The sequence below is a fragment of the Chrysemys picta genome, chromosome 3, assembly GCF_011386835.1.
Source record: "Chrysemys picta bellii isolate R12L10 chromosome 3, ASM1138683v2, whole genome shotgun sequence".
Lineage (NCBI taxonomy): Eukaryota > Metazoa > Chordata > Testudines > Emydidae > Chrysemys > Chrysemys picta.
This window is the reverse complement of record NC_088793.1, coordinates 114,729,747-114,836,194: the sequence shown is the minus strand read 5'-3', so window position 1 is coordinate 114,836,194 and position 106,448 is coordinate 114,729,747. Positions and strand designations below refer to the sequence as shown.

General features: G+C 42.8%; 1 protein-coding gene across 7 annotated transcripts; it reads right to left on the bottom strand.

Annotated features, from left to right (window-relative positions):
- Positions 1–37,670: 37,670 nt before the first annotated feature.
- On the bottom strand, positions 37,671–104,850 carry CCDC170 (coiled-coil domain containing 170). Of its 7 annotated transcripts, XR_006173992.2 has the most exons (14): positions 104,333–104,850; positions 100,682–100,758; positions 97,885–97,912; positions 92,007–92,138; positions 88,831–89,087; positions 80,887–81,031; positions 78,612–78,797; positions 72,650–72,967; positions 62,433–62,633; positions 58,366–58,539; positions 57,264–57,506; positions 54,106–54,342; positions 39,409–39,504; positions 37,671–39,269 (listed from the first exon to the last, which is right to left on the bottom strand). XR_006173992.2 is itself a non-coding variant. In XM_005301398.4 (13 exons), exons 1-13 carry the CDS (start codon positions 104,468–104,470, stop codon positions 39,069–39,071), a joined length of 2,337 nt encoding a protein of 778 aa, XP_005301455.2. In that variant the 5' UTR covers positions 104,471–104,850; the 3' UTR covers positions 37,671–39,068. The 7 variants fall into 7 exon arrangements, 6 of the variants coding, with proteins under 6 accessions (XP_005301455.2, XP_023968294.2, XP_042704186.2 ...); XM_005301398.4 differs by lacking the exon at positions 39,409–39,504; XM_024112526.3 differs by lacking the exons at positions 39,409–39,504; positions 104,333–104,850 and adding an exon at positions 101,871–101,995.
- Positions 104,851–106,448: the final 1,598 nt, after the last annotated feature.

Here is a 106,448-nt window from a genome sequence, read left to right as displayed (position 1 = left end):
GATGAAGATACATTGTCAGCATTATTAATTCGCCAGGAAAATCTGAATGGAGTCCAGATGGTTTTCTTTCCCTATGCTATAAATCTTGGAGACATTTTAAACCGTTTTGAGCTGGGTTTCTTAGAAATATATTAGTTGGACAAAAAAATAATAAAATACGTGGGGGTAAGCATACGTTGGAAAAGAAACATATGCAGAACGCTGGCAAATATGTGCGGAAACGGAACAGGAGACTCACGTGCCCCATTAAGGAACAGGTTTTTTATTGTCATTGCCCTCCGCCCTTTTACCACTAAGTAGTTGGGTACTTGTCTGAAGTGGCCCTGGAAGGGATTAGTTCCCCACCGACTCTTAAGCCCTTCCCCTCTGTCACATGATCTTTCCATTTCTGCCTGGTGTTTCCTGGAGCAATTTAAGTTTGCCTCAGTCTCTGAGGTAGAAAATGAGCTAAAAATATAGCTAAGCAATTTAAAGGGACACTCTCCACTTAAAAATCATATTTGTTAAAAACCAAATTTGATATCCGTGTTACAAACTGCGACTTAAGACTTTCAGCATTGAAACAGTTTTTTTAAAATCTAACTTTTGGCCATCTATGCTGTTTGCTAACTTACTGCATTTCACTCAGCTTGGGGAATGAAAAACAACAAACCAGTCACTTTAATATTTGTTTATAGCCAATTTCAAATGAACTTCGCTTTCTGGTTCTCATGAAATCCAACAGTACTGCAACTGTTAGGCTGAAAAAACTGCAGAGGAATGTTTAAATGCATAAAACCCTCTAACTATTTTTTTTAAATACATTAAAGCATTTCTATTGAGCTTATGTCTTGTTCAACATTTTTGTTACCAAAACCTCGTATGGGGACCTAAATTACCTAACAAAATCTATTTTATAGTGTTATTAAAAATTATTTTGTAATTTCCTTACCAGGCCCTGTCCTCCCTGCAAAAAAAACATAATATAGAGGTGTTGAAAACATTCGTTACTTTCAACAGATTTTGGTTTTGGAAGGAGACGGCTGAGCTAGGTTCTATGTTGATGGCCACATAAGAAAAACATAAACAGATAATATACAGTAGATATAGAAATGATGAAAAAGAAGAAAAGGAGGGTCCACATTTTTATAAAGACAAGCACTTTGGGCTGCGTAGCCTTTTCCAGCTCCTAACATTTCTAACCTTTTAGCCAACGTTTACGGTTTCATAGACTCAGAAGTGTTAGAAATGGCACAGAATGCCATTGGCTCATCTAATCTCTCTCTCTACTACTGTCAGACTGCTGCCTCTTGTATATTTACTAGTGTATTTTTGCAGTGCCATTTTAAAAGTTCCTAAAAAACAGAATTTCCACTATTTGTTTTGGGAGATTGTTCCACATTCTAACAGACCTCAATGTCCAGAATTTTGTCCTGATAGTCAGCCTACATTTTCTATTTTTCATCCTATCCTATTACACCTCTACCCCGATATAATGCTGTCCTTGGGAGCCAAAAAACCTTAGGTGAAACCACGTTATATCAAACTTGCTTTGATCCGCCGGAGTGCCCAGCCCCCCCAGAGCACTGTTTTACCGCGTTATATTTGAATTCGTGTTATATCAGGTCACGTTATATCGGGGTAGAGGTGTACTTCTAGTTCTGTGCACTAAACATTGTTTCTCCCTCCTTGGGATTTGTGGCTTTCAGAATACACTCAGACCACATTCTTCAGATATTTACACAAATTAACGTCCTCGCAGACTCTATGCTAACTCAACTATGCATGTGTGAAATCGTAAACTTTCCCCAATCTCTCTAGTCCCTTCATTATTTTTATCAGCATTTCTCTGCCCAAAACTCAGTGCAATACATTTCAGGTGTAGCCCCACTACAAATGTCTAGAAAGAATTTATTCCCCCCCACTCAGTGCTGTGATGCCTTTGTGCATGCAGCACACATTTGAATTGACCTTTTTGGTACCATAATGCATTTTTTGCTCAAGTTTCTTTTTTAAATTTCATTAGGCCCCACTGAATCACTTTCCAAATACTACTTCTTTCCCACCTTGTAGAAGAAAACTAGTTCTAATAGCCTGTTATGACTCCATCTACCAAGAAAGGGACAAGGGACAAAGAGAGCTACGAGCCAGAATAAAATACACAGGACCCCTCTTAAAATATTCTTCATGCCTCAGTCCTCTCATCTCCTTGTTCCATCACCAATCCAGACAGGGATATGAGGATAGAGGAGAACTGAATGGTGAAGTATATTGAAGCAAAGGAAGGCAACGGCTTAAATTCTCTGCTCAGAGATGGGGAAGACCTGAGAGTCAGGGGTCTGCCTTCCCTCTAAGAATCTGGCTTCTGGCTCTGTCCTGAATCAATCCTCCTTAGCACAGGGAGAAACATACTCCTGCAATGTTGACTTGAAAGGCAGCAGCCCTGTTTCCCTTAGAGCGAGTAAATAATCCCTGGAATGGCAGGAGGAGCAGAGATGCAGCTCTGAGGCTGGGACAGATCTGGGGCTGGCAGACAGAATTAATTAATCTACATCTGGAGTGTCAGATGTAGAGCTGGGGTGTGCATAATTAATTAATGATAATTTTGAGGTTTGGGGTCCACACCCTCAAGCAGCCAGCAAGAGCTCCTGTGGCAGGGGTCAGATCACCTGACTAAATTTGGCAAACACACACACACACACACACACACAGTGGGTGTGTGGGCAGGGAGAGTTCAAAAATCCAAAGACAGCCCAAAAAGCATGGTGTAATATTTAAAATAAAACAGTTTCCTGATTTTGGGGCATCTGATCCATGATTTTTGAACTTCTGAGCCTGGCAATACTGGTGTAGGTGGATAGAAACATTAATGTTCCTAAGGTCACCACCTACGATAATTTAGTTTTGTCTGAAACATAACTGGGGGCATAGCACTCAAGTCTCTCTACCCTAGTGCTGGAGTCCCAGGGTTCATAGGGCACAGCAAGAGCTGCCCACATTAAGGGAAAGAGAAGCCAACATGAACATCCTTCCTTTTGCTGGCTTAGACTTTTAGAGAGAAGGTGGAGATAAGGAAAGAGAGGGCCGGGTTATATTAACTCCTGACTCATCCTGCAGGAAGGCAGCAAGGGAGCAGAGATAAAAAACAGGTGGTGACTAAACAAGAGACTTCCAGTGTTGCCAAAGTGGTGCCTTTCAAAGCACTTTAAAGAGAAAAATCTATTTTTCTGCAGTGGATGCCAGCTCCAGGCACATTATTCTTCTAGCACCACAGAAAAATATTAGTACACATTAAACATAAAAAGGAAAATGCTGTCAGTTTATACCAGCTTGTGTTCCTTTGGCTGACACCCTAGAAACAGTTAAATCTTTTCCTAAAATAATCTTGACAATTGCTGGGGATGCTGCTGCACAAACAAGAACATAAACAAAAAATCCATACTCATTTCCAGCTTCATAAGTAGCACAGTTAGAAATCGAAACAAACAAAAAAAGTTAAATTCACCAAGTGAAAAAGAATCTCCATTGTCAAGTTTCTATAACCAGTACTGTGTCTGTAATTGTACAATTAGTAATTATTTACAGTAGTTGTTTTTATTTACAGTAATCACTTAAAACAAGATTATATGGTATCACTGAGTTTCTTTGGACTCTACTTTTTCCATCATATCACTCTAGATTTCTTTAGGCTAATATTTCTTTAGTCTATTTCTATAGACTCTCCTGAGTTTCTTTAGTCTATTCTACTGTTGATGCACACATGTAATTCCCATTACAGGGGGTAATGTGTATTGACCAGCGGCAGAATAAGCCTCTGAGTTTTATAACCTTACAGAAAACAGAGGGTTTGCGGGGAGAGTGGTAGTTTGCTTTTGTTTTAAGGGGAGAATACTCAGTTCCAGTTCCTACTCTCTGCGTAACTTCCATTTATTATAAAAGAATTTACGTGCACATACCAAGAGGAAACTAAATGACCCTACATGTGCTTCATAGACCATAACATCATTTCAAGGTATTTCAGATAAATGATGTGTGTTTTTGTTACCTTGGATGAAATATTTGTAAAGGGAATATGAATATTAAAAGGAAAATCCAATAATAAAGGATTAATATATGTAGTAACATCTTCGGCTTGATGTTCGCACTGACTTTACTTGGAGTTGAGGGTGCTCAGCTATTTGCATCATGGAAGATATTTGTTCACTGCTATGAGATGTGCAATAACAGCCACATAGAAAACAAAAGGTGGTGATGTAAACAGTTACCTAACTTCACATAGATAAATAGACAATTATCTGTATAGTGAGATCATCCAAAGTTACAGTAGGTAGTGTACATTATTATTGTTATTCATTTTAGAAGGGATATAAACTCTCATGCTTCGGGGTACAAGCCAACCACTAACTGATGGGGATTAGAAAGAAATCCCCATGTAGGCAGGTTAATCCATAGTTGTCAACTACAGTTTTTTGTACCTTCCCTCTGAAGTATTCTACATTGTCCACTGCCTGATATAGGATATTGAACTTCAGGCAGTGCTGGTCTGACCCAGTATGGCAAATCCCATGTTCTTATATTCTTATGTTAATAGAAGACTAGACAAATTAGCTGACCGATGTGAGATTCTCAGAAAAACAAGAGAATAGAAGCAAAAGCAAACTGCTGACATATTTCTCATGCATTATACTGAGGTCAAAATTTTGCCAGCACATGTGCAACTCCCACTGACCTTATCAGGGCTTTTGAATGTGTATACAAGGGCAGAATTTGACCTGATTAAAAAAAAGAGAGAGATTAAGCAACTAACAGATTTGAATGTTCCTTCATCCAACATATAGCAGGGTTATATAGTAATCGTTATATCCCCTTTTCATTTTATTCTCTTAAGATTACCCCCATGTTTGGGTGGTCACAAAATCCAAACATATAACATATCCAAAATCTACCCTTTCCTCTCCATTCCCACTGCTTACCCCCATAAAAACAACGTATGGACAGAATTCAGCTAATCTCCTTCATCAGTATATTGGTCGTCCCTTGTCTTGACTACTCCCTTCAGCAGGGAGTAGGCCCTTTAAACAGCAGGAAGTAGATGTTACTGGTTTTCTGACCTCTGTGGTACTGTGACATAGGAAGAGTTAGGTTATGTCTTAGGATATGTCTACACAGAAGTGTGTGCCTGCATGTGTTAGCTAAGCCCACCTCTGAGCATCCACTCTGCAGAGCCGCATGTGCCCTATAGCACACTGGCACTGCAATTACATTTGTTTGGCATGGGGATTTCTAGCATCTTGCCAAATGGAGCCACTCTAGGAATTGGCTTGCAGTGTGTTGTGGGAGAACTTGTCTGTCCTTCCTAGACCACTGTGTAGCAGTGGTTTTAGCCTGCCAGTACATTTAGCTGAAGCACTTCTGGCTCTACACTTTCCTCACTTCTGTTCTTTCCAGCTGGTGCCAAGGCATGGATCCAGTGGATGAGCTGCTCCTGCTTGTGGCTGAAATGTTTATATAGCAGGGTAGACATTCATCTGTGAGACTCTGGATGACATTTCAGCAGCAGTTTCTGAACCACGGAAGGAGATGGCAGGACCTCAGAGGGTTTCTTCCATGTCAGACTGGAGAGACCTGATGCTTGCAGTAATCACTGTGGAGTCCCCAACTGTAGAGTAGCACTTCTAGTAGAGGACAACTAGAACAGTGTGGTTGAGTCACATTGTCAGGAAGCCCTGGGATGACCAACAGCAGCTCCAGAACTGCCACATGAGGAAGGCCACCATTATGGAGCTGTGTAAGGAGCTTTCCCCAATCATCTAGCTCCAGAACACTCAGTTGAGGGAAACCATACCTATCCAGAAACAAGTTGCAATTGGCATCTGGAAGCTGGCTATCCCAAACTGCTGCAGGTTTGATGTTGTATTAAAAGCTTTAGATACAACTTCCTGACTCTTTGTTCTTTTCCAGGTTCTCACACACCAACAGATTGTGCAACCAAATCAATGCATTAACAAAGCCAAAAGTATGAAAATAAAAAAAATATTAATAAAGCCACTGCAGGCACAGCGGCTGCCTGTTCACAAGTAACTATTTACAAATGTGCCAAGTGAAATAAATGCTAATGTGTATGAAACAGTGAAAAAAAGTGCAGAACAGTACAATTAACTGAAATCCAAGTTGCATGGTCAGTCTCACTGGTAATGAAGCTGGATCTCAATTAATTAATTAATTAATCAAACAAACAAACAAAGTTTTAGGATTTGGTTTGGGGCAGGGGGCTAGGGCAATGAGACCAGGGCCTTGTTACCAGAATTGGTTTCAACATTATTTCGGGCCAGGGAAACCTTAAAGGATATTACTATTTTGGAGATTATGGACTAAAAGAAGGGACAAATTTTCCAGACTACAGGTGGAATTCCATCTATCCATGCAAAGGAGATTTTTTATTGCCTGGTGACTGAACAGCATATCAAGGAATGGAAAGGGCTAGTTAGTCACAGACAGCTGTTGGAAGTTTGCCTTACCCAGGAATCTCACAAACTATCGTGAGTTTCTCCTGTATTAAAAGTTCTCAAGCATCACCAGCCAGGCATGGGGGAAAATTTAAGTGAACATCAATATAAAGCTAGGTGAATAACTATTTTTTCAGTTTGCTGGCACTCTGAAAAACAGAAAAAAAATTGTTTGTGTCAAACAGAATCCAAAAATGTCAAAAAAAAAATCAGCAAATTAAAAAAGTTAAACTTGATTTTTTTAGCTAGTCTTTCCTTCCAATTTTAATCACAGTGTGGGGGAGAGTTAGTCTGGCTAAATGAAAAGTGCAAGGAAATGAAAAAGAGTAAAATGTTACATATTTTAATTGTTTTTTTGCTTTCAGTATTTACAATCTCCTTTGAGCTACTAAACCTCAAAAATAAGCAGCATTTAAACATTACATTTATTTCAGAGAATTTTCATTTCTTTTTTAAACTATGTTTAAAAATGTACTATTCAAATATAAATACTCCATTTGAAAAAAAACGGTATAACTGCCCAAGTCACTCAGGTGCTCAATGTACTGACTCATTGGGTGCTCAATAGTTGACCTTTATCTGATTGGCTGTCTGACAATGCTTTGGTGGGTCACTCTGTTAAAGATAAATATGTGTACTTTGCTGCCCAAAGAAAAATGTTTATTAGTTATCACTAGCTCAGTTCTTATCAATATCCACATATATTCTTTATGGAATTCCTTTATACATGTTGTTTAGCTAAGCTACCAGATGTGAATGGCCAACTTGATATAAATCAATTTTCATTGATAAGTTTATTGAACAGCTTAAATTGGAACTATAAATGGAAGTCAGTTTGTCAGTTTTATGGACTCTTGACAACGAGGGGTAAAAATGCAAACCACTCTACCAAAATATTAAATTCTCATTAGTGAGCAGAATACCACATTTTCCAGAATTTCCTGATGTAGGGAATGTTTTACACTGGAATCTACATTGATATTAACAATACAGCCTGAATCATGAGATAGAAAATATAAAACAAAAGGCAATGAAAAAAGCTACTGATTAAAATACATGTATCATAAATAACGTACTAACCCTTAGAGTTGCACAACACTATAACCAACTGATTCCATTAGAATGGCAGCCTTTTAACATAACAGATGCAAATACCTGAATGTATTTGCAGAACAGAATTATGTAAATAACCTCATAAGACTCAAACGGTGACCATAAAAGTGTCTGCAGCACTTCGTCCTTCAGTTCTGCTGTTCTCATGTGCTAATAGAGTTTATTCAGTATTCCCCAGTCAGTCATACTGATTTTAAGACCTATGTAAGTAACAAGCAGATCCTAGTTCCTGAAGGAATAGCTTGGTGTTCAGTGAATTGAACAGACGTTATCGTGCCTCTAAAATGATTTGATTGGGATTTCACATGAGAATTCCCACATCCCATATGCGTCAAACATATACAGATACATTTGTCTCTTGGGAAACCTTATTAGGCATAAAAGGGCCACTGACTACTGTGCTGTAAGCACTGATTTTAATTTCTGACTTTATTTTTCTATATTATCATTATAATAGAATGTATTTCCCTGTATCACAACAGCACTTCGTTATACAAGTCTACAGAATCAGTACAGCATGAGAGACCAACAATAAACTCACATTTCAGTTTCATATTAATATTTTGTAACAGACTAAAAATAATAAATACAAATGTAAAACAATATACTAAGTAAATGGCTTCTTAAACACTCAATGATATTGCATCTCACTTTTTTGAAAGGCTGGATTTCTTAGAAGAAGGAAGAGCTCTCAAGCAGTGCAAAACATACCCTCCTCCAGTGGCCAAAATATTAACTTCTTCCTAGATTATCAACCAGTAAACCTCCATTTTGAATGCATTTTGCTAGCTCATCTAGTTTATTGTACAATTGTATTTCGCCATCAGGTAAACTTGAAAACGACACAACCCCCCAAACTTTCTATAAAGAATAAAACTCCTTTAAACAAGTATTCTGTTGCAGACAATTATTATGCTTAAAAAATAACCCACCTTCTATTCCTAATACAAGAAACATTTTTTACTTTTAATTATAAAATTAAAGTTAAAAACAGGATGGCAAAAATTGGTAATAGCTATTTATTTAGTAGCTATTTATATGTTTAAAGATTGTTGTAAATATTACCAACCTTAGATGAGTCTACAGTACCATAGAAATAGACATTTCTGGGTGGAAAGAACCTTTGGCCCACCTAATTCAACTTCTAAATTGTGACAGGAACAACCAGCTTCTCTGCACGCATGTACAGGTATGTCCCAAAGACTGTCCTGTTTAATCTTAACCTCTTATTACACCAGCAACCACAGCTAGGTCGTTCTTGTGACAGACTTTTTCCACAAACTAATGACCCTTTTGCTGAAGAAACTCCTCCTTTTCTGTATATTGATTACTGCTCTAACAACATTCTCTTTGCAAACTATTTCCAGGCAGTGATTACAACACTTCATTTCACTTCTCAACTCCTAGTCCTGTTTACACACAGTCGGAAGTGCCCACAATTCTTCGCCACTCCTTCCAGTGTATGGCACACTGTATCTTGGAGTTCCAGTCCTTTTCTCTTCAAACTTCTCTTGACAAAGTCTTTCCATTATATCCTCAGTCTTGCACATCCTTTCTTACTGTCCTCTTCCTCTCGTGCTTTCTTTTCTGGTCATTCTTCTCCCATTCTTATCATATATCCAGCCCACCTCAAACCTGTGCTCTCCAGTCTACATGTCAGTCAGAGTCCCAACTTCATCTTCCCTGTAATTTCTTCCATGCACACTCTGTCTATCCCCTGCTTGCCTGCCATTTCCTCAGAATATTATTGATGAGATAGGTCCATCAATGGCTATTAGCTGGGAATTGCTGACAGGGGATGGATCACTTGATGATTACCTGTTCTGTTCATTCCCTCTGGGGCACCTGGCATTGGCCACTGTCAGAAGACAGGACATGGGGCTAGATGGACCTTTGGTCTGACCCAGTATGGTCGCTCTTATGTTCTTATGTGGACACAGTGGCAAAATGAGGACAGACACATGGATGGATTTTAAGTAGCAGGCCACAACTTTTATTTAACTTTAATATAGAGGAGGGTGCTACTCACCCATCACACATTCTTTCCTATACCAGGCATTTAATTGGTTCTAGTCCAGGGGTTACAGGGATCCTACCATATAACCCATAACTTGGACTAAGCTCTCATCAGCCTAGCCCCCAGGACTCAGCTTACTCAGCTTAGTCCTACCATTCTCCCCCTGCAAGGGGGACACAGGGTGCAGCAGGGCAGGGACCTCAGCCCACAAGGTCTGACCTGAGCCCATGAAGGCCACAATATCCCACCCCATCCCATGAACCCAAGGCCCATCACCAAATCCCAAGTCTCTTACCTCTGGGAACCATTCATTTTATCCTTTTAAACACACTGGGCACTGACCACTGGGGGTGCCAGTAACTAGCCTGGTTCCCCCCACACCCTCTCACAACCACGCGGCCTGGAATCACAACTCCTGCCCAATCCATTCCCTCACATTCCATATCCAAATGTCAGCACCTCCATCTGACAAGTGTTAACCATCATCCCTGAAAATTCAGGCCAACCATAACAGATATTCCTATGTGGTATCACTGAACCCCCTCTATCCAGGGATATCCTAGTGACCTCCCTATCCACTTTCTTCCTAGCCTTGTTCACGAGGGCTGGATCTGTGGCTCCCTGCCAAACCTGCCTTGTGAGCATTTCTGACCAGAACAACCTCACCTCTGCCCATGATTGCCTAAGCAAGCTAACATCCCTCTGGATTCTGTCCCTTACGTTGACTCCTGTACAGCCCCTGAGATTGTTCTACCTGAGGTGAATAACCAGGACTGAGGTGATTCCATGTTGTTCATCAGTGGGTGCAGAAGAGGCACAAGCTTCTCCCACTGCATATATTTTCTGCCGAACCACTGGATGAGAACAGCTTTGGGCCTGAAGCCCAGCAGAAATCCGCTTGCTATCCAGGTTATCCCTCTTGTGGGCCCAATGCACTATAGAATGCCTGAAAATCCAAATACTGAGTATGCTCTGGATACCTTCTGAAACACAAAAGGTGTGTTGCGTTAGTTACATTTTACCATTCCCTGTTATCTTTTCCTTGGTGTGGATGTAAGTCATGTAACACCTTGATTTGCAGTGCCCTATTACTTACACCATCCATGGACCAAACCTCCCTGCAGCTGCTGACATTGCTGCCCTGAAAGAATGAGTACCAAATTTACCCAGGGCAAGACTGCAGTAGCTTACATTTTTTCTTGGTACCTTGTCAGGAAGCTGCCATCGCCCTGTGTGAACAGTGCGCCCAGCTGCTGACCCTGTATTTTTAGTAAGGATTTTACTGCCTTTATGTGGCATAATCATTTGTCTGCACATTTCTTCAACACCACTTAAGCCCCACTGCTCTTCTAGTTTGTTTTCAAGTACCTTAAGTACAGGAACATTGCTCCTGTAGGTAGAGTCCATTAATTTCAATGAATGCTGGAACCTGTCTGCAGCTGCCAAAGGCACCCTCTCACTCACTCCAAAAGCGCCGAAAAGGGCAACAATGAATGCTGCTGTAAATAAAATGGCCGGCAGACCCAGGGTAGAGCCTTTACTAACACTGTCAGGGTTTCCAGTGTTATGGGTAACCTGTCATCCTACTGGCACCCACCCCTCCTGGGCTACCCTTCTAAGAGCTTCCATACTACAAAATGTCCGTGTCAGTCTGGGAAACCCACCAGCCTACTCCAGTATGACAGACCCGGTAGCTGGCCAGATATAATGGAGGAAGCCAACCCACAGTGGGCCAAGGACACCGCATATTGCACCACCTGGTGTGTAAGTATGGCGAAACAACGATGAAGCCCTTCCTGTGCCCTAAATTCCATCAACTCTGTAAGGCTGGCCTTATAGACCCCCAAAGTCCATAGGACAACAGAGTCCTAGACTAGTCAGAAAGCAATCATTCCAGAGCCAAGATTCCAGAGTTGCTCTCCTGGGATATGCACTGTATGAAAAAGAGATGTTAAACTACAGGCAGTGTATAACGAAGGCCCTCACCAGCCTCATTACCTAAGCAAACTTAGCCGACTGCCTGTTTACAATATGGACCATAAATTTGTTGTTGCACCAGCAACAGAATTTTCTGTTCTGAAAGTTCTCTCCTCAAATAGTGCGTGCCACCATTATAGGAAAAGTCAAGGAAGGTGACATCCCTTGTAATCCCCTGAGCCACCCAGCTTTCTGGCCACCTCTGCGCACACCACTTTCCTTGAAAGTAAACCCCAAAACCTAGGCCTCTTGAGGCATTGGATTGTACCTGCAGCTCAGTCCTGAGCAACCAGTCTGAATGCCATATTGAAGCATCATTAAACACCTCCAGAAAACTTTCCCACACTTCTAAATAGGCTGATGTCAGACAGTACAGAATGCCCAACCAGGAGACACCACCTGGCACACAAAGTTTAGGTGCCCCATGAGCACCTGTACTTCCCTCAGTGTAATTTTCTTTGCCCCTTTGAGAGCCCATATCAGTGCCCTGACCAATTCCAACTTCTCTGCAGGAGAAACAACCCAAACTCTGCCCAGTTCAATGCCCAGATACATTAAATTTTGGGCAGGGCCTCCTGTTTTCTCTGTGATGAGGGAACCCTCAGGGACTTGGCTAGGTTCTGGAATGCCTGAAGGAAGTACTTGCAATTGCCTGTCCCTAATCTTCCTGCAAATAAGAAGTCAGGGAGATAGTGAACTGTGCACAATCACCCACTCCAACACAGAGCTGAAACTTTCAAAAGCAGCACATGCCACCAAGCATCCCGTGTGCATAGCTTTATCAAAATAGTAGTGGCTTTCAAACTGAAACCCAAGCAAGTTGAAGTCCGTGGGATGCACTGGGAGCAACTGGAATACAGACTTGATGTTGCATTTAGCTAATGCCGCCCCCAGAGCCACATTCCTTCACTATGGCTATCACAGCATCAGATGAGGAGTATCTCACCGAACACAGCTGGGGGTCAATATAGCCATTTAGCCATGAGCCCTGGGGGTAAGACAGGTGATGGATAAGCCTGTATTCACCCTTCACCTTCTTTGGTAGCACACCCGGGGAAGTATGTGCAATTCCAGCACTGGACGACGCGGAGAGGGGCCTGCCACTTGCCCTGCTGCCCCTTCCAAGGTGATCTTGGCCTTCACTATCTGTTCAAAGCCTTTAATGGACTTCAAGTTCTCTGCCCAGGAGTGGCACCTCACTCCCTCATTGGGATTTGAAAACCGTCTGAAAATCCATTCCATAAATAAGCTGTGACTTTTGTCTGGGGGTAGTCCAATAACAAATTCCATACTACCTGTATCTTAACTGGAGAAGGAGCCTTTCCCCTGGTTACTGTCTCCCTCTGTCCTTGCTGACCCCGTTTCCTACCACCCTGCTGGAACTGCCATTTACCCTCTGCAATCCAGGCCAGTGAGGCGTTGTGTCACTGCCTGTCCTGTAACCCTCGGTGTCTTAAATGCTCTGGTACTGTGATTCTTTTGTCTGAACACCAGCAGCCAGCAGATTAGCATGCAGGTCATACCCTGAATGTCTGTGTGCTGTGCATCCCTCGATTAGTAACTCTGACTCCAGCAGCCTGCCTACAGCACAACAGCCCCAGACTGGCTTCCATACACTGAGCATCTGTGTGTAACTGCAGCCCTGGTCCAGCAACGTTGACCCCAGCAGTCTGCCAGCAACACACCACTCACACTCCCTGGTCCCTACCAGCCTTGCAGGTTGACGCCAACATACTCCCAGTGACACATTTCTCAAAAATTTGTGCTCTGCAATGTCCAGCCCTCTCCTGGACCATTCAGGGAGATATTAAGGTTCATTTTCTCCTTGAAAGACACATAAGCACATCATATAATCAGAATTCCAGCATATATCTATAACTTTTAGTATACACCTCATACATGCATCACACAAGAATATTAATGATCAGTGAGTTATTAGTTTTCTAGTGCCATGTTACATGACACCTTTCCAATACAGATTATAACCACAGTGAGTTAGGTGCAGTGAGTATATCAGGACTGATGAGAACTGCTGACACAGAGCAGTGAACTACAAATGGGCCTCTGTGTCACACCCCTAATAACAGGACAGGGCTCTTTGCTGACCCCCCTTTTCCCCCTGCACCTCCGACAACAATATTTGTACTCGCTTTGGGAGCAAAAACATTTTGATGGTTAAATGCAAAGCACACATTTCTGCATTTTGAAAAGGAGGTTTTGGCACTGGCAACCCGCTGTCTGTGAATGCCAGCTGGATGGGGCAATAAAGAATCATACACTCCAGCCACAGTTCCTGGTCTATTTTTTGTCAGCGTAATTCAGGCTCCTCTGCTGCCCTCTCTAAATTCTCTGTCATACCTTAACCATGCTACCCAGCTACATGTAGCATAAACCCTGCTATTAAATCCTCGTACTTGAACAAAGAAATACATTTCTTGGGGCTCCTCACACAAACTATACTCGCATAAATGCAAAAGGTTGCTGACCGCTTCTCAAGTGTTTGAGGCACCTTAGCTCTGCGGGGTTTGTAAATGTCTTTTTTTTGTCCTTTTTGTACACTTCCTCTGTCTTTCCTAAACAGCAAGTAAATAAATCCACAAACTGCCCCCTTTAAATAATAATAATAATTAATGGAGATATCCCATCTCCTAGAACTGGAAGGGACCTTGAAAGGTCATTGAGTCCAGCCCCCTGCCTTCACTAGCAGGATCAAGTACTGATTTTGCCCCAGATCCCCAAGTGGCCCCCTCAAGGATTGAACTCACAACCCTGGGTTTAGCAGCCAATGCTCAAACCACTGAGCTATCCCTCCCCTCTAAAATCAAATTTATGGAAAGTCTTAATTTATGTTTTTGCTCAGACTTAAGCATCAGGGATTAAATATTGATTTTGCCCCAGATCCCTAAGTGGCCCTCTCAAGGCTTAAACTCGCAACCCTGAGCTTAGCAGGCCAATGCTTAAACCACTGAGCTAGCCTTAGTCTTTCCCTTAGCTGTTAGACAGATGATTCCTGAACAGGCCCCTGAGCAGCCACGTGGATTTTGCATAAAATCTAGGGATGTTAACCACCATAGCTCCCATCTCTGTCCCATTAAGAATGCTGTTGCCTGGCAATGGGAGGGATCCCTCCCTGATTGCTCCATGTCAGTCCCACCCAAACACGTGACAGGTTTACCCCCTCATCATAGAATCATAGAACATCAGGGTTGGAAGGGACCTCAAGAGGTCATCTAGTCCAACCCCCTGCTCAAAGCAGGACCAATTCCCAACTAAATCATCCCAGCCAGGGCTTTGTCAAGCCGGGCCTTAAAAATCTCCAAGGAAGGAGACTCCACCACCTCCCTAGGTAACGCATTCCAGTGCTTCACCACCCTCCTAGTGAAATAGTGTTTCCTAATAGCCAACCTGGATCTCCCCCACTGCAACTTGAGACCATTGCTCCTTGTTCTGTCATCTGCCATCACTGAGAACAGCCGAGCTCCATCCTCTTTGGAACCCCCCTTCAGGTAGTTGAAGGCTGCTATCAAATCCCCCCTAATTCTTCTCTTCTGGAGACTAAACAATCCCAGTTCCCTCAGCCTCTCCTCATAAGTCATGTGCTCCAGACCCCTAATCATTTTTGTTGCCTTCCGCTGGACTCTTTCCAATTTTTCCACATCCTTCTTGTAGTGTGGGGCCCAAAACTGGACACAGTATTCTAGATGAGGCCTCACCAATGTCAAATAAAGGGGAACGATCACGTTCCTCAATCTGCTGGCAATGCCCCTACTTATACAGCCCAAAATGCCGTTAGCCTTCTTGGCAACAAGAGCACACTGTCGACTCATATCCAGCTTCTCGTCCACTGTGACCCCTAGGTCCTTTTCTGCAGAACTGCTACCTAGCCATTCGGTCCCTAGTCTATAGCAGTGCATGGGATTCTTCCGTCCTAAGTGCAGGACTCTGCACTTGTCCTTGTTGAACCTCATCAGGGTTTTTTTTTTTTTGGCCCAATCCTCTAATTTGTCTGAGAGGCCCACTCTTCTTGGGCAGGCTGCCCAGTCTATGGCAACCAGTGCCAATGATTTTGCCAGGTCGCCCCACATCCTTTGAGGGGAGTGTCAAAAGGAGGAGCTACCAGGCAGCTACCTTTCCCCCGAGCACTGAGGCTCACAATTCCTTCTTCAGTATCTGTGGGCTGCTGGCAAACTCTACTGCTATAGCCTGAGGAGGCCTGTAGTATTCTTGGTGAGCGTGGGCCTGGGGACACTCACCCGCTCCTCATCATCCTTGTCCATCTCGATGAGGCTCAGACCCTTGCTATCCTCAATCTCAGACCTCAAATCCCTCCCATGGACCTCCTGTATGAAGGGTTCAGGAGTCCCTCTTGGAGGAATGCACTCCTCTGACACCCCAACATCAGCAAAGTGAACTGTCCCAGCTGGGGTCCTGGCTCCTGCCCAGCTGCTCCCCTAACCCCGTGTCACCCCTTCCTCATCATTAGCAGGCCATCAGTCCTCACCCAATCTCTGCTCCTGTGAAGACTGAGCACATTCTTCCCCACAGGGCAGCGATCCCAGACCCACAACTCCCCTGCAAAGTTGCCCAAAGGAACCCTCACCCACTACCAAGGCCACCTCTCTCCAGTAGGGCAGGGGTAGGTCCCTCCGATGCCTTGGAAGAGCCTCCTACTACCTACACTCTGAACCCTACCCCTCTGCCCCAAGGGAGGGGGGAAAGGGACCAGATCTTCTGCCTAGCTACCCCAAAGCAGCTTCTGGAGCAGGACCCACAGGGCCACTGGCTGTACCCTTGACCAAAGCCCCAAGAGCCCCTCCCCGCCGAAGCAAGAAGAGGGGACGAAGCAGGACAAAAGGAGCAGTGCGCTCCCTCGCTGATGGAACTGTCCTGTCTCACCATCAGCCCCATCAAGTCCCCCGACCCTTTGAGGCAGGTGGTGGCACTTTTCTACTACCTGCATTTTCTTTTTGTCCATCTGCATAAAACCCACCATTACACCATAGAGCAGGCAGGGGCAAACACATGCAGCATATATTTTTCCTTTCAGTTTGTGACTTAATTGCTGTTCCCATCTTTTTCACTGCCGCCCATGCACATTGGGTTCTTCTTTTCATTCCTCCAGATCTCTCGCCAACAGCACTGATGTACTTCCCAAGCACACATTCTTTCTTCTGCTTTAGCTTCTCTCCTAAAACTTCAATCAACAGCTCTTCTTCCACCTTCCCTACTTGCATAACCTCAGTTTTCTTTGTGTTTCCCTTCAAACCGTGGTCTTCGAAAACAGATGCTCACACCCAAGATATTTACCAATACCTCTTTGCTGTCAGCCAAAAGGGCCAGAAGGTCAGCATTCATTAGTTTTCTGTGTCTCCATAGGTTTGATTCTCCTACTAATGAACTCCATAACTAGGATGAAGATAAGGGGACTCAGCAGTGCCTTGTCTAAACCCCACCACCACATCAGAGCTCTCAAAAATTCCATGTACTGTTACCACCTTAGCTCTTGACCCTCAGTACAGCTCCTCTGTCATCGCCACTTCTTGAAGTCCTCCTCCCATCCATCTCAATACTCCAAACACCAGCTCCTGCAGAACCAAGTCGTAAGCTTTCTCACCATCAAGAAAGGCTACATAGGAGTAACTATTTCATTTTAAAAATGAAAGAATTGGCTAAACCTAAATGTAGCGTATGAATGAAAAAATATTTTTAAAGCTGCATAACCTGCTGAAAAAAGATTGATTACATCAATCTTCATTGCATGTTCCATGAGTTTCAAGAGTAACAAAGCCAATATATAATTCAAATGTAAAATTATTTGACTGGAACTAGACTGAGTAATCAGTATTGTTGCTATAGGTGGAAAATGCCAGAGTACCCTGTTTGACAAAAACAAAGCATGAATTGCATGGCTGAGAATCATTCCATATTAAAACATGTTCTTTAAAAGGGGGAAGAAATTCAAGCCAATAAGTAATGATGGGCTTATTTTCAAGAACATACAGTAGACATAAAACTACTGCCCTTACTCAGCCTAAACGCCCTTTAAAGCTCCTTTTTGGAGAATTCACCTGCATAACTGGCCTAATCCAATACCATTTGATGTCAGTAGAAATATTATACCTATTGCCTTCAATGGGTGTTGGGTCAGGTTCAATATACACCCTACAAAGCCCCACTGTAAGGGTTTATGTGGTTTGAAGGGTTTTGTGTGAGTCCTGTGTCCTCGCATGAATTTATCTATTTTGTGACCTTCTCTTACTCTCAGTTTTGTACCTTCTTCTATCCCCAACCTGCACTTCGACCAGCCTCCCACCTCCCTTGCACAATGCTCTATCCCCACCAGCAATAGCCTCTTGGAGAAGTGACAAGAAGCCTGCTTATACTTCCCTCCTCACCATTGAGGAGTCACTTCTTGGCTTGTAAAACTGTTTTTCCACATCCATGTTTAAGTGAGATTGTAACTCTTCATAGGATCCTGGTCTATAGCTGGGGCTCCTAGCTGCTACTAAAATACAAAAAAAAAAAAAGATAGTAAATAATAATTGCAGGAACTTTGTCTTTTGTTTTTTTATAAGTGCACTTTCAAACTTTTTGAGAGTGTACTAGTGCTGGGCTTGTTTTTCTTATTATGCAATTTCTTTCTGAGCAGAATTATGCAAACCACAGTCTCTCTCTGGGAAAACAGAAGAAGCCAAACTACTGGAAGTTTCTGGCAAAAAAGCAAACTTGTTCTTAAATCGTTTTGAAGATTTGAAATGTTAACATTCCAGTTATTCTGAATTGAAAATACAGAATCATCAAAATTAGAAGAAAAATACTTTACTGGTTACCTAAATTTAAATTCTGTGAACCTAAGAATACAATGCAAAATTTTCCCTGCACTATGTTTGCTAGTGCTTTAACCACTCTGCTTTGAAGGGTCCAAACAGTGAGGGGCTTCCACTACTCCCTCAGGAGACTAGCTTAAGAACTCTCCTTGTCAGAAGGTGTCTCCTGATGCTCCTCTTAGTTTAAACACTTGCAGGTGATAACCCTGTCACCTCTTAGGGTAGGTCTACACTTATGGTAGCGTGTGGAGTACAGGCGCTGCATGCCCAGCTAGCACAGGTATAAAATAGCAGTTTAGATGGTGAGTCACTGCCGAGGCAAGTTAGAGTGACCTACACCCCTGAACCCTAGGGTGTATACTGTACACAGCACTCTACAGAACCAAGCAATGCCCCTCCCCGCATCTTCACTGATATTTTTAGCAGTGTAGTGGCCCCATTGCTTCCCTGCTGCTGGAGCCTTTCCCCACGGTGTTCCCCTGCCCCCACAGCCTGCTGGAGCCTTTCACTGCTGTGTGTAGCTACTACACACTGCAGCGAGTGTGGACACAGCCTGCTTTTAACTGAGGTGTGTAGCTATATGTAACCTACATGCCGCCACAGGTGTAGGCAAGTGTAGACAAGGTCTTAGATGTGTTATTCAGCTAAACAATATGTATTAAACTCTTTTAATCTTTCCTTATGAGCTGGTCTCAATGCCCTGCTCTGTGAAGTAATGCCACTATGCGTTCAGCTCAAAATCCTCTGTTTCAGATTATACCCCCAGATGTATAAAGAAAATATTTTTCCAAGTTGGACCTTATTTTGTTGTTTCCTGCTCAAGTTTCTAAATTCCATGGGTCTCTTTTCACAGTCAACAAGGGTGTTTATGGCACCTCTCAATTTAGGATTATTTGCAAATTGTATTAACATGCTGTTCCTGGATTATTAATGAAAATGTTAAATTAGACTAAAACTGACTCTGTAAAAAACCCAAACACCTCTTCCTTTAGATATGGTCCTTCAGCCAGTTTTCAATCTACATATCCAGGCCAATTTGAATTGATTTTGTGAGGCTTCATCAGACAATGCATCTTGTTTTAGTAAATCTAGATATGTGTGGTCCCTTCAATCACCATAAATTGGCAATCTGCCTGTGAAGCAGGGTGCAATGCGATTTTCAATTATTTCACTCCAGGATATACAACTGAATCAATGCCCCAAAAGCTCTAATTCTAGGTGAGACATCACTGGCAGGAAAGATGTAATAAAATGCTGACTTTGTTATATCCCTGAATCTTCCATTGGTCCTGCCTCTGTGCAGGAGGCTGAATGAGATGACTTCTCAAGGTCCCTTCCAGACCTGCATTTCTATGATCATTTCTATGATCTGGGGCAATCTGTGAGCAGCACAGTGCTTATTTCAGTACCTTCCCATCATACTCAAACGTTTAGGTACCCTGAAATGTTCTCTTACAACATTATTTTTATTTATAAGATCTTGCTGATTTACAAGAAATATGTAAGGTCCCTTGGCTGAGATGGTTTAAATCTAAAGGCCAGGCACAGATAAAATAAGATGCACTAGCACATTGTATCTCAGCTGATAGATTACCGCCCCGCCCACTCCAGGGGTTCACAAAAGGCAGTCAAAGAGGGTTGCAAGAAATTGAAAAATGTATTATAATCTAAAGCAAATTAAATCTTGTTCCTCTTCTCCAGGCACACCTTTACCCTTCCAGGTCAAGTGTTCTCGGTCTACCTCTTGAAACACACACAATAACAAATGTTACGGGGTTACTATTTACATTTTACTCTTTTATGGCAAAGGTAAGGGTGTTGTGAAAATGTTTCCAGTAAGGGGATCATCACCCGGAAAAGGTTAAGGAACTGTCCTAGGAGAACCAAAGGAAGTGTTAGCATTCTGACTGCTACTGCACTTTCAGACAAACATAATGTGATTTGGGGAGATATGTTTAAAAGTTTACTCTGCTCAGAAGTTGATCTAGACCAAAGCTGGTCTGGATAACATCCACAATGTGTTCATCTCTCCCTTTGGTCCAATCAGCAAAAGCTGCCTACTCTGATCTCTCAGTCCTTGAGCCCAGGATTGTAGCATGGAGCAAATGTCTGGAGCAGAGCAAAGATCATCCAGGAAATGATCCGTAACCAAAGCTTCACCCTGCCAGTTGGGGGGGAAAAAATCAGTCTCCTTAAACATCTCCCCAGTGGCCTTCCACCAGAGTCAGTGCTGGCTCCCCTATTGTTCAATATATGTACTTACAACCTTCCTGAAGGTTGCAGGCCTAGAAGCATGTGTATACTGATGACATCTGTATTACTCACACTGAAAATGGTTTCCATAAAATTCAAGGGAATCTCAGCCAAGCCACGGATACTTTGACCACTTACTACCAGCAATGGAGACTAATTCTTAGGGCGTATCTGCTCAGGGGATTTAATCCACAGCTTTTTGGTGCATGTCAGGTAACTCACAGGCTGGGAGATGCACTAATAGCATGCTCATGTTCTGTTTTCAATTCACATCATGTGACCACCAGGCAGCAGGCTGTTGCGAACTGAAGGCATAATGTTCTCTGGAGGTATCCCATAGTCCTTTGCTTCACCTCTGAGCAGCATGCATATGGGATTGTTTTTGCTGTAAATTGTGGGAAGCCAGGTGGGTTTAAATAAAAATAATCCCATGATTCCACTGTCTTTATCCCATGCTTCCTTTCCGAGCTGGCTCATGCCATTTCAAATTACCGTCAGCCCGCATGGACCCAACAACGCTCCACATCACTATGGTGACAAGCAAGAATACACAATCTGCTTGAGCTGTATGACCCTCCTCAGAGCCAGTTGAATCTGGCATTGGACGCCACCCGTCACACCACTGAGCAGTTGATGCTGACACAGAAGACTATTCTATGGGATGCTCTGCATCAGTGGCAATAGGATGAGGTGGAAGAATAGGAGGACACTGAGCTGTTGGAACAAAAGGACCTCCTGGATCACCTACACAGCATTCAGTGCCATTTCTGGGTCTGGGAATCTATCATGGGTTGGTGGGAGAGGATCATTCTGCACAGCTAGGACACCCAACTGTGGCAAGAGAACTTCAGGGTTACCTTTTTGAAGATCTGTGCAGAACAGGCCCCAGAGTATCAGTGATAGCATACCAACATACTCATGGAGAAGCTGGTCACCCCAGAATGTTATCGGTCAGTAGTCAACAAATTCCAAGTGGGGAGATCGACCGTTGGGGTCATTGTCCTGCAGATCTGCTGTGACATTGATAAGGTATTGTCTAACCAGGTCATGAACCTGGGTAATTCTCAGGAGATCATTGATGGCTTTGCACACATGGGGTTCCCAAACTGTATAGGTACAACTCATTGTACCACCACCACCACCCCTGCCAGATGCAGAATTTATAAACAGAAAAGGGTATTTCTTCACGATGCTGCAAGGACTGATGGACCACTGTGGCAGGCTTACAGACAAATGCAGGGTTATCTGGGACAGTCCACAATGTTAGGCTCTTTTGGCACTCAGTACTATTTAAATTAATGGAGAAAGGACTGTTGGCTCCCAGGTCTACTGAGGGCATTAATGGTGTGGAGGTTGGTCCGGTTATTTTGGGAGACCCAGCTTATCACCTGATGCCCTGGCTAATGAAGCCATGTACAGGCTACTTGAGCAGAAGACATGAACATTTTAGCTATTGCCATAGTAGTTGCAGAATGGTTGTCCAGTGTGCATTTAGCCATTTGGGAGGCAGATGGCACTGTTTATGGAACAGATTGGAAGCTTCAGGGGAAAAAATGATCCAACCATTATAACTGAATTTATTGTTTTGCACAACAACTGTGAAAGCAAGGGGGAAGCCTTACGGTTGGGTGGGAGGCTAAAGTGCCGAGACTTGCTCAGAGGTTCGAGTAGCCAGCAAGGCATCCCATAGGGAACACAAGCAGCCAGGAAAATGCTGTAAGAGATGCCTATTGTTTGTATTTTGAGTCTCATGGCTGAACATGTTAGCCTGTGCGCGTTGTGTTGGGATATAGCTATTGGAAGCACTGGGGTATTGCATGTGGATCGTAAAACACGAATTATTTCAGCTCTATTTAAAGGCTTGTCTGTGTTGATTGCAATGATAACCCATAATCAGTGTAGTGTGAATGGTTTTTATTATGAAGCAATAAAACCAATAATAAAGCTTCAATGGAAAATTATCTTTGTATTTGGAAAGATGTTTAAATGACCTATATACAAAATAATCCACTATACATAAGAAGACAGTTACCTTTTCGTAACTGTTGTTCTTCAAGATGTGTTGCTCATGTCCATTCCACTGTAGGTGTATGTGCTCGCCCCATGCACCAGTGCTGGAAGTTTTTCCCTTAGTGGTATCCGTAGGGGACTGGCTCCGGCGCGCTCTGGAGTAGCATGCTTATACACCAGTATAAGGGGTGCTGCCAGCTCCCCTCACCCTCAGTTCCTTCTTACCGCCAGTGATGGTGCTGGAGCGTCTCCTTTCCTTGGCTCGCTTACTCCTCTCAACTGTGCCTAGTTGTGAACTTTTGTATATAGTTGTTAAAAACTTAGATAGTTTTATAGTTCCCTTAGTGTAGAGTTAGTGATAGTTGTTTAGTCCTGAACAGAACTTAGCCTAGGGACAGGACAAGCCCTGGTCTTCAAACCTTGTGACTGTTGCAAGAAACCCAATGGTTGCTCTAGCTGAATGCTCTGCATTCTGAGGGTACAGCTGCCACACTCAGCTCATCAATATAGAGTTGAACTCGTATCATTAGTGGCTGTTTGAATTATACGCCACCCTCCAGTTTGCACATGTAGCTCTGCCAGACCTTCGATGAGATGCCATTACTGTTAATGCCTGGAGAGCTGACACAGATGAGACCAACCTATTACATCCCCAGTTGACTGATGCTCCACTTTCAAACAGGAAACAACAGGCAGCACCAATTTGAAGGTCTGCTCATGTTCAGGGGAGGAATCCCACTCCTGTGGACTGGAGTATGACACCACAGTTGATCTCTTGACACCCCTTTCCTCATGCAGTCCTGGACAAGAGTGCTGCTGGCCCTTTACCATGCACGGATGATCAGCATAACCAGGGAGCTGAAAACTACATTCTTATAGAGCGGAAGCAATGGTGGGAAAGAGTCTATGCACAAAGTCAATTCAGGAATTCATCTCTGCACCTGCCTTCTTCTCCACTTGATCGTAGACCCAGGACTGGGCTCACAGCTACTTTATGGCTTGCATCGAGTTGCCACAACTATGCGGCAGTTTGGCCTGGTTTCCTCTCCACACTGTGACTGTGGGGTAGCATTGCAGACAATAACTGAAGTGGTGGCAAAGTGCCCAAGTTGACACCTGGAAAGCGTTTTTACAATGCCTAGCCTCCGTTGATGCAGAGGCCATCCTCTGCTTACAGAACCTGGACATTAAGCTCTGATGTCTGCATATAATAATAATAATAATAATAAAGATAATTTTATTTCTCCAAAATAGACCATTTTTGCCAACAGTGAGTAACCATTGTGCTGCAATAGACTTTGCAGCACAATTCAAACTCTGATTATCTTTAAGCAAAAATTTCAATCTTTGAGAGTACTCGAAACAAAAATAAAATTCTAATCTATCCTAGAGATAAATGCCTCTGCTATTTTGCTGTCAGTGATATGCATACCAAAGGAAATAGCATAAAGCCATATCCTCTAGTCTTTATACAGGAAAAATACCAAATGAAGTCAATGGGAGTTTTGTGTGAATAACAACAAATACTAATTATAATACTTAGCACTTTCAACTGTAGATATCAAAGTGCCTTACAAACGTGAGTGGGTATTATCTCTATTTTACAGAGAGAGTGCAATCTTCAAGATTCGGACCCTGATTCACCAAAGTACTGAAGTATGAATTTAAGCACTGCGCTGAATTTGGGCCTTGGTCCACATTCAGAGTTACATTTTCCTCCAGCATAGGAGGTTGTTTCCTCCTCTGGAAAATAATCGCTTGTAAATATATTTGCAAGGTTTCATGATGTGCACTACATAACCATGTAGCAGAATACAGTGTGTGACAATATGTAAAATTAATGTGTGTGACAAAGTTCCTCCTCTATCTTGGTGGGTCCTGCGCTTATTGGCAGATTTTCTTGCCTCAGAGATTCACCATGTGGGTTGGGGAACAGCCCAGAGACCTTCCCCTCTGGAAGAACCCACAGTCCAGGTCAATTGGGAGGTTTGGGGGGAACCAGGGCCCGCCCTCTACTCCGGGTTCTAGCCCAGGGCCCTGTGGACTGCAGCTGTCTATAGTGCCTCCTGTAACAGCTACATGACAGCTACAACTCCCTGGGCTACTTCCCCATGGCCTCCTCCAAACACCTTCCTTATTCTCACCACAGGACCTTCCTCCTGGTGTCTGATAAGGCTTGTGCTCCTCAGTCCTCCAGCAGCACACCCTCTCACTCTCAGCTCCTTGTGCCTCTTGCTCCCAGCTCCTCACACTCGCATCAGAAACTGAAGTGAGATCCTTTTAAAACCCCGGTGCCCTGATTAGCCTGCCTTAATTGATTCTAGCAGCTTCTTCTTAATTGGCTCCAGGTGTCCTAATTAGCCTGCCTGTCTTAACTGGTTCTAGCAGGTTCCTGATTACTCTAGTGCAGCCCCTGCTCTGGTCACTCAGGGAACAGAAAACTACTCATCCAGTGACCAGTATATTTGCCCTCTACCAGACTCCTGTACCCCACTGGTCTGGGTCTGTCACATGTGGAATAGTCTGATAAAATCAGATTCTGTATAATCTGATAAATTATCACAAGTGTTGATCAATGCCATACATTTATTACCAAACATATGACAAATCTACAGTATTTGGAGTGCGGGAAGAGGAAGAATCTCTTTCCTTAAATGTTGGCATGGATAATGTAGTGTAACAATACTTAACGTTCATGGAATTTTCCTTTTTCAGAAGAGCTGTACAAATAGTAACTATTTAATTAATTGGCAATATTATTTATGCTGTATTTAGCTAGTTTGAAGGAATCTGGTCACCTGTGAATAATTAAATCTTGTTTTCTGCTATAAACATCTCTTGAAATTCCTTAGTGTATAAGAACATAACATAAGAATGGCCATACTGGGTCAGACCAAAGGTCCATCCAGCCCAATATCCTGTCTACCGACAGTGACCAGTGCCAGGTGTCCCAGAGGGAGTGAACCTAACAGGCAATGATCAAGTGATCTCTCTCCTGCCATCCATCTCCACCCTCTGACAAACAGAGGCTCGGAACACCATTCCTTATCCATCCTGGCTAATAGCCATTAATGGCCTTAACCTCCATGAATTTATCTAGTTCTCTTTTAAACCCCGTTATAGTCCTAGCCTTCACAACCTCCTCAGGCAAGAAGTTCCACAGGTTGACTGTGCGCTGTGTGAAGAAGAACTTCCTTTTATTTGTTTTAAACCTGCTGCCCATTAATTTCATTTGGTCGCCCCTAGTTCTTATATTATGGGAGCAAGTAAATAACTTTTCCTTATTCACTTTCTCCACACCACTCATGATTTTATATACTTCTATCATATCCCCCCTTAGCCTCCTCTTTTCTGAAAAGTCCTAGCCTCTTTAATCTCTCCTCATATGGGACCTGTTCCAAACCCCTAATCATTTTAGTTGCCCTTCTCTGAACCTTTTCTAATGCCAGTATAACTTTTTTGAGATGACGAGACCACATCTGAATGCAGTATTCAAGATGTGGGTGTACCATGGATTTATATAAGGGCAATAAGATACTCTCAGTCTTATTCTCTATCCCTTTTTTAATGATTCCTAACATCCCGTTTGCTTTTTTGACTGCTGCTGCACACTGCATGGACGTCTTCAGAGAACTATCCATGATGGCTCTTTCCTGATTAGTTGTAGCTAAATTAGCCCCCATCATACTGTATGTACAGTTGGGGCTATTTTTTCCAATGTGCATTATGAAGATATACCTATCTCATAGAGCTGGAAGGGATCTTGAAAGGTTGAGTCCAGTCCCCTGCCTTCGCAGCAGGACCAAGTACCATCCCTTGCTTTACTTTACATTTATCCACATTAAATTTCATTTGCCATTTTGTTGCCCAATCACTTAGTTTTGTGAGATCTTTTGGAAGTTCGTCACAGTCTGCTTTGGTCTTAACTATCTTGAGCAGTTTAGTATCATCTGCAAACTTTGCCACCTCACTGTTTACCCCTTTCTCCAGATCATTTATGAATAAGTTGAATAGGATTGGTCCTTGGACTAACTCTTGGGGAACACCATTTGTTACCCCCCTCCATTCTGAAAATTTACCATTTATTCCTAGCCTTTGTTCCCTGTCTTTTAACCAGTTCTCAATCCATGAAAGGATCTTCCCTCTTATCCCATGACAACTTAATTTACATAAGAGCCTTTGGTGAGGAAACTTGTCAAAGGCTTTCTGGAAATCTAAGTACACTATGTCCACTGGATCCCCCTTGTCCACATGTTTGTTGACCCCTTCAAAGATTAATAGACTAATAGATTAGTAAGACATGATTTCCCTTTACAGAAACCATGCGGACTTTTGCCCAACAATTTATGTTCTTCTATGTGTCTGACAATTTTATTCTTTACTATTGTTTCAACTAATTTGCCTGGTACTGACATTAGACTTACTGGTCTGTAATTGCCAGGATCATCTCTAAAGCCCTTTTTAAATATTGGCGTTATGTTAGCTATCTTCCAGTCATTGGGTACAGAAGCCAATTTAAAGGCAGATTTAAAGCTGATTTACAAACCATAGTTGATAGTTCCACAATTTCACATTTGAGTTCTTTCAGAACTCTTGGGTGAATGCCATCTGGTCCCGGTGACTCGTTACTGTTAAGTTGATCAATTAATTCCAAAACCTCCTCTAGTGACACTTTAATCTGTGACAATTCCTCAGATTTGTCACCTACAAAGGACGTCTCAGGTTTGGGAATCTCCCGAACATCCTCAGCCGTGAAGACTGAAGCAAAGAATTCATTTAGGTTTCTCCGCAATGACTTTATCATCTTCAAGTGCTCCTTTTGTATCTCGATCGTCCAGGGGCTCCACTGGTTGTTTAGCGGGCTTCCTGCTTCTGATGTATTTAAAAACATTTTGTTATTACCTTTTGAGTTTTTGGCTAGCTGTTCGTCAAACTCCTTTTTGGCTTTTCTTATTACAATTTTACACATAATTTGGCAGTGTTTATGCTCCTTTCTATTTACCTCACTAGGATTTGACTTCCACTTTTTAAAAGATGCCTTTTTATCTCTCTCTGCTTCTTTTACATGGTTGTTAAGCCACAGTGGCTCTTTTTTAGTTCCTTTACTGTGTTTTTTAATTTGGGGTATACATTTAAATTGGGCCTCTATTATGGTGTCTTTGAAAAGTGTCCATGCAGCTTGCAGGGATTTCACTCTAGTCACTGTACCTTTTAATCTCTGTTTAACTAACCGCCTCATTTTTGCATAGTGCTCCTTTCTGAAATTAAATGCTACAGTGTTGGGCTGTTGAGGTGTTCTTCCCACCACAGGAATATTAAATGTTATTATATTATGGTCACTGTTTCCAAGGAATCCTGTTATAGTTACCTCTTGGACCAGATCCTGCGCTCCACTCAGGACTAAATCGAGAATTGCCTCTCCCCTTGTGGATTCCTGTACCAGCTGCTCCAAGAAGCAGTCATTTAAAGTATCGAGAAATTTTGTGTCTGCATTTTGTCCTGAGGTGACATGTACCCAGTCAATGTGGGGATAACTGAAATCCCCCCACTATTATTGAATTCTTTATTTTGATAGCCTCTCTAATCTCCCTTATCATTTCATCGTCACTATCACTGTCCTGGTCAGGGTGGTCATAATAGATCCCTACTGTTATATTCTTATTAGAGCATGGAATTACTATCCATAGAGATTCTATGGAACATGTGGATTCATTTAAGATTTGTACTTCATTTGATTCTACATTTTCTTTCACATATACTGCCACTTCCCTCCGCACCTCCCTCTCCCCACTCCCCCCCCCCCGCCCCAGCACAACCTGTTCTGTCCTTCCGATATATTTTGTACCCCAGAATGATTGTGTCCCATTGATTGTCCCCACTCCACCAGGTTTCTGTGATGCCTATTATATCAATATCCTCCTTTAACACGAGGCACTCTAGTTCACCCATCTTATTATTTAGACTTCTAGCATTTGTGTACAAGCACTTTAAAAACTTGTCACTGTTTATTTTTCTGCCCTTTTCTGATGTGTCAGATTATTTTTATGTGAATGTTTCTCATCTGGTCTGGCCGATACTTTATCCTCTTCCATCCTTTGCTCCTGACTAAAACCTAGAGAATCTCTATCAATATGCTCTCCTCTAAGAGTAGTCTCTGTCCAATCCATGTGTTCCTCTGCAGCAATCGGCTTTCCCCCATCTCTTAGTTTAAAAACTGCTTTGCAACCCTTTTAATGTTAAGTGCCAGCAGTCTGGATCCACTTTGGTTTAGGTGGAACCCATCCTTCCTGTATAGGCTCCCCCTATTGCAAAATTTTCCCCAGTTCCTAATAAATTTATACCCCTTTTCTCTACACCATAGTCTCATCCACACATTGAGACTCTGAACTCTGCCTGCCTATCTGGCCCTGCGTGTGGAACTGGAAGCATTTCTGAGAATGCTACCATAGAGGTCCTGGATTTCAGTCTCTTTCCTAGCAGCCTAAATTTGGCCTCCAGGAAGTCTCTCCCACCCTTCCCTATGTCATTGGTACCTACATGTACCACAACCACCAGCTCCTCCCCAGCACTACACATATGTCTATCTAGATGCCTCAAGAGATCTGCAATCTTCGCACCAGGCAGGCAAGTCACCATATGGTTCTCCTGGTCATTGCAAACCCAGCTATCTATGTTTCTAATGCTCGAATCTCCCATTACAAACATCTGCCTTTTCCTAATGACTGGAGTTGTCTCCCCCGGAGAGGTAATCTCAGTGCGAGAGGATACCCAAACATCATCAAGAAGGAGGGTCTCAATTATGGGAAGGTTTCCCTCTGCTCCCGTTGACTGTTCTCCTTCACTGAACCTTCCATCCTCCTTAACAGTGCAGGGGCTGTCTGACTGGAGATTGGACAAATGTACAGTGTCCCGGAAAGCCTCAACAACATACCTCTCTGCCTCCCTTAGCTCCTCCAGTTCCGCCACCCTGGCCTCCAAAGCCCATATGCTGTCTCTGAGGGCCAGGAGCTCTTTGCACCGAATGCACACATATGCCATCCGCCCACAGGGCAGGTAATCATACATGGTACACTGAGCACCATAAACAGGATAATCCCCACTCTGCTGCTGGGCTTCTGCCTGCATTCTCTCCTACAGCTACCTAGGTTCATGATAGGGTTTTTGTTTAAATCAAGAAGTTTTGATTATAGTTTTGTTTAAAGGTTTTAAAGAATGGCAAGTGTACCTTGCCCCCTTCCCACTCCCCTTCCAAACTCCCTCTCGAAACTCCCTGTTAGCGGCCCCTGTTCACAATTATAGAATAGAGTCAGAGAAACTATGCATATATACAATACATAGATTAAAAAACAAAATAAAACCCCTTACTTCCTTTAAAAATTAGAGACTATATTTCCATGTCATACCTGGAAGATAAAAAATGCTGCTGGTAGCCAACATTGCAACTCTTCTGATCTTTCAGGTTTAACAAACTACAAAAATAAAATCTATTAACCAAATATTTCATTTGGACAAAGTTAATTAGGTTCATTAGGATCCCTGAGCCAATTTTGGCAAGCCACAGCGATTTATTTACATGGTCACATAACCCTTCTGTCTACGGTAACAAAACACAGAGCATGCACCAAGTTTATAAATACTGTTCCTGGTGTTTTGATCCCTTTATATTTTATCTTTTACCTTCTATAGTCTTTGTCTGCAGTTTAAAATTCTTTGGGTCTGGTCTCCGATTCCAACTCAGTTTAGATCTAAGAGGTATGAATTTCAGTTTTGAGCTCACCGTTGCTAGTAGGTTCTGCAATTGCTTCACAGGGAGAAAGTGCCTGATCCGGCCCCTTTGAAGTCAATGGGAGCTTTACCATGTATGTACAAGATCAAACTCAAAATGACCATTCTCTCTTCAGTGTTAAGAAAAGCATTGATGAGCTCCAGAGGAAGTCACAGTGCAGTACTTCTCAGCAAGGTCAAGCTGTGTGCAACCTTCTTCTAGAGGATCACCGTTAGCTAAGGCTAACTAACATATGATAAATGTTACCAAGAGGAAAGTTACCTGAATATCTGGCTCCTTTTTCTGAAGTCCACTGATCAGGTTAAAGAATTACTGTCCAAACAAATAGATTTTGTTAAAATTGTTAAACATATAATGAAAACACAAGCATTAATAATTGAAAAAAGTTGCATGATATATTGCCTTCCTCCATTTAAAATTCTCTCTCTCTCTCTATATATATATATATATAGAGAGAGAGAGAGAGAGAGAGAGAGAGAGTGAGTGAGTGTGTGTGTGAGAATACAACCTGGATAGGACTAAAGATGCTTTAAAGTGTCTTTTTACCCATTTTACATGTGTGTTTAAATTGGTGTTTGATAGTTACTACATAATATTATAATCAGAAGAGAGAACATCATGCTTAGTTATATGGGGACAGCAGGATGATTTTGTACAGAGATTCTTGTCCAGATTATGTATGAAATTATTTTAACAGCTTCTTTACAAAAAAATTGTAAATCAAAATGGCCACTGAAACAAGAAGCTTTAAAAAACTGATACAACGTTAGTATTGCAAAAATCAGTAACAATAATAAACTGGAAACATCTTTGCTTTGATTCCCTCAGACCTCAGAAACACTGCTGGATGCTACTCAAAACAGCAGTCTTCTAATGGAAACACAGTCCCCACATGAAATAATACTGATGATTCAGTATATGACACTCTGAATCAATGCTAAGTCTCATGTAACTTGCAAAACACCAACCAAAGTAATTACATTCTGTCTACCTACATTCAATTTCACTTGATACACTATTCAATTGAAGTTTCAACTAATAAAGTATGCTTCGTTTCCTGTGTACAGGGGAGTTGAATGATGCTAAATGCCACATATTACCCAGAGATTGACAGTGTGTTTCTTATTCACTTGTTCATTGATTTCTCTAGTGTTTATCATTGTAGCAGCTCAGTACTTTGGTTAACTATTTTTAAAACACAGAAATATGTTACCCAAAGTAAACAGTGACATAAAATCTAAACCTACCACTTCCTATGACTACTGGCAGTAAACTTGAACAGCTCCCCCCATGAGATATAAAACCGTCTAAGGGTTTACATTTGTAAAGCACTTTCAGATCTTTTGAGATGAATTATATTATTCCTAAATGTAATCTGTTAATTATTTCTAATAATGCATAATAATGAGCAGAACCTTGTTTAATTTAAATAGCAATCACTTACAAACTGATTAATTATTTAAATAACTCAGAGTACATGTATGCAGTGTTGTTGTAACCATGTCAGTCCCAGGATATTAGAGAGACAAGGTGGGTGAGGTAATTTCTTTTATTGGACCAACTTCTGTTGGTGAGAGAGACAAGCTTTGGTGCTTACACAGAGCTCATCTTTAGGTCTTATAAAAGATATTACCTGACCCATATTGTCTCTCCTTAGAGTACAGTAATGAAGCTCAGAAAGTTAATCTTCTTACTTTTAGACTGAAATGTAACAATACTTTCAGTTGTTTTTCTTTTCACTCCTGTCCCAAGCATAAGCAATGATAACATGGTAGTTATGGTACCAAGTATGACCACAGTTTCAATGTATATACCTCACATCCATAACACAAAAGTAATCAGCAATCTAGCTTCAGACAAAAAGTGATATATGGACAGATTACTTTTCAGGTTTTTTCAATTTTGTACTCTTTAGTAATAGACCAGACTTCTTCTAGACGTAACTGAAAACTGTGGTAACAATACTTAAATAAGATGCACATAGGATCTGTTTCTATAGTTAGAGCTATAATATATATTAGCAATAACAAGAAGGTCTGTAGGATGCAGGACCTGATCCTGTAAGTTCTGTGCATGCCAAACTCCCACAGAACATAATCAAGGCTCAAACCTCTGATGTTCTGAGCACCTGCCTCTGGCAGTGAGTGCAATGGGAGTTACAGGTGCACAGTACCACCCCAGAAACATTCGGCACCTTACAGGCCTAAACGACATTTGGGAACCTGAGAATGTGATGGACTACCGTGAAGTTTGCCTAGGTGAGAAACAGTTCAAGAGGCCAGAAAGGTGCCCTACTGACTTACAGAATGAATCCTATTGGGAGCCATTGAATAGGTAAGCATGAGAGGCAGCAATACAAGCTTACCTCCACTGCCCTATTACTGTGCCTTATTACCTATTGGAGGAATGATGGGGAAGGCTGAGAGAATGCTTCAGTCTCTTTGCCAATTCACTCCATAATTACTTTATTTAGTCTACCAATAAGGGCACCAATTGTGAAGTCTGTGATATCACAGCTGTTGTGGAGATCATGTTGACAAATGTAATTTTATTACATAAGCCACGGAAGCCTATGAACTCCTAGGAAAGAAAAGTATCTTGTTTTCATATATGATGTATTGCTTTCCAGAAGAAGAAGAAAAACCCACAGAAAATATATCATCTGATTTTTTTCATCAATTTATAAAAGGAATGTTCTTCATTGTTTCCATGAGTCATCAGCTGACCTTTAAAGCTGCCAGAGAAATCTGACAGTTTTGTCAGGCAAGTTGGATTTTTTTGTTTTATTGTCCTTTCATTTTATGTAATTTCAAGGCTACTGCTGAACAATATTTATATGTGTGGAACCATCTAAGATCAACCCTCTCCTGCCAAAAAAATTTCAGACAATTTAATCTATGCAGGATTATCACTTCTTGTGGCAAGAGAACCAAAAGAAATTGAAAACTGCTGCTTGAAAATTATTAAGAATGAGCAACCTTACCAGTCCTTTCTGTTAACCCCCAATTCTTCCATCCCTCCTGTGAGGGGCTGTCATCCCTGGGGTGGTCTGGCAGCTGTGGGAACCGCTGGGCCTCCTCTAACCACTCAGTTGGGTTGGCCCTGCTCACACTGCTTGGGGACCCAGGCCCTGTTATCATCCAACACGACAGCAGATGGTGCCACACATCCAAAGTGAGCTACCTGCGAGAGCAGCTGCACCCAAGCCACTCAAATACATGCAGCAGACAGCTGACAATTTCCTAGCTTTCCAGACTCCCACCCCCCCACTAGAGTATAAACCCAAAATTATACCATCTTGCGCTGCACAGGGAACTGTACAGCGCAGGCTCGTAAAATTCGCCCCCTCCCTCAATGTGGAGAGGAATATGCACTGGCTTTTGCCCATACACTTCACTGGTTTCAATAAAGCAAAAACAAGCTCATTAACTACAAAAGATAGATTTTAAGTGACTATAAGTGATAGAAAACCGATCAAAGCAGATTACCTAGCAAATAAACAAAAAAAGCAAACCAAGCTTAATATACTAAATAGATTGGATATGAATTGGCAGATTCTCACTCTAAGAGATGATACAAGCAGGCTACAGATTCTTAAGGGCAAGCTGCACTTGTTTATAGTTTGGAATCCCCAGGTGTTCCATTCATAGGCTAAAATCCCTTTAGCCTGGGTCCAACACTTGCCCCAGTTTAGTCTTTGTTCCTCAGGTGTTTCCAGGAGTCTTCTTGGGTGGGGCGTGAAGAACACCAGATGATGTCACTCCCTGCCTTATATAGCTTTTGCATATGGCAGAAACCCTTTGTTTCAAAGCTTGGTTCCCAGACCAGTCTGTAGAAAAATACTGACATCTCAAGATGGAGTCCAGCATCATGTGGTCTGATTACATGTCTTTGTAGAGTCATAGCAGCCATTACGGGGCAGCTGTCTGTAGTGTTCTCAGGTGGGAGATAAATTTCTCAGAAGGCCTACTGTTTTTTTCCTAATGGCCCATTGCCCAGAATAGGCCCTTCTCCACCCGCTATTTAGACTGAAAGCATCTCGTCTAGTGAGCGTTACCCAGGTGTAACTACATTTGAAATACAGCTACATAATCAATATTCATAACTTCTGATACAAAATGATACATGCACACAAATAGGATAATCATATTCAGCAAATCATAACTTTTCCAGTGACACCTCACATGACTTACCTTGCATAAAATGCATTACAATTATGTCATAATCATATCATAATAATATTATTGTGAAGAATATGGGGTTCAGTGTCACAGCTCCCTCTCCTCCCAAGCCAGTTATCCAGCTTCTAAACCTGTTCTTTCATTTGGTTTTGTGGGTTCCAATCCTACCAGTACATAATCTTTTTCTCTAACTTCATGATACTGTCTCCTATTCAAGGAGTCTCTCTTCCTTTGATAGTCTATTCTACCATTTCTAGCACAGAAAACATTTTACTATCACAGAGTTTTGGAGAAAACAGCATTTACAGTAGCTTTGCTCCAGAACTTCTCTATCTTTCTGGAAGTATACTCAAGATTTTCTTTGTCAACATTTTATAAGCTTTGGGTCCCCTTGTTTGTTTTTTCTTCAAAATTATAAAATAACTGACCAGTTCACGTGAGTACCATTGGTCCCCCTGTTTTTGAAGAAATGTCAATGGCTCATGTTCTCAAAGTTTAAAAAAAAAAAAATCTCCACCAGGTAGAGCACTTATTCATGGGGATCTCATCTTCTAGGCTCAAACTCAGTAAAGCATTTCAGCTTGCTTAAGTGCTTTGCTGAATCAAGGCCCTATTGCATAATTTCTCTGTTTTCAAAACATAGTAGTGACAAGTTTGTTATCAAGTACAAAAATTAACTCAAGATCCCTTCTTTTTTTAAAACAATGCTTTATCAGAAATTTTGTGGCACACATGATACAATATTGTATTTTATCCAGTACAAATACTGTAAGAGACAATTTGTTCAAAGAAAGATAAGCAGAAAGATTAAAATTCAACGAGTTATGGGCACTTTATTTATTTAATTTCACTGGTTACCTTGAAAGTTGTAAACAAGTGGAGCCAAATTCTGCTCTGTTTACCACTGCAAATCTGAGTAACACCACTGCCTTCAGTGGAATTACTCCAGTTTTACCACTGTAATTGAGCGCAAAATTTGCACATTATAAGCAAATGCATTTCAATATTTTATATATATATATATATTTTGTACCTAATATAATCCTCTACTATAGTGAAAGGGTAATCCCTATAAAGAAATAGTGGCTGATTCTGCAAACTCTTACTCCTTTAATTCTTACTCACAGAAGCAAGCCAGTGAAAACAATGCTCTACTCATATGAGTAATGGTTAGCGCATGGTATTCCAAGCCTTTTCAATCTTAAAACATATTTTGGGGAAGGTTTTAATTAATTTGGATTTAGGTTGCTGCATCCTGATTTGAAAATGAAAGATTCAAAGAGAATTTTAACTAAATCAGTTTTCCTTGTGAAAAATAATGAGTCTGAAGTTCTCAACTTTACATGAAACAAAGCCCAATAGAAGATTACAAGTCAGCTTAAACTTTGTTCAGGGGTTAATTAAACTGCATGGTTAAAAAAATCACTCTGAACTTTGTTCATGTCAAACTACTGCTTTATTTATTTTTTTATTTGCTTTAGCTAAATGAGCAAAGATGCCAGTAACTCTTCCAGAAGAAAAGCAAATATTTAGAATAAGGGATATATTCACTGATGTACTATGTCTGCATTTAGAACAATTTAAAAATTGTACATGATGTGTCTTATTTGGCAACAAAGTCAGAGAGAAATTAGAACGCAGAAGTTCCTGATTCTGCTAGTCTTGGGCTCAAAACACAAGAAACTAGACTAAACCTTTCGTTGGATTTGAGATGAAATCCTGCCTCCATTGACGTCACCAGGGGTTTTGCTACTGACTTCAAAGGGGCCAGAATTTCACCCTTGGTCTCTTGGTTTGAGCCCCCAGGCACTTCCATGCTCTAATCTTGACAGATACTGAATCCTTTTGTGGCCTTTAGCAAGTCATCTAATTTATCTGCCTCAGTTTCCCCATCTGTAAAACAGAACTAAAAATACATCTCTCTTAGGGGTGTTTTGAGGGACTAGTTCTGAAAGTTGTCAAGTGCACTCAACTCCTACTGGGAGTACATTCAACGCCTAGTATGATCAGACACTAATTTCTTATTTAGTTTGTTTAATTTATGGTTTATAAAGCATGTTTCAGTATTTTAAAAGTGTCTATGTAAGAAACAACAGTTGACAGGGCTTTAGACTAGCTGGCAAAGACTTTGTCCACCTATGTAATTATGGAACAAACAAAAGCACAGGCTGAAACTATCATCAACCTCATCTGAGAATTAGTATATCTGTACATCCTCTTCCTACCTACACACCCCGAGCAGTTCAGTTTGACCAATAAAATGTTAACCTGTAATCTGTTATTTTCAATGAAAGAGGTGCCTATATTTCAAGTTTTATTTTATATTTGTTAATATTAGGGTTTTTCCTTTTTATTTGTGAATATTTGTTACCTGCATGTGAACAAACAATTTCACAATAGAAAATAAGAAAGGAAATTAGTGTTAATCTAAATAATTATAGGAACATATGATTCACCATACCTGATCATACCACTGGCCTGCCAAATTTGGTATTCCTCATTCAAAAGTAACCAATAACTGATGTTTCAGAGAAAAGCAAAATAAAAAAAACTACATTGCATGTAGCCAATTGTGCATTACTTATGTAATCCCTCCTAATCCTGTGCTAAAATCATTTTTCTAAAAAAATACTATAAAGATCATAATTCATTTTCCTTAAAATATAGATTAATAATTTCAATGATTGGAGTAATGTCTGTTGAGATGCCCCATTCTCCTGGAAGCTTGAATTTCTCTCACTACAAGGGCATGTGCCTGTTGTGTGTTATTTTGTACATGTGTGAGATGTACAAATGGGAGAGAGATTATGTAAATGAAAGAACATCTGTGTGCTCAATTAAATAGGATTTACAGTTCAAAATTTTTTTTTAAATGATGTAATTATATAAAACTTTGAAGGGACACTAGTAAAAATCAGTTCTTCAAATTAAAAGCCATTTCTGGACAACAGTGAAGCAATATGTTGACCTAATCCTTTTTTTCTTTCTTTTTTTAAATGAAGTTTCTTCTTGTCATTAAACTTTTTGATGCATTGAATCAGAATATTTTTAATTAATTTTAATTAAGTAGAGCTACAACTTGAACTGCTTAAAAAGCAACAGCCAGACAAATACAACAGCTAAGAAAAGATTTCTGCTGCTCTACAAAAGACATCATCATATTTTCTTTTCAGGAAGTAAAGGTAAGATGTGATCCCTTCAAAAATATCTGTGATATTTAAATGACAGGATAGTGTGTGAAGAGATTAATATTGAAGAGATAGAAAATAACTTTAGACCTTTGTTTTGGCAACTGAGTAGTAAAGGAAGATTACTGGAAGAATTGAGTTCTTCATGCCAAAAATGTGGTGCTTTTATGGCATACAAATACAATCAAATTTATCCAAACTAAAACCCCTTCATGAATAAAAATGCACAGAAGGGGAGCTCTGATTTTGAAAGTAGAAGCTGGGCAACCTCAATTCCACTGTATCATTCTTAGCTGAAGGAAAAACTAAAAGGCCAGAGGGTCTGTTCCCCTCCTTGATTTTTCTAGCAGTCAAGATCCATTAGAAAGAACATTGCATAATTGTGAGTCGATCTTGGCCATTCCAGGGCTCCCATACTACTGCATGGATATTGGCTAGTTTTGTGCCATCCACATGCTCCTACCTAACCCCTCTACAGTATGTTAATTATGCAAAAGGGAACTTGTTGCAATTACATGTGTTGCATCACAACTTACACTGCTCTGAGGTGAGAGCATGCTGCTTCCTAACTTCATATCCCCTGGCTTTCCACCACCCAATTAAGCTGCTAAAGCTCAACTACAGTGGGCGCATAGGGGCTAACAATGATGAGAGCAAAGTATGTGTTGGTTGGGGGATGTAACTGAATAGCTACCTCTCTTATCTGCCCAACAATCTGGCTGTCCTATGAACCATGCAGCAAAGGCAGGTTTATAGTTTATAGTTTAAAGCTTGATTACATACAAGCTTTATATTGGGGGTGATATGGCTGGCCTCTTATCAACCTATGTGAAATTGTACAGTTAACTGTCATTAACAGTAGGAGGAATTACATATGTTTGTTCCTGGACAGGGAAACAGACACCTATTAGCTGTATTAAAAATATTGCTTATTAAAAATACTTCTGTGTCTAGAGTGCACGAAATTAAAATTTAGGTTGGATCCTTTTCTGTATTTTGTTTCACTGCCGGTACAGTGGGTGAAATCCTAGCTCTACTGAAGGCAATTGCTAACCTCCTCTTGACTTCAATGGGGCCATGATTTCACTCCATATGTACATTTAGAGAGAGAGATGGTTATAGGAATATTTGCTCAAATCACCCACAATCCCCTCAGGACTCAGTGTTGAAAATGAACATCAGCATAAGAGCCAGCTGAGTTCTGTCCGGCTGTCTCTCAAAGAGGCACTGTTCAGTGAAGAAGCTGTAAGTGGCTTTGCGAGTGTCCATCTTGCCTCACTGCCACATCTTTGAGGCAGACACAGGGAACAAAATGGTGCTGATGAGAATGGATCAACCCCTCGAGACGTGTGATGATTTCATAGTCAGGGAGCGCAAGGCTGGTAACACTAAGGCCCAACATATGCGAGACCACCTCACGGAACTCTGCCAGCTGCAAGAGCAAACAAACAAATCAATCATTCAGACAAGGGGAAGGCTGGAAAAACATTTACATACACACACACACACACACACACACAGACAAGTAGTACTTGTATCAGGGATTCAAAAATTATGTAATTGTTCCTTACAACTTGAAAGGTTTGTCATTGTTCTTCCGCATGATTAGAGATTTTGGTGGACTAAACGGCTGGGGTGACTGGAGACTGGACATAGCATCTTCACCTCTAGGTTTAATAGCAGAAAAAAGTCATCATACAAAGTCTGTTGGGCAGCCTGTGTTTAAAGGCAGGGGTTTTTTGGTCCAATTCCAAGTGGATAGGTGTGCACATGAAAAGTCACCATCAATACTGTTGGCAGTCAAAACAGGAAAATTAGGACAACAGCAGCTATGACACTGCATGCACACAGGTGACACATCTAAGGAGTAAAAATGGCCCAGGTCTACGTAGTCACTTTTCAGATTAGAACCACACTTTAATAAAAGCTATGAGGCAACATACAGACATCTTCTCTCCCTGATTAGATTTTCTAACCAAGCTAGTTTAGCACTAAGGGGAAGGAGAAGCATTAGCAGATGTGCCTAAACTTGCAGCTTCTAACTTCCCCATATTGCCCGTGGCAGGCTGCAGCCCTCAACCAGCCTCTCCCAGCTAGTTCCTTTTAAATTACCTTCATCCAGCTCCAGCCGCTGGCATCAAAAGTATTTCAAAGAAAGTAGAACTCAAAACAACATCTTGATGATATTGTCCTTTCCACCCAGGCATCTCTGCTTTTACATTCTTCAAATCATCCTCCACCACCTGCAGGACAGGTCAACCCACCTGTCCTGTCCTTTCTCTCCTGTGTCAGAAGAGGCCAGCAGGTAAACAATCCTTCTCCTGCTAAGATCTCTGCATTATGATGGAAGACCCAGAGTATATACTGCCCTCCTTCCCAGAACTTGTCCTGATTGGAGAGGAGAGGATTCTAGTTCCACTCTACACTACTAAGTCATGGTCCCAGACCCTTAAGGAAATAATAATCTGTGTTTTTCCCCAGACACCAAAGTTTACCCTGAGACCACTTCCTTTCCCCAAGCATCTGCCTCTGCCATTTCCTAGGCCCTCATCTGCTCCAGAACTTCTGGAACCTTAAAGGGGCATGTCAAGGGTCAGGGCTTGGCTGGCCTCAATCCTCACTATTTCTTAAAGGGGACAGAACACCCTGTTACGTCACCCATATCTATCTTTGAATAGTGAGCTAGATGGTTTTGCTGTTGGGATACTAGATGAATTTCTGTCATCATGGGCAAATGAGATAACCCCCCACAACACAACACAATTAAAAGAGAGTAAGAGAGAGAAAGCCTTCTCCTCCACAATTCCTAAATGGTTTATTTATTTATTTATATTGCCAGCAGTACATAGAGGTCCCAACCAAGATCAAGGCCCCATTGTGCTAGAAAGAGTACAAACACAGAGTAAGCTATACTCAGGCCCTGGAGAGCTAACAATCTAAACCCCCTTAACTCACTGACAATTAAGTTGTAAAATAGAGTAGAAACAAAAACAAATACACTCCCAAAATACCCTGGTTACCAATCCCCCGAATGGAATCCAGAACATTAAGGTTATTATAGCATACCTAAACCAAATTCAAATTAAGAAAAAACAAATGCAAAGGCCAGATCCTGAAGACTTTAGTCAGGCAAAGTCTCACTGCAGTCAGCAACAGCTTGCATGACTACAGACCGAGTGAAAACCGAGTACAGACCTTCAGGATTTACAGCTAAGTTCAGAAAAATAAATAAATCAAATCATCATAAAGTACTGAGGGATCTTAAGGATTCAGCCTGGTAATATCTGCCCTAAATTAGGTCCAAAAGCTGTGAAAGAAAGGTTATAACAATAGACTAAACAATGCAGCACTGGAGGGGCCTCGTATTTCAAAGTGCTCTTCCCAGTGACTTCAGAGCCAAGCCTGGAGGCTATAACTCAGAAGTTGCGGTGGAATGCTGGAGCAGCATGGTGGAGAATTAGCTGGATTTTTTTAAAGGGCTCACTCAAGGTTGGATCCAACAGGCCGCTAAGCTGGCATTTGTCAACCAGGACCTCAAACATGTTTAAAAAAAAAAAAAAATCTGGAGCGCCCATGTAGTCCTCTAGCTCTTGGATCCACGAGCCAGTTGGCCAGGGAGCATCAAAGCAAGAGTAGCTCCTCATGTTACTTCTTTCCTTCCCCCACTAACATCCTCAAAGTTCCTGATCAGATTAATTCCTTCCTGTAGAATAAAACTAGAAGAGGCTCCTCTTGCATCCAACTTTGAGGATTCACTCAAGAGCCACATGGGAAACTCTCTTCTCCCATGGGATAAATATGATGCCTCAAAAGCACTTCCAGTCCAAGATGACCAATATTGACCAAGACTGAGCTTGGTGCATGTTTGTTGTTCTCTGTATCGTAGCTGAAATCTGTTTTTCATCCTTTCCTTGAGTTGAAATAACAGCCTTTATTTTTCAAATCTTGCCTTCATTTTTTGGGAGGCAATTCCACTGTAATAAGCCAGTTAAGGAACATGTGAGTATGCATGGTTTAGCATTGCTAAATGCCAGAATGAAGGGAAGCCACAAACTCTCAAGGTATGTCTACGCTGCCATGCAAGCCACAGAATTGCTGACATGGGCCAGCGTAAGTGTTTTATTATAGCATAAACATACCCTCAGACTAATACACTGCTTGATTTCAGCCAGTGGAAGATGCATATAAAAGGATATATGGAAATCTCATTATTTCCTTTCTTGTCATGGAGGAAAGTTACTGGCATAAATGGCTACATTTGAGGAACTGTAAACATTTTAGGAATTTGGAGTCTCACATACTTCATATCTACTCCACCCTTCTGTACACAGTATATCCATCATTTTCTTGGCCATCCTCTTATTCTTCCCCTGCAAACTTCATACATGCTTATATCGTCTCAGCCTCCGCCTTACAGCTTCTCTGATATCACACACTTTGGTCTCACTCCTGATGACATCATTCCACATGTGTTCCCAAAAGGTCACCCCCTCACTGCCCTCAAATATATCATTACAATGGCTTTAAGTCTTCTCAAGTGCCTCTCTTTGGTCACCCATGTCTGTGATCCATACAGAAAAGTTAGACTTACCATGTTTTGTATAGTTGTCTCTTAAATAACCTGGGTAACTGTTTATCATAAATTACTCCCACTTATCTTGCTCTAGACATCTCCTGCACTCAGCAGACTTGCTTGCAGTTCTCTATAAATTTCTCCATTACTGCTAACAGGGGGAAGGATAGCTCAGTGGTTTGAGCATTGGCCTGCTAAACCCAGGGTTGTAAGTTCAATCCTTGAGGGGGCAATTTAGGGATCTGGGGCAAAAATCAGTACTTGGTCCTGCTAGTGAAGGCAGGGGGCTGGACTTGACGACCTTTCGGGGTCCCTTCCCATTCTATGAGATAGGTATATCTCCATATATATTATTTTTGTATTAACAAATCATGAAGGTACTTAACCAGAAACCTAATTTAGGCACTGGCCCTCAATGTTAATATTTATCTGTCTTGGTTCTGTGCAAGTCAACTACATGACTTCAGTCTTTGTTTTTACTCATTTTGAGGCCATACTTATCATGGAACCATCATACAAACCCATCACCATCTGGACAAGATCCTCTGTTATCCCACAGAATCATAGCAGAAGTCACCTAGATATGTTGAATGCTTTTTCCAAATCGAGGAAAGCCAAAGCGTACTCGATGTTTCCCTCCAACTTCTTTTCCACCATTTGTTTAGCAATGCACATACCATCTGTTGTTCCTTTTCTAAAACCAAAATTACGCCTTTCTTAAAACAGGTTCCACTATTTGGCAAACACGGCTATCTATGATTCTCTCCGTTTCATGCAGTGGGACAACTTAATTCCTTGGTACTTTGAACAGTCATGTATCTCACCTTTTGTTTGTATATCAGTACCAGTATGGACGTTCTCCATTCTCTTGGCATTTTCTTCTCTTTCTAAACTGAGCGCAGGACTCATCTGAGCCAGCATACACCAATCTCTCTCAAGTCTTTGATCATCTCTGCCATGACTTTGTCTAAACCTGTTGCTTTTGTGGATGCCATCTTCAGCAGTGCAGCTTTGACGTTTGCCTCTAACAAGTCAATAGATATTCAGTGTAACTGTAGCTGTGTCAGTCACAGGATATTAGACAGACAAAGTGGATGAGGTAATATCTTTGCCTGGACCAACTTCAAAAGCTTTTCTCTCTCACCTACAGAAGTTGGTCCAATCAAAGATATTACCTCACCCATCTTGTCTCAGGTCAATAGATAAACACTTTAAGAAAATCAACTTTCCTGCTAATGAATTGTAGCAAGAAAACAGGAAAATCTGTTTGTTCAAGAAAGAGGTGAAAAGAGAGCTGACTGCCCTGCAGAGCAAAATATATTATAACAAGCTGACCAAAGAGCAACATTGCTCCCCTTGCAAAAGTGCGGAACAAGAGACATTGATTTTTATTCAGACTATTTTAACAAAGTGACAGGTCAAACAAAAGCAACATAAGAAGCAGTGCAAATATATACTGAAATATTTCCTTAATGCTACAGTATGTCTTGCCTGGAGCAGAACTACGCATTTGTGCTCCTAATTTGATGCACTGCTGTATGTGTTTCATGAATATTTATTAAAATTTGCTACTAAAATATTTAGTGACTAGAAAAAAAAACAATGAAAATTCTGCTTCAACTTTGCAAACAATCATCATCATCATGACAAATCTCCAAGGGACATGGCTTTGTGGCAAATCAAGCACCACCTGGGTTTATCTCTGGCAAGGAGTTTGAGTGGTCTGGCTGTATATTCAGAATATGTCCATCACTGGCAATCCTGTTGTGTCACCAAAGCTTTTGGTGGCCACATGATCTCTGGCCATGTAGCCACAGTCCTTGGTACACACTTCAGAATTCATTGGTTTTCCATTCTTATATGTCCATACTAAGAAAGCTGCCAAAACTGAACTGATGCTGATGGAGGGATTGGTGGATTTGGCTTTGAATATCCTCATTTCTGATTTTGCCATGCCACTTGATATGGAACTGCTGGTGGAGATCACAAGAATCAAAAATGTCAATCTGGTGTTCTTCAGCTTTCCTCAGTGCCCACATTTCACTTACATACAAGAGACTTAGTATAACTTGTTGTGATGGGGTGGACTAGGCCCAAAGGCCCCCTGCTGGAGGCTTCAGGGTTCTGCCACACCCATCCCAGGAAAGGAGAAGTGGAGAGGTCCTCCAAGCAGGCTAGAGTAGCTGCAGGGGAAGCAGCCAATCAGGGCCCAGGAGGGCCATATAAAAGGAGATGCAGAACAGAGAAGTAGTTAGTTGCTGCATGAAGCAGAAGAATGGACAGCAGGCCTTGCAGCCTGGAAGAGCAGCAGGACTACAGACACTTAAGTCTGCTGGCAAGGACTGGGGGAGCAAGAAGCTCCTGGCTGGCTGCTAGGGATTGAGTAAGTACTGAGCCTGAGGTGGGCTACAGAAAGATAGCGTCTCCAGGAAGGAAGCCCTGAGGATACAACCTCATACCAGGGCTGGAACACTTAAAGACTAAAGCCCAAGGAGGGCTACAGAGAGACACCATCAGAGGGGTACTGAGATAGGCCCTGTGGACTGTATACCCCAGAAGGGGTTTGTGCTGGCTAATGTGCAGACAGCGTGACTCAGCTGAGTCACTGAAAACCCTCCTGAGAACCAATTAAAGGGGTCTCCAGACCTAAAGAATGCAGACACGACCAATAAGAAGGGGGCACTCGCGAGAGGTGCCAACCCCGTTACACTGGTTCTACAGATCTGCCGCTTTGTAGCAAGCTTGATGTCACTATGCCCCATAGAGGACACTCAAGGGCCTAAAACATGGCAGCAGCTGCTGTTATAAGAGCATCCGCATCTTTCCGGCATCCTCCTTTGAAAACAATGCAACATGGAAAATAAAAGCAAGGCTGTTCTGCTGAAATATCACAAACAGACTAGTATTACGTACCGTATGAACTTCCATTTAAGGGTTTCTTCAGACACAACAAAACCTGGCAGGGGTTTAGACTAGTTGACATTTGCGGTCCCCTCTAACCCTATGATTGTATGATTCTATTATTTCAAACTTATCACATATATGCACAGTCCTAAATTTCACTTCATCCAGTAACAATTTTCACTAATAATTAGAGAATAATAATCTCTATATACTCAATATTTCTGATGCAGAAATAAATAAATTCACATTACATTTTCTTTACCCTCAGCCCAAGAAGAAAGTTGAAAAGGGTCTTCAGCCATGGATAACAGAGAGAATCTTACCACACACAGACCAAAAACTGAACCAAGTACGGTGACATTTACATTCCTATCAAACATTAAAATATTGCATTTCAGTGCTTGAGCTGAATCAATATCAAAATAAAATATATTTGGGATTTTCTTTGTGGTTGATTGTGTATAAAGGCCATGTAGGGATCTCAACAATTGCTTTGAATGCCCTTTAGACCGATCTTATTAAGACAGATGATATTAGATTTAACAAAATGCAAGTATTATTCTTGAATATGCAGTAATGACAGCTAAAATGGATATATTTTTCTTTTCATAGTGCAAATACAGAGATCTAAGAGATTACAGGTGCTGGGGGTGGGGGGGCTGGGCAGCGGTGCATGGCTCGGGACCCCCTTTGGTGCTGGGGGGGTTGGAGGCTCCCTACCCAGTTCTGCGTGTCCCTGCAGCTCCTAGGGGGAGGGGCGGCCAGAGGGGCTCAGTGTGCTGCTCCCGCCACAAGAGCCAGCTCCGCAGCTCCCCCTGGCCGGGAACCACAGCCAATAGGAGCTGCAGGGGTGGTGCCTGCGGGTGCACGCAGCACATGTTGCTCCCTGGCCCCTCCACTTAGGAGCTGCAGGGACATGCTGATAGGACAGGGAGCCCCCCACCCCAAGGTAGGCACCACCCCTTTGCCCCAACTCCCAACCCTGAGCCCCCTCCCACACACACAGACTGCTGCTGCTGCTGCTGGCCACTGCAGAAGTCATGGAGGTCACAGAATCCATGACCTCCATGACAGACACGCAGCCTTACTTATACATAATATTATCTCAGCACTCTCCCACACCCTCAAGCTTTGGCCTCTGTTTCCAGTTCAAGCAATATTTTTCTCTATAAATGAACGACTTCCTTCGATATTTATTTTATTATTATTATAATACCTGCAGATATATTTGTGCCCTAACTATGCTGCAGCCTCTGTTCCCTCCACACTGGTTCTTAGGCCCAGCCTCCTTGTCCAACCAGTCTCAGTCTCCTCTTTCCCTGCCCTCCCCCCCCCCAGCTCCTTGTCCACTGTCAGTATTCCCTACCCCCAGCCAACTGGCTCCCAATCACCTAGCCATTTCCCTCACTGGATCTAGTCCCAAGCTCCCAGTTTCCAACATCAGTCCCAGTTTTCTCTCCCTCCTCCCGCAGTCCAACCAGGCTCCTTGTCGCAATCTACTCTTTTCTCCCTCCCCCCAAGTCTGATGTTTGTCCCCTATGTATTCAAATCAGACGGCTTCCTCCTCCACACTGTATGGGTGGCCCAGCAGTAGGAGGAGGGTCACTGGGAGCACAGGAGAGACAGGCTCATAGTTCCAGTGCCTGGCCCAGAGCAACTGAGAGCAGCTATTACAGAAAAAGTCCAGTCTGGGCTGGAGCATGCTCAGTCACTCTGTGGGGATGGTGCATGTGCAGCCCAGTCAGTCACAGAGGCAGCCGTCAGCAGCTCCAACGTGCTCAGTGCAGATGGAATCTTCCGTGATTTTTAAGTTGCTAAAATCTAAGAATTCTCTACTGAGCATGTGTGAATTGAGATTTTTTCAAACATGTAACCCTTCATGAAAATCTGCCCAGATTTGGCAGAGACAGCAAAAGTCTTGTTCCTTAACATAAAGGACAACTCCTTGCTAAATTTCAAGTCCCTGTTTCAAAGCATGGGGGCATTACAGCTTTTCAAAGAAACTGTTGCCGGGATTCCTTTTTGAAAACATGACCAAAACAATCATTTTACCTAGCTTTGTTCCTGGAAATGGGTGAACTGTTTTAGCTGAAAATTTCCCATAAATTTCAGCCCAGATGGTTAAAGGTTGGCAATGTAATAGGCAACTCAAAATGGTCTTATAATGGAAAGTGTTGGGAAACCTCAATAATTGCCCCACCTGTAATAATCAAACACAAGCAATATGTAGTAGCAATAGATGCACACATGTGATATGCAACAATGCAGTTGGTGGCTTTAATTTTGCACCTTCCAATGACCTCTACACTCTCATTCTGGATCTTCAGATGATAGCTTAAATGAGCCAAGCAGGGCTGTGGAAGAATTGTCTGATTGGCTGGCTGGACCAAATTGGCTGAAAGGAACCAACAGGTCTGCATTTACACTCAGCAGCAGATCACTGGCTGCTCAACACTTACAACCGCAGCTGTGATCATCCTGGCCTGCCTTGTTTCCAGCCTTGTTCCTGTCCTCTCCAGTCTGCCCCAGCCCTACTTTTTTGCCTGGCTTCTGACTCTGGCTGTGACTTCTGGCTCTGGTGATGATCTCTGGCTTGATTCCTGGTTCCTAACTCCAGCTTTGCCCTGTGACTCCTGTCTCCAGCTCTAACAACTAGGTCAGACTGCCCAGATCCTGATCCTGACAGTTTGAGCAACCCCCCACCCCAAAAAGAGAGGACTTTGTTCAGCTTTTGGGATGGGCCCCTCTAAAGCCAATGTCTCCTTACTGGAGTTGATGGTGACCACAGAAAATTTCGTCAGTTCTTAAATCAGTGCCACCTCTTGTTCCTGCTGTACCTACAGTTGTTTTCCACCATCTGAACCAGGGTGGGACTTCTTAGACTGCTATCCAGGGAACCATTGGTCCGAGCTTCCCCACTGCCTGAGAAATCCAGTCCCCTAATTGAGTCAGTTCAAGGAGTTTGCCCAAGCCATGTCGGTGATCTTCAACCATCCAAATCACAAGCACATAACAGAATCCAACTCCCAGATCCCCATGCAGGGATGCTGGCCAGTTGCTAACTATGCTGAAGATTTTCAGTGCCTGGTGACACAAAATGAAACAAGGTGCTACCACTTCTGGCTTGGTCTAAAGAATGAAATCAAGGATGAGCTGGTGTGACTAGAACCCCCAGCTTGCCCGGGCTCATTTATCAACCTGTCCATCGAGATTATCAATCGCTTATCAGAACGCCATCAAGAAAGAAGAATGGCTTCTCAGCCCACACCCAACTTAACAGCTCCAGCTAGTCAACACCCAGCACCCACCCTACAGCCTGAACTCATGCAGGCTGATGTGGCCCAGACCCACTCCGAAGCGGAGAAGGCCTGACATTAGGCATCAGGTGTCGGTCTCTACTGTGAGGAATCTGGGCACTTAGCCTCGACTTGTCCCACAAAGGCCTGTTCTGCATCTTCATCAGGAAATGCCAAGTTCCACTCCCCACATCTGTCCACCGTACCTAATCAGAGCCCAACTCAGTTTCTGCTCAGTCCACGGCATTCTGTCACATCTGAGGCCAGCTTGAAGGCACTGATCGACTCTGGCATCCCCAGTAGTTTTATGGACTTGGTCTTCATTTGAGTGCAGTGAATCCCAACTCATAAGGCCTTAGCTGATCTAAGAGAATCCATTGACAGATCACTCCTCTCATCAGGTCCCATCACGCATGATACTGCACCCTTAGAACTCACAAGCCTTCAGGGCCATCGCAAAACTCTTCCTTTGGTCTGGTTCTTTCCCTGTATTTTCTGGTCATCCTTGGTATTACCTGGCTTATTACTCATGATCCACATATCTTCTGGAGAATGGGCACGGTTCATTTCTACTTATCACATTGCAATGGTCCTCTCTCCCTGAACCTGGTCCCAAACCAGAGGCTATCTGCAGTTCAATCCTGGGGAAGCCCTACCCCTCTGTGTATCCCAGAACAGAAGGGATAAGTCCAATGGACACTCAGTCAACACTCACCTTGACAATTCCAGTGAAGATCCAGGACCTTGCAGATGTCTTCAACAAGAGGAAAGCTGATACCTTCCAGTTTCATGTCGCTATGACTGTCCCATTGACCTCCTTCTGGACGTATTTACTCCCTCTCAGAGCCCGAGCTGCAAATGCTCCAAGAGGACCTGGAAAAGGGGTTCATCTGCCCATATATGTCCCCAGTACGGGCACCATTTTTTTCTCATGGCCAAAAGGATGGCTCACTGAGCCTCTGCAAGGACTATTGTGCCTCAAATAAGGTTACCATTCAAACAGGTACCCCTTGCCTCTTATAACAAACTCCGTCTAGTTACCTGAGGCACAGTGAACCTTTGACTAGCTGAAAAGACATTCACCATGGCAGCCATCCTTGTCCATCGAGATCCCACCCAAGCTCTTCATTGTGGAGGCTGCTGCATAGAAATTCACCATGGGAGATATGTTATCTCAACAAACAGGTCCCTATAACCTATAACCATTTCCACCTGTGCACCTTTTATTCCTGAAAATTAACCCTTGGGAGAGTGATTAAGGCAGCTTTTGAAGAATGGCAGCACCTCCTAGAAGGAGCCCAGTTCCAGTTCTCACAGACCACAAAAAAAATTTAAGAATAACTCCACAGAGCCAGTAATTTAAATCAGTGTCAGATCTGCTGGTCACTTTTCTTTTCCCAATTTGAGTTTGTTGTAATGTACCACCCAGGTACAAGAAACAGAAAGGCGGATGTCTTATCCACAAGGAGGATTATGTCTACTCATGCATGGAACCTTTTTGGCAGTTCTCAAGCCATCTAAATTTGTCAATGGGGACTGTGGACAGAAAACTAATCTCCATCATTCGGTCACTGCTGCCTCACAACCTTTTCACCACACAGCTTCGCCAGATGCCCAGCTCAGCTCAGGTTTCTGACTACAGAATGGGATCCTCTACCACAGGGAACTTATTTATGTCCCAGATGGCCAGCCTAGGCTCGAAGTTCTGAAATTATGTCACAACTCAACACTCACTGGCAATGTTCCCTCTAATTTTTTCCATCCATGTGCAGAATGCTTTTGTTATGTGCACCAATATCGAGGTAATGTGCAGATGTGCGCCATCAGTAGAAACAAAAAACCTAGATATAATTTTTTTTTAAAGTTATCATAGGGATAATTTCTCCAGCCGGAACAGGTTAGGCATTTTAGAACTCACTACTCAAAAAATTAAATGTAAACATAAGAGAGAAATAAAAATTATGAAATGCATAGACCAGTCAAAAAACTAAAATAACACACTTTGTAAGAATAAAATTACAGAGACCGCTGAGGGAAGTGGCCAGCCGAAAGACTACAGTTTGTCCCTGAGCGAGGGGCTGGACTAGGGGCTGGAGTTCACCACTGTGGTGAGAAGACGGGCGAAGGACTGCCAGCTCCTCTGGAAGGAGGGAGACAATGGAGTTGGGGCAGAGCCAGAGGGCCGTGCCATGAAGCGGACGCCGCAGTCCGGGAGCAACACAGGTCCCCACAGACAGCGGAGACGGTGGAGAAGCAGTGACAGAGAGTGAGACACCACAAGAGGAGGGCGCCTTGCTAAAGGACAGAGCTAATTCCTGGAGCAACCAGCAGGAAGTGCCATGGTGGTGAGCACAACCCGTTACACATGGTGGAAAATGCGGGCACCCAGTTCCCCCCCTGCTGCAAGGGGGAGAGTGAGGACGGTGGGACTATTGCTTCCTGCAGAGATTAAATACACTAAGGGTGGAGAAATGGGGGTGGACCATTATTGGAGGGCCTGTGTGGCCCGGCTCACCAAGCAGCAATGGGGACTGTTCCAGCTGCTGTGTGGGAGGGCACATGGACCTCACTGGGGGCCAGGCACCTGGGGCTGGAGGCTGTTATGCCTGTGGGTGAAAGGGACACTACAAATGGGAATGCTCCTACCAGGATGGAGCACAGAGGCCCCACCCAGAAAAAGAGGGAACTGGGAAAGCGCTGCTTGTGCAGTAAACAGGGGGGCCCTGAACTTGTTGGGCCTGTGGGGAGCCTGGGCACATGAAGAGGGAGTGCCCCATGGGACTCGCAGGGCCTAGGCTAACCCCGAGGGAAGGGCTAAGCCCGAAACAAACTGTGGGAGGGCTGTGGCCAAAGGAAGGCACAGGAGGTACTTCCTTTGCCACAATGAGGGACATTTAAGATGGCACTGCCCCCAGAGAAGGAAGGGGAGGCCAGAGGATCAGTCTCAATCTGAGACTGCCCTGAAGGAGGGGGTGGTGAGGACCAAGGCCCTAGAAGGGAGACTGTCTGGGGCAGAGGGGCCCCAGATAAATAAGGGAATCCACGCGGGGCAAGACAGGCCACAGTGGAGACCCAAACAAAGGGGGGAACCCACACGGGAGCCAGACAGGATACAGTGGGAACCCAGACCCTGGAAGAGGGAAACAGGTTGCTCCTCTCAGTGGAGAGCCTGCGGCAGGAGTGAGACATCCTGCGGGCCCAGCAGCAGGAGAAGCTGGGGAGGTAGACTCCCCGAGAATGGGGGAGACAATGGAGTTGGGGCACAGCCAGAGGGCCATGCCCTGAAAAGGATACCGTGGTCCAGGAGCAACCTGGGTCCTCACAGACAGCGGAGACGGTGGAGAAGCAGCGATGGAGAGAGTGAGACACCACAACAGGAGGATGCCCTGCTGATGGACAGAGCTAATTCCTGGAGCAACCAGTTACACCAGCCACGAACCCTTGCTGGAAGTCACTCTGTCCAGCCACTACCCACCCACCTCAGCGCTGGTCCATCATGGCCCTGGACTTCACTGTACATTTACACTGCTCCCACAGTTGTACAGTAGTGTTAGTTGCAGTTGACCTCTTCACTATGGTGGCACACTTTGTCCATTCTCACACAGTCTCTACTACCCAGAAACTGCCTGCCTCTTTCTAGAGCACGTTTTCTGGCTCCACAGACTACAGACTGACACCATGTCAGATCAAGGCCCACAATTTGTCTACTGCTTCTGGCACAAGGTTTTAAATTCCTGATAGAACTCCTTACCTCATCAGCATACCACCCACAGATCACACCAATGGACAGACCAAACCAGATCTTAGAGCAGTACATCTAGTGCTTCCTGAATTATGACCAGCATAATAGGGTCTCCCTGCTGCCTTATGCAGAGTTGGCCTACAACAGTTCGATCCAGGCTTCCTCCTGACAGAGCCCATTCTATGCCAATTGCAGCTTCCATCCCTGCTTTCATGCAGCATTGACCACAGACTCCCTGGTCACCCAACTGCATCACCTGCAACAAGAACTTTTTGAACATCTGGAAGCCACCAAAGTAACCTACAAGCATTATGACAATAACAGCTGTCAGGATGCACCAAACTTTAGTATCAGGGACAGGGTCTTTATATCATCTCAGAATCTGAAATCAACCCAACCATCAGCTAAGTTGGCTCACAAATACTTAGGCCCATTCGACATTCTTGAGCAGATCAACCTGGTGACACTCAAGCTTCAATGACCACAGTCAATGAAGACCTATCCAGTGTTCCAAGTCTCTCTCTTAAAACCTTACATAACCTAAATAACCCCTTCTTTGGTCAATCCAACCCACCACTGCTGCCCATAACAGTCCCTGGACAAGAAGGGTACTTTGTCTGACAGATTCTTGACTCCGAGCAAGTTTAATTGCTTGGTGGACTAGGACGACTATGGTCCTGATGACCAATCACGGGAACCGGCAGAGAACATTCATGAATCAAGATTAGTATGTGATTTTCATTGGGTCCATCTGAAAGAAGTCCAGGTGAAGGGCCCCAGAAGGTGCTCCTGACAGGGGGTTACTGTCAGGAACTATGGCATTGAGTTCCCTCGACAGAGGCTAGTACTAGCCAGTTCAGCATTCAGGAAGGTTAAAGGTTAATGAGCCCAGCTGAGCTGCTGCAGAACTGATTGGCTGGCCCACCTAATTGGCTAAAAGGAGACAAAAAGATCTGCATTTAAGCTCATCAGAAGCAGCAGTTTGCTGGCTGCTCAATGCTTACACCCACAACTGCCATCTTTCCTTTGCCTGCCTTGTTCCCAGCCTTGCTCCTGCCTTGTATCCAGTCTTGGCTCTGGCCTTGCTCCGGTTCTGCTCCAATCTGCTCTTGCCCTGTTCTGATCCTGCCTCAGTCTTCCCCCAGCCCTACTCCCCTGCCTGGTTTTTGACTCTGGCTCTGACCCCTGACTCCAATTAGGCTCTGGCTCTAGTCCTTGGATTGATTCTTGACTTCAGCTTTGGCCCAGGACTCCGGCTACCAACTCCTATCCCTGAAATTAACCACCAAGCATTGCTCAGGCTCTACCACTAGGGCAGACCACCCACATCCCAGTCCTGACACCTGGTTTGTTGGAGGGGAAAAAAAAGTTACCTTTGATATATTTTCAAAATATTTTTGAATTTTCCATGAATCTGTCGCCTATACATGGCAAAGTAATTAGGTTTTACTGGCTGATAAATATGAAAAATTGAACCAATAATAAAGAAGTTGGAGTTCTAAAGTATTTTTTAATCTAACTTCTCCAAAACGTGGCATAAACTGAATACTTAGTGGCATACAGTGACACAAAAAGTCTTATTTGGCACTCTTTTGGGATGAGTTGCATAACTGTGATGACTTTGCCACTCATGAATAATGCAGCCATCCCAAACTCATGTCAGTAAAACCTTAATACTAACATACACACACACGATACCAAGTTCTCACTTTCCAAATGGCATCTACCAATTATCTATCATATTTATACCTACCTGCCTTTCTCTTTTTGATACCTCTGCCAGGGTTGTTTTAAGCGCTTTCAGTTCACTGGTAACTGCTTCTAGCATACTCCTGGCCCTTTCTTTATCCTCCTTAGCTTCATGCTCCATAAACTGTAGTTCTGATTTGACACAGATCAGCTGCTTCTCAGCCTTCTCCTTCATCTTTTCCAGCTTGCCTTGAGACTTGTTTAGTTCCTCAATGGTTCTAGTCTGTTCTAGAGTTTTGACCTACAAGATCAATGATAAGAGGACTCTTAAGTTCTTCACATTGCCATTTATGAGAACCCTATAGCAAAGTTGGCTATTCTAGAATATATTTTTTTCTGTTGAGATGAAGATAGCTTTTTGCTACTGTAAAGCAACAAACATTTTCACAAGAAATTCAGAACTAGTGAAAAGCTAAAACTGTGTTTCATTTAAGTTCAAAACTTTTTCTCTCAGGTTTGATAGAATAGATTTTCTGAGGACAATTAAAGCAACACACATTGGAATGTGTTCAACTGTAGCCATGTTGGGTATTCCACATCCCATAACACTAACTCCAAGTCTTCTGGATTGTATTTACAGCTGCTATGTAGTACATACTTAGAGGTCAATGACAGATTGCAAAGATCTCTTGACTTTATTATACTGCTTTCTTTGTCACATAAACAGATTTCAGTAGTTCACTATTAACATATGTTATTATACTTCATAGTTAGTGTTCCATGTTTTCAGTTTTTACTGATTTTCACCAATAATTTATCAGGTTTTTTAATTATAGGAGTTCAATTTTTACTGATTTACACATGTTTATCAATTCTCTCTCTCTCTCTCTCTCTATATATATATATATTTTTTTTTTTTAATAAAAAACTTATTTTTGTTAAACACTAATGCTTTAAGCGATTGTTGTGTCCTGCAGCTCTAAGACTGAAGCAGTTCTGCAGCATAAAACACAGAACACACTCAAGGTTGAGGTTGGAAAAATCAAACAACGTTAGAATTGTGCTATGATTGGTTCACAAGGAGATGCTGCCCACCTATTTCTTTGTGTGTGCTTAGCGCAGCACTGATATTTAAACAACCAGTCCTCCACAGATAAAGATAAGGTAAACCTGGGGTGAACATGCAAATCTACGCCTGAACAACAAGAAAATCAGTGCTTAGAAATTTTCAAGAAAAGACGGGAGTGAAGAGGATGCATTGCACTGCAAGTACTGCAGCACTGAGGTCAGTGCTCATGCTGACAAAATAAAGGAGTAAGTTGAAAACAAATGACACAAGAAGCTTAAAGAAGAAAGCGAGCTTTTGGATAAACAGTCAATATCAGGAGCTTTCTTTCATTAAAGCCCTAGTGAGAGGACGCAGTATGATTGTGCCAATGAATTTGTGCGTACTTTGTTTCACCGGACAACTGCTGTTAATTGCTAAGGGGCCTATCGTTGACTTTGTGCAACAATACTGTCCAGCAGCAAAACCCCTTCCTAATGCAGACAACCTCACTTGTAAGTATCTGAAAGAAAATAACTGCTTTAGAATCTAAACGGATGGAATGAATTGATGGAAATGTGGTGTCTAGGCTGATTTTTGATGAGTCTCCTCATGCCTTGGGTGGTCTGATTTTTGGCCTTTTGTTTTTGTTTTTTAATTTCAAAGCGAATAAACCCACATTCTTTTGTGCTGATGTGACATTCATCCCCTCTGCTGACACCCATTTTGTTGAGGCAGCAATAACTGACATGTTTGAGATGTACCAACTAACTTGGGATAACGTGGCCACAACTAACACAGATTCTGATTCCTACATGGCTAAATTTGCATGGGAGATTAAACTCAACCAGTAACTGGAGATACTACCTATTACCTGTCCTGCTAACCTGATTAACATTGCACTGTCAGCAGCTATTGCTACAGAAGAAATGAAAGAGGTGAAATCTTGCATCATTGGATTCAGGGTCGTTTTCAAGCATGCAAACAAGCTGAAGGCTTTGTTTTACACAGTGCGAGACGAAATGCAGAGCCGACTGCCGATTACCTACCCGTTATGCCACATCAGTGGATGAGTTTGTACTTCACTGCCTGGTATGTAAATAACATGTGGACTGTTGATGTGTCTCCTAGATCATACTGAATTTGTTGGTTCTAAAGCAGAAACTCTGAAGAGACTGGCAAATAACCAAAATTACAGCCAGATTCTGCCCACCAAGGTAATGTTCATTGTTGAAAACTTGGAATTACTGTGTGACGCACACAAAACATTGGAGTTTTCTCTGACTACTGTCAACATGATTGCCAATACAGAAAATTACCAGATCCTGACAACCAAAATCTCAGCTGAATTAAGCATAAAAGTAGCAGGAGAAACATACAGCGAAAAAACCCAGCTGCTTCTGGAAATCCTTCCGACCCCGCAACATGAGAAAACCAAAAAAGCATTCCAAACCTTCAAACACAATGCTCAGCGAAAAATGGGAGATGACTGTGGCCCATAATCTGAACCCCAAAGTGTTTGGTGCTGAAGATTCTTTTTGAAATGTCATCCAGGTGTTGTACCCCTTCCTCTCAAGGTGAATTTTGCAGCAGACTATGACCGTTATGCTAGAATGTTTCAATGATTTGCCACGAAAGATGAAATTTCAAATCTGAACAGGGAATTTACTGCTTACATGAACATGCCTCACCCTAACAACGTGAAACTGGATGTGCTGGCTTTTTGGAACAGTCATCAAGACACTCCCCAACTTCAGCAAAGTGGCACACCAAGTCCTGGGATCTATTAATACAGAGTGCTTATTTTCAAACTTGGACTACCTCCAAGACAGAATTATGTGAGTGTACGCAAACCAGGATTTCTTAAAAAATTATTAGCTCAGAGAGACAAAAAATACCTTTGTACATTAAAAAAAAGTTTTAATTTTATTGTAGTAAAATGTGTATATTATGAACTTTTTTTGGTTTTCTTTTTTCCCTGTTTTTTAATTATTTTTAACCCCATTTCATCCTGGTTTTAATGTTTGGGAAAACACCAACAAATTCCTGAAATTATTTTTTACAAAAAAAGCTGAAAACGTGGAACACTATTCATAATATAAAATTAGCTCCAATTGTATTCAGTCTTCTCCCTCCATTGGTAAACAGAAACGGTAAAATGTAACCATGTTACTCACTTTCAGTTCATTGGTGTCAGACAGTTTGGCTTTGAGATCAGTGTTCAAGTCTCTTGCCAGGCCCAGCTCCTTCTGTAACCTCTCCACCTTCTTCTGTAACTTTCTGATGGTGAGGTTGGCCTCATCTCTCTCCACAGCGAGGGCTGTTCGCACTTGCTTTTCCTCTTCCAGCTGGGATATTTTCTGCCGCAGAAGGTTCATATGCAGCTCTTTGCTCTCAAGCTTTTCTTTCTGAGCTTTCAACTAGTTTTAAGAGAACAAGGGGATTTCAAAAAACAAAAAACAAACATACATCCAACTTTAGCAGCAATCACATGAATGGATTGTCATTGTAAGTTTGGTCCTTCTGAAGCACATTTCTGTAAGTCTGACCTTCTCATTGTTTCCTGCAGAGCTCCGTGCAACTCTGCCCTGGCCTACATTGGTACTTCAGCTCTATCTAATCACCCTACACCGCACCTCTTACTACTTTCCTGGCCACCTCCACTGCTCCTTCTATTATGCTGCTTACATGTAGAACACCAACCCTATCCTATAGGATTACATACTTAACCATCATGCATAACACCTGAGCTTGCTTTTACAGTTACCAAACGTGTTATCCTGCAGGTTAGCCTAACAGTGGGTGAAGAGCTCAACCACAGTAGGATGGCTGATAGTATTTGAGCCAAACCACACACATGTAACAGATTTCAATCAATGACATCATAGCTGTGTCTGAAAGTTTAGAATACCAAAAAGATCAAGTATTTACTAAAGTACTAGTTCAGTTTTATTAACTTCAGTGAATGTGATTTGCAAACTGTGCCAACGAAAGGATACTTCTACATTTAAATATTTTTGGTATGCTAGAACAGTAGTGGTGTTAGGAAGTGTTCAATTGACCTACTTTTTTATTGTTGTTTTACTATGCAGTTTGGTTGCTCTGGGTTGCAAACATGTTTATCATCTCTTCGGATGACAGACTGTATCTTTGTATGTTTGTACAGAGTGCGGCTTCAATTTTAATTGGGGCCTCTGGCAACTACTTTAATGAAATATAGTAATAATAATGCTCTTCTTTTTCACAGATAGGAGATGAACTCAGCCCTCCTTTACCTACCTTCCTTTGTAGGTTGTGTGCCATAGTCTTGTTTTCAATCACTGCATCACTTTCCAGTTTGACCAACTGCTCTGCACGGGCCAGAATCGCATCCAGACTCATATCGAGCCCAATCTCAGATGCAACGCTGTCCAGCTTCATTTTATCCGAAAGTTGTTCCAGAAATTTAAGATACTGAAACAAGAAATGGGTAAGTGGAAAGAGAAAAGGAGTCATTTAGCGCCCTTAAATAATCCAAACCATTTTCCTCTGTGCAGGCAGACATCTAAGTACAGCCAACAGTCACCATTTCAAAAACAGGAAGCTCACACTTAGTATCCTCTTACAGTTAATACAACTCAGATATTTCTCAAACTGATCTCTCTTCATAGGTATTTGCTAGAAAAGAGTTGAACCTATAGTATTTAGTAGTTTAATGATACAAGGGATCCTATAAATCTGTTTGCCACAGAAAAACATGGAATTTGTGTTTTTACAGAGAATTTTTAGTTTTTACATTTTGTAAGGGCCAGATTGGATAATCAGGAGAATGGGTGGGGCTTGGGCTCTCAACCCCAGGCAGCAGGGCTCGGACTGTCAGCTTAAAAATTGTAAATATAATCAATAAAATATTGTGTTCAATCGATACCTATCTATATTGTGGCTAGGGACACTAAAGTTCAGCATTTCATTTAAATTGTGGAAAACCACAGATTTTTATGTTTCTTTTTAATTGGAGAATTTTGGGGGGGTTATCATGGCAAACTCGGATCCCTGGTGATAACCTACCATGATACATGCCAAGCGCAACTGATCTAATAGGTAGACTACAAATCAAATTTGTATTATACGGTCACACATGACATTGCTGTGTAATATTTTGTTTAATTGTTCTGGAATGAGAAATGACATTTTAAATCCAACTAGATTTTGCCCCTAGCTTATACTTTATCTAGGATGAGGTTTGAAACAACATGAATATTTCCTGAGATAACCGGACAAGAATAAAACCAGAGACAGCAGATGTGAGGTCAGGTGTTGGGAGAGGGTACACAGGGGATGTGATGGTGGACTGAGGAACAGCACAAACAGTAGGCAGAAGAGATCTACTGATTCAACTATTGGATCTTTCTTAATCTTCTATCCTCTTCTCTATGTGACTTCTTCCAGGATCGCCTGCAGTTCAGGTGTAAAGAGACAGAGCTGGATGTCATCCCCAGGTTCAGAGAACTCACTGCATTGAATATTCGCCTCCTAATCAAACTACACCGGCTGCGACCAATCCGGTATGGACATGGCTGACTTGCTCATCACATGTTGTGTCTTGGAGAAATTTCTAACCTGGCGGAGTCCAGCCCTCTCCAGGCAGCTCCCTTTCAGTCGCCTCTTATGACATGCAGGAGAAGCAGTGGTCCTATTCGGTCCCTGAACCCACAGGGGACAGAATAGGAACAATACAGCTAGCACCTCCTAGGAGTCTCTGAAGTCAGATGGAAGAACTTTGGAGAGGCACGAATGGAAGAAGGCCAGGTACTCTACTACAGTGAAGAGTGTATCAATGTTAACGGCATAGGATTTCTTGTGCATAAGGATATCAAGAATTCAGTATTAGGATACCACCCAATATCCAGCAGGCTTATTTCCATCCGTCTAAAGGCAGTACCGTTCAATATCACAATGGTACAAGGCTACACCCCTACAACAGACTATGACGATGAGCAAATTGAAGGTTTTTATAATCAGCTCCAAGACATCATCAATAAGGTACACAAGAAAGATATCCTGATTGTACAGGGAGATTGGAATGCTAAAGTGGGTACTGACGCACAGGCAGATTGGCAAGATTATTGTGGCCCTTTCTGTAATGTGGTAACCAATGAGAGAGGACTGAGACTTTTGGAGTTTGCCAGCTATAACAATCTGGTTCTTGCAAACACATTAGGAGTACATAAAGCAAGTAGAAGATCAACATGGCATGCACCTGATGGTTTACAACACAGTCAGATCGACTAAATCATGGTGCAAAACAGATTTCGTTCTGGGATCAACAGAGCTAAAACAAGGAGCTTCCCAGGTGCTGATGTTGAAAGTGATCACACCCTTGTGATGCTAAACTTTTGGGTGCAGCTACAGAGCTAAATTAAAAAGATCTTGTTCAGTTTCATGGCTGTCTTTAGAACCCAGGAGGGTGAAACTGTCAAGAATCTTTTCCGATTAATGCTGCTGCTGGTTGGAAAAGCTACGAATGTCAGCAGAGGCAGGAACTGGAGCTATTCACTGAGGAGCAGAACCTAAAATATAGAGACTGCTGACAGGTGGCACAGTAATGAAGAAAGACCTCTTCCTCACACCACCCTCCTTGCAGCAGACATCTGGAGACAAGTAAAAAAATGAAAAGCCTCTTCCCTTATGGGGGAAGTGGGAGGATTAAACAGAAAGCTCCATCTCCCTTCCTGTAGCTAGAGGTGGAGGTTAACATTTACCAAAATTTACTGTATTAGCAAGACACTGATAGAAAAGGTGGAGGAGCAGTGTCCAGAGACAGCAGTCTGGTAGACAACTCAAAATAGTCACTGGCTTCTCACCAAAGCATTGATCCTGGACTGATAATCTGGACACCTACCTTTGTCTTCTTCTCTACCTCTCTGGCTAGTTAGTTTAGTCCTTTAGGTATCAGTTAATATTTCAAGCCCTTCTTTAAAAATTTTATATGCCCCAAAGCACCAGCATGTGAACTCACAGTTTGAGTACTCACTAAAACAGGGGTTCTCAACCTTTTTCTCTCTGAGGCCCCTCTTGACAGGCTATAAAAACTCCAGGCCCCAGCAGGGTGCGGGGGCATCAGGGCAGGGGCCTTGGGCATAGGCGTAGTTTGACTTCTATTTGGGGGAGCAGGGGCCAGCGGGGCTCAAGCCACCTCCACATGGCGGGGTCCGGGAGGGAGTGCCACCTCCATCCCCTGACTCACCTTAGCAGGCCACTCAGGGTGCAGGGAGAGGGGTACTAGGGCCTGTGTGCAGGCAGGGGGTAGCTCAGGGTGCAGAGGGAGGTAACTAGGGGCTGTGTGCAGGCAAGGGGGTAGCTCAGGGTGCAGGGATGGGGTGGCTAGGGGCTGTGTGCAGGCAGGGAGTAGCTCAGGATGCAGGGAGAGAGGTACTAGGGGCTGTGTGCAGGCAGGGGGTAGCTCAGGATGCAGGGGGGGGGCTAGGGGCTGTGTGCAGGCACGGGGGTAGCTCAGGATGCGGGGGTGGGGGGCTAGGGGCTGTGTGCAGGCAGGGGGTAGCTCAGGATGCAGGGGGGGAGCTAGGGGCTGTATGCAGGCACGGGGGTAGCTCAGGATGTGGGGGTGGGGGGCTAGGGGCTGTGTGCAGGCACGGGGGTAGCTCAGGATGCAGGGAGAGGGGTATTAGGGGCTGTGTGCTGGGAGGGCTCCTCTGCAGTCCCTGTTCCCGGAGGGGTCTGCCAGCCACAGAGCCGGGTCTCCTAACCAGCTGCCTCTGTGGGAGCAAAGGGGGCTGGGAGCTGAGGAGCAATGTCAATCTGGGGCACCAGCAGGAGACAAGGCAATGCTGCCGCTGCCTGCTCCATGACACCAGCCAGAGCAGCAGCTAGCCCGCACTGCCCAGCTCCGGCTTCCCGCCTCCAACCTGGCCAGGGGGCGGGAAGAGGAGATGGGGAGGGGTGTGGTGCTGCCTGCCCGGGACTGTCGTGACCTTTCGGTGCAATTGGGAGTGAGGGGCAACGCCATCCAAGTCCCCAACTCTGCCTATGGGGCAGAAGTCCTGAGCCCATAGGCAAGCACCAGAGCTCGGGGTTCCAGGATTCAGCCCTGCACCTCCCGGCTTCAGCCCCCCGGATGGCATCAGGGATCGGGGCTTCAGTCCCAGGCCTCCCAGCTTCAGCCCTGTGGGGGGTGCTGGTTCAGGGCTTCAGTCACGGGCCCTGCAGCCCTCTTGAAAGGGCTTGCAAACCCCAAGGGGCCACGGACCCGATTGACAACCGCTACATTAAAATACAATAAATACACTCAGTTATATCTCTGGCTTGCAAAAAATATTCCCACAAATGGAAATAACGTATGTTGTTACTTTTTGTTTCTCAAGCTTCAAATCATCTCGCATCATGTCTCCAGACACCAACTCCCCATCCAGACGCATCAATTGATCCTGGAGTATCTCAAATTGTTTTTCTGCTTTCCTGGCCTTTTGCAGAGCCTCCTGGTGCAATCTGGTCTGATTCTCCAGCTGCTCAGTCAGTTTAGCTATTTGGGCTTCAAGCTGGGACACCATCTGGGAAGCAAGAAAACCAACAAGACAGAGACTGAGTTTAACTTGACATGTACGTGTTAGAGGCACAAGAAAGACGCATCCCCAAGCTAACAAACAGTGGAAGATTTCCCACTTCTAAATAAATAATTTTTTAAAAAGGAAGGAAACAAAATGTGGGATAACTATTAGAAAAAATATTGTATGCAGTATTTTTGTATGCAGTTGGTCCCAGGAAATTAGAGAGACAAGTTGGGTGAAGTAATATCTTTTATTGGACCAACTTATCTTGGTGAGAGAGACAAGCTTTCGAGCTTACAGAGCTCTTCAAAAAAATGATAGAAGCTGCTGGGAAAAAAAATGTTGCAGTGAGTCACTGCCCACTGAATCAGAAATGGAGAACAACACAAAGACCCTATTATCTATGCCTACGCTGCCAATTCATTTGAAGTAGCTAACTCTTTTGTAAATGTTAATCTAGACACTCCATGATCATTCCAGAACACCCATTCACAATTTACCCTAAATTTCATCCAAGGCCATGAAACAAAAACTTTTGTGTCCTGAAATGTGGAGTGTCTAGATTAACTCAAGTTAGCTAACATCTTTGTAATTGTTAATTAGTAATCAATCAATTTCAATTAAAATAGGGCCACAAACTCCAGACTGCATATACGCTGGAAAAGAACATTTTAGAAAGATTGACTAATACATTTTAATTAAGTGGGTTTTACAAACATGTTACCCCCTAGTGTAGATAGTGTTAAAAAAAATTAAAATGTGTTCGCTTTAACATTAGAGAGCGTAGGGTTCACCAGGAACAACTGATAAGTTTTTAAAACATGTCTCCACTCAGTATTAATGTGCTTTTAAGCACCACTTAATTAAGATGGGTTTGCTAAACACATTTTTTCTAATGTGGATAAGAACTGAACCTCACAATATAAACCAAAAATCGTTTAGCTGTTCTCTATTAACTTTACAACACTTATGTGATTTGCTAACCAATAAACTCAATGGAATGGAATTAAAAAATGAATTGTTTAATAACTGGAAATAGCAACAAGATGGCTAATTACAATGCTGCCAAATGTTAAATTGCTTGGCCATATTCAAAAGGTTGTTTTTTTCCCCATCATTTTATTTTCCTGTAGTTATTTGGTTTGCATTGCATGTTCATTTTTAATTCCACCCTCAGATACTCATCCAACAGTCCCTTCATTTCTAGCATCTGTTGGCCTCATGTTTACAAACTGGCCTGATTCCTGATTTACACACACAAAACTGCCATTAATTTCAGTGACACTTATCAAAACGTAAGGGCTGCAGCCTTGGGTTAGTGTTAAATAAAATGGCATAATTGAACCAGGACCAAAAAGGCTTTAGGGAAATATTATTGATTGCACACTGAGCGGAATGACCCAACAACAACAAAATACAACCCAAAGAGAAAAAAAAAATCGACAAAATTATTTTCTATTGTATGTCACTAAAGGCCAACTCTAGCCCTCATTAGATCGGAGGAGAAACTGGTGTCAGGGGAGGAAGACTCCTCCACCAGGCTACAGAAGCTCTGCAGCTGATTTACCTGGTTCACTTTTGGCAGAGAACAGAAGAAATGCACGTAGCTTCAGATCAACCCAGCCCCAGCCTCTTTTTCTCCTGTACAATGCCATCCAGGAGGCTGCTTGCACACAGCAGGGTTCTGCAACACACACACACACACACACACTCTCCCATGCACAATAAAGCTACACTAATTCTGCAGAACAGAGATCCTTTGGGGTGGCAGAGTAAGAGGTGTGAATTCACCTGAGGGCTTGTCTACACTGGAAATGCTACAGCGACACTGCTGTAATGCTTCAGTGTAGACACTACCTACACCGATGGGAAGGGTTCTCTCGGTGGTGTAGGTAATCCACTTCCCAGAGAGGCAGTAGCTAGGTCAACAAAAGCATTCTTCCTTTGACCTCGTGCTGTCTACATAGGAGGTTAGCTCTGCTTCGCTACATCACTCATGGGTGTGGATTTTACACACCACTGAGCAATGTGGCTAGGTCGACCTAACTTTTTAGTGTAGACCAAGCCTCAGTCAGTGAAATATGCATCTAATGATGCTGCCACTCAAATGTTGCCATTTATTTCAATGGGAAAAGCATTAGGTCTTGATTCAAAACCCATTAAATCAACAAAAAGCAACAGAGGGTCCTGTGGCACCTTTGAGACTAACAGAAGTATTGGGAGCATAAGCTTTCGTGGGTAAGAACCTCACTTCTTCAGATGCAAGACTTTATATTATTGGGCACTTGTCATTTTTTGTGTTGATTTTTTTTTAAAAAGGCATACCTCTGGGCTTTCTACAGATTAAATTATGCTTGTCAACAGATGCAAATAAATGCCAGGCATTCTCCCATTTCACTGGGTTAAATACCCAATTGCAGAAAGGTCTGTAGCAATTTTTAGCCAGACACATTTATTATCTATTATAAGCTGACTGGAATGCTGAGAAGTCATCCAGGTAATAGGATAGGCTAATGTGTAGGCAATTAAAGCTCTAAAAATGGCCTCTCTTCCGTCACCTCATTGAAGGCATTTAATCTCTTCACTGACCATCTGGGTGCAAAGTATATACACTCCATCTTAAACTTTTTGATTCTAATCCTAGAAAGGGACTAGTTGGTACAGAGTTCCAGTAGGACCCTGCCCAGGCTAAAAGGTCAGCACAGGCATAAAACTTTGTAGGATTGGGGCCTTACATTAAGATTTGAAAAACAATTGCACTTACTCATGAATGTAGAAAGTGTAAGCAAAACTAGACTAAAAACAACCTACACTCTCTTGGGAATGATTCCTTTCAGAGCATGTTCAAGTCCTTTCTCACATAGTTATTTCAAGGTCTGACCTTCATAAAGAAACTCTCCTGAGAGAAGCAGTCCATACTTCTTTATTAGAGCGCTTCACTTTAGGATAAGACAGACAGAATAACTTCTTGTCCCCCATACCTGTGACACATAGTTGCTAAATAATAAAGTTTCCTCAGCATGCACGTTTGATTTTTTTTTTTTGTATCTTTGTATTTACTAAGTTCAGTGGTAATTGATATATAGCTAAAAATCCTCCCCGTGGTTTTTTTTTTTTTAGAAAATGATAAAAAAGTAACAAAAATACAGGGGCAGAAGGCAAAGAAAGGAGAAGGGAAGATTTGCTCTTCTCTCCCCTTTATTATTTTAAGGATGAAATAAAAATACTATGGAGGCACAGGTTGTAGCTCCATAGTTAAGGCCGACGTGAGTTTTGCATTTAAAGCAGCGGTGCCCAGTCATGGAATCCAAACAACCTTAATTCTGCCTTGTAGTGACACTAAAAGGTATGTCTACACTGAGAGGCAACATGTGGGGCGGTCAAACACCCCCTCCCCTCCGAACCTTTAAATTGTGCCAACCCACACTATCAACATTTACATGTTGCCTCTGTAAAAAGGTGTGGTCTTAACTCAGATTAGCTAACCCTGTTGGAGGTATTTGGGTTGAAACAACACGGCAACACAGCTTTTAACTTGGTTCAGCAGCTCAAGTTCAACCCTGAGCTGCCCTAGAGGCTTCAACTTGAGCAGCTAACCCAGGTAAAAAGCCAAGTTGTTGTGTCTTCACTGTTATTTGAACCCAAGTTAGCGAATGTAGGTTAGCTAATCCAAGTTAAAACACATCTTTTTATGCAGTGTATAATCTAGGTGGGGGGATTAAAAAAAATCTAATGTGTCTTTAAAAAACAGTTTAATTGAACATGGAACTTCAACAACTATTATGCATTAATTACAATTGTCTAGTTACTGCATGATGTTACTATAGGGCAGAGTTAAGTTTGGTTAAGGAAAAGTACATCTCTATACCTTCATGTTCGGATTTCTTAAATTCAACTTTAACTCTGAATTTCCTGGGTTTATACCAATTATTTTGAGGATAATTATGCCCCTATAATGGTTTTACCCTAAACATCTCATATGTACTTCCAAAATTAACTTCATTTTGTGTTGGAAATATACACACATACATACACGCGAGTGATACTACAGTTCTTACCTTTAAAACAGCTTAAATGAATTTGCCTTTTGTGGTATCTTTGAAAAACCAATATACTGCAATGGAGAAATCATTCTCTTTTGCCATGGCTATCAAAATAAAGCAACTGTTAAGCAACCTTAGTGGTAGTTTATATTGAAAACTACTCTTCCTTTAAAAAAAGCCCTTCAATAACCTTTACCTGCAGCTTTGGACAGTCTAACCGTGGGTCACTTTTTCAGTGTGTAGAACCATAGTTTTCCACCATGAATCTCAAATACCACTGTATGTATACCCTTTAGGCCGTTTTGTTCTCCCAATACCCAAACTGGCCAAGCCTGCCTCCTTGCAGCAATGTTTATGGGAAGGGGAGAGCCGTTCCTTTATTCCTTGACTTTGTACTTGGGCTGTCTCATCCTTAAGATTCCGGTTTTCAATGTCAGAGTTAGTTGATCTTCTAGGTAGCCACAAGTGATTGTCCCAAACTAACAGTATCCAAGACCCAGTTCAGGTTACTTTGAATTTAAGTTGATTGTATTGTCACATCAGAAAATGGAAAGAACAACAGAAAATAAAACGTATCTGGAAATAAACTCTTTGACACTACAGAAAGTAATGCTTAGTGAGAACAAAGCTCAGGGTACAGAGTACTGAAATATTATCTATACAGCACAGCAGAAAAAGTCCTTGCTCTCCCTCAACCTATAACTGTCCATTTCAGCCGTCTAGAAGAAAGCTCACTCACATGTTCGGCAAGGTGGGGGAGGGGGGGGGTGTGATACCTTCATTTTATGGCCTTCTGCTAAGATCATTATAATGTACCATTTCCTCACCTCCCCTGAACAGTAATTAACTTTTAACTTGTTTTCCACTAAAATGAAATGCATTCCTTTTCAGATGCCAGCTTATGCTAAATAAACAATGCCACTTTATGTTTCCCAATACATACAAACATTTAAGCAATACTGGGTCTGCTTCTGATTTCACTTAAACTGGTATAAAACAGATGTACTGTAAAGTCCAAGTCACCTAAGTTATGTAGGTACAAACAAGATCAGAGGCAGACTCAGTATCTTTAAGTACCCACACCTCCACTGTCATATAGAGAGTTTTTTGTTCAACTTGCTAACAATCCAAACACAAGGCATGTTTTGGGAAAGTTCCTATCTGGTCAGGGCTGCAAAGTCACACAGCAGAAATAAGATTAATTAAGATAAGAGACACCGGATACATTTGACATCAGAAAGACTCAGATTTAATTCAAAACTATCTTTGTAACAATATTAAATGAAAAAACCTTGCCCTTAAGGTTCAATTAAAACTGAACTCTCGAATCCTCAAGAGAAATTCCACACATTGATCTTTTAAGAACAAGTCAGGGAAGCAAATTCATTATGGCCTGTGAACTAGCCATGCGGCCATAAAGGGAGAGTGCCTAAATAGAGCATGGAGGAACTTCTACACCACTGTCCAGTCAGGGATCTGTGAGTTTGGTCTGCAGCTTCCTGTGAATCCCTGGTCTACATCTACATGGACAATGCAAAGCTCTCTGCATCTTTTGTGAGGCTTCTTGGAGAGGAGATGACATAGCACACACAGGACCCAGGTCATGGATTTCTGAAGGAAAAAGATTTCCTTCTTCTCTATGGAATGTTTTCCATCAAAGGGATCGAGCTCACATAACATCCTCTTCCAGTAGAAAATTATTTAATCTTTTGTTAGATTTGAAGTTACTCCCATTCGATGCACAATCTGATTATACAAGCAAGTCAGTAAAAGCAAACATTTGCACATCAACTGCTCTGTTACAACCATCAGCTGTCCAAACCAGAAAGCACAATACATATTTTACTGGTATGAGTGTGGTTAAATGGATGCTAGCAAGATTAAATATAAAGACAAGATTTTTTAAAATCGGAGCCCAAATTAAGGCTCCTAGATCTAAATAAATGGCCTAATAAGAAGCCTAATTTTTAGAGGTATGAGCACCCAACAGTTCCTATTAAATTCTGGCCTGATTTTCAATGGGAGTTGCTGAGTGCTCAGCACTTCTGAAGAGCAAGAACCTTTACCTTAAGGTGCCCATTTTTGAACACAGAATCCTAGAAATGTAGGGCTGGAAGGGGCCTCAAGAAGTCATCAAGTCCAGACCCCTGCACTGAGGCAGAACCTAGTAAACCTAGGCCATCCCTGACAGAGGTTTGTCCAACTTGTTGTTTAAAATCTCCAATCATAGGCATTAAGCCTATTCCAGAGTGTGATGGGACACACCCTCATTCTGGTACAGAAGAGACTAACAAACTCTTCCTGGCCTCTTCAGCGCTAGCAAGGCACACTTGCAAGGTTTGTTCAGCCTGGAGGGAGAAGAGCTTAAAAGAAGAAAACTTACAGCAGAAAGGGGCGGTGAATAGGAAGAAGGCTGCTCTGTCCCAGAGACTGCTGGTAACAGAGGTGGTCCAGCCGAGGAGGAGACAGCCACCTCACGCACCGCTCACAAAGCTGGTCTGACTGGCAGCAAAGCAGTACACCCCAGAAGGAGAGGCAAAAGTTAAACCCCACAAAGGAGCAATAGACTGACAGACTAGGCCCATAGGGCTAAATCCCAAGAGACTGCCTGAGAGACTGGCCATCTTTTCAGCCAGATCCTCTTCTCTTGCAAGGGGAGAAGAGGAGGATAAGACAATCCTTTGCCGGTGCGTGTTTGCCTCAGAGAGCTCCCCCAGGTGCTGCCAATTTGGGGAAGAGAGAGAGAGAGAGAGAGTAAATGACAGAGTGGGACCTGGCTGGGGGAGGGGGGGATTCAGGGAGCCCCTGCACCCCACACAGACCTTAACAACCCTTACAGTTAGAAAGTTTTTCTTAATATCTAGCCTAACTCCCCCTTGCTGCAAATTAAGCTCATTACTTCATGGCCTACCTTCAGTGGACATGGAGAACAATTGATCACAATTCTCTTTACAACAGCCCTTCACATGTTTGAAGGCTTATTAGGTCCCCCTTCAGTCTTTTCTCACTGATTAAACCATGCCCAATTTTTTAACCCTTCCTCATAGGTCAGCTTTTCTAAATCTTATTTTTGTTGCTCTCCTCTGAACTCTCTCCAATTTCTCTACATCTTTCCTAAAGTGTTGCACCCAGACCCAGTACTCCAGCTGAGGCCTTTCCAGCATCAAATAGAGTGGGACAATTTCCACCCATGTCTGGTATACAACCCTCCTGTTAATACACCCCAGAATATTAGCCTTTTTCACAACTGCATTGCATTGTTGACTCATTCAACTTGTGATCCACTACAACCCTGAGACCCTCTTCAGCAGTATTAACACTTAGACAGATATTCGCCATTTGTGCATTGGATTTTCCTTCCTATATGTAGTCCTTTGCACTTGTCTTTATTGAATTTCATCTTGTTGAATTAAAACCAATTCTCCAATTTGTCACGTTCATTTTGAATTCTAACCCTGTCTGCCAGAGTGTTTGCAACTCTGTTCCATCTTGATGTCATCCAGAAATTTTACAAGCATTGTCTCCACTCCATTATCCAAGTCATTATTGGGCACGTGCACACACACAATTTTTAAATTAATGTCTTCACCTGTGTTACTAACACAATTATTGAAATTGCTTTCACTATTAATGCTGTTTTTTTGCCTCTCTCTTTACTTGAAAAGTGAAACTAGACTAATCAGTTTTACTTTGTTTTAAAAAAATCAATTAAAATATACCTATTTCCATTAGGTTTTGTATACACTTAACTGTCTTAGTCTTAAAAAACACAATCAAAATGTTGGGTCTAAATCTATGACAACAAAGATTTAAAATTGGTGTCTACCGTAGCTTAGTTACTGATTTTTTCCTTTAGCATATTATACCAAAATACCATGGCAAATATGCTCAAATGTTTTTTCCTCTTTCCCCAGAAAATAAAGGACGACTCCTCTCACTCAAGATGTGAGATGACCAGCATGGCAGCCCAGTATGAATACTTGGCATGAAGGAAGAAAGTAACAGCCAGAAAGAGCCAGTGGTGAAGCAATTCCTACAATTTCTGCATGTACTATATACTACAGCTACAAAGGGACTGAACATGGTTAGAGAACTAAATGGACAGATCCAGCATGAGACTGAGTCATATAAAAGACATAAATCACCAGAAGACATCCCTATTAAACTGCAGACATTGCTCTTAATCATCACTGGGCTTAAATCTGTTCCCAGTTAAACATTCCAATCAAGTGTATTGTATAAAAAGACGGCAAGCAGTCAATAAATGCACAAAATATTATTTCATACAAGAAATTCTCAGAAGATCTGGAATTTTAAAGCATACCAGTTACAGTGACACAATCAGAGAGAGTGAAAACAAAATTTTGTAATTAAAAAAAGTTCTAGTGCCTCAGTGGGAGGTGCCGGAAACCTGAAATTTGGCAAAGATGTAGACCCTAGGAGATGCTTTCCAGTGGTCCAATGAAAATAGTTTTTGATGTGCAAAGTTATAAGGGTTTAACAATTATGTACTTCACATATGCACATTTGTTTTAACATTTAACAAAAAACAATCTGCCAGTGTTCCATTGGCAATGCCCACATAAATAGATTCATAATTTCCATGGAATAGATATATTCCACCTGATCTGTGCATCTGCATGTGTTAGAAAATTGAGTGGGGTTTCAGTTTTAAATATGTAGGTGCTTTGTGGAATATGGTATTGTGAAAAGGAATCGGGGCTCAAATAATAAAGGTGCAGATGGAAGAGAAGACAGGATTCTGAAGAAGGCTATAGTCTCTTCAAATTACGATGCATAAATAGGAACACCAAAGGCTGCTATCTCATTCCTTGCACATATTGTGCAGTCCACAATGTTCTACTAGCATACAGCAAATACTTGCACATGATAGAATTCATTTCCATCAATTCCTTCTTCCTTTTTTCTAAAAAAACTAGGAAGTTCTATACAAAACAGCTGTATTAAATGAACATTAAGGCTACAAAGTGAAGCAAGCAAATGTTAGGAAATGCCAAAATTAGGGCTGTCAATTATTAGGGCTAGATTTTGTGCTGCACCTCTCAGGAGCATCCCTGGAGGAGGAGCTCTAAAGCTACCTTGGTGCCTCCTCAATTCTGCCAGCTCCAGGAGCTGGTGCCACCCTTAAGACTGTTCTTACAACAGCCTCCCCATGGCTCTCAATGAAGTGTTTCACAGTTCAAAACAGCTGTAGTGATGAACATAACGGCCACTCCCTCACCAGGGTGCTGCAAGGGCTGTCAGAGTACAGGTGCCACGTGAGGGGGATTAGGATCTGGCCTTCAGTCTTTAATTATATGATCACTTCTTATTTTTTCCCCTCACAAAAACCATGACTTATTCACTGTGCACAATGGACTGATCAGTGAAGGAGGCAGATGTTTAAAGTTCATTTTTTTTTCTTCATTGTTTAATGTGTGGTCCTGTGCCTCATACACTGCACAACATCAAAACTCTGCTCAGAGAAGAAAGTTTCCTTCATTCTTAGACTTTCCTATGATGCCACTCACAGGCATCTCTGATCACCTAATGTTACTGAATTTACTTTCAGAATAACCCTGTGAGCACTCCATTTTACAGATGGGGGAACTGAGGAACAGACCAATCAAGTAATTTACCCAAAGTCACACCAAAGTGAGACCCAGTTCAGTGTCTTAAACACAAGAGAATCATTTCCCCTCCCTGAGGACTCCTGTCTGACTTCCTGACTACATCAGCTTCATAACAAACTCTATAACTTCAGTGAATGATCCAAAGTTGTTCTGGGCCCAGGCTTGTCCAGTTTGCATACTGAATGAGGCAGGAGTCCTGTGAAAAAATATTATAGGACCACTATAGTTAGGATTCTATCATAAATGCAACACATACATGCAGAGTCTGGAATTATAGCTAATATGGAAAAGGAGCCATACAAAAATCAAGCAGATTGAATAGGTACAGAAGCAATCCACTTACTATCTTTTTGCTCTCTTCCCTGTGGCCAAGTTCTCGAACTCGCTCCATGATAGCCTCCTCAGAGGGTTTAACTATTACAGAACTGTTGCTAAGAAGGGTAGCAACTTGCTCTTTAAAAGCACTCAGCAGGCTCTGAGCAGTCCTGGCCTCGTCTATGCTGCTTTTCAGACTCCCATCCATCTCACTGGAACATCTCTTCAGGTGGTGCAGTTCCTGCTTTGAGGCTTCCCAAGCCCTCTGGCTAGCAGCCAGCCGATCTTGGAGGCTTTTGATCTCCTTCTCTAGACTCTGTTTGGCTGTTAAAGCACTGTCCAGATCCTAAAATACAAAAAACATAAAACCAGGCTTAATCCAGGCCAAAAATAAGGACTGGGGACTAAATGGCTAAGGCTAGGTCTACACTACCCGCCTGAATCGGCGGGTAGAAATCGACCTCTCGGGGATCGATTTATCGCATCCCGTCGGGACGCGACAATCGATCCCCGAATCGACGCTCTTACTCCACGAGCGGAGGTGGGAGTAAGCGCCGTCGACAGAAAACCGCAGAAGTTGATTTTGCCGCCGTCCTCACAGCGGGGTAAGTCGGCTGCGATACGTCGAATTCAGCTACGCTATTCACGTAGCTGAATTTGCGTATCTTAAATCGACTCCCCCCTGTAGTGTAGATGTACCCTAATTTTCAGCATGGAGAGGTGAGTAGCAGAGAGGTGCAGGAACTAGTAGCATTAGGGCCAAAGTTGTTCATTATGGGCCCAATCTTGCAAGTCCTTCACAGACAGAATACTTAGTGAGGCAAATAGGACTCCCATATGCATTTAGAATCAACTACCTTCATGGTATAGTGAATGGGGAAGTAAGATTTGAAGATGACACAAAATTACTTAGATCTATAAATACATTGCTTAGATTGTGATGACTTTCATTAAGAAAAAACGGTGACTGGGAAACTCAGTGGTGGATGAAATTTAACACAGACAAGTGCTGGTAATGCACACTAGAAGAAATGGTGTAAGATTTAAAACTACTTGCATATACTGACGGGGTCTAAATTAGTGATATAGGAAAAGATCAAGGCAACATCTCAGCACACTCCATGAAGATATCTGAATAATAAGGCCTCAGTGGTTTTAAAAAACAAAAACAAAAAGTGACAAGCATACCAGAATTATTTCCACACAAAATAGGGGTGTGGCTAAATGAGAAAAAAGTTATAATAGCATATAAGGAAAGTGCAAATATTCAAATATTGATTGGTTGCCTCATCTCAAAGAAGGCACAGATGAGAGAGAGAGAGACAGGTGGAGAGATGAAGAATAAATCAGATTAGAAGCATGATGGGGAGACTTTCAAAGAAGGAGAAATTTTAAAACTGGGACAATGTAGGGCCACATCACGTTGTTCAAAGGAGGTGAGGAATGTCAATATCAAACTAGCCACCTTTCCCCTTGAGCCTACAGTTGCCCGTGTGTGTGAATATTGCTCAGTCTGGGAAAGGACACAGGACCTGTGATCAAGTCCTGGCCTTGATCACCTTTATTGAAAATGGTTTTTGACAAAATCTAAAAACAAGAGCCATCTTCTTGGATTTGACTGCCACCTATGACACAATTTGGCACAGAGTCCTTTTGTTTAAACTCTCTCAAATTACCCGCATTGGGTGTTCGAACTAATAGAGCTCTCTTTCTCCAACACAGGCAGTTTACAGTACACCTGGGCAACTGCTGTAATTCTTGGAAGTGTCAAATCAATGGCCTCCCTCAAGGCTCAGTTCTTTCACCGATGCTGTTCACTGTGTACATCAACAACCTGCCAGCTATACTCTCGTGCAAGTTCATCTATGCCAACGACATCTGCTGTAGCCACCAAGCTGTCCTTCTCAAAAACTGACAAGATTTTGAATGAAGATGTGAATCTCATGGCAGAGTATTGTAGTCAATGGCACCTGCCGAACTTTTCTAAGACTGTTTCTAGTGTATTCCATCTGTATAATGCAAATGCAAACCAGAAGTTAAACATTTTCCTCAATGGCCAATGCCCGCGGCATGATCCAAACCCAGTTTACCTCAGTGTGACATTGGATAGATCATTAACGTATCGCAACCACTGAGGAAGATGGCAGTCAAAGTCAGCACTCAAAACAACCTGCTCAGAAAATTGGACAGTTCAACCTGGAATGCGAGCGCCCGGAAGCTTAGATCATCAGCCCTTTCCCTCTGCTATTCAACAGCAGAGTACTGTGCTCCTGTCTGGTGTCGCTCATCTCACGCGAAGTTGCTCGATGTAGAGCTTAACAAAGCTATGCATATTGTTAGCAGGACTCTGTTGCCATGGCTACCAATACTTAACTTAGCACCACCCCATATTTGCCATGAAAAGGTCTCTTTCATGCTGCTAGCAAAGATCCATGAGAATAGCGACCTGCCGCTGTACTCAGACCTCTTCAACCACCCAGCAGCTCACCTGTCTTCTAGATGCCTGTAATGGGGTTGGCACCCATCTTTCATCAGCACCTCACATGATCGATGGTTTCTTTGGCAAGTCTTCAGTGACTCAGCCCTCCAGCCACATCACACACACTGTCTGTAGGTGGAACAGACCCCTTTTGATATACAGTCTTTACCTTCTCCCAGCCCTGGCCTTGGGCCATACCTCCAGGGCTTCCTCCCTTAAGACATTATCTTCCTGCAGCCCTCTCTGGGCTGAGTTCTTGCTCAGTCCCCTCAGCCAGTCAGGAGCTCCTTCTTAGGTCTCCAGGTCCCTGCCCACACTGAGATTTCCATGGTCCTGCTGCTCTTTCAGCCAGCCGGGAACACGAGCCTCTTCCAGCTCCAGGCAGCAACTGACAGAGAAGTGTCTCTGCTGCTCCTTTTTATATGGCCCTCCTGGCCCGATTGCCTGCTCCTGCAGTCCCTCTGATTGGCTGCTTCCCTTGCAGCCACTCTAGGCCACTTGGAGGACTTCTCTTCTGCTCCTCTCTGGAACGGGGTGTGGTAGGATTCTGAGGCCTCCAGAAGGGGGCCTCTAGGCCTAGTCTAGCCTGTCACAATTCTCTTTATGTTCATTTATGCCACCACAGGACATGATGGTGGAATCTGCTTGGCACGAGTGGTCAATGAGGACAGTCATTAATCACTCTCTCATCACTGATGCAACCCGTCCATCAGGTTTTGATCTGCCAAGGCACCTGTGTTCATCTCTGACCCAGTTTCAAAGAGGACAGGGCACTGTGCGGCCAATCTCTTTAAATGGGATTTTTCTAGTGATGCAGCTATGGTCAACTTCAGACTATGTCACATATCATTGTCGAGTGCCCACTGACTTATTTTGACGGCAGGCTACCGGCTTTCCACCTGGCTGATGATGACACCATTAAGTGGCTGGGCATGTTGCACATATGCCAATAAGTCTGGACTCTGCAAATTTAGGGGACATGGCAGGGTAGGTGAGGCAGGACAGCAGCCCTATCTAGCATCCCTGTAGAATCATCTTTAGAAATTTCTGAGGAAGTTAATTCTTGCATAGTCCTTCTATGTCCCTTAAAAGGAGTGTACACAGCAGGAATACAGACAATGATAGCAAAGGTCCCAAAGGAGCTATGTTGCCATGAGATGCTGGAGCCTGGAGAATAAGGCATAGGGGCTGCTGCTCTGTGAATACTCCAAGATCCTGGGAATATTCTCATTGATCTCATTGGATCTCACTGTTGTAGAGCCATGACCCTTGCCTCAGCTTGTGTAAACTCACAGCGCTTGCCAAGTAAATTTTCTCTTCTTTGTGATGATCCAGTCATCAGTTTGAGAAAGAGATAGAGGCAGTAGATGTGCCAGGGGTATATAAAATAATGAATGGTATAGAGGCGGCCAGTTGGACCATGCTGCATACACTGTGCTGTGAAATAAGAACAAGAAGCCATTCAATGAAAGAAAACATTTTAACACATACAAAACCAAAAACATGGTTCTGCTTCATTTAATCAGCCCGTGAAACTCTTTGCCCCAGGATATTAATGAGACAAACAGTTTAATAAGATTTTTAAAAGGATTAGAGATTTATGTGAATAAGAATAAACTCCACAGTCAAACTAGCTGGGATTACAATGTAGCAAGGAATATAATCCTTCACGCTTCAGGGCACTGTTTGAGTAACAACTAAAAATGGGAAGGAATTTCCCTTCCCACAAGGTACAACTTTACACAACCAGATGGGTACATTTACAGGGAGTCATTTGCCTTCTCCAGAAGCATCAGGGTTCAAATACTGTGGGAGGCAGGATACCAGACTTAATTGGTCAGGTTTGTTGCAATGTGATAATCCCTGTGTTAAATACATTTAAGAATAAACAAAGAAACAAAACCATATTAATTAGGTGAATACTGTCATTACTCATTACTAAACTAATTTTAGAACTGTCAACCAAATCTTGGCATAGTTCATTTTATGTCCCTTCTTCAACTCTAAAGAGGTCCTCTTAACAGAGAAATCATGCAAATCAAATTATGGGTATTATAGGAAAGAATGAAGGGAGGTCTATTCCAATTATAATATTACTTCATCAGTCTGTAGATTTCCTTTCGCAGGTCACAGCACAACAGCAACTAGTCAACATAAGTGTGAGCATTAACCAGTTATGATCTCAGTTTTTTTTTTTTTAATTTGCAAACAAATACAGTTGCTTCAAAAGGATAAAATAATTCAAAAGGAACATAATTATTGTGCCTCTTTCTCATTTTAAGTGTCATGGGTTATAACAAACCATTTATTTTTAAAAAAAACTTTCTTTTTAAGAGTCATATTTACAAGTCAGCTGATGCATAAATCTTAAAAAATAAACAAATGCAAGTTGAAAAGAGTAGTAAAATTCTATGTTAAAATTAAATGCTGAACAGCTTCATAGATATAGTTTATCAGGTCAATATATGTATTCAACCTATTTTTAATTATAATTTTAGGATGATCTTGCCAATCATAGCAAATGTTGGAACTGCAGACAAGAAAATGCCAATATCTCACATATTCTGTGTATTCATAAAAAATTGTGCATAGTATAAGCCGGATCCAAAGCCCACTGAATTCAATGAAAAACTCCAATTGACTTCAGTGGATTTTGAATCATGGATTGTGGAGGCATGCTGCTAGCCAGGATTTCTCAGTGTGCAAGTCAAATGACTATTTATGATTATGAAGTATGAGTTTATTATACCATACAAATAATCTGGTATCTGACAGACAAGATACTTCACTACCAGTTCTTTCAATGGAATCTTTAGGAAAACATTTTGTTAAATACTATTCAATGAATTTCCCTCTATTTCCGAAGAACAAATTTTACAGCAATTTAAAAAAAAAATCTGGCTCCAATTGCATCTCCGGATACTCCTGATTCTCTATGGAAAAATACTTGTAATAATTGTTTTTTTGGTTTTTGTTTTTGTTTTTTTAACTCCCTCAAGCTTACTTCAAGGAATAAAATATGGATTTCTTAGCATACATTTCTACTCATCTATCAGACTCTTACCTCAGAGTAAAATCAATAGTTCTGTACATTCATGCTGACTTACACAACATCCGCCCAGCTACCACTTTGAGAAGGCAATAACCGGGGATACAGTTGTTGAATGAGAGTGAAAACATCACTCCATCGGCATATAGGAAACATCAACACTAAAACAGAGTTCTCTAACAAAAGCATTTTAATCTCCTAATATTCTTGAGACTTCATGAACTTGAAGGTGATAACAGAAAAATACTTTTTTTAAAACTAAGCATAAAAAAAATATCTTCAACCAGCACCCTAACCTGATAAGAGTTTTCCAAACTAAATCTTGTTGGTAATAGCATGTGTTGAAATCTTACCATCATTTACTTTCATTTCACACCATGTTCTTCTACTGAAAAATGCATTTTTAATTTCTAGAAATAGATCTCTAAAACACACAGACATGCACACTAGAAAATAATTTACCTTGCTAAGCTTGTCCGTGTCTTGGGAGTAGGCTACGGCCTTTTTCTGCTCTTTGCTGACTTCCGAAACAAGCCTCATGATGGTTTCTCTGCTAGCTTTTGACTCTATCTCATGAACATTGATAGCCTCTGCAAGAGTGGCAATCTGCCCTTTTAGCATTGTATTTTCTTTATGCATCTGATTGACCTAGACAGACATACCATTCAAATAGTACTACAATTCTTTACACTGTTTCCTGTTAACTATTGTCTTTACTCATTTAAATGCATTTTCTGTTCCTCATCATCATAAAAAATGTTGTTTGTAAAACCTTTAGGGTCAGATCTATGACTATGTTCTGCTATTTATTTCCAAAGTTTCCTTATAAACAAAATAGAAAGAGCCCATAATATACCACGAGAAAAGTATGCCTTAGCATAGCAAATGTTAATTTGGTTTAGTTATCCACATACAAATTCTCAGCACTAGATCAAATATCATCTGGAGGGCTGTTGTCATTTCTGCATGTCCACACTGATAAGGCAGGGCAGAAAAAAAATAGATTATACAACTATCTTTATGTGGGAAGCAGACAGCTTTTCCATAAGATTTATGGCTAGCAAGCCTTTGGAATGGGAAACCAGCACAGGACATTGAGAAGTGATTTTACATTTGAAATATGCTGAGTCATAGGGAGCCATGTGATTTGGCAGCAGACTCTTCTTGACCATATGAGAGAGTAAGGCTATCTCCTAACAAAAAGGATTTGGGGACTAGATGCTCTTTTGAGCATCAGCCAGAATTCAGGGAAAGATGAGCCCCAAGCATGCGCTTGATCTGTTGAGGTAATGCTGCAGTAACTCCAAGAAGTGTAAAGCCCCACAGGTCTAGAACCCAAGCCTGTAAAACTACCAAGTAGCTGGCAGCTCCAGTCTGCCACCCAGCAGCAGCTGTAACCAACTTGCACTCCATTTCCCATGACCCACTGTGGACACAGACCATGGGAAGTTCCACCTCAAGAGTCTGACAGACAGCAGCCCCATGACTCCTGATTGGCTCACTCCCCTATATAAACCCAAGGAGCATTCCAGGAAGCCTCCAGGCAACTGGCTGCTCTGTAGCTGCCATGACCTTTCCTGCTCGATCTCAGCTTGATTTGAACTTCGCCACTTGACTCGAACCTTGAAACCTGACTTAGACTCTGACACTGGCCTGGACCTGACTACAAACGTCTCTGCTACTCCCAGCTTCAGGTTTGCCACTGCTCTGTCCCTTGGCCCTGACTGCTATTGTGGGAATCCTACAAATCTGGGGTGGGGAATATCTCATGACATTTCAAAAAGAGCAGAAAAATACAGAATTATATATCCCCTTGAGTCCTACTTGAATGATGACTAAAGGTGAAGGTGCTCCTATTCTGTCTTTAACTCTAGTCGTTGCTGAGAGAAAAGACATAGATAAGGGGGGGGGGGGAAATCCAGAACAAATACTCTGTTCTAATACACACTGCTTTCAGTGTGCCCCTTAGAAGAGAAGTAGAGGTGAAAGACTAGCCAGAGAGTGCAAAAGATGTATTAAAGGCAGGTAGAGGGTGCCATTGATTTCATTTTCCTGAATGGGAGCTCAGCTTTCAAAATTTTGGGAAATGCTGGAAGAGAAAGGTATTAAAGATTTTGTATAGCATTCTCTCAGAACTATGCATAATGAATGAATGAAGATTCAATTGTACCTTGTAGTAATTGTGAGTGTTTTGGTACAGGTTCAGAATTAAGGTTGTTTCAGTGTGTGTCACTGAGAATGTTTCTGTTTAATAGCATGACTGCATTAAATGAGTGTTAAGAGTAGTGCCAGAATTGTCATAGTGGAATTTTATAGTTTTTAATATTTTTAGACAAGCATTTAATTGTATATATTTTCTTGATTTGTACTTAGCAATCGTAATTGTAAGTTAATATTATAGGAACATACATAAGGCCTCCCTGAGTTCAATGAGAGCTGTGGAAGATCAGCTCCTCTGAAAACCAGGCCAATATTTGTAAATACTATTTTTATGGTAATATGCTCTGTATAGCCTTATTTGACAACAAAATTCTGACCTTTAACATTTAAGTTGTTTAAACAAGTGTTCTATTTTTCTATTATAAAAGAAAATTGCTGTATTAAATTTTCTACATCAAACCAAATATTTCAAAGACAGTGCACCCTTCTACATTAATATCTATTAGAGCAATACAATGCAGTTAAATATTTAACAAGTCTCTTCAGTATGTAGGCAAAAATAACTGCACATAAACACCTTTGAAATTAAATGTTTGTGTGGTTCCTCTTTTCCTCTGATGTCCACGTCCAGGAATCCAGAAAGCTGTGTTAAGAATTCGCCATGCTTCCAGCTGATCTTAGAAGCTTGATTCTTGCTTTCTTCACACTCATCCAAATATTTGCTAATCAGCCAAAACAAACACACATCAGGAGGAATATTTAGAAACAGTATTTTCTAAAGCAAAAGGCAAAATTATCTCAAGCTCCTTGCTTGGGCCTACCTATTCTAGCACAACCTTCACCTTCAAGTTAAATGTGGTTTAATGCATATACTATGGGCCAACAGGGGCAGGGAGCACTGTTAGATGCAGCACATTCTGCCCCTAAGAAAGCAAACACCTCACAGCCTTATCAAATGATGCCCCTCTGATGATGGGCTCTGAAGATCTCTCTTCAGTCCATGCCAGCAAGATGATTCTATGATGTAGTTTGTTTGGTAGTTGTCCTATTGAGGAGTAAAGCATGGGTTGGAAAGGAAGGAAACTCCAGAAGCACTCCCCATACACACCCTTGGAAAAATACCATGTATTAAAATCATGTTCTGTATTTTAATAAATAGCATAATTTTTGTAATTGAAATAAATAAAACAATTACTATATTTTTAAACACACTGGATGAACTATTGGTTCCACATCACCAATTATGCATATTTAAGAGGACACTTTAAAAAAAAATTCAACCAAAGAGTTAATTTCTGATGGACAACCTTTACTCAAAGCCCCAAGAGAACAGAAAATTCACATAAAGCCAGAGACTTTCACCTTCAATTCTGCACAGAAGGGGAAGTTACTTTTCAGTTAAAGTAACTGGACTTCTTCAAGATGTGTGGTCCATAATCACATTCCACTGATGGTGCACATACAACTCATGAACCTGAGACTGGAGTCTTTTGGTCCAGCAGTACTCGTGCAACACACATGCACCCCGGAGCCTTCATGCTCCTGAGACCTCACACACCAGCTACCACTTGGTTCCTTCTCACCGCAGAACCCCCAAATAGGGACTCCACAGTAGAGGGGATGGAAGGGTGGGAATGTGCATATGAACAATACATCTCAAAGAACTTCCCATTCTCCTTCAGTAAATAACTTCCCATTCTCCTTCAGGTGATTGTCCATATCCATATACCACTGCTGGTGACTCCCAAGCAGTAACTGTGCTAAGGAGGTGGGAACTAACGGTAATTATTTAAACAGAGAGTGAAGAACTCCTTTACTCTTTGGGCTTGGAGGCCTCAGTCAGGATGTAGTGTCTTGGGAACGTGTACATTGATGCCCAAGTGCCTGCTTTACAAATGCAGTAGAACTAGGGTGACCAGATGTCCTGATTTTATAGGGACAGTCCCGATACTCTGGACTTTGTCTTATATATGCGCCTATTACCCCTCCACCCCGTCCCAATTTTTCACACTTGCTATCTGGTCACCCTAAGTAGAACCTCAGAGTTATGAACCTCGGGAATGGAGGTTGTTCATAACTCTGAAAAACACATTATGGTGGTTCTTTCAAGTTTACAACTGAACATTGATTTAATGTAGCTTTGAAACTTTACTATGCAGAAGCAAAATGCTGCTTTTAACCATCTTAATTAAAATGAAAACAAGCACAGAAACAGGTTCCTTACCTTGTCAAAAAACATTTTAAGCTTTCCCTTTTTTTTTTTTTTTTTTTTGAAGTAGTTTACGTTTAACACAGCACTGTACTGTATTTGCTTTTTTTTAATTTGTCTCTGCTGCTGCCCGCATACTTCTGGTTCCAAATGAGGTGTGTGGTTGACTGGTCAGTCCATACCTCTGATGTTCGGAACGCTGAGGTTCCACTGTGTTTGATAATGGTAGACTTCACAGTGATGCTACTGGTACAACTTGCATTCTAGTGGAGTGAGCCCTGATGGATGGTGGATCTACCATGGCCACTTCGCGGCATGTTTTAATACCATCAGAAATTCAGTTTTATGGTATCTGGGATGAACTTGCAGAACCTTTTGACCTCTCTGTGATGGAGGTTAACATGAAGTCTTAGTGATTTTCTAAATACTTCTGTTTAAATAGTAGGCCAGTGCTCTCCTGACGTGTAGAGCAGGGTTTTTCAATCCCTGGGTTGTGACCCAGAACTAGGGTGCCAGAATGTGGCACACATTCACATAGGAAGCCCAGAGAGGAGAGTGTACCCCCGGGGGGGAAGGAAGGCCCTGGGCGGTTTCACCCTGCAGTGGTCCTGCAAGACTGGCTGTGCTCAACTCCCTGCTCCAGGAGTTCTTAGCTGGTGCACAGGATTGCAGTGCTGTTCAGGTTTGGTCCGGCTGCTCCTCCAGGCCAAATTTCAGTGAGTGGTGCTGTGACCCTCTGCACAAAGTCGCTACATCACTCTCCCAAATTTGGCCCAGCAAGCCCACAGGCTAAATCTGAGCAGTGCTGCAACCTCAAAGGTCACACTGCCTGGAGTGAGGAGCCGAGCTCACCCTGTCCCATGAAATAGGAGCCACATGAGTTGCCACTATGGAATGCCAGGTGTAATTATTTAGTATTTACTACATTAATGTGTATATTGTATTTCTTACCCACAATATATTTACTAAACCAGATTTTTTTTTTGCACTAAAGCTATTTACTGGTCACAAGAAGCCTCAAAGTTTACAAATGGGGGCTGAACCCAAAAAGGCTGAGAACCACTGGTCTAGAGTGTGCAACATCACCCCAGATTTGGATGCATGAGGTTTTGGGGGAAATACTGGTAAGTGTATTTTTTGGTTCTAGTGGAAGTCTCTCACTATTCTGGGGAGAAATTTAGGGTGTATGCTCCACCTTGTCTGGGTGGAGCACTATATAGGGTGGGTCAGCCATCAGTGCCTGAATCTCCTGTACTGGGCTGGCAGAAGTTATAGGGATTAAAAATGCAATTTTCATAGAAAGGTGTAGAAAAGAAGAAGAGGCCATAGGTTTGAAGAGTAGGTCCCTGAAGTCTGAGAGTACCACTTTTAAGATCCATGAGGATCTAGGTTCCTTGATTGGTGGGAATACCTTAATTAGGGCCTTCAGGAACCTAATTACTAACAGATTGAGGAAAAAATGGTATGGTCCTCCACTGGTGGAAGATGAGCTGAGATGACCAGTAGGTGATGCTTGACTGAACTGAGGGACGGGTTATTGCATTTTAGTCTGGGTAAGTAGTCGAGGATTTGAGGGCTCAAGGAATGATGTGGTACCACTGATTTTTGGTGGCACCAGTGAAAAACGTCATCCATTTTGGCAGGTAGGTTTTTCTTGTTGATTATTTTCTGCTGCTTATTAGAACTTCTCTAACTAGAGAGGTGCAGGCCAGCTCTATTGACAACAGCCACCCTTGCTGTGAGTTGCAAGGATGTAAGATGCAGGTGTTGGGTCTATCACTTGTTCTGAGACAGCAGGTCTGGGAGCAGAAAAAAGGCTCAGTAGGTCTATAAAGTAGAACTGTCAGGGCCACACTGGAGCTATGAGAATTAGCTTGGCCAAGACCTGTTTCAGTTTGCAAAGTACTATGGCAATAAGAGGGGCCGGGGGAAGCATAGATCAGGTCTCCTGTCCACAGTAACACAAAGGCATCTGCGATGGATTCCAGTCTCATTCCACCCCTTGAGCAGAATCTCAGGCACTTGTTGTATTGAGTGGCAAACAGGTCCATTTTGGGATTGCCCCAGTCCATGAAGATGTCCACCAGAATCTTGTCTTTGATCTCCCATTCACAATCTGGGAGGAAGTATCTGTTGAGATTGCCCACAAGCATATTCTGCAGTCCAGGTAAGTGTACCTCCACACCAGCAATAACTGTATGTTTGATGCACCAGTTCCAAAGCGTGATGGCTTCCTGGCAGAGCGGGGAAGGCCTGTCTCCACCTTGTTTGTTGATATAAAACATGGTGGTCGTGTTGTTGATCATGATTAATATGGACTGCCCTTCTGTTAGGTGGAGAAAGGACTCACAGACCTCCAGTATGATTTTGAGTTTTAGGAGATTGATGTACGTTCTCTTCTCCCTTGGGGACCATAAACCCTGTGTCTTTAATGTGTCCATGTGGGCACCCCACTGTAGCAAGGATGTGTCTGTGACTATGGTCTTCGATGGCAGGAGCATCCAGAAGGTGACCCCTCTGCAAGCACTCTTTTTCCCCACCATTTCAGTGAAGACAGGACCATGGGTGAGTTAATGAGAGGCATCCAGACAATGTTTGGAGGGTGTGTAAAACAGCTTCTACTAATCCTGCAAGCAGTGGAGGTGAAGTCTGGCATGTGGTATCAAAAAGGTGCAAGAAGCCATATGATCTAGAAGGGCAAGGCACAACCTTCCATTGGTACATGGATTTCCCTCCAACTGAGAGTTAGAATGGACAGGTTCTCAAATACATCTTGAGGCATGTAGGCCCTGGATGTGGAGACGTCTAAGATCACACCAATGAATTCAGTCCTCTGATCTGGGATTACCATCTATTTCAATTTCTTGACTTTCAGGCCTGACCTCTGAAAGAGGTTGAGTGCATTTTGGATAGCTTCAGATACCTGTTGAGGAGCGGTCCCCCATATAAACCAATCATCCAGGTAAGATTATTTATTGATGTTAAAACTTCTCAGGTTAGCTGCCACTACTGATAGCACCTTGCTAGATCTCCTCGATGCTGTGGAGAGTTCAAAAGGCAGGGTTCAATATTGATAGTGGTCCTTGCCAACTGTAAATCATAGGTACTTCTTGTAGGCAAAATGATGGAGATATGGAAGTACTCATCCTGCAGCACAAGAGATCTGAACCAGTCTCCAGACTCTAGACTTGGGATTATCAGTGTCAGAGGGAACCATCCTGAACTTCAACTTGTGAATGAATGTAAGGTTCTGCAAGTCCAGGATGGGTTGCCAGCCTTCCTTTTTCTTCAGGATAAGAAAACAGCTGCTCTAAAAGCCTTTTCCCCTGGACCGAGGAGGGGCCTCTTCCATCACACTGAGAGAAAGGAGCATGAGGACCTATTGATATTATAGATCCTTGTGAGAAGAATCCTGGGAAAGGGGAATTGAGTGTAGGCACTGCTGAAAACCAGATGGTGTACCCATGTGTTATTGTGTCTTTGGCTCATTGGTTGGGGGTGAAATAGCCAAAGGAACCCCCTGGGAAGGAATGTCATCACATCTTCAACGTTAACTATTTCAGAGACTTCTCTAAAAACACATGTCCAAAATGACTGGTTACATGACACACAATCAAATTTATCCTGTCTTATTCATCAATTTTTCCCCAATATAACAGCAAGTTACCCCCATGTACAGCATGTGTGTACAATATGTTCTCTATGACTACTGTCTCATTTGAAGATACGCCAACCAGGAATTATCTTGAAAGTTAATGAAAATAAATTTCTTTAAGTTACAGCAACAGCACATAGCATTAACCTACTTTTTTTAAAGCCAGAGTACATTTGATCAAGTGAATTTCTGCAGAAATACTTGCACCTCTGATGTGTCTGAAGCCACAAGACCGACCTAGCAAAACTAACCTGTATGTGTATTCTGATCTAACAGTGTATACACTTTTGTGTGGCATGCACACGGTCCTGAAGACTGTTAAATTGATAAATGCAGCACAGGACATTGCATCTTTTACAGTGTAAAGTTGTATATGACAAGAAACATTGCCCAATGAATAGTGGGAGGGGAAAAAAAATCAATGGATTGGAAAATCTAACAAAAGGCATATCAGAACTGCACATGCTTGTAGATACTGTATGTAAGCTTTCTTCCTACCCTAATAGCTATCACCAGCAATGGTTCTCTTCCTCTCTCTTGGCATAACTATAACTACAAACATACCACAATATCTGAGCACCTTGATATTGCATTATCCAGAATGGTGTATGTAATAGAGAAAAATACAAAAGGTTATATTAATGTAACATTATTAGTTACAAATATGAAAGCTCAAATACACGGAAATGAAAAATGTTCACAGTAAGTTGAGCCACGTTGTACAAACTGCATATTTTCTAGTGTATACTCACATAAAAAGTCATATATTCATGTATGTATTTAAAAACAAATACACAAATTGAAATTACAATGCATGTATAGCATAACTGAATTTTCCATATTATGAAAACTTTACTTTTCTGGTTTCATGACTATTGAGCATTTAAATATGTAATCTCAATCTTAAGCACAAATTTTTGTATTTTCACTTCCCTGCTTTTTCTTTCAGGGAAAATCCAAGCTATTAGGCTGGAAGAGTTCACAAACTCCACTGGTAAAGCTAGTGGATCTTCTAAACCCTTAGAAATTCAGACTGGGGAGATAACAGACTCAGTGACCTTGGTGAAACTTATAGGAAAGTCCTATAGATTTGCAGCTGCAACTGATTAAACGCTTCACTGGAGTAAACCTCCCTTCTGCAGAGTTTATTTTTAACCTCTGTAAAAACATATTGTTTTTCTGACAGGTGCTACTGGCTGCCATCAGACAAGTCTTTGGTTCCAACAAGCACAGACCTAGTTACGGTCAATAAGTGCATCAAGCATTCTTTCAGACTCAATGGAATAAATAATTTAGCCTCTTTATTTAATACAAAGAGCTATAAACAATGGAGGATGGCCCAGACTATCTGGCAGGTCAGGGATTTCCCTGATTGAAAACACCGGGGCTAAGAGATTGGTTTCTCAGCCTGTGTGTGGTAGGGTTACCATATTTTGTGCCTCCAAATGGAGGACACTCCACGGCCCCCGGTCCCGCCCCCAGCCCCACCCACACACCCCACCCAACCCCGCCCCCTCCCCAAAGTCTCCGCCCCCTCCCCTGCTTCCCGCGAATATTTGATTTGCGGGAAGCCTGAAGCAGGTAAGGGGGAGTGTGGGGGGAGGAGGCGCGGCCCAGGCTGGCCCCCCGGCGTTTCCAGCCTGGGTCGGCTCGGGCCCTGGGGTGCCGGCCCCCGCCGACCACCCCCGGCCCGCCCAGCACTGCCGGCTCCCCGCCGGGCCCGGCTCCCCGCCGGCCCGGCCCCCCGCCGGCCCCGCCGGCCCGGCCCCCGGCTGACCCGGCTCCCCGCCGGCCCGGCTGACCCGGCTCCCCGCCGGCCCGGCTCCCCGCCGGCCCGGCTGACCCGGCCCGGCTGACCCGGCTCCCCGCCGGCCCGGCTCCCCGCCGGCCCGGCTGACCCGGCCCGGCTGACCCGGCCCGGCTGACCCGGCTCCCCGCCGGCCCGGCTGACCCGGCCCGGCTGACCCGGCCCGGCACCGCGCCCCCGGCTCCCCGTCCGGCCCCGCGCCCGGCCCGGCACTGTGACCCTGGCCCGGCACTGCGCCCCCGGTTCCCGGCCCGGCACCATGCCCCCGGCCCGGCACCGCCGGCCCCGGCCGAGCACCACCGAGCCCTCCCGATTTTCCCGGACATGCCCGGCTTTTGGGGATTTCCCCCCGGACGGGGATTTGAGCCCCCAAAAGCCGGACATGTCCGGGAAAATCCGGACGTATGGTAACCCTAGTGTGTGGTAGAAGCAGAGAAAGCCTGTAGAAGGCATGGTGAATGTGACCCTAAGAGGAAGCAGAAAAAGACATTGTCAGGCACAGAGCTCGCTGGAGTGGCACACTTAGGGGTATCTAAGCTAAGAAAGTGTGCCTGCTCTTTGTTTCTACTATGTTCAGGGAAACTGGGCTTTGTGTACATTATTTGTAAATAAACAAGATTACACCAAAGAATATACCTGACTCATATCAAGTTCTCTTCCTAAAGGGCACAACTCTGCAAGGCCCTGAATACTGGCTAACTGCCCAGGCCAAAGGGGCAATAATATACAGCTCAATACAAATCTGTTTCTGCACTGAAATTTAACTACAAAGGTAGTTTTCTACGTTGGCAACTACAGTACAGTGACATCTCAACCCAAAATTATACCACAGCTTGATTGAATCTCTTACTTCAGTTTGGCTTCCTGGTTATGGATCTTCTCCTTCAACTCCCAATTCTCCTGGAGCAAAACATGTGCTGTTAGGTCTGTCTGTTTTTTGGAAGTGGCAAGCACACCTGATTCCTCCTCCATCTCCTGAACTCGATTTTGCAAAGAGAGGAGTAGAGAGGATTGTCTAGCATTGTTTTCCTTGTAGCTTTCCACTTCAGCCTTCAGCTCTTGCAATGAGACTTCTTTAGAGACCATTTTGGATCTGAGATCTAGAAGCTATAGACAGAGGAGAGGAAGAGAGAAAAAAACAAATAATTGTAAGAAAAATTCAATATAGACTACGTATTTGAACTGTCTTAAATTATTATTTAATGTAATTATTATTAAATTGTTTATTTTTTTAAAATCCGGCAGGAAATACCTTTTGGAATCAAAGTATCTTATTCTTCTACTCTATTACCAACAGATTCAGTGGGGGGAAAAAAAGTGACAATAGCTACCATTTTTTCAATACTCACAGAAAGCAGTATGTAAACTCCAGTTTCAGTATGAAGTAAACAAAAATAGCCACATCGCTTTCAGTGCCATTCGAAACAATAGCAAAAATATGTATTAGCTGAATAAAATGGGCAAAGTTAGTAAGAAGAAAAATGTTATTTTTAAATATCTATAAAGGTATTTAAAAAAAACAGAGCAGAAACAAAAAGAACCACTGTTTTTTAAATTATTTTAAATGGAGTTTTACATTAGGTTGAAACAACATTAAGGTTTGTAAAAATCACACATACAAAAGTTAGGAAATACCAGAATTAAGGTTTCCTGTGAAACCTTAATGATACAGTCTTTAATTGTGATCACATATTTTTCACAAGATCTCTTCCTCCCTGTTCTCAGTTCTGGTGTCTGGTGCCACAGTGGCCTCTCGCTAATGGAAAGAGTAATTGCAAGAAAAGTCCTGCTCAGTCCTGGGCTGGAGCGTACTCACTAAGCTCTATGGCAGGGGTAATCAACAGGCAGACCACAGGCCAAATCCGGACTGCCAGATGCTTTTGAACAGACCCCAAAATCTTTTTATTTACTTATCATCATACTTTTTAAAAAAATTATTTCCTCCAGAGTCTGGACCTTGACTATACCTTGACCAAGAAATTTGGACCTTGACAAAAAATAATTGACTACCCCTGCTCTATGGGAATGAAGCATGCTCACTGTGGCTGTGGCTCTAAAGAGCTGCAGAATGTTCAGTGAAGACAGAATGTTTGGAAAATGTTGCTAACAAGCCTCTACACAGCATGTGCAAACAGTGATTTTCAGAGGCTTATAATTCAGTCAAGTAGATTAGGTAGATTTCCACAGGAACAGCAAAAGGCACCTCTCTGATCCCCTTCTGGCACCCGTTGCCTAATTTCAAGTCCCTGTTCCAAAGTATGAAAGTGCTAGAGCTTCTCAACAAACAGTTCGAACTTTTTTTAAGGAACACTGGCAAAATAATGTATATTCCCTAGCCTCGTTCTCAGAAAGAGTTGATCCACTTTTGCTGAAAATTTCCCAGCAACATTCAGCCTGAGGCAGACCTGGCATGTAAAATTTCAGCCTAAATGGTCAAAGTTATAAACAACTAAAAACAGGGATTTACAATAGAAAGTGCTAAGCAACACTTAGGTGTTGCTTCCAGCTCCATTATAATGAAAAATATGCAATATGTGGCAGTTAGCTCTTACCACATGAAAACTAAAACTAAGATTAACAAGCTATGTGAGTGCTCTTTTAATGCAAGAAGGATGGATTTGTGATTAAGGCACTGGACTGGAACTCAGGAGATCAGAGTTTAATTTCTGGCTTTGCCAAAGATATCCTGCGTGACCACAGACAAGATACCTAATCTCTCTGAGCTTTAATTCCCCATGTAGACATGGGATAACAACACTTCCTTTTTCTCCCTTGTCAATTTAGACTGTATGCCATTCAGTGTCCCTTATTATGAGTCTGTACAGCACCAAGCACAAGGGGGCTCTGAATTCAGCTGGGACATGTAGATGTTACAAACAACAACATGAATTTAACAAGAATTTGAGTATTTTGGATGAAAGTGAAGCTGGCTTTCTTTACTCCCTTTCTGCCTTTTCCAAAAACAGCAGTGAAAAAAATTCTATAAAGTGGCCTGTCACCATGACAGTAAGTAAAGAGATTATTAAAGTATTTACTCCCTTCATTCAAGAGTTGGAGTCAAGTAAAGGATCAACAAGAATCTCATCTTCTTTAATTCTTTCTGATGAAATGTAAAGCCAAGTTACTGACCACATACATTAATTAAAGATTGGTAGGCACTTTTTGCAACAATATGAGGATTAACTGGCCAAATTCCAGCTCAGATAATTACATTCTACAGATCTACATTCACCCCTGTTTCACTTGGATATAGTATTAATAATTTATTGTTCTAAACTGTTGCTTATCATTGCTGTGAACTATTTAAGAGTTGCTTGATTTCACAACAAATTTAGTTGCATTTCGTTCATGGGCAAAGTGAATTTTGATTTTGATGCACCATACAGGTAGATCCTAAGCATTTTACACAGAGAGAGAAGGGGAGAAAGAGAACATGCTCTTGTAACATTTATTAAATGCTTTAGGTGCCACCTGGATGAAGAGTGCTATGAGTATAGGATGCTATCATTCATTTCTATCAGCACAGAAAAACCACCTTTCTGCATGACTGTACTGCACAACTGGATCAACTAAGCTTCATTCAGTAATGGAAATAAAAAATGAACATGTTAACAAGTGGGAAAAATATGAGAGCCCTGGAATCAACATATGTTAAAATCACTCAGATAACCACAGTGTTGAAATATTAACTTTGGTTAGAATTGTGAAATACTGTATTTTACAGCCAAACACAATAAGAAAATCATCCTGGTGCCAACTTCAGTTAACGAACAAGATAATGGCGCAAAGACTGGCAACTGATATAAGCAGAAAAAAAAATTTGTGGCAAATTTGAATAAATGTAATCTGAAAACAAAAACAAAATCCCACAATTAATAAAACAAAGATACATTTTACATTCCCTGTAAGGAGATTTAGTGGATCTACTTTCTCTGCACTGTGTGCATAGCTCACATTAACAGAAAAAGGAACTTTTAGGGGGATCTTTTGGGGGGAAGGGAGGGAGGATGATTCTTTAAGACTTACCTCTGACTGGGCACATTCATACTTTACCAGAAGTGCTGCAAGTTCACTACGGGCAGTTTCAGCCACAGCCCGATAGTGATTTGTCTGTTCTCGAGTAACCGGTATATCCAGAAGAATGTGATCATAAGCTCCCTGGGAAGACATCACAGTCAAGGCAAAATGAGAACCATCAGACACCATGTTTCTGAACAACTTTTCTTCAGATTTGTTCTGTCATTCAGTACCTCAAAGAAAACACACTGAAAATGCTGTACACTAACATTGGGTGCCATACCTACCAATGGTGTAAACAGATATAATTGTACTCAAATCAGTGGAGTCCCTCTACTCACACTGGTGGTGAATTTGACCCTCAGTGTGTTAAAGTGTTAAAATTCTAGAGTACAGCAGCGAAGTTACTTATGTAGTTATTACATGATTAAGCATTAAAGACAAAGAAAGCTTTACAGACTGTCCTTGGCCAGCGGGAGGTTGTGTCCCCCTACTATTTCAGTATTTAAACTCTGTTCCCGCACTGCACACTGATTTATAGTTTTGCAGAAAATAAAATATCTATGGGGGGTGGGGGTGGAGGTGGGGGGAGTAGTCTGAGGGATTAAAAAGCATCAAAACACAATACATAGCCATGTAACTATTCAGCTCCCAACACCACCCTGTTCCTCTTAGCTTTTAGACTTTTCCCATTCCCCAGCAGACCATATCTGACATTTTGACAATGTATAGAAGTGTTCAGCTTTTGGATGCTCTAATCTGGATGATCTGAATCCTGAGTTTTGTTTTCATTCTCTGAGTCCAAGAGCACCTTGCAGCACTTATCACAGGAATCCCAATTAGTTTAAGTAAAACCAGTCCATTTAATTTAGAAAAGAGAGAAATCAAAGCCATGCCTTCCAATTTAGGTCTACTCCAGGGTCCGGGCAACAGCCCCATTAGATAGGACATATTTTGTAGTTATTGTAGATTGAAACAATATTAAATCTGACATTCTTAGAGCAGAACTGTGTTTAGTACATGCAGGGAATGCAAAGGCATAGGGAGAGGGCACAAAAAAAAACCCTCTCTGTACCTCCACCAACTCCCATGCAGAAATGAAACACAACTGTGGTCCTTGCACTATTACAAAAGAAAGATATACTCCCATCCAGCAATGCTGTTAGAGCTAGAAATCCCAGAGGGGACAGAGATAGGACACAATCCACACTGGCCTGCAGAGCTGGTCTCACTCTGGAAAGGACACACTCCCTCCTCTTCAAGGGTTTCTCAGGGCTTGTCTACCCACAGAGTCATTCCTGATTAACTCCACATGTGGACACTTTTATTCCACAATAAGAATGTCCATGCATATTGTTCTTCAAGAATAGTTATTCCAGAATAACTATGTCTGAAGAACTCCACCTGCAGACAAGTCCTCGTGTCTATACCTCTGGGAGCTCCCATTGAGGCAGTGCACCACACCAAACCCACTGCATGCCAAATTGCACCCTTGAATTTTGTGTCCATATGTCTCTCTCCTAACTTGAAAGAGTGATGAGTAAATGAAAAAGGGAGTTCACAATAGAAACCCATAGGCAACCTTACAGCTGGCACTGGCAATTCAGCTATAATAGAGAAAATACATGCAGCAGTGTATTTTCTGAGCCTGAATATTATCCCTCCTACTTCTGAGAGTCATTATTTTGGGGGTAACAGTTAATTTCATATTTAAGGGGAAAAGGATGAAACATTTCTGTGGCAGGTTGTTTTAAAAAAACTTTGGAGTCGATGAGAGTTGAGGAATGTTAGCAGCCCTAGGGGTGACAGAGTAGTGAGTAGAATGCAGGCAAAAGTATTTAGGTACACATGAGGCAGCCAAAAGTTAAAGATAAATGTGATTTATTACATGGCTCTGGAATTTATCACGACTGTCATCACCACATGGATGCACACATGTTCTTCTCCTATGCATATTTTAATTAGTAGTTTAGAAAAACATCAGCCTGCTGAGGATTAGTATCTTGGGAAAAGTCACAAAATAAATTATCTAGATGAAATAATGCCACATTTGTTTATTGGTCAAATGTCAGTCTTTTAACACACAAAGGACTTGTTCCTGTCACAACTGCCTGGCACAGTTTTGGGGAAACTATAAAAAGCACAGGTCTAATAACAACACTGTATCTTTCCAATGACAACATAAAGGATTGTCATTGCTTTGATGTTGTAGTGAATACAAAGAAGCAAAACACCCTGCTAATGTACTTAGTAACTACTTTTGTTTGCTGATCAAAGCAGGTACACAAGCGAAAACTACATACTCTAGTGTTGAAAGAGTAAATACTGACATTATAGCTTATAATCAGGGCTTCTGTGTTGGTTTTTTTTAGTTTATTAATTTCATTTTGGGGGTTTACTTTTTGCAATTTTCGTTTGATGTAATGTCCAAAAATTTTGGTTTTCTGTATATACTAGAATGAGTAATGTATATTATTTTACATTACTCATTACAGTAGCTCTGTCATGAGTAATCTCTTTGTAATGTTCCCTAAAGCCCTTTAACGCACTGGTTCAAAGAGCACTAAGTTAAAGCACAAGAGGAAACCTTTAATGCATGCCAGCAGGGCTACCCAGCAACACATTGGTGTGCATTAGAAATCACACCTCCATAGGGCAGTGGTTTTCCCAGAATACTGTACTTACTACCATACTATGCCTGCTACTTATTACAATCACTTATCTGCTACCATTCTCTCTCCTGTTTTACTCCATGGGTTGTCTAACATCATGTGTTCAGATTTTTAAGACAGGGCTTTTATTTTTGTTCTATGTGCATACAACACTCAGTATAACGTATAAGTCCACGACTTGGGCTTCTAGGCACTGCCACAATACCAACAAATGAAATAGTAATATCACCATCTCTTCGGGCTGAATTTCACATTACTGTGAATTTCTCTTCTCTCCTCTAAACAAACATAAAATGAATAACTAACCACCATTTCTTATTCTCTAACATCATTACATAGGAGTCTCATCAAACTGATGAATACAGCACAAAATAAGAGAGTATTGTTCTAGAGGAAGATCCCTGATCCTCAGCAATAAACAAATGCCTTACTGCCTGAGGATCTAAAACCTACACTGTTCATCTAGGGACAGATTGACAAAGATATTTAGGTGGCTAAAGATGCAGACAGACACCTGAGGGATTTACAATAGTCCCTCAGTAGATTCGGCACCTAACTCAAATTCAAGTTAATGGAAGTTAGCGCCTAACTCAGGCACTTTTGAAAATCCCTCTAAGTATCTATCTGCATCTTTAGCCACCTAAATACTTTTCTCAATCTGCCCCTAATGATCATTGGGGCACCAGAGATTGGAAAAGTTGGAACTGTTATATTATTGTCCATGTGGATTTTCTATATATATTCATGTGGGTTTTGGGGGGTGAATATGTATATTTGTGTACACATTAAGTAAACACATTAATTTCTACATTTTGCTACTTAGTATGCACAAACCTGACTGTTGATCCATACCAGTGCCAAGCAGTTAGCTAATCATGAGTGACTGAGAGATTTTAAAGTACATTAAGCAGATTTGGCACTCCCTCAAACAAGAACAGAAAAGCTCACTTGCATCTCTACCATTCATTCTGTTCTCCACAGGCTGGTGCAAACAAAATGAAATAAATTAAATAACATTTTTAAATAATAACTACAAGTGAGTTTTATCAACAGTCACTCATCCAAGACCTGCATGGTATAACTGAGTTAAGAAGAAGTGTCTCCAACGCAGATTAATAAAATTCAAGTAATTAAAGCTAAATGAAAACAATCCAATCCATATAAAACACACGTAACAGACATCTCTCCTGTCCCTTCCATATGGGGAACAGCAGGGCCTGCTTTAGGAAGTGCGGGGCCCGATTCGAATAGTTTTGACGGGGCCTCGGCAGGGATGACTCACCCGGCGGTGCTCCAGGTCTTCGGTGGCACTTCGGCAGCAGGTCCTTCACTCGCTCCGGGTCCTCGGCGGCACTGAAGGACAAGGCCCCGATCCCCTGACCGGAGCCCTGGGAGAAGCGTGGCAACACCCCTGGCACCGATCCCCCGGCTGGCGCGCCGGGAGGAGCACGGCGAAACCCTCATCCTTGATCCCCCGGCCGGAGTGGTGGGCGGAGCACAGCGAAACCCCCGGCCCTGATCCCCTGACTGGAGCCCCGGGAGTAGCGCAGTGAAACCCCCGGCCCCGATCCACGGGACAGAGCGGCAGGCGGAGTGTGATGAATCCCCCGGCCCCGCTCCCCCAGCCAGAGCACCGTTAGGAGCACGGCGAAACCCCTGGCCCCGCTCCCCCGGGGGAATCAGAGCCGGGGGTTTCGCCACGCAGCGCCCGCCACTCCAGCCGGGGAATCGGGGCAGGGGGGTTAGCCATGCTCCGCTCATCGCTTTGCCCGGGGCAGCAGAGCCGGGGGTGTTGCTACACTTGTCCCGGGACTCCGGTCGGGGGATTGGGGCCATGGGTTTCGCCATGCGGCGTCCGCCGCTCCGGCCGGGGAATCGGGACCAGGGGTTTCGCCACATTCCGCCCGCCACTCCAGTTGAGGAATCAGGACCGGGGGTTTGCCGTGCTCCTCCCGGCGCTCCGGCCGCGGGATCGGGGCTGGGGGGTTCTCCGCGCTCTTCCCGGCGCGCCAGTCGGGGGAGCGGGGCCCAGCTCTCTGGCTGGAGGAGCAGGGCCGGAGGTTTCACTGCCGAAATGCCACGGAAGACCTGGAGTGAGTCAAGGACCCGCCGCCGAGTGAGTAAAAATTAAAAAGGCGCCTAAGTTAGGCGCTCTTCTAGGCGTGGGCGCGGGGTCTGATTCTAAATCCCCAAACCAGCTACAGCCAAAGGGGTAAGGGCTAAAGTCAGCGCCTTCCAACCTCACCTCCCCACCAGTTCCAGGGGAAAAAGCCCATTATACTGGTCCCAGAAACCTCTCCTACAACTCCTTTACATTGGCAGCAGCAGCTGCCAAGTGAAGTCTTCACATATCATCATTCACTCAACTCTGTAACTTGGACTCTTGATTTATATTTATTTCATTTGCTATAATACCTTTCATTACTGTCCCCTTTCATCCCAAGTGCAAGCAGGTGGACACCCCCACACAACACAACACAACACAACACAACACAACACACATCATGCCCGAAACAGAATCTCCACTCTTTGTAGTCTAAACATACCCCTTTTCCTGGGGTTTTTGGCTTTACTGGCCGATCACACAACAAGAAAAATGCAAACCTCAGCCTATGGGTGTTCCTATGGTTTCCCTGTAGAAACCTATCTGACCTAGGCCCCAGTTTCCTGTTACAAAGAGCCACTCTCATCTTCCTTATATAAAGGGTTGAGTCGGCAAGCTGCACCTGCCACAGTGAGTCAGCAGAACTTAGTAGTTTTATGCACAGCTCCACCACTTCCTAAAGAAGGTGGATCACCAGAAGAATCATGCCACCTTGTTACACTCCCCTGCCTTTTGATATCACTGCAATACTTTAGCTGCCCATCACTCTCTTCCCATTACGTTTTTACCATCTTTCTTTCTTTAATTCACACAACCCCTTCCCCACCATTCTTCACTATCATTTTAACCCCAACAACTGCCCTCCCAAAATCCCTAATACTAGTGAAACAAATATATAAAGAAATATACATCAAAACAATAAAAACCCTCCATAAACCAAGTGTCAACCATTATCCTAATTGACCAGCTGGTACACTGCATCCCTTTCCCCAACACTTTGTTTCGACCCCGCATGCTATTCAGAACAGGGATGGCATCTTCCGCTGAATTTGAAAAGCAACTAGCACATTTCGATTGCTAGTACAACAGAAATAAAAAATGACTCACTAACCTTTTGTGCCTCTGTTCTTCCTTTGTTTCTAAAAAAACAAATGGGAGAAAAAGAATTGAAAAAAATGCTTGATATCAAAATATAGCATATCTGAGAATTCTCACAGATCTGTTCTACTGACCGATTTCCTGTTGTTCCATCAACAAAATAAGGGCATAATAGCAGGAGACAGCAGGTGTAGGGAGAGCTTCTGTAGCAGCCCATCAAAGGCCCCAGCCACCAGAAGCCCTCCGATAGCAGCCAGAGCAGCCTTCAGACGCTTGTCTACCCACTGTCATGATAGACTTCTTCACATAGCCCATGATCTCTGCTCCAGTTACATGACCAACTTTTGTCCAGTCACCTCCTCTACCTTTACCCCCGCCGATCTTTACTCTTTCCTTCCTCTTCTCGCCTCATCAATTTCACCCCTCTTCTTTTTACCTAATTTCCCATTTAAACCCTCAGGCACAAATAAAAACAAAACAAAAAATAAAATCCAAGCAATAAACATGACACGGGTCAACCTTAACCATAAGCTGTTATTTGTATGTTGCATCCCTTTCCACCACCATTTAACAGTCTTTAGTCTTTTTAGATTGCAAGTTCTTGGGGAACTGTGTCTGCCTATATATTTGTACAGTGCCTAGTACACTAGGGCTCAAGACTCATTGGAACCATTGGGTCTTAGCACAATTAAATGAACAAATAAAAAGAAAGGGGAAAAGCTGACTAGTATTGTTAAACCCAAAGCTTCATCTTCTATGTCATACCAGATTCTTATTTAACAAAATAAAGAAGAGTTGTGCTGACAGTGTTTCTATTTTTAATTACATTAATATTCATGGACACACGTGTGCATTAAAAAGGGGCTCATTCCGAACAGTTAGGTCAATAGGAGGGGTGAGATTCTGCGCTGCACCTCTGATGGGATGTCTACACTGCAAAAAAAAAAAATGGTGTGTTCTTAACTTGGGTAATCTACCCTGTATTAACTAACACAGATTAAAATAGCAGACAAGATGTGGTAATTTGGCTTTTAACTCGAGTTGGCCTGTAAGACAGCCAGGGGGTGAACTTGAGCTCTTAACTCAAGTTAAAAGCTAAACTGCCATGTCTTCACTGATATTTTAACCAGAAATAGTTAATGTGGATTAGCTGAGTTAAAGAACACATCTTTTTTGCAGTGTAGACATACTGTAAGAGAGAAAGTACAGAACTAGCAAGCCTTGGGGGGTGGAGGTTAATGTGGCTTTAAGCTATTCTTGCACCGTCTTGATTCTAGACAGCTTTGGGGAAAGGGTCTGTTGAAATCATGGCAGCCTGTCCCTGACAGCCTATGTGTGACAGTGCTTCCCTTCCCCCATCCCACCGCCCCCCCCCCCCCCCACACACACACACACACACACACCGGGGCTTGCAAGGGTACCCCAGAGGACAGCTTATGGCTGTCTTCCCTAATTCCACTAGCTGTGCCAGAATTCTCCCAGAGTCGAATCCACACCTTTTAGAGCCCTTTTACACAACTTTGATCATTTTACCTGGCGTAAAGGGCCCAGAAATGTTTGATATTAAAGCAAAATAATAATACACCTAGTCCAACAGTTCTCAAACTTTAAAATCGAGCATATGAGATCTAAAACTCAAAAGTACTTAGTGTAACACCCTTATAATATTAATCAGTGTAGTTATAATGGATTCTACTCTGATAAATCAATCCATGTATCACCCAACTGCAGCTGGTATGTCATCTGTGGTTACATATACTCCCTTTTGAGAAATCTTGACCTTGACAATTTCTGCACTGCTGAATGTACCTCTTTTGTTATGGTGGAGGAGGAAGGAATTCTAAGGTGGGTGAGGCAATATCTTTCAAGCTTGTCTCTCTCACCAACAAAAGTTAGTCGAATAAAAGATTATTACCTCACTCACCTTGTCTTTCTAATATCCTGGGACTAGCACAGCTACAACTCCTCTTACACAGTCAATTCCATAGACTGATTACTGACTTGTCAACCCCAGGCATTCAAAAATCATGAGCCTCAAAAAATTATAAAATATTTTTCCAAAAATCTCATGATTTTAAACCAATAAATTTGGGGTTATTTCATCTCCTGATTTCCAAGTCTTTAGGGTGTGGGGAGGGGTTCCCATTTTGAAACTTTTCTCTGCAGCCATGAAGTCTAGAAACTTATCTTATAAAAATAAAGCTGAGATTTTCATATAACCACTTGATTCCAAAAGTTAAGGTTCTATGGAAAAAAAACACAAATAGCGTAAGACTAGTGATAAAATTGCAAAAATTGGCAATATGCCAGATGCTGTGTGCATTAATATTTTCTCCTATTTATTTTACAATTATTGCATTTCAGTTTTATCCTCTTTATTTTTACATTATGGAAAAGGTTGAAAACAACGTCTGATCACTTTTCACTATATCCTTCATCATCACAATCAAGTCCACCTACCCAGTTAGTCTTCTCCTTTCCAAACAGACCTAACTTTTGGCTTGTAATTCTTGCCAATCCTCTGATTATTTTTGATGTGCTGCTCTGGACTTTTTCAAACAATACTATATCTTTTCTGAAACAAGTATAACCTAAAAACAATAGTCCAGGTGAATAAAATCAATTACTTCTGGCATTTTCAGTGTTTCTCTTCTGAAGGTAAGTCCTGCCCTATCTGCTGTAGTCATTAAAAGATTATGTTAGACAGATAAGAAACATTCTCCACTATTGTTTATTTATTAACAAGCCTAATTCAAAGTTGTTTAATATGCTCAAAGAAAGTCACATGGCAACCAAAAAGTTATTCTTACCTTGCAACACTACAGATAGCAGTTAAATTCGCTCTCTCTTCCACTTGTCTCTTCATCATGGTGAGTTGATCTTGGATCTAAATGTGATAAATAACTGGTTAGCGAGGTTAAGAACAGCAGTTATCTCAAGACAATTATGAAAACATTGGTATGTCAGCTTTTATAACAACTTCTTACATCTTCTGGTAAAGACTTGATTAATTAAGGGATGTAGTAAAAAGAAAACATTGGGGAAATGGGTCCCCCTGCTGCTTTGCTTCAACAGTTTTGTGAAATAAATGCTGTGGAAAAGCTGCAATTTTTATTATTTGTAATTATTTTTAGATCAACGCCTCTTAAATGCTTTAAAAAACAAAAATGGAAACAGAGTACGCATCTTGCTGCCAGCAGACGAAGGGTAGGAGGAATGAGAAGCAGCAATAGCAAGTGGCTGTGCAGAAAGTCACCGCTTGCTCACATGCAGTTTCACTTGTTTGCTTTGTTTTATCTATTGGTTGGTGGACAACAGTGTAAGACTTTGTAGAAGAAATTAGTATTAATCAGAGATTTGTAAATGGAGGAGAGACCGCAAAGGTGATAGACATTCTAACAGTGCCAATATTCTATTCTAATATCCTCTTTGTCTTATGCCTTCTATGTCTTGCATTTCACTGAACAGATATATGCTTATGAATATATAGTTGGCTTGCTCACAGTATAAATTTTAAGGGTCACATCCTGCATCTCTCTCTACTCCACCAGCTCTGATCAGTTACAATTATTACATATACTTCTGCATACCTGTAGAAGTAATTTTAAGTGTGTTTTTCATTTAGAAGTCACCTAGTTACAGATCATTTTTTATATTTCTTTTTTACTATCAATTCTAAAATATTAAAAACTCATGCTACTAAAAACAGTTTTCTAACAGGTTGAAAACTGAATTTACTAAAATGGCAACAGACTTCAGAATGTTGAAAAACAAAAATTCTAAGCAGAGCAACAAAACAATTTAGTGCAATACAAAAAATCACATCCCACTGTTAACAAAAGTCAGCTGATACTCAGCTATTCACTCTATTAATAGCTGTTTTTCCTCCTGAATAAAGTATTGTTAAAATGATGGACTTTTCTATTAACTACGCTTTTTGCTATTGCTTTAGCAGGCAAGTGGTTTCATTTCCTTCCAAGCAATATCCTTGAGCCTCACCTTTAACTTCACATCAAAGCCATCATACCACAGTTTCAAAGGAATGAGTTTGAAGAAAGATAAAGAAACGCAATGAAGAGCCTTGGATAACACAAGTAAATTCCTAGCACACTGAAGATACTCCCTTCTGCAACATTTAACAAGAAAAAATTTTGTCCTTGAATTTGTAAAGATAAGTTTTAATTATCAGTCAGACTTTATTTAAATTATTGAACCAAATATCTCTACTGCTCTGTAGTATGTGAATCAATGCAGCTGCTAAAATTGACAAAATGATGAGGTGAAACTAAAAACTGAAATAAAAAGGAAACTTGTAGTCGCATTTTGCAGTATTAAAATCAATGTCAGTCATCCTCCACAGAAACAAGCAATTAAATAAAAAGGCTATTTTTCCCCTCCAAGTATCTGAAATGTCTGGAAACTGGCTAACAGATCAATAGGACAGCTTTGAGGCAGTTAGAAATTAGCCATTCTGTCTTGGAAACACTAGACTAGAAATTATTGAACTTGAAGAAACTCTGCCCAAACTTTTCCAAAATTCATGCCCCCTCTCAAACACATTAATTGCAATTAAAACTGCACACCCTATCCCTCTCAGACCCTGGTGTTAATATCAAGGATTAACTTTTTTCCCAAGTTTGTAAATCCTCTGTCACTGGCTTCAGGAGCATCTTCATCTGATATTTATTTATTTATTTATTTATTCATTCCTGATGTGTGTATCAATCTGGAGTCTTCCAATGGGAAAAAAAATGAAATAATTCTTCAAAAGTAAAACTGGAGATAAAACTGAACTGAGTCTAGAAATGCTGGTTTAGCAGTATCTAGAAGCCGGGTGGATTCAAAAAGAGGCAAATAAATTCTGCATACAAAAATTTGAACTTTGGAACTGTCAAGGATCTGTGGAAAGTCTTTGCAGACCCTCTTATGCTATGGAACACAGTCTGAGAACCACTACATCAGGGAGTCACTAAAACAGGTAGGGTTTCTATCAGCTGTTACGTAAGCTGGATTGCATGTTCCTGTCTACAGGTTTGTCTTCACTGCTAAAAAGGGTGTGTTTTGCCACATGATAATTAATATGCATTAGCAACCCCACTGTACAATGCCTCTCTCCACTGGGATTTTAGTTTTACCATGAGATAAACTAAGCAAGGTCAATCATCTGCAAGGAGTATGGTATTAGTAGTGTGTACAGAAAATCTTCAATCTCTCTCACCTCCTTCCTGTAGGAAACCATCTAGACATGCATTTGTTGTTACACCTCTTAAACCCACAGATCTTCCAGAGGCCAAAAAGCCACTCCTTGAAATTGGTGGCATAGGTGGGAGCACACATCATAAGAGTCAGGATGGAGAACTGTTTTCAGAAATGGCACAGGCAATAAAGGGGTAGCAGGTCTTCAGAGTGAGTATACTCATCCTTACTAGAGTAAGGGTTAAAACTTGGGTGTCACAGCAAATACAGAAAAATATTTGAAAGGAACATAAAATTACAATGAAATGCAGGTTGATACCTTTTTTAATTTTTAGAGGGGCGCAGGGTTATTTAAAAATTTTAAATAAATATCATGTGATGAAAGGTGCTGGATTAGTAAAGTATTAGTTAAAATGGGGATGAGGAAGATGCTCATTGGGACCCTACAGTGAGGCTGAGGACCAGTATGCAGCAGAGTCAGCCAGGAGTTCTGCTGCTCAGCCCTGGCTTTTGGTTCTGCTCCCCAGCCCATATTTGTGCCTCCCCCACAATGAGAAGCAGCTGCTTCCTCTGGTGAACCACCTGTGATTCAGACTACATTTACACTATGGTGACTCTACTGGCATAGCTATGCCAGCACAGTCCCGTAGTGGAGGCACAGCTTTTCTGTCACTGTAGGAACACACTACCGGGGTGAGGGGGACACAGCAATTGGGAGCAAACCTGGGGTGCTAGAGTGCACTGATTAGCAGCAGAGCACCTGGATACCTCCGGGTCCCCAGGCACCTGCAGTCAAAGCCCAGCTCCCTGGCCCTAGGGATGGCTCCCTACAGCCCTTTCCCACCTCTTGTTCTCTACACTACTGTTACTCTTTAGGAATGTTTCTTCTGACTCACAGTGTGACTCTACAACTGTGTATAAACTCCTCGACCCTGGAACTAGGCAGCCAAGCTCCCGGGATGGGTGCCAACGGGGTTCTGCTGCGGGCTGGGGCCAGGGACCTAGGCGGGAGTTCCGCTGTTCAGTCCATCCCGCCCCCACACACATAGAGCCTGCCTAGGAAGCGTTCCCATGCCCAGCCTTAGGACCCCGCAGAGCAGTGAGATCCCGGCGCAGGGCTGCAGGAGGATGCTGAGCGCAGAAAAGAGCAAGGGCTTGGCCCCAGGCAGCGCAGCCTGATAGGAACAGGAGACTGGGGGACGCTGCGTCCAAGCCCGGCTCTGCCCCGCAGTCAATGCAAACCGGGCAGGGACGCGGCTCGGTACCTCAGCGGCGGGGGGCGCTGCAGCCGCGGCGCAGGGGGTGAGCAGCAGCGCCGCGTTGCTGGTCACGTCAATGAGCCGGGAGCAGGCGGACCCCGCGCGCGAGCTGCCATCGCTGCTGCTGAGGCTGTTGCTGCTCATGTTCCCCGGGGCTCTGCTCCGGCACGTTCCATTCGAACCTTCCCTGCAGCTCTCTGCTCGCGCCCCCAGCGCAGAACGTTGCCCAGGGCGCGGTCGCCATGGCGACGCGTACACTGAGGAGGCAGAGCCTCCGCAGCTGTCGCGAGACGTGTCCAAATCGCGTTGCCCTGTCGGCGTGGCTCTCCCCGGGCCGCGCCGCCTCAGGCTCACTCGGCTCAGGGGCGGGAGCTGGCTGCGCTCTGCGTTCCGCAATGGGCACCGGGGCAGCAGCTCCCCCACCAGGCGCCACCCCCTGCTTTGCGCACCGCAGCCGCCCTAGGGGGTGCAGGAGGCGCTGGTAGCTGAGTGCTCCCGCCCCTGCCCCACCTAGCGCTGCCGCGGCCACAGTGCAGAGCCGGCCTCAGCCGCGCCCCCCTGTGACCGGGAACCAGGTGCACTGGGCCTGTGATGTGAATGAAGCAGGGCGGGCTGGACCAGGGGTTCTCACAACACATTTTTTGGTGGCTGCACTGACCAATTTTCCTAAAATATTTAATTTATTTTAGGAAAAACAAATAAATATGCACATATACACATCTAAATCATTGCACTCAATAATAAAAATAATGTACAGTTATCTCTATAGAAACAGAAGGTGCTTTGCACATTCTTGTCTTTTTTCTTATTGTTTCTTTTGCTTTGGGTTGCTTTTTTTTTTTAAGACTTGCTAACTAGTAAGTCTGCTGTGAAAAGTGATATTTGTTAATTATTTGTTATTAACAAATACCACTTTTCACAGCAGACTTACTCAGTCCCAGCAAGCCTGGGGAAAATTAAGCACTGGATGGGGAGGTGGTTATGGAAGCAATGGGGCATTAGGGAAGGCAGCAGGGGCCAGGGGGTGATTGGAGAGGGTGAGCTTGCAGCCACAGCACATCACCTAACAGCCAGGGAATGGAGCCCAAACCCCTGTGGGTTTGAACCCCAGGGCTGAAGTCCAATCCCCCCACCCCAGGAAGGTGGGGAACACACACTGGCTGTCTGCTCCTCCAGCTTTTCTGTCTCCAGAGGCAGCCAGGGCCCAACCACTGCCGGCAGCCCTAGGGAAAGAGCCACTGCTTGGCCCCTCCCCGCCCCATCACCACCCAGGAGGCTGTGGCCCCAAGAAAAGCCCCCTGGTGGCCACATTTGAGAAACACGGGGCTAGACAATCTGATGGTTGCTTTTTTGGCCTCAGGTGCCCTTGATCCATAAACACGTCTTTGTCTCATCTCGTTCAAGACCACTGTGTTGCCAACTCCTCTGATTGTACTGGGAGCTGTGCAATGGTGGTGATTCACAAGGCCCAGCTCTTGGATTCAAATGGTCCATGGCCTAAAGATAGGGTGACCAGATCACCAAAGACAAATATCGGGACGGGGGGGGTGACGTGGGGGGGGGCGTGGCGGGGGGCGGGGCCAAAAAAAAAAAAAAAAAAAACCTTCCTCCGCAAGTGCTGGAGGGAGGCCCGGGAGACTCAGGGGAAGCGCGGGGCCGGGGTAGTGAGAGTCCGGCCTGGTCCCGAGCAGGCAGGACTCAGTTGGGTGGTAGGGCGAGGAGGGGGGCGGCCCGCGGGGCCAGGCGGTGGCTGTTCTCCCCCCCGGGCAGCGGGACTCGGGAGCAGCCGCTGCTGCAGCTCCCACTGCCGCGGGGGAGGAAGCGGCCATGGCGCTTGGCGCCCGCGGCTCTGGCGCCCCCGAACCCCCCGAGCCGGGGCCTGCTGCGGGGACCCAGCAGCGCGCACGCTGCGCCCAGCCCCTGGCCAGTCGCGTCTGGGCTGCTGCCCAGCTGGTGCTATCCCGCGGCGGCCCCGGAGTGGGGGCAGCAGGCCCCAGCTCCCCCGTCCCGCAGGGGAACGAACGGGGCTGGGCTGCCGATGCCTCCGCCCCGGGGCCACCGCGCGATAGCACCAGCTGGGCAGCCCAGACGTGCCTAGCCAGGGGCTGGGCCCAGCGTACGC

Bases quoted from the DNA above. Each gene is read 5' to 3' on its own strand.
- CCDC170 (XM_005301398.4), bottom strand. From the start codon at position 104,470: ATGAGCAGCAACAGCCTCAGCAGCAGCGATGGCAGCTCGCGCGCGGGG. The intron at 72,968-78,611 runs GTAAATTATTTT...TTTGTATTTTAG, and splicing joins ACACGGACAAGCTTAGCAAG to GATCTGGACAGTGCTTTAAC. The intron at 54,343-57,263 runs GTGAGTAACATG...TTGATCTTGTAG, and splicing joins CTGACACCAATGAACTGAAA to GTCAAAACTCTAGAACAGAC.